The sequence below is a fragment of the Mustela lutreola genome, chromosome 3 (assembly GCF_030435805.1).
Source record: "Mustela lutreola isolate mMusLut2 chromosome 3, mMusLut2.pri, whole genome shotgun sequence".
Classification (NCBI taxonomy): domain Eukaryota; kingdom Metazoa; phylum Chordata; class Mammalia; order Carnivora; family Mustelidae; genus Mustela; species Mustela lutreola.
This window is the reverse complement of record NC_081292.1, coordinates 129,896,581-130,040,759: the sequence shown is the minus strand read 5'-3', so window position 1 is coordinate 130,040,759 and position 144,179 is coordinate 129,896,581. Positions and strand designations below refer to the sequence as shown.

Sequence of the window (144,179 nt, the reverse complement as noted above, 5' to 3'; positions counted from 1 at the left end):
TATATGGGTCCAAGCCCCACATTGGGTTCCACACTGGAGTCCACACTGGGCTCCATGTTAGGCATGGAACCTACTTAGAAAAAAAAAAAAAAATAGCCATCAAAGGATTGCCATGTAGTATCCAGACTATATAAAGAATTTCTGTAAATTGAGAAAACATGAACAGCCCAACAGAAAAGCAAGCAAAAGTTATGAGCAGGAAACTCATAGAAAATTAAGTGCAAATGACCCAGAAACATTTGAAAGGATGATCACCTTCATTTATAATCAGGAAAATGACACTGAGAGAGCAATGAAATATATTTTTTATCTGCCAGATTAGCAAATATCTAGAAGTTTGACATTACCAACTTTTGGATGAGAAGTATGGAAATGTTTACTTTTATATACCACTAATGAGAGAGAAGAGTAAAGCAGTAATGCCATCTGTAAGATTGGACAACCGTAAAAAGTGCCCTCTTTGGAACACTCTATCTCCTTGATCATCCTAGAAATACTTCACACATGTGGAATGAGGCCTCTACAAGGGTGCTCATTAGAGTATCACTTATTTAACAAAGTATGAAATGGTGTTCTCTGTTGTCTTCTCCCCAACCTGAAATCAATAGGTACTAACCCCCTCACATCCCAAAGAGATCCACTAATGATCCCTCAGATTCATTTCCTAAAGATACCTGAAACTAAAGCTGCCGATACTGGGGACATGATGGCAAAACAGCCTAAGAAGACAAGCTAACAAGGAGAGACAGAATCTAGGTTTTTCGGGATATCGTTAAGCCAGTGGCGCTAAACTTCGGAGCAGTTCCACTTGGGAATTTCTTGTTTTGAGGTAGTCAGTCTCTATTGTAGAAGCCATTTTTAGCTGGGTTTCTAACCTTCCTTACCCAATCATCCACTTAACTCTAAAATTAGTGCTGAATTTATAGTCTTCCTCTTCACCTTAAGCCATGTCTTCCTCCCAAGGATAGACACTGATGTATGATTCATGTCAATTTAGGAAGGTAACACTAAATATTAATAAAAACTATCCTTTGAACCCTTATTAGGTGTCAGATGTGAGACACTTTATTTGTGTTATCCCATTTAGTGATCACAACAATTCTAGAAGTTGGGCATTAATATGACCCCCATTTTCCAATGAGAAAACAGATGTGGAAAGGCTTATAGCTTCCACAAAGTCGTCTAAATAGAGAGTAAGTTGGGCTGGTCCCTGAGGCCAGACCACTCTTACTGACCCACCAGATCCTATTCTCACACTGCCTTTCTTTATATTCAAGAACTTAGTAAGTATTCACAACAATTTTAGGAGCTACTAGTACTACCATCTTGAGAAGTTCTAGGTATAGATCATTAAATTTTTACAACCATAGAAATGAGCCAACCAAGGTTTAAAGAGGCTAAATAATCACACAGCAAATAAATGACAGAGCCAGTATTTGAACCTGTCTGTAAGGATAATGACAATAGTGATAGCTATCATTTCTTAGCAACCTACCCATTCCAGGACCCATGCAAGATAGGTCCATGTGTTATCTTCTCTTACTTTCAGAAGTCTATGAGATTTTCCTTTTGACATATTAAGAAACTAAGGCTGAGAAAGTTTTAAAAGCCATAGGTTACAGAGCTAATAAATTGAAGAACTGGTATAATGGGTTAAAAGTAGCAACAAATCCTTTGTATTTCCTGCCATAAAGAGGTAAGGTCTATTTTCCTACCACTTGGAGGATACAGTGGATCCAGAAGTTACTACAGTAATTCACTTGAATGTTCCTGTGGCATCTCACACTCAATATATAAATCTGAGCTAATTGTCTTATCCCTCTAACATAAATCTTTGTTATATGCTTGATATTGATAAACCAAGACTTAGAGTCAAACAGATAGGAAACAAACTCCACCCCAATTGCTCCCATTCTTCAGTCTCTGAATTGAATCTACGTTATGTATCATTGCCTAATTAATCTTCATTAAATGCACCTCTAAAGTTAGTGTCCCATTGAAAAACTGTGCATGGGTTTCCGCTATGTAGCCCATGCATGCCCAGTCTCTTCCCCTACTTCCTTATTTATACTCTAAATTTCAGCCAGAATGAACTATTTATTGTTTCTCCACAGATATCTCCTCACCAACCCCCAACACACACATTCACGATTTTCTGCCTTTATGTCATTGCTGTTCGCTTAAAATTCTCTCCTCTTCCCCAGTGCAATCTGCCAAAGTAATAATCACCTTAAATACTATCTCTTCCTTGGGCTTTTTTTTTTTTTAAATGTCTGGAAGTGATTTTTCTCTCCTTTGAATTGCCCATAAAATTTTCTTTTATTATTTTAAGTATTAATCTTGTATTATAGTTATTTACAAAAAGGTTGTCTTTTGTTTTCTAGATTTCAAGCTCCCTAAGGAAGAGAAGGTATCTTAATCATCAATGTATCACCTATGGTAACCTCCTTTAACCTTACACATAATAGGTTTTGAGAATCTGAGGATCCAATAAATGTTTTATTCTCTCCCTGAGTCAAAACCAACTGAGGAAGACATTGAAGTCATATTGGTGGAGAAATACCAGCTTCATTATTAATAAAAACTAGATTAGAAAATATGACCAAATGACTTGATCTTATACCTCTAAAATAGTAGGCTTATCTACCCTCTCATGGAAGAGCTAGGTAAGTTCAAATCTTCCCCAGGACCAAGACTGACTGGTGTAGAACCAGACCAGAATATACTGGTTCAGCATATGATGGATGCATGGACCACAAAGCCTATATTCTTCTCCCAAACCCTCCCAGAAGAGAAATGAAAAGCAGGGGCCTGAGATACTTGAGAGCAATTGAATTCCCTCTGCTTGGATTGAGGATTGAGGATTGGCCTTGATGAAGATGATGAAATCTAAAGGGCTAGTCTATCTTCAACTAACACCCAATCAGATTCATGAAACAAGGAATAGAAGAAAAACGATTTACAAAGGAGAGTTTAGAGATGTATGTGAATGTAATAATAATGTTAATACTCATAGCAATATGCACTGAAATTTACAATGAGTTGGAGCATTGTTCCAAGGTTTTTCATTGTATTAATTCAGTTATCATCCCAATAACTCTATGAAGCATGAACTAACATTATCTCCACTTTATAAAGAAACTGGGATACACAGAATTTTAAAAATTCATCCAAACTCACACAGCTAGTATGTAGCAGAGCTAGAATTACACACAGCCTCCCTCTAGAACCCAACTATTCATAAGCTGAAAAATATTAATGGCCCTTTTCATACTGCTTTGCTATTGAAACCTTCCCAACTCATACTCCACTTCCCCACCCCTAGCAATTTCAGCCACTCAAGGTTTCTCTTTGTCACAAATAGGTTATTATTGTTTTGGTAGCCTGCAAATGAAAACTATCTGTTACTGTGTGATCAAACCATCATATGATGCATCAATAATGAAATCCCAGATTACTCTCCAGAACCTACATGGCTTTCCAGAAGTAGTGAAAAGCATGCTTCAGTTGTTTTATTTTTCATTAACTTGATTTCCATTGTAAAATAAGTATTCAAGTGATAGTCTCTTGTCTGGAGGTGCCTTTTTCCCCTCACTTCTATTCCCCCAAGCCAGGAATGTGTTGTGTTTTCTTTAAAAATTTCAGTTTACTACTAAGACACTTTGCTTAGCAAATAAAACATGATAGAAGCTGTGTGACATGAAGGTATTCCTAGGGAATGAAAAATTCCTTGCTGATTAAATGCAGGCCTGGCAGACTAAACTGGCTGTTTCTTGGGACATGCTGAGTTGGCACAAATCAAGAGCCATGCATTCTGAAGAGAAGTAGGTATATACAACAACTCAAATATTGAAGACAGTTACCTCCATTGTTGCTACCAGTTCAAAGCTCCAGAAAAACACCTCCACACAAGCCTAATAGGAGGTAATAAACTCCGCCCAGTGTTACCGCAAGCAGAGATGTAGTGCACCCACTTTAGAATTCCCAGAATACCCTGGAATGCGTGAGTCAGTTAGGGGAGGTCAGAGAGGGGGAGCAAGATAAGGTAAAGAAAGGGTGCCTGGGTGGCTCAGTGGGTTAAGCCGCTGCCTTTGGCTCAGGTCATGATCTCAGGGTGCTGGGATCGAGTCCCGCATCGGGCTCTCTGCTCAGTAGGGAGTCTGCTTCCTCCTCTCTCTCTCTCTCTCTCTCTCTCTGCCTGCCTCTCTCTCCATCTACTTGTGATCTCTCTCTGTCAAATAAATAAATAAAATCTTAAAAAAAAAAAAAAGATAAGGTAAAGAAAGCAACACACACAGACCGATTCGATAATGTCGCAGACATCAGTTAGTTGCCTTTTGATGCCCGATTTAATGAAAATCAAAGTTTAAATTATCTTTGGGGGGCACCTGGGTGGCTCAGTGGGTTAAAGCGTCTGCCTTCCGCTCAGGTCATGATCTCAGGGTTCTGGAATCAAACCCCACATCAGGCTCTCTGCTCAGCAAGGAGCCTGTTTCCCCCTCTCTCTCTGCCTGCCTCTCTGCCTACGTGTGATCTCTGTCTGTCAAATAAATAAAAATAAAATCTTTTTTAAAAAATGAAAAAAAATTATCTTTGGAACATGGACAAAATCTGGGTACAGTCTGATATGCTCTAACACACTTGAACAGTCCCTCCTCACCCACAACCAAGCCTGGGAGACCCTGTAGGAAGGGTCAGCAATTTCAGTTAGCTGCCCAGTGACTGTCCCTGTTTCTGCTCCTGATCCTCCATGCCTTACCCCACTTGTTTTGTTTTGGCAAATCCAGCCTCATTTTATTCAACAATATTTATTGAGCAAGGGTCCCTACAAAAAAATAAACGCATTCTCTACCCTCATTAAAGCTGTAGCCTAGAATAGAGAATATGTATTCCTGTTTGAAACACTTAGATAGTTCTTACTTCATAATTACATAGAATCATACAGATATTATTATTAATATATTATGTATGATATTATTAGTATCTGTACTAATCTTACTTCCTGTTGCCCCCTGCTTGGTTTCAGCCTCTCTGCTTATTTCTCTGAGATTCATATTTTGGTCAGACTTTGATTTTGTTTCTTTTCTTTTTTTTTAAGATTTTATTTATTTGACAGACAGAGACCACAAGGAAGCAGAGAGGAAGGCAGAGAAAGAGGGGGAAGCAGGCTCCCTGCTGAGCAGAGGGCCCGATGCGGGGTTTGATCCCAGAACCCTGGGATCATGACCTGAGCCGAAGGCAGGGGCTTTAACCCACTGAGCCACCCAGGCGCCCCTTGATTTTGTTTCTTAGCATTTTCTTATAACACCCTGAATTCCATGTTCCCCAGAGAACTGATCAATTTTGATAATTCTCTGTCCCTATCTCTCTGTCTCTTTCTCTCAAACACACACACCCCGTTCCCAATATCCAGGATGAGAGCTCAGGTTCAGATGCCTTAAACTGACTAACTGACACCTTAGTTACTAACTGACACCTTAGTTACAATCGAAAGGGGGAAATTTTCCTTTCCCTGCTCTAGAAAAATCATCCATATTCAAAAGAAAAGTAGCATGGACCTAATTGCTCAAAGCCGCTTGGTAAATGATCCAAATTAATTACTTAAAATTTTGTTTCCTTTTAAAATGTAACTGTTGAATGAGCAATTGCTCTGTGGAGGGATTGTATACATCTTTCCAGTCAGCAGGATGTTCAAAATATGTTTCCAAAGAACATGAGTTACGATGATTTCACACTTGCCAAAAATAATTATAATTCCTATTTTGAAGCCAACAGAAGCTCAGATGCTTCTGACTGTGTCAGATCTGACTGGAAACAGAACCCTTAAGTCAATGAATCATGAACAAAATCATGTATTGATACTGACATTACATAGGGCACTGGGTATACCCCAGCGGCTTGCAGTGTAAGAGAGGGACAAAGCTGTTGGTGAGAACAATGGCTTCACCACTAAAAAAACAGCCTGAATTACATGCTAGTGAGTAGGACAGCCCTGCTAAGCATCTCTAAGCTGGAGTGAAACAATTACTGGTACCCTTTAACTCTTAAGGGGATTTCATACCTAATGCCAGAGCAAGGGTATGTTTTCTCAGGATTACCACTGTATAGAACATAGTAGCATTTTAGCAGTGCCTCTGACACATGGCAATGGGTAGTGTGGGAAACATTTTTTCTGGCTGCCCAGCAAACATGACTGCCCACGTATTATGTTTAGGGATTGACCCCCTCCGCACTCTCAGTCCATGTGGTTACCATGCAGTTAATTCCACTTTCAGCTCTGGAGTGTGTCACATGACCCAGGTTTGGCCAGAGCATTATTTTGTATGTGCCCATTAGTAATTCACAAGCATGTCAGTCATGCGGAGACTCCCAGATTTTTTGGAGCTGTCAGGTCGCCAGCTGTCAGGTCGCCAGTCTTCTTTCATGCTGGACTCCAAACAGAAATATTGTGAGGCTGGGGCTACTGCAACTCTCTTGTCACCACTGGGAGCCTTAGAATGAAGCGTGAGTGTAACACGCCTGACTCTTCATATGCATATTAAAGAGAGAGAGAAATCAAGAGCTTCTGGGGCACCTGGGTGGCTTAGTGGGTTAAGTGTCTGCCTTCGGTTCAGGCCATGATCTCAGGGTCCATGGATGGAGCCCCATGTGGGGCTCCCTACTCAGCAGGGAGTCTGCTTCTCCCTTGCCCTCTGCCGCTTCCCCTAGCTTGTGCTCTCTCCCTCTCTTTCTCTCAAATAAATAAATAAAACCTCAACAACAACACAACAGCAACAACAAAAAAAGAATTTCTTACCCCTGGATTTTTCAGGTATGTGCACCAATGAATTCCTTTCTTCATCTAGTTTGTGTCTGAGGGTTTTATGTGTTTTGTTTTTGCCTACCACAACTTGCAAGTGCAGTTTATTTTATCTTAGGCAAACATTGGCTGATTCAGGAACTAGTCCTTAAGGAAACTCCCCTTCTCTTCAATCCCTTGAGTCAGTGTTGCTTTTTTCTCCAGAACCCATGACTCACGTGGCTACAGCCGTGTTTTGCTCCCTCTGTGAGCAAATTTTTAAGTCAGATTATCTCTACCTTCCACTTAATCGTGGAAGTTCCCCAAGAGCCAGTATGAGCGGGACTCCACCACCCTCTCCCTCCTTACCACCTCATGGTACTGCCACTTACCGGCTGGGGGGGCTTGGGAAAACCCTCTCCTTGCCTACCCCATCTCCTCCCTCTTCACAGTCCCCTCTGCTAGAGTCCTTTCTCCCAGAAGTTCTCTTGCGCAGCCATTATTGAGAAGGGTCTCGCTTACCCATGGAAAATGTGAGCATCATCTCCTACCCTTCTGTTTCATGACCAAGTAATAATTGTTAACATATGCTGAATCAAAGTGAGGAGGCAGTTATTGCTAAGAGATCTCCATCGATTACCTCATAAAATCCTTTCAACAATCCGATGTGTGGGTTTATTATTCCCACTTCAGGTAACAGAGGCATAGATCAGTTAAATAAATTTTCCAAGATCATACAGCCAATAAGTAACACTAATGTAAGATGGGAAGGAATACTGCGTCCTCCTGTGAATCTCGGAAGTGCGGTTTTGGACTCCACTCAGGTAATGCCTATTTATCTATGTCACAGGACTGGGGCTGGGTAGGAGAGAATGAGCCCAGGGTCTGGCAGAGACTAGATGATTCAAGTAGAGATAAAGTAAAAGAATATATGTAAGATCTGTCTTTTGGTAGAAAAGAAAAGGATAATTTATTATTATAAGGAAACTGGCATCTTCTGATTTACAATTGTTTATAGCAAAGCCTGTTCTGGAAAGACGTGATGCCTCACAAATTCACGTACCTTTTATCTTTGAAAGGCACCGCTCCAGACCTTGTTGTTATGCGTTCTGTCTGCATTCTTTTCCTATCACCGTGTCTTCTACATCTTCACTTCATTAATTCAGCAGTTTGTTGGGCTTTTTTATTATGTACCAAGCACTGCGCCAGGCATGGGGATATAACCAGTTCAGTGTGCCTACTTTAAGGAAGCTTATGCCATCGATCTATACATTACACAAATAAGTACTAACTCAGTGTTGAGACAAATGTTTCGAAAGAGAGAGGATGTTCACACCTGTAAGAGTCTAAATGGGAGAAGTGGCCAGTGAGGGAGGCTAAGCAAAAGAGAACGAGGTGGGGGGGGGAATATATATATATATATATATATATATATATACACACACATATATATGATAGATAGATAGATAGATTTGGAACACATTTATTCAGACCCTCAGTCTCAACATTTTTCCAGTTGATTTGCTCCACCTCCATTTACTCTACCTTTGTTCCTTCCTTTCTTATTCTTAACTTCTCAACACTTTTATGAACACCCATAACCCACCCAACATACTGCCTAACCTGGCCTGCCCTTCCCTGTCCATTTCCCAACCTCTGGGTCATTCTCCAGTCCTAGATTCTCATCAACATGCATATGTCTTCATGTCTGTGTCTCATCTCACTGGCCTTTTCTGTTTTAAAATCATATAGCTGTGATCATACTGTATACATGTGGCAAACAGCCAACTGCCTAGCTGGTATCTATGGTCCCTTCTTCCATAGTAGTAGAATCTTGATTTTATTTGATTTATTTATGCACTTGGCCAAAAATAATGTTTCTCCAGCTCCATTGAAGCTAGGTGTGGTATATGACTAAGCTCTAACAAATGAGAGATAAGCAGAAAGATGGTATGGGAACTTCCAAAAAATTCCTGAAAAGGTATGTGGAATGAGTTGCTTGCCTCTTATTCTTCTATGCCTCTTTCCATTTTCTGCTGGCTAGATTACAGATACAGTCTACAAAGGAAAAAACACTCCTGTCACTCTGTGTCTCTCTGCTCTCACTACTCTACCTCCACCCAGAACACACTACTTCAGAACACTTCTGACCAGATGTGTGGGGTTTCCACATACCAAGCAATTCTACAATAATATCTGGGTGTTGTAAAATTTAACTCAACTCTGAGACTATCTACCTGGATATAGTGCCAAATCCCACAGACTAAGGGCTCAGTCCCCTAAGACTGCCCCCCAACCCACCCACTGTAGATGACAAGTGAAAGCTCAGGTTGTCACCTATGCTTCTGACAGAGGTTCACATCTGTCATCACATCAAAATAAACTTTGATTATACTTAATCCACCATTGTTCTGAGCGTCTGTTACTTTTTGCCCAATTTAATTGTAACTAAAACAGTGAGGCTTCTGGGAACACCCCTTCAAAAGATGACATGCCCAGTAGCATGAACTTTTTTTTGCTTTTTTTTCCTTCTGCTTTCTGCCTGTAGCATAGACACAAGGGCCAGTGCATGGGCAGCTATTTGAGCCAACTTGGAAGATTATAGAAAGAGATGGGGTGCCTGGCGACTATGGAACTGCTTTGCCATGGATTTATTTTGTGTGAGAGAAGTGCAAACCTCTCTTGTTTAAGGACGGGAGTTTTAGTTCTTTGGTACTAGCAGCTGAACACAATTTCTAGCGGATAATATTTATAATTCTGTAAAGAATCTCCTTTATCCACTTGACATAACAAAGCATCTTTTATGCAGTTTTAGAACTTTACTTGACAAACTGCTGTTAGCACTCATCTACGTCAACTGTCAGTAGATTTTTGACAGTGGTGACAGGTACATAGGTAACCAGCTATATGGCTTTCCACATGTACTGTCATCCTCATTGTGTCTCTGGAAAACTGCATTTGGATATGGCATGGAACATTCTTTATTCCTTTAACCCAGATAGTTTTGTTGAGCTTTGGTGTCAAAGGTACCTCTGGAGTTCCCCATCTCCTTCATGGGAAATTTCAGGATCTCTTTGAGTGCCCACGGGGCACGCCTCTTGAAACCCACTTCATGGATGTGCTTGTGGATGTTGATGATGAATTCTCTAGTAGTCACCTCCCTAATGGCAGAATGGTCTTCTTTCCTCTCCACTCTTCTTTTTCTGAGCCATTCAACAGGGCTTCTGTTGGAAAGGAAGAACTCAAGCTATTGTGGGAGAGGGAAAGCAGCATCGACCAAGAACATTTTTAAATCATCAAAACTCTTTGTGATTATATTGTTAATGTCACCATTATATTCCATTGCCTAAGTGAGCCATGATTGAACCACATGAGTTCTGGTCTTAAGAAGTTTATGAACTTTTTCTCATTTAATTGCCATTCTAAGCCATGCTTAAAAAGTATTTCACCCTTGGGGCGCCTAGGTGGCTCAGTGGGTTAAAGCCTTTGCCTTTGGCTCAGGTCATGATCCCAGGGTCCTGGGATCGAGCCTCACATTGGGCTCTCTGCTTAGCAGGAAGCCTGCTTCCTCGTCTCTCTCTCTGCCTGCCTCTCTGCCTACTTGTGATCTATGTCTGTCAAATAAATAAATAAAATCTTTAAAAAAAAAAAAAAGTAGGGGCGCCTGGGTGGCTCAGTTGGTTGAGCAACTGCCTTCGGCTCAGGTCATGATCCTGGAGTCTCAGGATCGAGTCCCACATCAGGCTCCCTGCTCAGCGGGGAGTCTGCTTCTCCCTCTGACCCTCTCCCCTCTCAAGATCTCTCTCTCTCTCAATAAAAAAATAAATAAATAAAATAAAAATAAAAAAATAAAAAAAAAAAGTATTTCACACTCAAGTGCAATTACTACACATGTCATTTTCTACCAAGACTCACACTTCTCAGGTTTCTGGTTTCCTCATCTCAAGCTTTTTGATGAAGAATATTACATTGGGTCTGAATAAACTCAGTGCCCTTGGAAGTACCCACCTCACTCCCTAAAAGGGGGGCCTCGGCAAACTTCTCTTCCAATGAGAGTACAGTGTTTCCCTTCCTGACCCACTACCTGTGTGCAATTTCAAACCCTCCACTGACATTCTGGATTTCAGGCTTTTGCTTGATGCCTAAATGTTGTCTGTTTGTTAGCTTTCCCTTGAATGACACCTCAGTGGTACCGTCTGTCTGGATTCTCATTTTCCTTTAGATGCTGTATATCTGCTGCGCCTCCTGCGGCCGGCGTGCCAGGCCCAGCCCACTCTTGCGTCCAGCCTGGGTCATTCCAGGTAGAACATTGAGTAATCTCCCTGTGGGCTTATGTGGTATGTTTTACTTATTGGGGTGAATTTTGCTTGGGTATCTTGGGTGTTTGACATTTCCATACCCCCAGGCCTCTAACTCCAGTTATGATCTTCTGTGGGGAGTTTCACTACTTTCCTATTGGCTGGAGATCTGTATTCTACTTGTCCTTGTTGATCAAAACTACTTTTCAGAGCCTGGCCACTTTTCACATTCTACTTTGCTTTGTTTCTAGATGAAATTCTGGGAATATTTGGGCTATGTGACACTAATTTATGCTGCACTTGGCTTGTTTGTTTTTATTATGTTATATCAGTCGCCATACAGTTTTCGATGTAGTGTTCCTTGATTCATTGTTTGTGTTATAACACCCAGTGCTCCATGCAATATGTGACCTCCTAAATATGCATCACTGGGCTCACCCTCCGATTTCCCCCCCTTCATTCTTCCCCTTCCTTCTTCTAATATCTTCTATGCTATTCCTTATGTTCTGCAAATAAGTGAAACTATATGATGATTGACTGTTTCTGCTCAACTTATTTTACTTTATGCTGCACTTTGAGAGCTTCTTCCCATGCCTCCAAAATATGACCCCACTTTGATTTTGGATAACTGGCCATCAGTAGATTAAATTTGGAATATCCAAATTTAGCTCCTGTCATTTGGTCCTTTATCCTGGCCACTAAAAACCGTTCTTAGTTTACCACTAATCTTACTGGCCTTTTATTAATTCCCCTCCCTCCCTCGGTGTTAGTTTTCTTATTCTCAACTTGCCATCTTTACGAGGAGAGGTATACTGGTAGATCCCAACCCCTCTGGTCTCTAGTTTGCTAGGAGCCAACCATGACAACCAAAGATGCTGTTGCATCTAGCAGAGAGAGAACCACCAAGTTAATTCAGTGAATTACAGCAGCAACAGATCAAGTCGTTGATCTCATCAAGCATCAATAGTCATACCAGAGGTCAGACCCGGGTGAATCCTGAGGATACCAAAAACAGAATTCAGCCACTAAAGGCTTACATTTATTATCCAGTTACCTGTGTACCTGGCATATGGATAAGCACTTTAAACCTTACCTCATTTAATTTTTACCAAAGCCACACAGGGTATGTGCCATCATTATCTCTATTTCTCATACACAGATATCCAGGTTTCTAGAGGTAAGAACACAGTTCTGGTGTTATGGAGGACTAAATAATAAGACCCCTTCCTACCAACACTGTAAGACCAAAAATAAACAAACAAACAAATAAATAAATAATTTTTTGAATACTTAGGTAACCTTGCAAAAAAGAATGGGAAACCACCAGGCATTAAGGGGGAACTAAAACTTGGTGTGGTAAAGTAAGCTGACACTATGTCTGCATGGGGGTTCTAAACTTGAAATAGGTCTTACAGGCTAGAGATTTGGGATTCACCATTCAACAGAAACAAGAGACAAGGTAGAGATTTGAAATGGAGGTTTCTATATGCACCAACACTACCAAGGTCTCCATCCTTGATGAAAGAAAGGAGAACAAGAAAAAAGTCTGTCCAGGAGACAAAGGAAAACTTACCTCTGACTAAACAATTTGGTTCTGGACCAAATCCACTGGTTCTGGACTAGTGATTGTCCGTGATATCTGGTAGAAACGAATAAAACATTATGAGAAGCACTTCCAGAAATAAAGCCACAGAAGTTTCCCTAGCAAAAGCCATCACTGATGAATTCTAGGAACATCAGCAGGTACTGTAATTGGGGAGATGATCACCTCCACGAAGCTGAGAAAACAGAATCATAAGAAATCGGCTATGAAATAAGTTTCCTGAAAAAAGTAAACAGATGAAGGAAGAGAAATATAAGGAAAAAAAACTACAAAGAAAAAAAGGATAGGTGGATTTGGAAAATGACCGGATAGAGCAACTGGAAAAGGGAAATAGTCATGGAGAGGTTGAGTAACTTGCCTGAGGTCACTCAGCCAGAAAGTGGCAGAATTGGACGTCAAAGCCCAGCTTTCTGTGTCCCACACTGTGCTCTAAACATCAGGCCACTCTAGCTTCCTACAAGTCAAAATCTAAGATACCGAATTCCATAGGAAAACCTCCCTCTGATGGCAAAACCTCTTTGGAGTAAGCTTATTACTAAAAATCACATGCAGGAGCTTGAGGTGAAACAAAACCAAACCCTTGCCTTTCTAGAGGGATTTAACAAGTTACAGCAAAAAGGTTTTGAAATTAGTAAGATCCCTGGGAAGATTTTTATAGATCACTAAGTGACGAGATTCATCAATGGCTTTAACCATGAATGACACAACCCATTTAAGTTTCTGAATGCTTGTCATTTGTCATCTGTGGTTGTTTGAATGAGTTGGGGAGGAGGCGGGGTGAGACTGCTGGGTGGAAGCGATACGCAACTGAGCTGGAGGCCGTTCACTGTTTTGAAAAATATAGACTCTGCTTCAGTTAGCTCCCTTCTCCTCCCCTACTCTTCCACTAATCCTGACACACAGGCAATTTACAGATGTTTACTCCAAACTGAACAACAACAGCAGCTGAGGGTTTGCTCAGGTTGATTGCTCTAGAAGCCTGGCAATCACCAGAAACACTGTTACCCTGCATCGTCTCCGGGTCACGGAACTAGAGTCCTCATATCAGACTTTTCTTACGAGGCCTATCACATGGGACATTTAACAATCCTTCATTGTTTTTAACTAATACCATTTCCAACGTGAGGACCTGTAAAGGTTATTGTTAATGAAAAAGTCATTATTTTACCCTGTTTGTTAGATTAGCATTTTTTTCATTTCATTTTATTTCTTTTCGGTGTTCCAGAATTCATCGTTTATGCACCACACCCACTGCTCCATGCAATACATGCCCTCCCTAATACCCACCACCCGGCTCACCCAACCCCCACTCCCATCCCATCCAAAACCCTCAGTAGCATTATTTCACAGGTAGTTATCTCTGGGTTCCCAGGATCTCAATGTAGTTAAGTATTATTCTGTTCTTTCCACACTTTCCATGATGTCTTGTGAAAGCCATCTCATACATAAAGTGCTCAAAATGTTAGTGAACACAAAGAAGAATAGAATGGGAGCTTTATGTGGTTGATGCCAGGTGGCAAAGCGTAATGAAATTAATGTAACATATCCTCTTTCTAACTAATGCCTGATCATAGGGCAGAATGTGTCTCTGCTCCTCCAGCTAAGCTACAACTTTCAAAAAGGTGTTTACTGAAATCTGATCTTTTACAACTAGAGGTTTATGATCTCATACAGCTAACAAGGACTGGTCTTGTGTTTTCTGCCCTTTCATATTTTCAGGATGTAATCTGATTTTAGTTTTTGTCAGGCAACCGGAACCTGGCAGATTTAAGAGCACTGAATAAAATTGGGCCATCCAGTCCAGAACATGCTCAGCAACTCGCTGAGCGGACCACGTAGATAAGCCTCTCTGGAAAAGTGTCTCTCTGCAATTAGTCATTCAAAAAGAGAGGGCGGTTTGGTCATCCTTTCAGGCGATAATCACATTCTGTTCCGGTGACCGGTGGTAATTAATTGTACTTTGTGCCCAACATAAAAATAAACACAGGGGAAAGTGCAGTGTCTGGTAAATGCCGCTGGCATTCTTGGAATTTAGGCGAGTTTCTTTGAGTGGTGTAAAGGAAGAAAAAGCCTCACTTCCTCCAAGAATAATATCGGGTTAGAACAGCAGCTGACCTGTAAGAGCACCCTCCTCACACCTCCAAATGAGCCTTTATGTTTAGTAATTTTTGATAAAAACAGGCGCTTGACGAAACTAAGCATTAATGTCGTTTATGTCCTCTCAAGAAAATGTAAACAAAGATCCACTTGGATAAGCACTTTGGAAGGGTTAACCTTATAAAGAATACAATTATTTTACCAGCAAAAAATGGTCTTATTTGGGAATAGCATGGATTTGCAATTTGGGATGTAAAAGCTATGGCAAAACTTAAGCAAGTCCAACAAACAAAGGAGAGGACTGTCAGGGAGAAGGAAGAAGTTGGGAGGGGTTGTTTTGAAGGAAAAGTCCGTTGGCGGTTTCTCATTAGCAGAGTTGCTGAAGTAGTGGATTTCTTGTAGGAGATTCAATGTACATCTCCCCCTGTTTGCCTGTAACTGGTGATTCTTTCCTGTTGATACCTTTCCCTTGGAGTCTGTAACTGACAGTTCTTCCTGTAATTGACAGTTGAGTGGAATAGTTCCCTCTTCTCCTCTCACTTTAGTGAGGTTTCCCTTTATTAATTGCCACAAAATAAAGGCAATACCTGTGCAGGTCACGGAAAGTACATTGACTGAAGCATCACAGACTAAAAAGCTAGAAGACAATTTAACAATATGTTAACTAACTAGAATTTAAATAAAAGCTTGAAATTTGGGCACCTGGGTGGCTCAGTGGGTTAAGCCGCTGCCTTCGGCTCAGGTCATAATCTCAGGGTCCTGGGATCGAGTCCCGCATCGGGCTCTCTGCTCGGCAGGGAGCCTGCTTCCCTCTCTCTCTCTCTCTCTCTGCCTGCCTCTCCATCTACCTGTGATTTCTCTCTGTCAAATAAATAAATAAAATCTTAAAAAAAAAAAAAAGTCTAAAAAAAACCTTGAAATTTTAAAAAAGGCTAAAAGAAATAGTTTCATTTGGGCCTTTATTTCTCAATAGAGAAACCGCGTTCAAGGAGGTATTGGACCTACCTAAAGTTAGTGGCAGAGCTTGGACCCAACCTATATCTGCTGAGTGCGAGTCCAAGGCTCTTTCTACAGTACAATACAGCACAGAATGAGGGAGGAATAATGAACTTTCCCATAGTTTAAAACCCTAAAGTCTAGAGACTAGGGAATTCAAAAGCAGTTAACATTCTGTCTTCATTAGGACTAGGAATTAACAAACATTTTCATGCAGCTTACGGAAAGGAGACTGCAGAATCGATTTGGTGGTGGGTTTCTTTTTTTTTTTCTTATTTTGTTTAAAGTATTCCAGATTTTAGCAGCTGAAGTACCAATGGTGTGATTTTTAACACATATGCATGTCCACTGTATTATGTAGTTTTAAAAACAGTATTTACATTTTATTATAAGAGCATATAAGAGCCATAAATGGAAAACAAGATCAAAGAAAAACAGAATCATTTGTCATAAAGAGCAGGTAACCTTAGAATGAATATAAAATAGTGTTTCTCAACTTTCAGTATATACCGTCGTCTACTAAATATCTCTACTCCAAGGCCCGCCCTTCTTTGTTAAAAAGGAAGATAAGAGGGGCACCTGGGTGGCTCAGTGGATTAAGCATCTGACTTTGGCTCAGGTCCTGATCTCGGGATCCTGGGATGGAGTCCCTGCATAGGGCTCTGCTCTCAGCAGTGAGTCTGCTTCTCACTTGCCCTCTCTCTCTGCCCCTCCCCCTGCTTGTGCGTGCTCTCTCTCAAATAAATAAAATCTTTTTTTTTTTTTAAAGGAAGATTAGCAAATGTGGGTGGGAATGTTAATATAAATTAGCACCACTCTGAGACTTGATTTTTGTTATAATCAGAAAAACTGAAGGAAATTTGAAAAGAAAATAAATTATTCCTGTGATTCATTTATATAACCCTTCTAATAATCTCTTTAACCATTGGATCAGTTTAGAGAAAACTACTACAGCTACTGCATTTATTGTCATTATTACTTAAAATTAAAAAATTAAAGTCCTTTAGGACCCTGTTATTCCCTGCAAGAACTGTAAGAGGTGGTACAAGATAGCGGAGGTCATGGACATATAGAAATACATGGAAGCAAAGCTATTCAGGGTTTCCCCTCTAACTTGATTTCTTTTTTGGATTCACATCCTGGCTTTACTACCAATTATCTCTGTGACTGTGGGCAAGTCATCATTCTCTAAGTTTCAGTTTCTTTCTTTCTTTCTTTCTTTCTTTCTTTCTGTGAAATCATATGGTTTTTATCTTTCTCTTTTGCTTAACATAACACTCTCTAGCTCTATCCATGTCATTGCAAATGGTAAGATTTCATTCTTTTTATGGTTGAGTAATATCAAATTGTGTATATATATACCACCTCTTTATCCATTCATCAGTTGCTGGACATTTGGGCGCTCTCCATAATTTGGCTATTGGTAATAGAGTTGCCATAACACCAGAGTGATGTAACCCTGCAAATCAGTACATTTGTATCCTTTGCATAAATACCTAATAGTGCAATTGCTGGATCATAAGATAGTTCTATTTTTAACTTTTTGAGGAACCTCTATACAGTTTTCCAGAATGGCTGCACTAGTTCACATTCCCACCAACAGTGTAAGAGTGTTCCCCTTTCTCTTCATCCTTGCCAACATCTGTTGTTTCCTGCATTGTTCATTTTAGCCATTCTGACATGGCTATGGTATGAGGTGATATCACATTGTAGTTTTGATTTGTATTTCCCTGATGATGAGTGATGCTGAGCAACTTTTCATGTGTCTGTTGGCTGTCCCTATGTATTCTTTGGGAAAATATCTATTCATGTCTTCTGTCCATTTTATGACTGGATTATTTGTTCTTTGGGTGTTCGTTTTACCAGTTCTGTATATATTTGTAGATACTGACCCTTTGTCAGATCTGTCATTTGCAAATATCTTCTCCCATCCCATAGATTGCCTTTTAGTTTTGTTGATTGTTTCCTTCACTGTGCAGAAACTTTTTATTTTGGTGAAGTCCCAATAATTTATTTTTGGGTTTTGTTTCCCTTGCCTCAGGAAACATATCTAGAAAGAAGTTGCTACAGCGTGTCAAAGAGGTTACTGCCTACGTTCTCCTCTAGGATTTTGATGGTTTCCTGTCTCACAGTTAGGTCTCTCATGCATTTTGAATTTACTCTTGTGTGTGGTGTAAGAAAGTGCTCCAGTTTCATTCTTTTGCATGTTGTTGTCCAGGTTTCCCAACACCATTTTTTGAAGAGACTGTCTTTTTCCCACTGGCTATTCTTTCCTGCTTTGTCAAAGATTAATTGCTGATATAGTGGTGTGTTCATTTCTGGGGTTTTCTATTCTGTTCTGTTGATCTATATGTCTGTTTTGGGGCCAATACTGTATTGTTTTGATGACTACAACTTTGTCATATAACTTGAAGTCCAGAATTGTGATGCCTTCCGCTTTGCTTTTCTTTTTCAAGATTGCTTGGGCTACTTGAGGTCTTTTGTGGTTCCATACCTATTTATTTATTTAAAGTAGGCTCCATGCCCAACATGGGGCTTGAACTCCCAGCCCTGAGATCAAGAGCCTGACAGGTACCCTGTCAATTTCTTCATCTTTAAAGCCAGAGTTAGGGTTGTTACAAAGATTTAAAGTCCTGATACACATCAGACAATTAAGTATCTGACTCTTGATTTCAGCTCAGGTCATGTTCTTAGGGTTGTGAAATGGAGTGGGCCCTACACTGGGCATGAAGCCTGCGTTAAGATTCTTTCTCCCTCTGCCCCTCCTGCCTGCCTCTCAAAAAAAAAGAGAGGTCTAATGCATATAAAAACACACAGTGCTTTATAAATGTTATCTCAGTTACTGGTTTTTTAATATTGTACACTGCTATACTACAGGCTAAATTTTAAGAAAATGTGTATAAGGCTCTCATGACAGGAAGAGTAAACTACCATTATTCAGAACAAAAATATCTTTAGGTGGATACTTTGTATGCTGGACAGATCAGACTAACTTCCTCCTCATGGGAGACTTCTGTTGCCTAAGAGCTGCTCTCCTAGGTTCTCTGAAAGGGCACACTACAGAGAGAACCCACAGTTAAATGTTTACAGAACAATTTGCCATCCACCCCCTAATGGTCTTGTTGTGCCTCTTCTGAGGCAACTGTTCATGTTGGCAGGCTTTCAGCCGGCTGCTTGGGCCACCCAGGGTCAGGAACATGTGTGAGATTCTTAAGGGTTATTTCCCAGGGCATCGTAACTTCTGGGGCTGGTGAGGGAGGCCGGCAACATGAAAAGTCTAGTCACAGACTCTAGAATGTTTGGACACAAGGTAGGAAATCGAGCAGAGAAGTGATGGACGGTGTAGGTTAGGCATGAATACAAGAAAAATAAATGCATGAGGAATGACATGGACAAAAACAAAACAAAACAAAAAACAGGATAAAGTTTTAAAAAGCAAAAAAATAAAAAAATAAAAAACCTGTGAGATAACACTCCACTGTAAAGTACTGGAAACCCCAAAAGCATTCTTCAAGCAAAGCAATACTGCAGAAAAGATGTGATTTAAGGGAAGATGGGATAAAAACAGATGACACTGCCCTGACAAAACTAGAAGGTGAAAGAGGAAGGTATTTGGCTAAAAAGGTTTTTATAGAAATTTCCCACAGCTAACTTTATGTTAGGACCTAGTTTGTGAGAAGTATGTTGTATACATGCCATATTTTTATCAGCAGCTTTGAAGGCACACTTTCATTTTGACTGACATGTCTTTATATAAAAAACAAGAATGTAAAGATTTGATTTTCTTCCTTAAGTTGCATTCCTCGACTCTAGCCAAGCCTCACAAAGAGTAAAAGATGATAAATTCCAGCGTTTTCCAAGCCAGACTGACTCGGAGGTGGTGGCTGTTTGGCTTTTATTAGAAACATTAGGAGAAATAAATTATTTGAGACTCACAGAAAAATGTGTGTTATAGACATAAAATCTCCAAATTTGGAAAATATTTAGTGATCTGACAGTTAAAGTAATAAAATCTATTGCTTTTCTCCACTGCTTAGAAAACATGTCTGCAAGTGGATGCATTGAAAGACCATGGTGGCAATTCTGCATATTTCAGTTTCTCAAGATTATAGTTAATGTGTTATAATCACCAGGCCGACTTTTTTTTTTTTAAGGCTTTGCTTCCCAGGCAAGTGATAGTAAACATTAACTTGCCCATAGTGGATTCATCAAAGAGAGTGGTTCTCAACATTAACTGTGTTCTGGAGGCAACAGAGGAGCCTCTAAAAATGCTGACACCGGGCTGGCACCTCTAGCAATTTGGATTTAACTTGCATGGGATGCATCTTGGGCACTAAGAGTTTTCAAAGCTCCCTGGGTGATTTGAATATGCAGCCAAGTTTGAGAAACACTGAAAACCTTTTCACTTGCTACTGAAAAGGAGGGTCCAGGAACCCGTCTCATTGCTATCAGCGGGGAGCTTGTTAGGAAAGCAGGATCTGAGGCCCCACCCCCAGATGCTGAAGTAGAATCTCAATTTTGCCAAGATCCCCATGTGTCTTACATGCACGTTCAAGTCTGAGAATCACTGCTCTACAGAATTCTTATCTTTGATCCCTTTTTCTTTCTTCATGTTAGGCAGTAATTACATGAAAGGAAGAATAGCTCAACTTTTGTTCTCTAAAACTTCGGAAACAGACGTTCATTTCTATGACATTCTGCAAAGTAATAAGCGGTGGATGATATGAAGAGAGATTCATATATTCAGGGTTGCCAGATAGAATATAGTATGCCTAGTTAAATATGAATTTCAGATAAGTGATATTTTTGTTTGTTTGAGTAAAAGTGGGTCAGAAATATTGTATGGAACATATGTATACTAAAAATAGTATTCATTGTCTGAAATCCAAATTTAACAGGCATCCTGTATATTTATTCGTGAAATCTGGTAACCCTGTATATATTCCCAGGAGTGTCTGTTTGCTCTCTGGGCTGTCCCAGTAAAAAAAGAGGAAATGATACCATAAATGGCCAAGTAGCTATCCCCTAAGCTGTCTAGACTGATTGACTATAATGTTTCTCATCCCGCCCAGACAGCCAGGCCTCTGTGACTTTCCTAAACCGGACTGGTGACTCACCCAACTGGGAGAGTAATGGGAAATTTACTTGCTGACTCAGGAACACATAAACCTTGGCAAACTTTTCCTTTAGTCTAAAACAAAAGAAAAAGATTCTAAAGCAAATGTTAGATACAGTACAATGTATAAAACACTTCAACTTGAGGCTGCAGGCGAAGGCAACAGCTTGTAATCACATGTTTTCTATTGTTTGATTAAAAGACATTTTCACGGTTGGTTCCACTATTGCACTCAGAAGCTGGTATTTTTCTTAAGAATCACTGCTATTTAAACCCCTCCAAGGCTGCTTTCCAAGAATACATTTTAGATCCATTTTCTCAATACTGCATGTAGTTGGCAAATCAAGTAACACATTTTTGAACAGAGATGTGGGTCTGGATTGGATGTCCACCCTCCCTTTGTCAATGACTCACAACGGGCTTGATAACTACAGGCAATCCAATATCTCCTAGGATGATTTAATTTTAAACTCTTGTATCTAACTTGTCAGGTTGGCTTCAATCCTTCACTCTGTCCTGCAATTTTACTATTTTTAAATAAGACCTCTTGCTGTTATCAAAAGCACCAAATCATAAAGCTGTGGTAAAAGAGGAAAGTAAATTTACATCAGCCAATTCTGAATATTTTAATTTAGAAAATTTTTATCAGAAAATCTGAATAAAACAGTCGTGAAAATATTGTGATTTTTGTATGATAATGATTTTCCTTAAATAATTCCACAGTTGATTTTGAATATGTTGAAAATGGTAGTGTACATACCGGTTCTTTTTCTCAGCTGGTACATCTTTTCTGCTGAGGTTGAACCCTCATATTTAATGAATCATGATACTGGCAATCTGGTTTTAGGACCTGAAAACAAATCAACTTGTTTCTAGCAAATACAGACTAAACTTCCATTTATTTATTTATTAATTTATTTACTTTTCCTTTAAAATTTTTTTATTTTATTTAAATTCAATTAATTAACATAGAGTGTATTATTAGTTTCAGAAGTAGAGTTCAGGGTTTCATCAGTTGCATGTAATATCCAGTGTTCATTACATCATGTAACCTCCTTAATGCCCAGCACCCTGTTACCCCATTCCCTCACCTTCCTCCCTTCTAGCAACCCTGTTTGTTTCTTACGGTCAAGGGTCTCTTATGGTTTGTCTCCCTCTTTGATTTCATCTTGTTTTATTTTTCCCTCCCTTCCTCTATGCTCCTCTGTTTTGTTTCTTAAATTCCACATATGAGTGAGATCATATGATAATCGTCTTTCTCTGATTGACTTATTTTGCTCAGCATAATACCCTCTAGTTCTATCCACAACATTGCTGATGGCAAGATTTCATTTGTTTTGATGGCTGTGTGATGTTCCATTGTGTATATAAACCACATCTTCTTTATGCATTCATCTGTTGATAGACATCTCAGCTCTTTCCATGGTTTGGCTATTGTGGACATTGCTGCTATAAACATTGGGGTGCAGGTGCCCCTTCAGATCACTACATTTGTATCTTTGGAGTAAATACATAGTAAAGCAATTGCTGGGTTGTAGGGTAGCTCTATTTTTAACTTTTTGAGGAACCTCCATATTGTTTTCCAGAAAAATTCCATTTAAAAGCAAAGCCCAAAACGGGCTTGGCTGGCTCAGTCAGTAAAGCATGCAAGTCTTGATCTTGGGTAGTGAGTTCAAGTCCCTTGTTGGGCGTGGAAAAAAAAAAAAAGTCCACAAATCACATATTTCAGGAGTATTCCAGGAGTATCACATATTCCATTTCAATCCCTGCAGACATGAAAGCTAAAATTATTAAGTACCTAATGTATATTTAGTAATACTCTATGGCAGCTACAAATGCTTTACCACTATCAAGAAATAGTCTATTTCCCATACCAGCACCCCATCCCAACACCACCAGAGGGATGGTGAGTGAGGAAAAACGAACAAACACTTGTTCCCAGGCCGGGAGATCTCGGAACCTAGTCTGGCCTTGTGACTTGCTATTGACCAATAGAGTGTGGGAGAAATGATGTTATATCAGTAAAGCCTAGGCTCAGGAGAACTTGCAGCTTCTACCTTTGTCCTCTTGAAATATTGCCCCAAGAATGCCATGTAAGGAAGCTGTGCTTGATTTCAGGAGCCCAGTGGAGGATGAGAAGCCACAAAAGGAGAGGCCCCCTGCTGATAGCCAGCTCTGACTACTATGTGAGTGAGACCATCTTGGACCTTCCATTCCAGCCATGCATCCACCAGAGTGAGGCTGCTGAGCGGGACCAAAAGAAACAGCTAGTCAACCCTACATAGAATCATGAGAAATAATAGATTGCTTTAAGCCACTCTGTTTGGGGAATGGGGGTGTTATTTAACAGTCGGTAGCTAAAACTCCACAAAGGAAACTGTTTTTTTTTTTTTTTTTTTTTTAAAAGCACGGGAGCCTGGGGAGCTCAAGCAGTTAAATGGCTGCCTTTGGCCGAGGTCTTGATCCCAAGGTCCTAGAGCCCTGCATCATGGGGAGTCTGCTTCTCCCTTTCCCTCCGCCCCTCTCCCCTGCTCATGCTCTTGCATGTGCACTCTCCCTCTCAAATACATACATATATACATACATACATATATACATACATGTAGATCCCAGGTCCCCACTTCATTAATTCTGGTTTGGTAGGCCTGGCTTGGGATCTCCATGTCGCACTCTTCACACAAGGACCCCAGGTGGAGGTACTCCTCAGACTACCACTTGAGAAAACATGCAGAGGCGATGTCCTTCAGCACAAAGGAGGCCTAAAGCAGGTGACCACAGAATGGCGCGTCACACCTGCCAGCAGTGCTCCTGGATTTGTGCAGGGTACGTTTGCATCGCCATATTCAGTGTCTGGGGAGAGAAAGAATTCTTGAAAAATGTTGTATGAGAAGAGAGAGCCATATAAACATATGGTTACTTTTTGTTCCTCTTCATTTGCCTAATATGGATTCATTGGCATGGGGGCTGAATGGGAGAGCAGTAACAGTCCTGCTGGGGAAGATAAGATTTAGTGCGAGATTGTCAGTGAAAGTGATATGGCCTAGAGTCTTGAAGTAAGAGGTCAGGTTTAAGAAATGCAGCAGAAATGAGGCAGAAGCAGAAAAGGTGTGCAGATTTTCTCAAATGCTGTGAAAGGAGGAAACAGGACAATGGGAAAAGGCAGATGCTTGGGGAAGTTTATTTACGTGAGTGGAGAGCAATATGAAATGGAGGTGAATCTTCTGAAGTCATGATAGAAAGGTCATGAATTTGCTTGAGAGAAACACCTCAGGCTTTTACTTTTGGGTCCTCCTTCCTCCTATCCGCACCATAGGGGGCATCATACTGCTAACCTGGTATGGCCCTGGCTCTCAGGTGTGCTGCGCCCTGATACTTAAGTGACTGGGTCCTGCTTTTATCTGTCTTGTTTGTGTGAATTAACATACCATTGGAAGAGAAGGTTCCATTGCCAAGAAACATTTGAATAAAACAGAGCTAAAGCCTGTAGGAAATTGTTACTTATAGTTACTTATAGTTTCAGATTATGGACCTGCAGTTGTGAAGTAAAGATTAAGGAAAAAAAATCATAGGTATGTACAGAGAGTTGGTATAGATGATCCATCTGGCTTTAATGGGTTTGAAGACTCTCTAACACCCACCAAGTTATGATTTTTTTTTTCCTCTGAGGAGGAAAAAGGTAGAATTAACTCACTGCTAGGGAAATCATGTAAATCTATGTGGTTTTTGCCTGGAATATAAATTATACACATTGTATTAAGAGAAAAGTTACAATATTTACAGAATTAGGTGAGAATCTTCTTGTGTACGAATATGATTATCCGTGTTCACATCTATATTTGTCAGGATCGCATGGGATATATTATGGTATCAAATTAACTAAAAAATCTCAGTGGCCTAACCCAGCAAAAGAGTGTACTTCACACTCTTGCGTGTAAGACACATTTAGTAAAAATATGTGACTCAAACATCAGGCTTTTTTCTTTTTTTCTATATACCATGATAGCATGAATAGAAAATAACACAAGTTATGCTTTCTAGTCAATACACTTCCTCTAAAAATAGCAGGTTTTTCTGTCAAGGCTAAAATAAGTTGTCTCCAAATATAGTAGGAACCAAAGTATGGCTAAACCAAGAAACAATTTTCAAACCATCGCAACCACAAAACCAGAGTTAACTGAGGAAATAGCTTGTTAGATTTGACATAGTTTCCACAATATCTAAAGATAAATTTATCATTTATCATCCGGAAAAAAGTTTTAAGCCAAAATTGCATTTTGACCACAAAAATATTAGGCTAATGATCAAATAATTTTCACACTTAGTTTATGACTAACAAAAAATTTACATAAGAATAAGAAGGGGGGGCGCCTGGGTGGCTCAGCGGGTTAAGCCTCTGCCTTAGGCTGAGGTCATGATCCCAGGGCGCTGGGATTAAGCCTGCATCAGACTCTCTGCTCAGCAGGGAGTCTGCTTCTCTCTCTCTCTCTCTCTCTGTCTGCCTCTCTGCCTAATTGTGATCTCTCTCAAATAAACAAAATAAAATATCTTGAAAAAAAAAAAGAATAACAAGGGGGGATCTTTAAATGTTTCATAATCTAGATAACTGATTAACATTGAAATTAAAAGTTTTGGGCATGGGTGCTTGCTTGGGTCAGTCACTTAAGTGTCAGACTCCTGATTTCAGCTCAGTCATGATCCCTGGTCTTGAAATAGAGTCCTGGGTGGGGGCTGCCGGGAGGGCTCCATGCTGTGTGTGGGGAGCCTGCTTGGGATTCTCTCTCTCTCTCTCCTTCCACCTTTACCCCTTCCCCCAGGAGAACATATGCTCTCTTTTGTTTTCTCTTAAAAAAAAAAACAACTCATAAATAATAATTTTGGAGCACATATGGGGATTTTTTTTTTTCTCTTACATAACTACTAAGATTTATACAAGGAAAACTCCCTGAAGACAAGACATGTTAATCCACAGGAGCACATATTGTATTGTATGTGTGGTTTCATCCCCTTCTTTGCAGAACCACCCTTGCTCCATCCTGAATTGTTAAAAAAATCCTATTTACTACTGTGCTGTGTCACAGCCTTGCCACAGGAGTGATCACCTGACCAAGGCATGGCCAATCATAGTATCTCCCTTCTCTGAACATAGTAATTGGTTCAATGGTGAGCAGTTATTATAAATAGGACCAGTAAGAATCTTTGCCTGGAGTCGATATGTTTATTTGAGAGGAAGAGAGTTTTTTCATCTAGGATGCGATTGCTAAACTATGACGCATAACCCAAGATTGCAGATAGTAATCTGCAGATAGTTAACATCTGCAATCTAGCCTGAAGCACTAGGAGAGGATAAGACCAAAACAAAGAAAGAAACAGAACTGGAAAAGAGGGGAAAATGAGGAAGGGCATGGGGACAACATTCCTTGGGAAATATGCTATGTTTGAAGCCAGAGCCAACCCTGAGTTTCCTGGTTATGTGAAGCAATCAATTCTCTTTTTGCTTTAGCTAATGTGAGTTGGGTTATTGGCACTTGCAACTGAAAGAAACCCAACAAACACATCATTCCTGAAAGCCCTGTAGGATCTGCCACGTGGTGTCTTACATGTAGTACTGTCTCAGGAAAGGTTTACACTCAGTGAAAGCATCTACCTGATGGCATCATGGAAAGGTACTCTAGGTGACATGGCATAATGTTGTCAACATTGTTATTATCACCTAGTTGTTTCTGTAAGTCAACTCAAAGAAAAAAAAATTTTTTTCCTTTTAAATTTCCATTTTCTCTATGTAACATTATATCCTCACAGTATGGCTGAATTCTTATTCTATTTTATTTTTTTTTATTTTTTAAAAAATAAATTTATTTATTTACTTACCTACTTACATATTTAAGTAGGTTCTATGCCCATTGTGGAGCCCAGTACAGGGCTTGAACTCATGACCCTCAGATCAAGACCTGAGCTGAGATCAGGAGTCACACGTTTGACTGACTGAGCCACCCGGCACCCCTCGAACACATTTTGAATTCGTACAGTTTTCATTTTTATATGATTTGTTTTCCAAATGTTTGTCATGCCATTTTCCAATGCTCATGAAATATTTCCTATAGAAGACGATATTGTATGTAGGTTGTGAGATTCTCAGACCTGTTTACAGAATCTCATGTAGCCCACACTGGTTATGGCTACGATATAATGAAAACATAAATGCTTCTCAAAAGCCCTGCCTTCCAGTCTCCACAACACGTTTTATTAATTTTATGACGAGTCTTCTCTGAAATTACTTTAGAGTAATATATAGTTATATGAAAAATAGAAAATTTTATTTTAAAATCTGGAGCCAGAAAATTTTTTTCAGGTAAGAAGATACTTTTTAGTTAGTTTTTTACTTGGAAAATTGAATCTGACGATGTAAGTCCCAAACACGGTTTGAAAAATTGGGCAAAACAAAGAAGACTCAATTGCTCAGGATATAGAAATGAGAAAGATTTAGACACAGCCTTACACGGTTTGAAAAATTGGGCAAAACAAAGAAGACTCTATTGCTCAGGATATAGAAATGAGAAAGATTTAGACACAGCCTTGGCCCATAGGGAAGAGATGGGGGCCCAAGAGTGAGGAGAAGAGAAAAGAGTGTCTGGTGGAGGTGGGTGCAAACAACACGATGGGAGGTCAGGAGTCTGAGAATGAAACACACACAGGAGGGGCTCCCACAGAGGGAATGCTGAGGGCTTTAAAGAACAAATCTAATATTCACTGCAACCTACTCTATCCACCATCACCCTCAAACTTTCTACTGAATTCTGTTGCATGTGACCACCTTGTTTTTAGGCTGCTTTTTGGAATCAGTGTAAAAGGGACCATGTTGCATGTTTGGGTGGAGCGAGTGTATGTGGAGGTTGGGTGAACAGACCAGACGCAGAAGTGACATGCAAGGAAGACTGAGAACTCTGTGTAGGTGGAAGCCCCTTCATGAGTCTTGGGAAACATTGGGAAAGATGCTGGCGAGAGTGGGAATTCCAGCCCACCAGGAACATATCTCAGATGTGCAAATAATATCGCCCTATTTACTTTAAATCACTTTGAATCTGAGTCAGAATGCTTAGTGCTTCTGCATGAGCCCATCGGTTCCTGTGGCTTTGCTCTATCCGAGCACAGATATCTCCGGTGAGTCTGGAAATTCCAGCATTTAGGTATGGTCTCCATACCCTGCTACCTAGCCACCACATCTGAAGATGAGAAAGGTGTCCCAAATGAAGGGCTAATGAGGGCAGTAAGAAGGAAAATCAGGAAGGTTAGAAATGTTAATGCCAGAACAGAGTTTGTTTTTTTTCCATCACACTTGGCACACTGTAGTTCTGTGATGACTAAATTAATGAATTATTTACTTCTAGATATTAGAAACAGGGAAAATTTGGTGCAGAATAAAGACAAGGGGAAGAAATAAAGTTTAACCATTCATTTTTGTAGCTGTGGTAGTATCAAGTTGGAAGAGACTTCAGAATCCAACCAATCTGGTTCTTTTACCTCTGTGTGAATACCACCTAGCCACTAGCTACACATGGCTCTTAAAATTAAATAGAATTTGAAATTTAATTTAATTTCTCAGACACATTTCTCAGCCACACACGTGGCTAAGTGCTCCATAGCTATGTGTGGCTGATACGAGTATTTGAGACTGTATAGATACAGAATATTTCCATCATTGCTGAAAGTTCTAGTAGACAACACAGATCTCTATCAAATCATCTCTATCATTAGTTTAGTTTAAATTACTATTTTTTTTTAAAGACTTTACTTATTTATTTGACAGACAGAGATCACAAGTAGGCAGAGAGGCAGGCAGAGAGAGGGGGGGGGAAGCAGGTTCCCTGCCAAGGAGAGAGCCTGATGCGGGACTTGATCCTAGGACTCTGGGATCATGACTTGAGCCAAAGTCAGAGGCTTAACCCACTGAACCACCCAGGTGCCCCAAGTTTAAATTATTTTTAGTGAATGTCATTAACCACTGCGTTTTGGTTCAGTCATAATTGTTAGGTTGTCCTTGAAGATTTCTTCTATAGCCTTATCCTGGATTTTTTTTTGATGTATGAAAATATTTATTCTCTATAGGGAGCATATTGTTACAGTAACTTTTTAAAAGATATATATTTTAAAGAATTATTTATCTTAGAGAGAGAAAGAGAGAGAGAGAGAGAGTGGGGGGAGGGTCAGAGGAGGAGAGAGAGAGTCTTCAGCAGACTCTGAGCTGAGCACAGACCCGACATGGGGCTTGATCTCAGGACTCTGAGATAAAGGCCTGGGCTGAAACCAAGAGCTGGATGCTTAGCTAACTGTACCTCCCAGGTGCCCGTACAGTACCTGTTTAAAAATTTTGTTAATGATAAAGGAATTCTAAACTGAAATAAATTAACTGACCTAAAATGGCTGGAATAAAAAATATACCCCAGTTTCCTAAAGAATCTCATTTATCCCTAGGGTAGCATTAATGTAACAAACCCCACAATAGTAATTATTTTTTCTTAAACTCAAAGGGAAACAAAAACCTGTAGAAATACCTTTAGGATTCACAACAATGCTGAACATGCATCAGACCTTTTATTTAATTCTTTTATGTTTCTATGAGCTAGACCTAATGCAATTATGTGATTAAGAGCTCTGTATCTAACTTCTTAGTGAATGTAATCATTTCCTATTAAATCCAAATATTTAACAATTCATGAAAATCCCCTGGCACATTTCCATAATGACTGAAAGGTGGAAATCCTAATTGGTATTCAAGTTTTTAGAGGAAGTAAGAGTGGAGAGCTTAGAAAACCCCTCAAATGAATCATTTAGAAGGAACAAAATTGGTAAAGGTACCAGCTGATCTAAGAGTATTGCTCATAAGAACTTAACTCATATTTGTTTTATTGAAATCAACAATAGAAAGAGCTTCCATAGAGCATGTAAACCTGAATTAGGCACTAAAAAGTGAACTTATTTCTAAAATCAAGAAAACTGTTGGGGCACTTGGTTGGCTCAGTGGGTTGAGCATCAAACTTTGTGTTTTGGCTCATTTCATTATCTCAGGGTCATGAGATTAAGCCCCATCATGTGGGGTTCCACACTGAGCTTAGAGCCTGCTTAGGATTCTCTCTCCTTCTTCCTCTGTCCCTCTCTACTCTCTCTCTCTCTCTCAAGAAGAAGAAGGAGGAGGAGGAGGAGGAGTAGAAGAAGAAAACTGTCAGATAATGCTTCTGTTTTAGGTACTTTTTTAAAAAGGAGGAAGAATGGTCAATATATCCAGAATCATTTATATCAAATAGGGTGAAAATACAGATGTTTGGTACTCAAATTTAAATCTATTGGTTGAAAAATTAAGGTGGGTATATCGTAGGTTAAAGTGTAACTGAAAACGCTAGCAATATCTGCTTAAACAAAGAGAGAAGTATATTTTTCTCTTTTAAAATATAATCTGCATGTTTACTGCCCAAGACAGGAATGATGGGTTCATGGTTATCAGAAACCCAGACTTTCTGTTCAGTAATTATTATACCTTGAGCTCTTTTACCACATGTTCATCTTTATGTTTTCATAGAGGCTACCATAGCTCCAGCCATCACATCCACGTCCCAGGTATCAACTGTAAAGAAATTACAAAGGAAAAAGGGCTCCTGATAGTTAATCTAGCCCTCCTCTAAGAGGCTAGTAGGTCTACTGAACAACTTTTTTTTTTCTTAATGATTTATTTATTTTAAAGAGCAGTGGAAGGGTGGTGGGAGGAGGGAGCAAATCTCCAAGCAGACTCCCTGCTGAGTGCAGAGCCTAATGACAACATGACACTGGATCCCAGGACCCATGAGATCATGACCAGAGCCAAACCAAGTTTCAATACTCAACCAGCTGAGCCACCGAGGTGCCCCTCTACCTAACAACTTCTACTGATATCTTCTGGGCATCTATAAGTGTGCTGGGAAGTGCAGGGGTTTGGGGGTTTTGTTTTTTCCAGCTAGACATATTACTGTCACCACAGAATATAAGAATTTTGTTACCAAACAAGAAGGGGACAGTGAATATTGGGGAGGTAGCTAGAAGTCTCTGCAGGCCAGATGGATTGTCTTCTCCCTGTACTTTACTTCTGGTGTTGAACTGGTCACACTGCATATACTTAATTATACAGGAGACAGAGTAGTCTAACAGTAAGGAACATAGGCTGTAATTAGAGTGATCCTATGCCCCAGTTCCCCTAGATAGTTCCAGGACATAGCTTTTGTATCACATAATTATTATCAGTATCTCTGTTACTCTCTACAGTGTCCCTGTTGGACAATAAATTATATGGTCACTTTAGCTATATACACTGGGACATCTTTAACACTTTCCTGCTCTGTGACCCTAATGACAAATAGTATAACTTCTCTAAACTTATTGTGTTAGTTATCTGTTACCCAGTAACAAATTGTCCCCAAAATGTATTGGCTCAAAGCAACAGTATTGATTATTTCACAGTTTCTGTGCCTCAGAAACTAAAGAACAGTTTAGAGGGATAATGTCTTAAATCAGGATCTCTCTTGAGTTTAAACATTGTCAGGGGGTGTCATCATCTGAAGTCCAGATGGGGAAGAAGAATCCACTTTGTGGATTCCACTCAAGTGGTTGTTGGGCGGAGGCCTCACGTTCTCACCATGTGGGCCTTTCCCTAGGTAGCTTGTTTGTTCTTACCAGATGGTATCTGGCTTTCCAACTGAGAGAGAGGGCCAAAGGAAGTCATGTGTCTTTTATGACTGAGGCAATGAAAGTGCAGTCACTTCTTTATCCTAGTCATTAAAAGCAATTCATGAACTCCAGTCCACACTCAAGAGGTAGGGAGTTCTGCTCCACGTCTTGAAGGGAGCATATTTTAGTTTAGTTTTAAGATTTATTTATTTATTTATTTGATAAAGAGAGAGAGTACACACAAGGCAGGTGCAGTGGGAGAGAGAATCCCAAGCAGGCTCTACCCTATTGCACAACCCTGAGATCATGACCTGAGCTGAGATTAAGAGCTAGATGCTCAGCTGATTGAGTCTCCCAGACACACTGAAGGGAGCAAATTTTAAACAATTTTTTAAAAAGTAGGCTCCACACCCAATGTGGGGTTTAAACTCATGATCCTGAGATCTTGAGTTGCATGCTTTACTAGCTGAGCCTGTCAGGTTCTCCCAAAGGGAGCATATTTTAATATCACTACACTAACTGCTCTCATTTGTAAAATGGAGTAAAATTACCCACATACAGTAATTGTATTTTGTGAAGGGGCCTTCTGATTATGACTGTTTATATTTACCATTCAGCCAAAGGAAAAAAAGAAATAGAAGTTTTGAGTGTTAATTTCCAGTAACAGTAAGGCTACATTTATACAAAATGATTAGTAGGAGGAAAATATTAGCAATCATTTATCAAGTGCCAGAGGCATTTTAAATTATACCATGATTCCTTTTACAACCCATGATATAAATAAAACATAGTGTTCTTTTGAAACTCTGTTTATTCAATGTATTATTTTTAAAAATGTGTTTGCTAATTCTGGATATAGGACAAACACTTTGTTTCTGTATCTAAGGCTCTATCTGAGCTTCTTGACTTCTTAGTGATAGAAAAGTAATTTAGACAGCATTACCCATTTTCAAACATGGATTTTTCGGTATTACAAGTGCTGTACTGAGAAATGTAATTGATGTCTTAACACACATCCACACTTCCAAGACTTTAAAACAAATTAAATCCTCTTAGGTAGTTATAATATAAAAGGACTTTATAATCTTTAATTAGTTTAAATGAAATAATATACATAATTTTCCTTTTAAATTTGTACAACATGTTGATTATTTGAAGGGAAATTTGGAAAACCACCAGACATGTCCTTGTAGTAAAGAATGCCTCAGGGTACTTGGTTGACTCAGTTGGAAGAGCATAAGACTTTTAATCTTGGGGCTGTGAGTTTGAGCCCCACATTGGGTGTAGACATTACTTAAATAAACAAACTTAAGAAAATGCCTATTTTAGAGCACAGTGGTTTTTCACAATGAGATGCAGAGAACTCCAGGAATGCAGAGGACATTTCTTGTCATTTGTGATTAATTTTTATCTCCTTCATAAGCCCTAAGACCTAATTCCAAAATGCAACAGGAATGAAAAACAGCTACAAATCTTGGAAGCACTATTCTAGATAAAGTTAGTAGTTTAATCCTATTTCTTTGCTAGTTATAAAATGAACTTATTAGATATTCTTGGACTTTTCTACTTCTTGAAAATATATTCATTCATTATAGAAGAATATGTATTGAGTTATTGCCTTCCTGTGTTCAATTTATAAAGTTGACAATTGTTATTTTATTCTTTTTTTCCATTTTATTTTATTTTTTTTCAGTGTTCCGAAATTCATTGTTTATACACCACACCCAGTGCTCCATACAGTATGTGCCCTCCATAATACCCACCACCAGGCTCACCCAAGCCCCCATCTCCCTCCTCTCCAAAACCCTCAGTTTGTTTCTCAGAGTCACAGTTTCTCATGGTTTGTCTCCCCCTCTGATTTCCCCCAACTCACTTCTCCTCTCCATCTCTCAGTGTCCTCCATGTTATTCCTTATGCTCCACCAGTAAGTGAAACCATAGGATAATTGACTCTCTGCTTGACTTATTTCACTCAGCATAATTTCTTCCAGTCCTGTCTTGCTATTTTATTCTTACATTTGTTTATTTATCCTTTAGCAAATACTTCTTGGTTTCTTACAATTCAGTAAGAACTGTGCTTGGCACTGAACATTTAATGATGGGTAAGATCAACTTGTTTATTTGTCAGTTATGCCTTAGTAAATGTGTGGGTAAGATCAACATGTTTGGTTCTCTCATGGAATTTTATAGACAATTCTTTAACAAGTTCTTTGTGATTTTTTGAAATATAAATTTAGCACTGCATTCAATATTGTGGGAGAAATATAAATTGAGAAAACATGGCTCTTATTTTTAAGGAACTGATAATTTTATTAGAAAAAATACTAGGTGTCTGAAAACATCAAGAATTAATAAGAAATAGAATTTTATTCAAATACTGTCAAAACACCAGAAAATAAGTACAAGAATAATTAAATGCTAAGTTGTGAGTGGGTGAGACTTGGAAATACAAGTCATTTTAAAGAGAAGGGAGAAACTGAAGCAATGTAAAGCTTCCTGGAAAAGTTGAGTCTTAGGCCAAATGCTGAAGTTTGGGCGGAACTGGGGTGGGACAGCAGGTGAAAGAAGATATTCCAGATTGAAAAAGAAAAAGAAAAGAAAAGAAAAAAAGCTTTGGGAATAGAGGAAGTAGTGATCATGGCACATTTGGAAGACTTGAAGAGACCTGCACAGGTACTTACCTTACCAAAGCTTCCTGGCCACCATGCTCTGCTCCCTTTGGGCACAGAATTCCAAGTGCTTGTTTTCCTATTTACAGGTATTAAAGTTGCTTTGTGTTGTGACCTTTTTTTTTTTTAAGATTTTATTTATTTGACAGAGAGAAATCACAAGTAGATGGAGAGGCAGGCAGAGAGAGAGAGGGAAGCAGGCTCCCCATGGAGCAGAGAGTCCGATGCGGAACTTGATCCCAGGACCCTGAGATCATGACCTGAGCCGAAGGCAGCGGCTTAACCCACTGAGCCACCCAGGCGCCCCGTGTTGTGACTTCTGATTTGGTGCTTTGGATCTCAGTTATCTACTGTATCTTCTATCTTAGTTTATTCAAACCCTGAAAGATTGTTTGAAAAAAGACTCTTCTGCATGAACAGACATTTCTCCAGAAAAGACATAGAAATGGCTAAGACACATGAAGAAATGTTCAGTGTCACTTGGCATCAGGGAAATACAAATCAAAACCACAATGAGATATCGCCTCATGCCAATCAGAATGGCTAAAATGAACATGTTACTGTTTTAGGATTTTTATACAAAAGTAATCAATATGGTAATTTTGGTTTTACCATTAAGTCTCACGGTATTAAGTAGAAAACATGAGGTGTGCCTGGGAGGCTCAGTGGGTTAAAGCCTCTGCCTTTGGCTCAGGTCATGATCCCAGGGTCCTGGGATCAAGCCCTGCATCAGGCTCTCTGCTCAGCAGGGAGCCTGCTTCCCTTCCTTTCTCTGCCTACTTGTGATCTCTGTCTGTCAAATAAATAAATAAATAATCTTTAAAAAGAAAAGTTTAACATTTTAAAAGCTGGCGAAATGAATAAACTGAAAGCTTGTTGGTGAGCAAGGAAATATTCAGATGGTGAAATGTTACTTATTCATTAAATTAGAAAAGACAGTACATATTTGCTTTGGCTTATCAACATATTTAGTTCTCAGGGTAAAAAAATCAAAAGAAGCTTCTTGGATAGCAAATATTTCGATTAAGCAATAATCTACATAAATTAAACCCACTGAAAGACAAAAACAAAACAAGACAGGAAGAGTTGCATATTTTTTGAAACTTCAAAAGATTAGTTATCTTTGTCTCCTTCTTTCAGCAGAACTAAGATATTTCCACGTTTTTCCCAGCATTTATCTGAATGTTACATTTGTAACCGATTTTTGCTAGTATATAGAAGGAGTGTCTGATCTAAAGGCAACAAATAACTGATTCCCACTATTATGAAAATGTTATGATGAGGATTAGACCTATAAATGAGGATGAACAAGTTTCCCCTTTTAATTTCTGATGTTTTTGGATGTGAGCCAGTTTATGTTCAGTGGGCATCTTTATTCTGCCTAGTATAGAAGAAAGATAAATGAATGTGACCAGATGACTTCATTTCATGGGGTTTATGAACAATCACTCTAGCTGGCCTGGGGAAGTCACTGAAGGTCCAGGTTCTCAGGCATGGGGAAGACCTTGGAGATTATCACTAGCTCCCTTCCTTGCCCACACAGATATGTGATGGCTGGAAAAAATTATTCAGTCTCCTAGAGAATCAGTTTCTTCATCTTTATATTTGGACTACTAATAGAACCTATGTGATAGGATTTTGTGACTAATAAGTGATTTAGTATGTATCAGAATGCTTAGCATAGTGCTCAGCACATAATGAGTAAACTTAATAGAATTGTTAGTTATTATTTAATCTTTAGACAGTAGAATTAATTCCATTGTTGGGCTCAGTGTTGAACAGAAGGGAAACAAAAACAGTAAGTCATGGTTCTTTACAGGCTTTGTGGAGGACATGATGTAGCCTGATATATGTCTTGAAAGAAAAGGAGGAAATGGCTAAGTGGAGGACCTTCTGTAAGTTTGTGGCAGAAGGAAGAAGGCTGGGGGAAGTGGTTGAAGAGGAGGCCAGTGTTTTCTAGGAAGATAGAGCCCTGCGAACCAAGATGTTCTTGTGGGGAAACTGGAAGTAATTAATTTAATATGGCTAAAGCTACTTTGTGAGGTGGAAAGTGGTGCATGATGAGTAAGATCATGCAGGGATTATGTAGAACAAGAAATGCAGTAAATCAAGACAAAGACTTGGATAATCCCAACATGGTGTAGATTAGGAAGCAAAACCCCAAAAGCAAACAAGTTTTCTGCTTGCTTTCCTTTCCCAACCACCTAAGGAACACCCGGTGCTGTGCTGGCTGGGAATCATTTCTTATCTTTTCAGATAGGAAAAGGCAGCACTGGGGGTGGGGGTGGGGATGAAGCCTGAGGGGCCAAGTAAATCTTCCTCAGTAATCATAACTGGGAGAGGAGAAGCCTGAGAGAGTCTGACAAAAAAAGCAACAAAACCAATGGCAACACTGGAGGATTGAGTTTAGTGGATTAAAGCCATAGAGTAATTGAGACTAGCAAAAAGGGGTTTGCAAAGGGTTATCCTAAGTGATGACCTGAATCCACCTTGATGTTGAGAGAGAAAAATTTGAAATTTCTCTTACATTATTTTGGAATAACAGGACTGTGCTTTTGTGGGGCAGAGACAAAGCCAAGTGTAGTCCTAGTTTGATTATGGTTATTGAAGGAACTGTTGGATAGGTATTAGGAAAACTAAGAGTGTAATAATACAAATTTAGTGTCATACAAATATACTATTACTACTATACTAAACTACTAATAGTAGTAAAAGTATTGCCAACAAGTACTATTCAATTCTATGGGTAGGTACTATAATCCTTCCCATTTTACAGATAAGAAAACTGAGGCACAGAATGTGCCCAGGGTTACAGAACTAGTACTAAATGAATTCCAGAATTGAACTCATTCAGGCTTTTGAATTTACAGAAGCCAGTGGAATCAAACTTCTAATTAAAGGACAACATTGGTAGAGGGTAAAATTTGAAGTCAAAATACATTTTTACTATCTAATATTTTATTTCCTCTGTAAAAGGAAATTATACTTAATGTAGATATATTATTATCCCGTTCATTTAAGTTGGGAAATTATTATAATGTAGTTAAAGAGTAGTGTCATTGGACTGGGGGAGAGGCATATGTTTTCTTCCATAGAATAAAATACGCTTCCCCCTCTCCCATGCATGTAGTACCTTAGCACATTGTGGATCCTGAATAAGTGCTGGCTGAACTGATACGTACTGTAATACATTCCTCAATTTGCAAGGTGCTTGGTAGGTGACTGCTCAAGCATGACCACTCTGGTAAAAAAAAAAAAAAAAAAAAAAAAAAGCTTGCATTTATTTATTTGAGAGAGAGAGAGAATGCATGAGTGTGCACACTTGCCCATGCATTAGAGGGGAAGGATAAGGCAAAGGGAGAGGGAGAAGCAGACTCCATGCTAAGCAGGGAACCCAACGCAGGGCTTGATCCCAGGACCCTGGGATCATGACCTGAGCTGAAAGCGGTCACCCAACCAACTGAGCCACCCAGGCACTCGTAGATGCCTGCATTTATAACCCAGAGTGCCTTAAGGTATTGGGTTAGTCTGATTCATTGTCTCCTAATAGAAATGAGGTCCTAAGTTTACTCAATTAAAAAAAAAGAATTTATTTATTTATTTGATAGATTACAAGTAGGCAGAGAGGCAGGCGGGGGTGGGGGGTGGGAGTGAGGAGTGGGAAGCAGACTCCCCGCTGGGCAGAAAGCCCGATTGGGGGGGGCGGTGCAGGGCAGCTCCATGTGGGGCTCGATGTGGGGCTCAATCCCAGGACCCTGAGATCATGACCTGAGCCAAAGGCAGAGGCTTTAGCCTACTGAGCTACCCAGGCGCCCCGAGTTTACTCAATTTTGGTGGGCATAGGTGTTGCCATTGCTTTGGATTCTTCCTTTTTCTGGTGTTTTTCCTCCCTTCCCCTGATCTGTTGGATCTCTGTCCTGGATCAGAAGTTGGGGAGTGGGAGGACTTACCCGTTGCAGCCAAGTTTAAACCTCCACACTCTTCTGCCTTTCCAGTCTGGATGGATTTCCAAGAGGATGGTTATCAGGCTTTTAGGGAATAAAAACCCCTTTGAGTTTTTACCTCTTCGGTGCATCTGGAACACAGGAGAAAGGTACATTTGTATTTTTGTGTATTTGTTTAGGATCATCTGTCTCACATGGTAATTTCCTTTAGACAATTATGCTGGGCCATGGTCTGTGAAACATGGCCAAGGTTTTGCTGCATATTTTTTAGACAAATTTAAGAATCAATATATATAAACCAATTAAGTATTATAAATTCAAACTAGCCATTTCATTTCTCCTTACATACATATTCCTTCACAGGATTAATTAAAAGCTATGAGATTAATGTGCATTGTGATTGAGTTTTAATAGCTACTTTCAGAAAATGATCCAAAATTACTGTTCTAGTACTTGTAAGTTTTTAAGGTCTATACATTTATACTCTCTTGTCTTGTTCACCAAATTCTTCAGCACATGATACAGGATGTATCATGTATAGGAGTCAGGTCCCTGGCCAGAGTTTACCCATCATTTCAAGTCCATTCAACGTTTTATTGATCGCTCACTCTCTGCTTGGCAAGGTGGTAGGACTACAGACTATAAAGACAAAGATCAGGGTTCCTGCCCTCGTCTCTCAATCCTACTGTCAGGAACCTGGACGCCACGAAACACAACAAAAGCAACGTGTCCAGAGAGGCCTTTCTTCAAATGTGCACATTCCTTCCTCCAATTCTAAAATAGTACTTGTACTCAAACGTCTTAATTCAATGAGAGTTATTTGAAATCTCACAACGTCAGCTAATAAACTTAGGGTTTCGACTAGTCCTACTTGATTTAAAACTGTTACTGCCAATTCTTCGGCTTGCCAGTCCTTCCAGGTCAGCTTTAACACAATTCGCCTGGAAGAGGCTGTGCTAGCATTCTGAAGTTTATAATTAAGTTCAGTGTGTATGGGAGAGTGGGGGGAGGAAAACGAGCGTTAATTATAGAGTTTCGTCTGTGAGAGCCTGCCAGGGTTTTAAGAAGCAGAAACAGAGAGGCGAATAAAGCTTTCCTCGGCTCTAAACAAAAGTCGCGCGGAGTTCTCGGCGGGACCGGGGAGTGCCGGGTGCCCTTGGACGTGGGCGGGTTGGGATGCTCCGCCAGCCCTTCGCCCACCACCATCCCCTTTGAGCTGGGTCTGAGGCCCTCGCTCCACAGCGCCAGCGCTGCCGGGGACTCGGAGGGACCGGGGCTTCGGCGCAGGCACCTCACTCCCGGCACGGGAGGCGACAACGCGCACGGAAGTGCGCTCAGCTCTCCCCGGTCGCAGGACGACTCTCCTCCCCCACTTCCTCCGGCGCGCGGCGGCCCGGCCTCCGGGGCCGGCCCCTCCCCCTTCCCCGCCTCCTCCCCCCGCCCGCCGCCGCGCTCCAGCTGGGGGTGAGGCGCTCACCCGCGCAGTCCCCAGCGCGAACCGAGGCGCTGGGGGGCCGAGCTGAAGGGAGGCGAGGGGCCGCCGCCGCTGCCGTCCCCGCCCCGCGCGCCCCGCGCCCCACTTCCCGGGCGGCCGCTCGGCAGCTCAGCCCTCCTGCTTCCTCCGGCGGTGTCCGGGACTCGCCGCCGAGCGAGTGACGGGCAAGTTTCGGCGTGCGAAGGCGGCGGCGGGCCGCGGTCACCGTGCGCTCCGGGAGGGGTGGCCGCGGCTCCGGCCTCGGCGCCCCGCGCGCACTTCGGCGATGCCTTCTCCGCCGCGGCAGCGACTGCGCCTTCGCCCTCGCCGCCTCCTGTTCCTTCTTCCCGGATTCCTGCTGCCTCTTTGCGGCGCCTTCAACCTCGACGTGGACAGTCCTGCCGAATACTCCGGCCCCGAGGGAAGTTACTTCGGCTTCGCGGTGGATTTCTTCGTGCCCAGCGCGTCTTCGTAAGTGGCCGCCCTGGGAAGGGGAATCAGCCCCCTCCCCCACCGCGCGCACCCACCCTGCGTTTCCCGAGGGAGAGTCTCCGGGAGGGATCGCGGCGTCTGTCTGTCTGTACCCTCCACCCGCCACCGGGGGGTTAGCTTGTGGGGGGATGAAGTATCTGGGGGACGTGAACCCCCGCGGCACCCACCCGTCTCCTCAGTTCCCCCTCTCCTCTCCCCAGAGGACCAGCTTTGAGGTAGACGTGTGCTTACAATCCGGGGGAGGTGGAAAGCAACAAAGGCTGGTCCCGCCGGACTCCGCGCAGCCCCTGCTGGTGTCCGGGGGACTCGGGACTCGGATGGTCCCATTGCCGAGCTTCTTTTCCTCGGGTACCCGTTCGCCTTCCCCGGACTCGGACCGCTTCACGGACTTGAACACCAGCCCCTTTCGCTCTCCCTGCGCAGGCCCTCCCCCCCACACTTTCCGCCTGTTTCTCATTTACTCCTTTTACAGACTTTCTGATGACTAAAATGACCAGACTGTCGTAGTATATTCATTGTGTCTTATCTCCGGTACTGACAGACCTTTGCACATGTGAGAGTGAACAGATGCATTGAATGTGTCCTGTGTTCTTTTTATAGTGATTCATTATTTAGGTCATTGTTCAGAAAGAACAAGGGTGTTTGCTGAGTTTTCATTCACTTCAGGTCATTTGAATACTGCAGTATTTAACAATTCAGTTATGTTTTCAAACTGCCAGTGTTTCGCGTTTCAAAGGCCTTCAGGATTTGTAACAAGAGTTAATGTCATTATTGGATTCAGAGTTGTCTCTGACCCCAAACGATGACCTCATTGTCACCACCTCACCCCGATATTAGCGTTAGAAGTACTTATTTAATAAATGTTCACTAGATGTCTTATGATGTTTAAATCTTGTTTTCAAGAAGCAAAACTATCTTTAGGACTCTTTGCAAGCTCTTAGAAATTGCAACATTCCCCCCCTTCTATAATGAAGATATTACTTTTGAGGTGGGGGGAGAGGGGATAATTTTGATGGTGTACTCGGATAGATAGGACCATTTTTCCAACTCATTCGTGCCTAATTTGAGTTTGATCTAAATATTATTTTATGACTGTTATAACATTCAGCAGGATTTCTTCTTAATAGTGCGAGTGTTGATTATCATTCATTGTAGTGAAAACCTTTGCAGCAGTAAGTTGGTTGGAAGCAGTTAGTGGAAACTAGACATTTTATGTCATGAACTCAGTTTTGTTTGTTGTCTCCAGGTTCAGTCCTTCTTGTTGAGCACAAATTTTCCAGAATGATAAAAAATAATCGTTGACTTGGAAAATGTTTTCTGTCTTCTCATTTAATTTAATCATTTGCCAGTCTTACCTGTTATTTAAAAGGTTTTTTGTTTTCCAGGTATTTTTAAGTGTGTGCCTTTATGGTACGGATTTTATTTAAGATTTTATTTATTTGACAAAGAGAGATCACAAATAGGCAGAGAGGCAGGCAGAGAGGCAGGCAGAGAGAGAGAGGAGGAAACAAGTTCCCTGCCAAGCAGAGAGCCCGATGTGGGACTCGATCCCAGAACCCTGAGATCATGACCTGAGCCAAAGGCAGAAGCTTAACCCACTCAGCCACCCAGGTGCCTTATGGTACAGATTTTAGTTCTTAGTGGTGCTCTTTTAGATTTAATTTGTGCAGAAATTCTAATAGTTTTGAAAAGACCTGTCAAGAGTTGATACTTTAAAATTAGCAAGAGTTAGCACTTAAATACTTCGTAGTTGGAATGTTTTGCAAAAGGTGGGAGTAATTTTCTGGCAACCCTCTGAGTTTAGTAGTGTAAAGAAAATGACAAGATGATAAACTTTAAGTGTTGTTGGAAAATGCAGTAATATTGAATGGTTGGCTTGAGTTGTTTACTATTTTTGATTATAAAGCTGGATGGCTAATCTTTGACTAATCATTATAGTCATTGAGTATATTATGAACCCACAAGTTGACTTCTCATGCCAGCCTACAATGAATGGCAAGGTAAAATTGAACTTGGTTTGGTTTCATGTAATATTTTGAAGTGTTCATCAGTGACTTTATAACTGATAGACAGGTGAGGTCTAGATGTAGCCTACCTTAAAAAATAGACATCAGTCTTGAGATTTAAAAAAAAAAAAACCAAAAAACAAAACCCAAAATACATAGAAACAGATTTCTAGTTACTGAGCTTTTCAGATTTAACAAAGATTAATGTAAAATTATGCTTAATTTTGTAAAAGAGGCCTTTAAATTTAACAAGCACTGGGATCCAAGGTATATGAGGATGCCATTTCTATTAGCAGCTGCGCTTATTGTTGTTGTTATTTGGTATGATTATAAACTTCTAAAAGAAAAAATATCCACATAATAAAAAAATGTTTGCTAATTAAAGATTCCTTTCTTCTGAAGGAAAAATGCCTGGATTAATGAGGAAGCAACAGTAATGAAGTCTTCTCCTGTCCCTTCTGGTTTCTTTCTGTGTCTAAATACCTACAGCAGTTGGGGGTGGGTGGGTGGGGGAGGGGCTCCTGGGTGGCTCAATCAGTAGAGCACCCAAACTGTAGCTTTCTACTCCTGTAGTGATCCTCAGAGTCCTGAGATTGAGTCCTGTATCAGACTCTGCGCTGTTCCTCAGCACCAGAGTCTGCTTGGATTCCTACTCTCCCCTCTTTTCCTGGCCCTACTCCCTGCCCCCTCGAGTGCTCCCTCTGTCTCTCTCTAACATAAATAAAAATAAAATAAAATCTTAAAAAAAAATAAGTACCCACAGCAATTATCTTAGGTTTCACTTTGTTGTTATAAAAAATTGGTATTGAATTATTTCCGTATTTATGTGAAAAGTAATGAATCTGTTAATTAAAGAAAAGGAAAAATAAATTACTAAGGAAAAATATTAAGGGGACCCTCAAGAAAATCCCCCCAGTAATGAGTCCTAGGTTTAAAGTGAAAAGTCACAAGAATTGTGTTTTAAAAATTCTGAAAAATGAAGAGTTAGCATTCTATAATTGTTTTTCTTGTATGCATTAATTTATAGTGACTATATTGCCAAACTTGGATAAAATTTAAGGATCATGTATAGGTCATGGAGTAAAGTCACATTTATCCTTTGGGGAATAATTGGAACAATTAAAAATTGTACCCCAGGTTTAATTATAATAATGATCTTATGTTGGTAAGTCTATAAATTATTATTTTTTTTTAAAGAGCTAGAACTTTTTTTTTTTTAAAAGATTTTATTTATTTATTTGAGAGAGAGACAGTGAGAGAGAACATGAGCAAGGAGAAGGTCAGAGAGAGAAGCAGACTCCCCGTGGAGCTGGGAGCCCTATGCGGGACTCCATCCCGGGACTCCGGGATCATGACCTGAGCCGAAGGCAGTCGTCCAACCAACTGAGCCACCCAGGCGTCCCAAGTCTATAAATTATAAAGCAGTTTACTTATGTACATACGATCTCTCACTTCACTCTATATAGCATAAGCCACCAGGGGAAATAGGGAAGTGGATAAACTCATTCTTACAAATGAGGACACTGAGGCCAGAAGGGTTTTCAGTCATTTTTTTTTTTTTTAAGATTTTAAAATTTATTTACTTGAGAGAGAGTGTGGCAGGGGAGAAGGAGAAGAATGCTCCTTGCTCAACATGTGGGCCTTGATCCCAGGAGCCTATGATCCTTTGTGACCTGAGCTGAAGGCAGGTGCTTAACTGGCTGAGCCACGCAGGTACCTCCACTTTTCAGTCTTTATTTGTTAAGGGTGGATTTGTGTGGGGAAGAGGGCAAGGTGGAATCAAAAGACAGTGTATGAAATTCAAATCCCATTTAATTTTCCTATTCAAATTTAAATTTTTGAGAAGAAAGTAATTGGATGATTTTCTTCCTTATTCTTCAAATAGAAGTTATACAGTTCTGATTTTACATCTGCTTTTATTTTTAAATAATGCTATAATGAGCAACACTGGATTAGAATTCTTGCCCTTTTCTCTGTTTAACACTAATGAATCCTGGGGCCCCTGGGTGGCTCAGTCAGTTAAGTATCAGCATCTTGATTTCAGGTCATGGTCTCAGGGTGGTAAGATCTGAGATCCAGGCCCCAGTCAGTCTCCTGGCTCGGAGGGGAGTCTGCTTCTCATCTCCACCTCCCACTGCCCCTCCGTGCACTTGCACTCTGTCTTGGATAAATAAATAGATATTAAATAGATATAAAATATGCTAATGAAGCATATTTACTGTTACTTCATGTTTCTATGACCCCAAGGACAAGGTGAGGGTGAGTATGCCCTCAGCACAGGTCTTGCAGAACATTCTGTAGTTCTCCATCTAACTTCCTGTTTGTGGTACCTGGAAAGCTTTTAAAATAAAACAGCATCTTGGACTTAAAAATAGAGCTCCACCTTCATATTCCAACAGCTTGTGGATCATTTCTCCTTGACTAGCCCATCTTACCTCAACTAAAAATGATCCCTTTCACCAAATGGGGTCAGTTGCACCTTTGTTTCTTTTACTGGTGCCATCATCTTCTCTTGTTGCCCTGGAAATAATTTCATATTCCTCCCTCTCGTTTTCTATTTTTCTTTGTCTCTCTTCTTGTACTCCCCTAATATTAGTCAGTGATTAGTCACCAAACAGAAGGTCCTAGAAATTCTTGGTTGTTAATGTTTCTTGCATTCATCTCTGCCTTCCATTTCGACGTCAGCCTCCTTATTTCAGCACAGTCCAAAGTGTGGTCTGTGGCACTCAGATCCTTATCACTTTGCCCACCATTTGGCTCTTAGATCTTACTTTTTCCTAATAGTTTTATCTTTCTGAAGTGTCTTTTTGATCTGGTATTCTACTAAAATTTCCTCAGCAGTGGAAGTTCAGACTGCTTTACTTGGATGAAAACCCTTTCAGTCTGTCACAGTCCACATGTCCTTTTCAATGTTCTTGCACCATTTCTCCCCCTCACTATTGTAACCATCTTCATAAACCTTTACAAGGTGATGCCTGCTCATTTTTTTGAACTTAGTGTGGATTTGGCTATTTAGTTCTTTATTATTTTTCTTTTTTTAAAAAACATTTTATTTACAGAGATCACAAGTAGGCAGAGAGAGAGGGGGAAGCAGGCTCCCTGCCAAGCAGAGAGCCTGATGTGGGGCTTGATCCCAGGACCCTGGGATCATGACCTGAGCCGAAGGCAGAGGCTTTAACCCACTGAGCCACCCAGGAGCCCCGGTTCTTTATTCTTATCATAAATAATATATAGACTACAGCCTTGTTATTTAAAAACCAAACTCTATGTTGATTTCTCTTGATTAAAACTCTGGATTTATAAGACCTTATAAGAGAAAACGGAAAGTGCATAGAATTTACAGTTACTGTGCTGTTTTACATCATATAAATGTTGACTCTGTAGCTTTTTTTTTTTTTTTTTTTAATGAAAAGTAAATCTGAGACTGGAATTACAGCTCTGAGAAAATATTCATGCTATTTTATACAGATTTTTCTATATATGCAGATGATAATTTTTATAAAGTTGCTTTTGTTCAAGCTTCATTCATTGGTCAGCCCAGAGTCAGCCAACTATATTAAACATGCTTTATCTTGGAGAGGTCAGTGCTGAAAGCAGCCAAATAACTTAGTTCATTTGGAGGGTTTAAAAAATGTACTTGTCATTGTTTGGCTGGTTGCCTCTCCTTGGTACTGAAGGTCACAAACCCTGAAGCAGCTGCCCTTAAAGTACATTTTGGACAGGAAGTGCATCCCAAGGGCATCCTCCTGGCTGGTTTCTCTCATCCTCTTGCTTCTCTCACTTCCTCTTCCCTCTCCCTCCCCATCTCTCCTTGTTTTCTTCTCCCCACCTCTTCTCCACCTTTCTTCCCTCTTTCTCTTCTCCATCCTCTGCCCCCCCACCTTCTCCCTCACTTTCTCGCCACTCCCTCTACCTCTTTCTTCTACTCCTCCTCCTTCCTTTCCCAGCACACACTCTGCCCTTTATCTTTTAGAATTTATTGGCATAATTTTAATTAATAGTGTGCTCAGGTATGTAAACTGTAATGTATGAATCATATAATGGAAAGGTCTCAAGTCATTTGAGAAGAATGGTGAGGATGAGGATCCTGATATTGTTCTTGGGTAAACTTTTTGGAGGGAGATGGAGTCCTGGAGAAGGCTGCAGGCATATGAAACTAAGTTGTTTAGCTTCAGATTTTTGCTGCTAAGCAGTGAAATCTCTTGTTAGCCTCAACTAACCCCTTGTATCTTCCCCAACTCATCACCATTGTCAGGAAATGTTGCAAGTCCCCTATTTGGTACTCTACTTCCTTTTCTTCTATTGAGATCTTGCATTTAAGTTAATGACTGGTTCTTTGAGGAAGTGGGAAAAAAAAAGTCCTTTTGAAAACAGATTTTAACTATTATATTTCTTATTTTATTAGAGAGTGTTTTATTAATTGTTTTTAATTCCAGTGCCATCATTTTGTACTTTTATGATGCTTTCAGATTTTTCTGTTGTCTACTATCCACATTCAGAAATTTTTTGAAAGTACTTATAGTGGGCATTGTTACATAGAAGAAGAAACTGAGGCTCGGAGATTTAGAAGTGACTTTCTAAATTAATTTATATTGGTGATATAACCTATAGTATCAGATTATCAGACAGTGTTGCTTATATTGCAAAATTTTCTCAGTGCTGTGGCTTCCCCTATCCTAACTAAGCTGTTGTAGACATTAATTCTTAGATAAACTTAAAGTAATGTTTACTTAATTTTTAGAAAGCATTTCATTAACAGGCTATTCCACTATTGTGGCAGAAAAATACATATGACATAAAATTTACCCTCCAAAGACACATCAACAGGTTTGTTTTCTGTAATATGTGTTGTTTTTATATTCCTTAATATTCTCAAATATCCTTTTTTAAAAAATTATCCTATACCTTATTCTCTACAAATATTTAATTTTTCTTCTATACAACCCCCTCTTAGGACTTAACATTTGTCTAAGGTAGTTTACTTTTTCCATCTTTCCATTTTCCATTTTTTACAGAAAGTTCCTGAACTTTCTGTAATACTCCTTAAAAGTAACTTAAATATCATGTTGACACTTTGGACAAAGCACTTTTATTCCTCAGCTTTTTTCCCCCCATTAACACAGCATTTGTAAATTCACAATGCTTACACATTCCTTTTATATTATCCTACCATTTCTGTGGCATTTCACCAATGTGCAAGACTGCACATGAAGGTAAGCTTAGGAAAATCTGGTGAACAGCCATTTAGTACATCTAATTACTATCATTTCATGCTTTCAATGTGCAAATGCTCTGATGAAAAGCAGCAGCCTTATTCCTCATCTTATCCAAGGAAGGTGAGCTTTGTGCTGCCAGTGGAGTGCAGTTTTCATTCAGAACTCTCCTACTGTATCCTTTTTCTGTCTTTGCTGAAGTCCACGTCCACTAGTAACTTCTCAGCCCGCTCTCTGTCTTACAGTGCCCAAGTAAAGAAAGTATCTGAAATCCAAGATTAAGAAGAAATATGTTATATAAATTATTTTAAGGGTAATTTAAATAATTGGATGTTTAATAGAGGATGATTTCTGCATTCTAAAGGGATTGGTGAGAGTGGAAATGGCCTGTTTATACATGGCTATTTTAAGATTGAGACCTGTAACTATCCAGTTTACTTGCTACTTACCTGTCAGTTTAAAAATATTTTCTTGGGGCACCTGGGTGACTCATTTGGTTAAGCATCTACCTTCACCTCAGATCATGATCTCAGGGTCCTGGCATTGAGCCCTGTATCAGTCTCGCTGCTCAGCGGGGAGCCTGGTTCTCCCTCTCCCTCAGTGCCTCCCCCCCCTCCTTCATGCTCTCTGTCTCAAATAAATAAATAAAATCTTCAAAAAAATTTTAAAAAGTCAAAAACTTTTCTTAAGTGCTGGTGAAGTGGCAGATGCATAGATAAATTAGAGCCTCCTACTTTCAAGGAAGTGATTTATTATAAAGTAGGAAGAATAGCTTTGAAAAAAAATTACAGACGATTCTGTAACATGCACTATGATGGTGGTCCAGAAATGAGTTTTGCTTGTAGATTGCTGGGCAGATTCTGAGAGCACCTTTTCTGTCCTCTTCTGGAACCTGGCTATTATCCACAGCACTGAAATCATGCGCATACCTGTGCTTGTACTGTGCTTATTAGAACTCTTGCAGGAATTGATCCTATGTCTTTTCAGATATAGATCTTGAAAAGTACACTTGTATGATACTCTTTTTCCCTGTCATGCACTCAAAAATCATTTCATCCAGATGAATGGGGGAAGTTTTATGATTTTTGTGGCCAAATTTTTGACCTGTTGAAATAGAAAATTTCATACGTATATATGTAATTTATCTGTTAACGAGCTCTGCTGCCGTAAAGGAGGGTATGGTGATGCTTAGTGCTCTCTTATTCATGGGGGGTAAGGGCTCTCTTACTCATAGCCTTATTTTGTTTTCCTGTTGAATGAAAACTCAGTTGGCTCTGATGAGAAGGAGCCAACATTGATGTTTTACTGATGCCAAATATGACTGCATAAAGCTTTATTAAACAGGGTGTGGTTCAGTTGGGAGTTTTGCCTTTATTTTGAGTATGGAGTTTTAAGATAAATATCAGAAAGCAGGATTTCTGTAACCCATCCATTCATGCAGCCAGCTCTTGACTAGTTTAAGTAAGATTTAGCAAATGCCACCCACAAGAAATGAAATTGAAATTTATAAATAAAAGTTAAAATGAGTGCATTCCATATTAAAATGTAGGTTTGTTCATAACTTTACAAAAAAGGGAAAGGCATTTAAATATTTTCTTTGCTAGAAGTTAAGTGACTGTTTAATAAGGAAATGGAATAATGGTGATTGCATTTATTTAGGGCCTTCTGTGTATAACTGTATCCTGTTTTCTTTTCTACTTCAATCAATTTCTTCTCATTCTCTTTTACTCTTTGCTCTTTTTCTACCTGACTCCTAAATGCCCATGCTCCTCAGAGCTTGCTCTTTGATCCCCTTCTCTCTAAAGCTCCTCTCTTCGTGAAGCTGTCTATTCTAAGTTGACATTCTTAGTACATTAACTCGAAGGCAAAACTCCATTCAGAGCTTCTGACTAGCAGTTAGGTGCCTCACAGATGTTTCAGACTAACATTGACAACTGAATTCTTGGTTTTCCTGTGAATACTTAATCTGCCTTTTGCTTCCCTAATCTTGAAGCTTTTTTGTGTGTGCAGTAAATGGTTCTCCCATTCATGCAGTCCTGAAGGAAACCTAAGTGACTTTTTAAAAATTTCTCTTTCCCCATACTCGAGCCAACAGCGATCCCTGTTCATTCTGCCCTCAGACATTTCCCAAGTGTGCCCACCCATCTCTTTCTCCACCCGCCCTTCCAATCTAGGTCACTATCATCTCTCAGCTGCTAAGTCTCTTGCTTTCCTTGTTCCATTTTGCTCCCCTCCCTTCTTACTCCTATCCCCAGAAGGTGCCAGATTTAGTTTTCTTTATTAGATTGTGTCATTCTTTTGCTTAAAAAAAAAAAAAATTCCAAGTCTTCACATGGACCCATGGACCGTATGATAAAATCCAAAGTTTTACCCTGGCCGAATAGCGCTGCTTGGTTTAGCTTGGGCCAAACTCCTCCCCTGTATCTTCTGTCATTCTTAGCTTGCTATCTTGCCTCAGCCATACCTCTTTTCTTGAAACTCTTGGAGACTAAGCTCTTTCTAGCCTAGGGTCTTTGTCCCTGCTGGGGTGGGGGAGTGTGGGGGGGGTGCTGCCATCTACCACTTCACTTCCTTAATTCTACTTTATTCACCACTTCATTCCCGATTTCTCCCCTTCTCCCCCTGCCCCCCCCCCCCCCCCACTGCTGACCCACAAATACTACTTGGTGACCTTCTAATCTTGGTTTATTTAGAAGTAAGTTTCCTTGCTAAGTGAGGTTCTTGCATATCTAAATGAGGTCTCTCTTCATTCTTTACAGAAGTCTTTCTCTCTCATTCCTCAAAGATAATCACTTTCCTTTATCTAAAGAAGGTTTCCTCTCCTTGTTTCCAAATAATCTGTCTCAGCCAACTTTGGTTTCCTTCACAGCACTTGTAACCGTGACTAATTTTTTTGGTTAGGTTCTTTGTGTCTCCGAAAAGGGAATGTAAACCACACTGAGAGCAGGAACCAAAGTTGTGTTTTTCATCTTGGTGCCTCCAGTGCCCAGCACTGTGCTTTGTGTAGAACAGACACTCAGGGCATTTCTTTTTCTGAATAAATAGGAAGAAAACCGAAGAAAAAGTCTCTTTTGCTTAAAAACTTAACTCCTGATTATTTTGTCTTCTGCTCATTTTATCCAGATGACTGCTGATCCTATTTTTTGGCCAGGGATTGATTAGATCAGTCCTCTGAAAAGAGGAATCTGTTTGGCACTTAAAATACAACAGTTCTGAAACAAGTTTTCCATAAAGGAAAATACTAATAATATTTAGAATTGCCATATTTTTAAAAATATTTTATGTATTTAGTTGACAAAAAGAGCACAAGCAGAGGGCGTTGTAGACGGAGAGGGAGAAACAAGCTCCCACTGAGCAGAGGGCCCAATGTGGGGCTCATCCCAGGACCCTGAGATCATGACGTGAGCCGAAGGCAGAGGCTTAACTGACTGACCCACCCAGGCACCCCATAGAACTGCCATACTTTAGAATAATTTATATATATGTTTTTTTTTGTTTAGCATTCAAGATACAGAAAGTGTGTAGCTGACCACGAGCACAGACAAACAAAACCCTCCCAAAAGACAAAATATAATACCAAAAAATCAAGATGAAACATCCAGACTCTAGCTAGCATACAATTTTCACAGGGTTTTTTGACATGTAATTGACACATGATAAATTTTCTATATTTAAAGGTAAAGTTTGAGCAACATACATTTTTAAATGAGATGTAACCCTGAAACTGCCTTATAATGTGTTATTAGGATGAGTAAACTATGTTAAATAATACATGTATGTAAGAACACCAAATGAATCTAGAAGATTGATTATGCTCTCAGTGAATGCTTTTTAAAAAATTGGGATAATAGCAAGAGAATGATTTTTCTTCCTAAATCATAAGTTATTATTTATGCTTTGTTCCGTTTAAAATCCTACCTTCCCTTTTGTATTTTTGCAGGATATTTCTTCTGGTGGGAGCACCCAAAGCAAACACTACCCAGCCTGGGATTGTGGAAGGAGGACAAGTCCTAAAGTGTGACTGGTCTTCTCACCGGGGGTGCCAACCAATTGAATTTGATGCAACAGGTAAAGGTTGAAGCAGTGGTCCCTTTTCTTACTATTTGATATTTTCCCCTCTCTTCCCTTCCCTCCTGTTGGGGAACAAGAATACTTGTCTCCTCTAAAGGTCCTTCTAGCTGGACTAAGAATCGAATTGATATGAGACACAGGAGAGAATGAGAAGTGCCAGAAAACCATGGAGACATGGAAATTTCAAAGATAGGCAAAATGAGGTATATATCTGAACTAAGGAAAGAGGGAGTAGGGGGCTGGGATTTCAGAGGAAAGGAATGCATTCATGGAGTGGTAAGAAAAGCAGATATTTGGGGCACCTGGGTGGCTAAGTCGGTTAAGCTCTGCCTTTGGCTCAGGTCATGATCTCAGGGTCCTGGGATCTAGCCTGTTGGGGCTCCCTGCTGAGCAGGGAGTCTGCTTTCTCCTCTCCTTCTCCCTCCCCCCTGCTCATGCTCTTGCTTTCTCTTTCTCTCAAATAAATAAATAAAATTTAAAAAAAAAAAAAAAAGAGCAGATGTTTGATAATTAGATGTTTGCCCTACCATACAGATGGGTCACTCAGCTAAAATTTATCTCTGTTAGTAACTACTCTGGGAAAGACCCTCAATTTAGCTTCTCTGTGGTTAAGGGGACAAAAGCAGTCTTTTGAGCTGGCAGGATCTCAAGTGTCTTCAGCTCAAAATAATCCATATGCCAAAGTGATGCATTCGGGAATAGGGAGACAGCAGTCCTGAATCCCTTCATTCCACCTATTTGGTATGTTTTAATATTATTTAATTTTTGAAAGAACTTACCTTAAGTGTAACTACTTAATGAAACAATGTATATAAGCAACTCAATATCCCCAGAGAAAGTTACATGAACACTAAAGACATATTATTTTTTCTTATAATTTTGTGGTATATAAAAGCCTTAACCGTACATGGCGTTTTCACTATTTTGGATGTCTTCAATTTCAAAGTGATAGTCTGTAGAAATCTGGGGAAAATCTATTAAAATGTTTTTGTACCTCTTCGAAGAAGAGGGAGCAAAGCTTTCTGTCCTTTTTTCTGTCGGCAAAATTGAAGAATTTTGACAATTGTAGATCAACTCCCTAATCTTGAAATAATCTAAGCCTTGAGTTGTACTACCAAAACCAGTTGTGGAATCTTTTATATTCAAGTAGATTTGGTTGACTTAAAAAAAATTCTTACCCCAGATTTACTGGGGGAATTATACATTATTGTTTGGATAACATTAAAATCTTATCTACAGGGATAAATTTCTGTATCAGTCAGGATTGTGGTAGAGAGGAGAAAAATCACATAAGGAAGATGAGAAGAAATAAGTTGAGTTTTAATTTATATCTATGAAAGAAAATATATATAATCCTGTACACATATGTATTAGTATATTTATCTACATTTGTGAAAACTTAGAGAGTCTTCAAAGAAGTAATATGACATCATTCTGGTAAAATAGTTTTACAAAATTTTTTTAGCACTTCGGATTTGCTGGGCTTTGATAGAATATTTTAAGGTGAGCCTGAAGATAAATGATTTTTTTCTTTTCCATATTGTTGTTTCCTGCTAGTTCTAAAATATAGTAGTTCTGGGAATTACATTAGTGAAACAGGAGTCATGATGTAGATTGTTCCATTTGATATCCTGATCAGTGCCAAAATGAGTGTCAGTCATTAAACTAACTTTTAATGGAAATCAGGTCATGTTTGTTTTTTTCCACTTGAAATCGTCTACAATAAACCCTGTTGTTTTTTCCGTATATGGCTGACATTTGGAAAAACCCCAAGAGTATGTAAATAGGCTCAATTTTACCACAAATGGAGAAATACCAGTGACTCAAAATATTAATGGTCAGGGCATTTATATTTTCTAACAAAATAGAAATGATAATAGAATGAAACTGTAGTTCAGTTTTGATAGGTGGTACTGTTGATATATTTCTGTATTCAGCACTACTTTTATGCAGTATAAGATAATTTTTTTTTGATATTTGGCTTTATATACTATTTTGTTTATTCAAAAAATAATATATGTACTTGGCCAAAAATTTCAAACAGTCCACAGAGGGTATATGATGAAAAATAGGAGTCTGTAACATCAGCCTGCTTAAAGGCAATTGCATTAAACAATTTCTTTGACCTTTCTAGAATTTTTTTATTCCTACATATGTGTATATCCTTCAGAAAAAAAAAAACCTCACAAATAAGAATATACTAAATACTTCTGTTACGCGCCTGACTCCTCCATGCCCCCTCCAGCAATATAAATCCTTTGTAGATCTTTCTTTTCCATAATTGATATATATTGATATATGTATGTATTTACTTCATTCTTTGCAAACCATTGATAGTATTTTATTCTTTAGTATATATAACCTAATTTATTTAACTCGTATTTCTTTTTGTTGGACATTTAGGTTGTTTCTAGTCTTCTGTAATTATAAACACTCCAGTAGTCAAAAAAATCTTGTACTCATGATTTGTGCAAATATGTGAGTATGTTTATAGGATAAAGTCCTAGTAGGGGATTTTAAAATATATATATTTAAAGTTTTGGTAGATATTGCAGATTACTCTTCACAGAGGTTTAGGCTCCTTCAATTATGTTTTCTGATATCCATGACAGTACCACTTATCACTGTATATTTATCTATGTCAATTTTATATGGGATATTGTTTCATATATTATGTATTATATATGTTTTATTGTTTTATATGGTTATATTAATTTGCATTCCTTTAAGGGTAAGAGAAACATCTTTTCATTTGTTTGTAAGCCATAGTATTCCTTTTTCTGTATGCCAGTTTTAATATATTTGCACATATTTTTTGTTGATTTGTGATTTTAAGAAATGAATCTCAGTTGATGGTTTTACATCCTTTTGGTTGCTTAGGCCAAAATCTGGAGTTACGCTTGACATTTTATCTGTCAGCAAATGAAGATCTAACTGCTTCTTGACATTCTGCTGCTAACATCCTGGTCTAAGCTACCATTGTCTTCCACCTGGACTGTTGCTCTGGACTGCTGAATTAGTGTGCTGCCAGGAAGGAGATGGTACACTTAAATTGGGACGGTTTGAGGAGCTTTTAGTAAAAAGACTGTTTACAGAAAGTACGGTGCAAGGTCTCATTAAAATTGGGCCTCTAGGCCTGAAGGGAGACAGGAAAGAGCAGTTAAGGAAAGGGAGTAGTTACCAGAATCCAGAGGATGAGGTGGAGAGAGCCCCAAGACAGGGGCTGCGGCATTTGTCGGAGGGTAGTAGTCAGCCCAGAGTAACTGGAAGGGAGGAGCCAGGGAATAAAACCTGACCTCACCCTTCTTCCTCCCTGTAATCCTGTGTGTGCTCCCCACTGCTGGAATCCTTCTGGGAGCGAGCAGGCATGGCATCCTGGGCAAAGATCAGGGTGCATAGGAAACCTGGAGGGGCAGTTGGAAGAGAGCTAGCACATCTCACTGTTCTCTCTACTTCTGCCTTGTTCGCCTCTGGACTGTTCTCTACAGCAACCAGAGTGATTGTTTTAAAACATTCAGATGACAATACTCCTGCTTGTATTCCACTACTATCTTCCCATATGTCTCATAGTAGCTGAGAGGTCCCTGAGTATTCCAGTCCCCTGTTTGTATCTTCACCTCCATCTTCTGTTCTTCCCTCCGTTTTCTTCCAGCCTCACTTGGCAGGGGCTCATAAACAAAGCACACAGTCCCACCTCATCCTTGCGTGGGCTTTTCCTCTGCCTGGAACATTGTTTGCTCAAATGTCCATCGGGTGCCCCCTCCACCCCTAGCTTCAATAATTGCTCAAATACCATCTTCTCAGTAATTCTCTGACCATCTTATTTAAAACTGCAGTTACCCTTTTCCCACTTTGTACTCGGTCTTCTTTTTGCTTTATTTTCCCCTGGAATACTCACATAGCTACATAAGGTATTTAACGTCTCCTTCTCTCCATTAGTTTATATGTTCCATGAGGACAGGGTTTTTTTGTTTTTGTTTTTGTTTGTTTTGTTTTTATCTGTTTTATTCACTGCGGAAACCCTAAAGCCTACTACAATAATGTGTGTTGCCTAGCACAAGTTGGGACTTCTGAGACTTCCCTCGCGAAAAGAATATACAAATTAAGACTTCATTTTTTTACATTGGAATACATTCATTTCTTATGTTAGAATTTTTGTCCACATCGTGTTCATTGGAATTTAAGAAAGAGGACAATATAGATTGCAATAATCTAGTCAAGATAATGTGTATCTGGATAATAGACTGTGTCTTGACTGTGGAAGAACTGCTTACAATTTAAGCATCCCCTCAACTTGCCTTAAACCTCTCTCCTGAGGTGCTCGCACTCTGTCCAAGCCCAAACACATAAGCATCTCCACACCGCAGATGCCTTTTATCTTTTCCAGCATCTCAAGGGAGATAGTGGCTTTTCTGTCTTTCCATCATCTCAGTCACATTTCAAGGGAGAGAGTAGCTAAGGGGATGTGTGTGGTTTCTAGAGGCTACCGGCCTGGGCTCAAACACTGGTCCTGCCATTTATTGTGGTTTAACTTGCATGGTTACTGTCTTTTTCCTCCTGCAGTGTCCTCCTCCAACCTCCTCTTGGGTATGCATTAAATTGAATGAGTTAAAAATGTGTGAGTTCAGCCATGTAAGGTGCTTGGTACAGGGAGCGGCACATCACCGTGGTTCAGTCAATACAGGCTGCTTTGTATTGTTATCACCTCGCTCAGCCTTCTCATGGACCCTGCCTGTTCCTTCATTATTCTCTCTGTCTCTGTTCTTCATTTGCCCTTTTTCTTCCCTTTTAACTTGCAAATATGTTTAAATTGTTTCTACCTGAAAACTAATCAAAACAGCGTCCCCGTGAACATCATTATTTCCTTTTAGTCATTTTCCTTTCTCCTTTTATCACATTCAGCAAATTGAATGCTCTTCATCACTTCCCATGTCCAGCCACTTCAGTCTGGCCACCCAGCAGGGGCTCTGACTGAAATCTTTTTTGACTGCCTACTCAGTGGTCCCTTGGGGTCCCTCATCTTGTTGGACCTCTCACAGTTTGCCTTGCTGACCATTCCTTCCTTGTTTTAAAGTCTCTGCTCTTCGTCCGTAACTATTGTGTCCCCTTATTGTTCTTAACTTTCTTGATTCTGTAGTTGAGTTTGCCCTGTGCCGACTCTTTCTTTACTTTATATTTGTTGTATGTTGTAGTGTCTTGAAAAGAGAATAGGCCTTTCCGGTGTTGGTTGGAAAAATTACCTCCCTTTCTATATTCTGTAGTACATTTGTGGGGTGATCCTGAATAATTTAAATTAGGTAGTTATCTGCTACTTTATTGTGTTTCTGGGTGCAGAAGAGACTTTAATGGTTAAAAGGGCTCCATCTTCATATTTTTAATATTTTGAAAATAAAATTCCCAGAATCATTTAAATCAGCTCTGGTTTATATGATGTGGTAGACAATACAACTATTCCTCAGTATCATGTTTCTAAAACTCTGGAGAAAACCTTTGAATTTAGGTACACTCATATGACTTTTTCTAGCCAATAAAACATGAGTAGAAGTGTATCACTTGTGGGCAGAAGGGTTTAGGAGTTGGGGTGTTATTCTGCCTCTCCTCTTACCAAATGCTCTAGTGAGTAGTGATAGTTTAATGATAGAGCCTCCATCAGCCAGGGTCCCCCGAGTGAGGAAGGCGTGAAGCATAGATGCTTACTAACCTACAGTGTACATGTACAAAATAATTCTTGGTTGTTTTCAACTAAGATTTTAGGGATGCTTGTTATTATAGCATAATGCAGCCTAACTGAATAATACATGGAGGTACAGTAAAATTGAATATTCTGTTGAAAATTGGTTGTTGAAACCCTTTCCTGTTCTGCATGCCGACTTGATCTTACTAAGTATTTTGCTCTGTTTTACTGGATCCTGAGTGGTTAAGTGACTAGATATTATTGCTTATACTGAAAATGGTCCCTGGTTGGTAAATTGTATTTAGACTGGTTGCAATTATAAACAGACTGAAATTCATGATGGGGATGCTGTACATAGCTTTGGGGTTCCCTGAGTGCAGTTAACAATAGATGGCATGTCCTCTGTGGGCACTCTGGAACTCTGGCAGTGGAGTTATTACAAGAGAGGCTTTGAAGCCAGGGTAGCTCCTATACCCACATATCTGGTTTCTTCCTTTGTGAGCTGTCACTTGGTGAGGCCAAGAGAAGAGCTTTGGACAGCTGTATGTACATACTGCTGCACAGGCAAGTTCATGTAAGCACTCTCATTTGGGAGGTATGTCTGATTCTGTCCAGTGTCCTCTAAAGAGACTGCTGGTATGTGTGACCTTTGGTAGTTTTTTGAGTCTGAAAGTTCACTCGAACCTTGAGAAGTCTCCCTAGTGATTTTTGCTGCAACATTTGATGTTTGTAACTGCGTGAAGTACTTTAGGCTCCTTTGTTTCCTATGCTGTTTATCCTTAAAAAAACAAAACAAAACAAAACGGAATAGTGACTTTATCCCTTCCTATAAAAAGAACAAACCTCAGCTAGCTCCAGGATCACTATAAAAATTTTTATAGTAAGGTGCTTTTGGGGGATGTATAAATGCTTGCTGTTAAATCCTACATTTTGAACAGCCTTTGCTATTGCCACGTTTCCCTCCTCTTCCTTTCTGTCAAGTTCTGCTATACAGGCAGTCTTACTGCACTGAACACAGCTCTTTTTCTTTATTAAGGTAAAATTTACATTGATTTTTTTTCTTTTTCCTTTTTTTTTTCCTTTTCCTAGTTATGTTATGATGTATTTGTTTTCCTGGCTAGACTAAGCTCTCCAAACCAGGGAACAAACTTATTTCTGCTTACTGTTGTATGCTAGTGTATGGAGAGGTATCTAGCATTAGGGTAGAATGCATAGGTGTGTATTTTGCATATAGGTGTTGGGTTCTTTGTGAAAAGCAATAAAAATTGACTTTAGCTACATTTAACTGAACAGAAATTTATTAGAGGGATATTGGTAACTCACTAGTTTTCTGAAAAATGGGCAAGAGAAGCTAGCAGAGGAACTATCGATACCGTGTTTTATTACTACTAGAATTGCTGTCGTTGGCCAGGGACACCATGAGAATGATTTCTGATCTCTCTCTCTGCCTCTTTGCATCACTTGCTAGAGATTTAGAGCTTTTGTGGTAGTATTTGATGGTCTGAGTCTAAGTCTCATGCCTGTGAAAATCAGGAAAAGCCTGGCTTATCTAGCACAACTAAGAAATGATAGGTTATCAGCTTGTAGAAATAAAAGTGTCCTTCAAAAGAAGAAAAAGTATTGAAGCAAGAGGGTGCATATTTCTCTTTTTGGCTGGAAAAAAAGGTAATGGAAAGAAAACATTCTATACAAATACAAGGTGTGTATATTACTGATCAAAAACAATTCAGGGGCTAATTTTACTTTTAGTGTTTACCAAAGATGTCCCTGGATATTTAGGGAGTGTGTAATTTATTAGAAGTCAGTTTCACTGTAGCTGGTCATCTGCATTAAGACATAGTAGCTAAAGGAAGGAAGTCTAGATTTTGATTTTAAGATCGCGTAATGCTTAGTTTAAGAAACTAAGGAAGCTCTTACAGAAGAAAAACAGATACGCTTACTGTGCTTTTTTTACTACCCGAGTGCATGATTTTAGGTAGTTGGGGCAGAGGAAGACCAGTCTACATTTATTTCACTTCAACTTTGAGTAGTAGGCAAATACATTTATACTGAAATAAAGAAAACATAACTGGGAAGTCGAACTCTGCTGGCATCTTTGAAGAAGGCTTTAAAGCAGTTGGTGACATTTGAGCTAGCTAATGAAAAAGGAGATGGAATTCACCAGACGTAGAAGAGGGTTCCACGTGAAGGAAACAGTATGTGCATAGATTGGTAAAAGATGTTTATAATGAAAAGTCATTCTGTGTGACCCATGTATGTAGAATCTATGTGAGTATCAAGTTTCTATGTATAGTGTGAGGGCAGTAAGTCCTCATTGAGGACATGAGAGAAATGAAGTTGAAAGTAAGCTGAAGAAACATCTAAATGAATTTAAAAGGTTCTCTAAACCGGCAGCCTAACGAAATCCAGCGACCATAAAGCCTAACACATGCAGAGCATGGTATTAAAAACAAGAGAATCTAGAGCTCAGTGGATAGATCTTGGTTCTTTGTCTTACTATGTCGGTTTGATGTGAAAATTACAGAGAAAATAACACTTTCAGTACCCAAATTATTAATTTTATTAGTCATTATTTTTGTAGAATTATATATAGGTTATATGAAGTGATGGATATTATCATGGATATCCTCAAAATATTGTACAGAATGCCTTTTAAACAGTAAGGGAAAATACAAGGTTCCATGATTGAAAGTTTCAGTAGAAAATTCAGTGCAAAATGGCAAGTGTAATTGCTGCTTTGATTTTTTTTTAAAGATTTATTTATTTATTTGACAGACAAGAAATCACAAGGAGGCAGAGAAGCAGGCAGAGAGAGAGAGGAGGAAGCAGGCTCCCCGCTGAGCAGAGAGCCTGATGCGGGGCTTGATCCCAGAACCCTGGGATCATGACCTGAGCCGAAGGCAGAGGCTTTAACTCACTGAGCCACCCAGGCACCCCGCTGCTTTGATTTTTGAATGATATTTATGTATGACTGAGCCTTCAGGAACAAAAGGAAACCTCAGCCTAAAATTTCTTATCTCTTGGATTTGTGAAATTTAGCTTTCAAACACGTTGTGTTATTTTTCTTTCAGTCTACTGACTTTTGCTTGCCATTTTTTTGGTTAATTTCTAAACATAACCTTTATTGCATTCCTAGTTGTGTCCTTTTGTGTGACTTCTTTGTTCTTCTTTCCTGCTGATTTTCTTGACATTATATGTAAACAGTCACGACTAGGATGGAAAAAGGAGAATCTAATGTCTTCTTTTACAAATATTTGGATAATGATTGAAATAGTACAACTTGGGACACCTGGGTGGCTCAGTCGGTTAAGCTGCTGCCTTCGGCTCAGGATCATGTGATCCCACAGTCCTGGGATCAAGTCCCCAGTCAGATTCCTTGCTCGGCAGGGAGCCTGCTTCTCTCTCCATCTCTGCCTGCCACTCTGCCTGCTTGTGTGGGCACGCTCTCTCTCTCTCTCTCTCTCACAAAATAAATAAATAAATAAATAAAATCTTAAAAAAGAAAGAAAGAAGTAGTACAACTTGCTTTGAATAGTAGCCCTCTTGGATTTTTAAACCCATTGATCTAATGACTGCGCACCATTTGTAGGTTTTAACCAAGGTCTGCATAATGGCTGAAATGGGTTTTTCCCTAAATTGACAGAATAATATGAACTTTGAACCAAAGTAGAATTAGTAAAAATGAAAACATCATTTTGGTGATTTGTTTATCTTATGTGAAGTTGATTAAGAGTAGAAAACAGAGTTAATCTATCTGAATGTGGATGTGAAAAAGTAGGACTTAGGAACGCTGAACATATGCTTTAAGATTAATGTGTTTTAGGAAGTAAAAATATTCTAAAATATATTATATTGGGTTGTAAAACAATGTCAAGAATATTCAATTCATGTAGTCTACGAGATCTAGTCCATTTCCTCAAATTTGTCTTCATGCCCGAATTAGTTTCTTATTGTTGTTGTAACAAGTTACTTTAAACTTGGTGGCTTAAAAAAAAAAAATTACTTATTTGAGAGAGAGAGCATGAGAGGGAAAGAGCACAAGCAAAGGGAAAGAGGAGAGGGAGAGGGAGAAGCAGGCTTCAGCCGTATGTGGGACCTGATCCCAGGACCCTAGGATCATTACCTGAGCTGAAGGCAGATGCTTAATGACTGAGCCACCCAGGAGCCCCTAAACTTGTGGCTTAAAAATAGAACAAATTTATTATCTTCAGTTTTGGAGGTCAGATGTCCAAAATGCAAATGGGACTAAAGTCAGGATTTTGGCATTACTGCCTTCCTCCTGGAGGCTCGAGGGAAGAATCTGTTTTCATACCTTTTCCAGCTTTTAGAAATCACCCACATCCCAGCAAGGGCTAATCTGGTCCTTCTCTGGCTACATCATCTGACACTAACTCTTCTGCCCCCTCTTGTGATTATAATTCAGAGAAATCTTCCACATCAAGATTTGTAATTTAATCACATCTGGAAAGTTTCTTTTGCCGTGTGAAGACACATTCACATATAAAGTTCTGGAGATTAAGACGAGGAGCTCTTTGGGCACAGAGGCATTTTTCTGTTACTCTTATATATTTTGTTGTTGGATACTGGTTATACTGTAAGCTACTTCAGGGCAAGAGCCATGCTTGTCAAAGTCAGCATTATTCCCTCTCTTGTTCTTTTTGTTTTGGCTCCGGGAGTATGAGGAGTGCAAATTTGACTTAGAAGACATAGGCTCACACTCCTTAGATGTGACCTTGGGCAAGTGACTTGTTTGCCAGCCTTCATTTTTCCCATTATTTAAATAAACATAATACCTTCCCCCAAGGGTCATGGGGCAGGGGGGATCAAATGAGATGATGTCTGAAGGTGTTTTGTAAACAGTGAAGAGATACACAAGTGAAGAAAGAGTTGTTTATATCATGCCCATAAAACAGCTGTGGGGAAGTGAGTAACCATAGAAAATGGAAGAAATAAAGATAATTATAGATATTCTTAAATGGATTATATTTGGGTTCCCGTTTGACCCATTACAGTGACATTTGGGAAAAAATCCTCTCCCTGCAACATGATTTCCTCTTCTATAAGGCAGATGTTGTGAACAGACTGACTACTGCCTAGTTTTCTCAGTGGTGAGTCTTTTCCAAAAAGATTAGACTGGTGATCTGCACTGAGGGAGGAGAACATATAGTACCTGGCCAAAGTCTCCTTTTAGAAATATGGGCTTTCATTAAGGAGGGCACATATTGCATGGAGCACTGGGTGTGGTGCATAAACAATGAATCTTGGAACACTGAAAAAAATAAGTTTGTTAAAAAAAAAAATATGGACCTGGGGCGCCTAGGTGGCTCAGTGGGTTAAAGGCTCTGCCTTTGTCTCAGGTCATGATCTCAGGGTCCTGGGATCAAGCCCCGCATCAGGCTCTCTGCTCAGCGGGGAGCCTGCTTCCTCCTCTCTGCCTGCCTCTCTGCCTCCTTGTGATTTGTCTGTCAAACAAATAAATAAATCTTTTAAAAAAAAAATCAAAGCAGCAATTACGCTTGCCATCTTGCACTGAATTTTCTACTGAAACTTTCAATCATGGAACCTTGTATTTTCCCTTACTGTTTAAAAGGCATTCTATACAATATTTTGAGGATATCCATGATAATATCCATCACTTCATATAACCTATATATAATTCTACAAAAATAATAACTACTAAAATTAATAATTTGAGTACTGAAAGTGTTATTTTCTCTGTAATGTTCACATCAAATCGACATAGTAGGAAGAAGAACCAAGATCTATCTACTGAGCTCTGGATCCTCTTATTTTTAATACCGTGCTCTGCATGTGTTAGGCTTTATGGTTGTTGGATTTCGTTAGGCTGCTGGTTTAGGCTTCCTCCTCTCTCTGCCTGCCTCTCTGCCTACTTGGGATTTCTGTCTGTCAAATAAATAAATAAAATCTTAAAAAAAAAATTTGTAAAAAAAAAAAAAATATATGGGCCTTCCCTCGTGATTTTTAAGTATGTTCTTTGAGGGGTGCCTGGGTGGCTCAGTTGGTTAAGTGGCTGCCTTGGCTCAGGTCATGATCCCAGAGTCCTGGGATCAAGCCCTGCTTCAGGCTCCGTGCTCATTGGGAAGCCTGCTTCTCCCTTTGTCCCTCTCCCTGCTTGTTTTCAATCTCTTGTTGTGTCTCTCTCTCTCAGATAAATACATAAAATCTTAAAAAAAAAAAAAAAAAAAAAAAAAAAAAAAAGTCCCTTAAAAGAAGGAGAAGCTTCTATGTTTGTATTCCAGATTCAGTGAATGAATGTCACCTCTCACTAACCATATCTGTCTTAGAGAAGGTCAGAAGTCAGTTTACTTCCCTGCCTACCCATAACAGCTTGCTGGAACACTTAAACCACTTATTCCCAGAAGGGCTTGGCTGTAGGCTGTGGGCAAACCCACAAACTGGCTCTGCCAGTTCTCTGGTCAAGAAAAACACTGTGGAGTATTTTCTGGATATTACTACACTTTGTATTTAATAGAAAATAGAAAACTTTTAGCTGCTCTCTGACCTCTGTGCCATTCAATTTATAATTCATTGCACTTAAAATAATCAGAAACAGCCTAAGTTTGTCTTTGTTGTCTTTGTGCATTTTCTTTCAGAGTTCTGTCTTAGTGTCTCTACAGCTGTGACAGGACTGAGAATTAGAAAGCCAAGACACACAAAAAATTGTTTCCCTTCCTTGTTTAATACAAAATACATACATTAAAAAAAATTTTTTTTTTTTAAAGTAAGCTCAAGGCTTAAGGTGGGGATTGAACTCATGACCCTGAGATCAAGAGTTGCATGCTCTGCCTACTGAGCTAGCCAGATTGTTCCCCAGGAATTTTTTAAAAATTTATTATTATTATTATTATTATTACTATTATTCTTGAGAGAAAGAGAGAGTGTGTGCGTGCCTGTGAGGCAGAGGGAGAGAGAATCTTAAGAAGTTCCATTCCTAGTACTGACCCGAAGGCAGGGCTTGATCTTAGGACCCTGAGATATGACCTGAGCTGAAAGCAAGAGTGCTTTTTGTTGGGTGCTTAACTGACTGAGCCACCCAGATGCCCCAGGAATTTTGTTTTATTTAAATGAAATTGTTTCTTCTGATATAACCTGTCATTCCTTGGTACATTCCTTTCCACAGTTGGACAGCTGGGAGGCAACCTAGAAATCAGTTAATCCAATTAATCCATTTCCTTTCTTACTAGTCAAGTAATACATAAGCAGTTAGTTGTTATTTTAACACTTTAAATGTTTCACCAAAACTAAATTTAATTGAACCTTTAAAATCCATCTTTTTCCTGCTCCACTTTGACCAGATTCATACCCATTATTTTAAGACTTAACATTGACTTGGCTTTTTTTTTTTTTTTTTTTTTTAAATCTTCAGTAAAGAGTTTTTGTTTTAAACTGTTAGATGCTTTCAGGATCATTTCCTTCTCATTGCTAGGAGGAAACAAACCAGCATTGATAAAGCAATAGAGGTTTTCAGAGGGCCTGTATTCTTTGTGCTGGCTCCCACAGAACCATCAGACTTGCTCATGGAAGGAGGAGATCTCGATTCTCTCTGTTCCCGGTGGTAGTCATATTCAGGAAATAAATAAATACAAATCCCAGTGAAACGAGCTTCATCATGTTTTCTTCTGGCTCTGCTTTTGACTTTTTTGGAAAACAATCTAATTTATATAAAATGTTTCTCAACACCTCTGTGTGAATTAGTGACACTTTCTCATCTTTGTAGATTGTGATTTCAGAACTTCCTTTTTATATTCACAAATAATTAGTTTTTCAGTTATCTGCAAATCCAAACACTTTTGAGTGTAGGGATTTTTATCTCATGTCATTTTAAGACAATACTGTTATGCTTCTGAAGACTTTTAAAGGCATTTTGAAGTTAAAGAAAATCACTCTGTAATACTGATGTATAGCTGCTAGCTATTTATCAGAGTTTCTTAAATTAAGAAACTGTTTTGTTACTAAGTCAAAGAAATCATTAACTTCTATTTTGGTTTTCCATAATATCTAGAATTTTTATTTTTTTAATGGATTATTTTTTGCAACATTCTGCTCAATAATTTGACTCTAAAACAGAATTTAAACATAGAGTAGAGGAATAGGAATAGTAATCCATACTCAGTTTACTAAATATTCTTGAATTTTATGAACTAAAGCTGCTTTATGTGTAGGGGGTGAAAATGTAAACATAAAATTGATTAGGAGAGAATGTAGGGGACACCTGGGTGGCTCAGTTACTTAAGCATCCTGCTCTTGATTTTAGCACAGGTCATGATCTCAGGGTGGTAAGATCAAGCCCTGTGTCAGGCTCTGTGCTGGGTGTGGAGACTGCTTGGGATTATCTCGCCCGCTCTCTCTCTGTCTGTGTTCTCTCTCTCTCTCTCAAAAAAAGTTGGGGAGGGGGATGTAGGAGTTCCTGACTAAAGCTTTTATATGTGAAGATTGATACATATCCACACTATTTCCCACCCCCCACTTTTTAGAACATATAAATAATTCATATTCATTGGTTGAACAAATGAGAAAACACCAAGAGGTAAAAAGAAAAGAAAATCTCCCAAATCCCAACCACCGGGGAAACTAGTAGCCATAGGATTTATTTGTTTGTGTGTGTATAGTGTGTTTTTGTATGTACCCTGTGGCCTATGTAGATATTTGTGTGTGTGTCTGTACACATAAAATTATAGTTCAGTCTATTTCCTTTGGGGCATTTTGTTGCTTTTTTAAAGCTATTATACCAAAGCTTTGAACATGTTTATTAAGTCTTTGTTCACATTTTTATTTACTTAGAATTTCTAAAAATGAAACTTAGAAGCCAGTGAGATATGTTTTTTTTTAACATACGTCTGATACAAATTTGCTAAATAGGAAAAAGTGATGCAGCCTATCCCTGAATCAAGCTTTCTTAGTCTTGCTTAGTCCCACAGATGAAACATTTATGTTTTAATTTCTATTTCTGATTTCTAGGGAGGTTTAAGTCTTTTCTCATATGTTTATTAGCTCTTTCTATTTTTTTTTGGTATTTTCTATTCTTATTCTTTATCTGTTACCCTACTAAAGCATCTGTTTATTTCTATTAATTTTGAAAAGCAGTCTTTGTTATATACATACATTTTTGCTCAGTATTGCAGTTACCTTTGCACTTGACAGATTTGTTATTTGTTTTTTACAACAGCTTTACTGAGATGTAATTTACCATACAGCTCACTGGTGTGCAGTTCTTAAGTGTACACTGAATTGTACATGTTTATAGAGTTTTACAGCATTGTAATTTAATTCCAGAGCATTTCCCTCACCATGTTCATGGTCAGTCACTCTCCCATTTGCACCCCTAACCCTGAGCAATCACAAGTCTACTTTCTAGGCCTGTGTGTTTCCCTTCTCTGGATATTTAGTAGAAATAGAGTTATATACTATGTGGTCTTTTGTGTCTGGAAGTTCATCCATGTGGCCACATGTGTCAGTACTCCATTCCTCTTTTATTGTCTGGCAACATTCTTGAACCCCTGGTTATTCATTCACCAGTAAATGTACATTTGGGCTGTTTCTTTTTGGTTACTGTAAATAATGTTGCTGTGAACAATCATGTGCAAGTCTTTAGACATATGTTTTCATTTCTCTTGGATGAATACTAGGAGTGGAATTACTGGGTCATAAAGTAACTCTGTGTTTAGCTTTTTAAGGAAACTGCCAAACTATTTTAAAAATTGGCCACACCATACTATTTTACATTCCTACTAGCAATATGTGAGGATTCCAGTTTTTCCACATCCTTATGGACATATGTTGTTTTATCTCATTATAGTCATCCTAGTGAATATGAAGTGATATTTCACTGTGGTTTTGATTTGGTAGACCTGATGGTTAGTGATGTGGAGCATCTTTTCATGTACTTATTGGCTATATGTGTATCCCTTTGGGAGAAACATCTATTCAAGTACTTTGCCTATTTTTAATTGGGCTAGGGGTGTGTGTGTGTTCATGATGTATACAGGTCTCCTATTGAATATAAGCTTTGCAGATATTTTCTCCTATGCTCTGGGTTGCCTTTTCACTTTTTTTAAATGATGTGTTTTAAAGCTCAAAAGTTCTGAATTTTGATTAAGTCCAGTTTGCCAACTTTTTATCTCTTGGACTTTGGTTTCCTAAATCTTGTCTAATGTAAGATTTTAAGGTTTATTCTTGTTTTCTTTTAAACATTTTATACTTTTAGCTCCTAGGTTTAAGTCTGTGATCTGTTTTGTTGTTGTTGTTGTTGTTTTGTATGGTTTGAAATAGGGTTTCTCATTAATCTTTTTGCCTGTGTAAGGGATCCAGTTGTCCCATTACCATTTGTTGAAAACAGTATTTCGTTCCCATTGAATTTTCTTGGCATCTTTAAAAAAAAATCATTTGACTGTAAATGTAATAGTGCCATTGATGTCAAAATGTATTATATGTATTTCAAAACATGCTAATTTTAAGTCACTACTGACTGTAATACTCTGATTTCAAAGATGTTAATAGTATCCTAATATTTGTAGCTCCGAATCAGTGAAATACGTTATTTCACAAGAGCATTAGATTGCAAATACCAGTCCTGTCTGACTACCTCTTTATTGTTTTCTCCCAAACATCTTTGATAGTATTTGTGACTCCCTGAAGACATCTTACATAATTATTTGTTTATCATTTCTCTCTTAAAAGCCAGGGACCTTATCTTTCTCATTTACTGCTATATACGCCTTGCATTTAAATGTAGGAGGTACCTATGATTTTCTTTAACTGAATGATCAAAGAGATTCTTCCTCTGGCCTGTTAATTTTCAAAATAAGTGAGCAATATTGGGAGATTTTTCTTTGATGCAAATTTATATGAAATGCAACTGAGCAAAAGTTACGTTTGAGGCAAAAAGCTGCTTAAAGAAACTTGTAAATTGTTTATTAAAAGATGACTGTGGGGTAAAGCATTGGTTTTTTTTTTTTTTTGTTTTGTTTTTATTGAGGTACAATTCATATGTGATACTTGTTTCAGATAGGCAGCGTAATTATTAGATATTTATATGTACTACAAAATGATCACCACAATTAGTTACCATCTGTCACCATACATAGTTACAGAAATTTTTTTCTTGTTAGGAGAACTTTTAAGATCCACTGCCTTAGCAACGTTAAAATACATAATACAGTATTATTAACTATAGTTACCATGATGCTGTATATCACATTATTTTACTAGTCACTTGTTTGAGCAAAGAATAAGCTCTCTGAGGACCTAAATAATTTCTTGACCCATAGAGTCATATAATTATGAATAGGAACCAAATGAGTAAAAACACAGGTAACTTCTAAATAGAAGCTTATTGCCTTGGTTCATTCTTTTTGACTTTGATTTCAAAAAAGAAGACATAATCTTGTTGCTCCAAAGGTTATTCTTTATGTATGAAAAGAAGAAACAACAACAAAACAAAGATTAGCTTTAGGGTGATAAGGTAACTTTGTCTTAAAAAAACATGCCCTGTAGAGCAAGTTCAATGTTCATCAGTGTCTTTTGAAACACTCGGAGGAAAGCGCTGGCTCCTAATTGGGGCAGTCTAAAGCTGTGACAGTTTGCTCTGCTCAATATGCTTCTGTCCTGAAATATTCAGTCATAGGGGTCTGATAAATTGCAATTGACAGTTTAAATGCAGGCAAAAAAAGACATTAAATTTTCAACCCTCTAGTGACTAACTTGCTAATTAACATCAAGTTTCTCTAGCAACATTTTTCTCTGTATTTTTGAAAGTGACAGTACAGAGTTTTATGTTATGTAACACATGTCAGTTTCTTCTCATTTTTACCATTGTGAGATACTCTTTTCCCCTTTAATTTATTTGGAAGATCAGAGCTGGTCTTCCAAGGTGTTTTATAGAACTATGGGTAGAAATCTTTGTTCATGGGGTACTTGGGTGGCTCACTTGGTTAAACATTGGGCTTTTGGTTTTGGCTCAGGTCATGACCTCAGTTAGAGCCCTGCATTGGGGCCCTGCGCCCAGTGGGTAGTCTGCTTCAGGATTTTTTCTCTCCCACAGCCCTTCCCCCTCCCCTAAAATAAATCAACCTTAAAAAAGGAAAAATTTTTGTTCTTTCTTGACTGTTGCCTGAGGAAGCATTTCATATGGCTCTGCAGTCTCTGCAGTTGTCTGTGTCTAATTTCCCTTTCAAGGTTGGTGGTGTGGTCCAGGTAGTCTGTGGAGTCCCAGTGTCACTTGAAATGGTGACTTCAGGGCTGTGACTCCAAATATTTACTTCACTCAGGCCCCAGAATTGCTGCCAGTTTCAGCCAGGTTATGAATGAACCTCTTGTCGGTTTATTCAGAGAGTACACTTTTCTTTCTCCTCACCCACCCCTCTGTTCACACTTCCTCTGGATGAAACTTACACCGGAAGCAAGTATTTTATTTCAAGATAATTATTTTAACTTTCTGGGAAAAAAGTTCTGATTGGTAAAGGAAAACTTCCTGTTGAGGAAACTTCTTGAAAATTTGGTAATCTGAGTTTGTGACCTTATTAAAACTGAAAGCATTCAAAGCAATGGATAATATGTATTTTCTTGAAGACTTTTGCCTAAGTTTTTTTTTTTTTTTAAGATTTTTTTTTTTAAAGATTTATTTATTTATTTGACAGAGAGAGATTACAAGTAGGCAGAGAGGCAGGCAGAGAGAGAGAGGAGGAAGCAGGCTCCCTGCTGAGCAGAGAGCCCGATGCGGGACTCGATCCCAGGACCCTGAGATCATGACCTGAGCCGAAGGCAGCGGCTTAACCCACTGAGCCACCCAGGCACCCTTTTTTAAAGATTTTATTCACTTATTTGAGAGAGGGAGAGAGAGAGAGAGCAGGGGGGAGGGGCAAAAGAAGAGGGAGAAGCATACTCACCACTGAACAGGGAGCCCGACTCAGGGCTCGATTCCAGGACCCTGGGATCATGACCTGAGCTGAAGGCAGCCTCTTAATTGACTGTGCCACCCAGGCTTCCCAGCTCTAGGTTTTTGAAATGTACTTTTTTTGTATCAAAAAGAACCAGAAAGGGGCTCCTGGGTGGCTCAGTGGGTTAAGCCTCTCCCTACAGCTCAAGTCATGATCAGTCTCTGCTCATCAGGGAGCCTGTTTCCCTCTCTCTCTGCCTGCCTCTCTTCCTGCTTGTGATCTCTGTCTCTCTGTCAAATACATAAATAATTTCTTTTTTTTTAAAAGAACCTTATAGCTTGATGCATTTTCGCACTTGACTGGTAGTCCTTTATTCTTATAAAAAACTATTGGGAATAGCTTGCCAAATGGAAAGAACTTTGGATTTTTGTGTTCCACAATACTTGGTGATGAAAATAAAACAAAAGTTTATAAAATTTTAAATTCTTTTCCAGGACATTTTCTAGCTTAAGCTAGACCTGTTATCCACAAAGGCAGATATCATAATCATTGTAGCAGCGAATGTTTTTGATGCTTGTTTAAAAAGGAAATAGAATATGGTGGCAGTTGAGAAGCTTATGCTACATGACAGTGTGGAGTCATATCCTGTTGCTACTGCTGCAAATTTAGAGAAAAGTCTTTCTTCAGGAAAAAAGAAGTTCACAGAGATAGTTTATTAAAAGGAAACTTCTTCCACTTTTCAGGAATATAATTAAAGAAAAATTGCTTAGCATAGAGGGCAATTAAAAAACCCCATGGAACCCATTCTTAGCATGGCAGTAAATAAAGCTCTTGACAACCATGCCCCTCCTGACCCTTCCCTCTAGTCATAGCCAACAGCTCACAGTTTTCTGAAAAATTCAGTCATACCCACTCTTCCATTTCTTGCCACACATGTCCCTTGGCCTAGAAAGCATTCTCTTCCTTGTTCTCTGCCACCCTCTTCTGGTAACACCTCACACATTCCTCTGCCAGAGCTCCACCGTCATTGCTTGTTCTGTGCTTGTGTCTTTGTTAGGTATTTCCCAGGGTCAAACTCCTTTATTTGATCTTGCGTTAGGGTCATGACAAGACAACTACAACTTAAGGGTTTTAATCAAGAATGGAAAGGAATAAGGTTTTCCAGGTTAGAAGCCCATGATTGCAAAAGCAGGTGGGAATTGAACAGGGAATTGCAGGTAAGACTGTACATGACTTGTTTCTGGAGCTGGGGCCTGAGAGTAAGGCAACTCTTACCTGTAAAAATAAGTGTATCCTGGAACCTTGAAAAAAATTTCTCCATTATAATAATATTATATATTACACACCATTTTCTGAAGGGTTTATTGTGTTAATTTTTCATTTAGTCCATCTCAAACCCCAACAGTGCTTATTATGCTGTGCTTCTTACGTATATTGGAAGAGAAAGTAGATAAGAATGTGAGGAAATGTGTATGTTTCTTTTTTTTTTTTTTTAAGATTTTATTTATTCATTTGAGAGAGCACAAGAGAGAACAGAGAGCATAAGTGGGGGGAGGGCAGAGGGAGAGGTTGAAGTGGACTCCCTGCTGAGCAGGGAACCTGACATGGGACTTGATCTCAGGATCCTGGGATCATGACCTCAGCCAAAGTCAGAAGCTTAACCGACTGAGCCACATAGGTGCCCAAGGGAATGTGTATGTCTCTTAAATCAAAATAGAAATATTCTTAAATGAAACTGAGGGAGGTAAGAATTGGTTAAATAAACTACTTTATGGCTATATAGCGATGTACTACATAACAATGAAAATAGTGTTGTAGGTCAACCTTTTTAATGTATTGTTAAGGGAGGGAAGGTATGTACATTTATATATAATAATAACTTTAATGTTTTGTAAATATTGGCTTAAAATATATATTCTACAGATAAAAGGATTTGCATGTATTCATGAAACAAGTCAGTAGGATAGACACTAAAATATTAGCAGAGGTCATTTCTTTATGGGGGATTGTGGAAATTAGATGCATTCGTACATGTGGCTTTATGTCTTAATTTGTTTTGTAATGTTTTATAATCAGAGTATAATAAAGAGTTCAAATAAAAAGAAATAGAAGATATCCTATTGGGGCCTTATAATACATATAGTGTGTACTTTTTGGTTGCTATGCTGTTAACATTTTTAAACTTACATAAAATTTGAAACTGTAATATAGTGAACAATATATACTTCATCTGCATTCAACCATTTCTGCAGATATGGTAACATTTTTCCCCTAAGCATCAGAGCATGTATCTTCTAAAAACTAGGATCTTCCCTTACATAATCAGAACACTATTATCACAGCCTGGTAATGTGTTATTATTATAGTACGGTTATATACTGTATAGTCCATATTTAAATTTCCACAATTATCCTAACAAAGTTCTTTGTAACTTTTAAAAGAATTTTAGACACAAGATTCAAAGATCATATCTTCCATTGGGTTACTGTATTTCATTCTTCTTTCTTGAATCTCCGTTACTATTTTGTTTTTCTTGACATTGACATTTTTGAAGAATCTGGATCAGGTCTTGTAGGCAGGAATAATTGTATTGGCAAGAATATAGTGATTTTGGATAGTCCAAGATGACAGAGGAATAGGAGACCTTAGTTTTGTCTGGTCCCAGGAATTCAGCTAGATAGTTGTCAGATCATTCTGAATACCTGTGAACTCAACCAGAGGTCTAAAAAAGAATAGGTGCAATTCTACAAACAGAAAAGCAACCACTTTCTGCAAGGTAGGAGGTGCAAAGAACTGAATCCGAGGTGATATATGAGAAGATAAACTGCAGGGGGGTGGAGACTTCTTAGGCCAGCACCAGAAAGTAATATAGCAGTGGAGGGCAAAATCAGTAAAAGTCTGCTCCATTGAGGTGGCAAAATGGGGCAGAATCCTAGGTGGAACAGTGTGGTCTCAGGATCCCTGGGGTCACAGGAAGATCATGTGTGCCTGAGTGTGGCAGAGTTTCCAGGCATCAGAGTAGGAGGCCAGCTATGATCAGTGACCCCAGGATGGGCTCTCAGCTCCAGGTTGCCATGACCTGGAACCACGGCTCATTTGGGGCACGGCAAGGGACAGAACCTCAGTGAGACCTCCATCCCTTCCCTCGGAGGAGCTGTGCAAGTGCACGCTGTAGGAATTTGCAGGGTTTGGAGACTTGAAATGGGGTCATCGGCTGGTTGAGCACCATGCAGTTGGAGACCAGGGAGACCAGAGTGATTGCCAACTTTTCTCTGAGGGTGCACTGAAGAGTGGGACTTAAAGCTCTGGGACTGGAGATTGGGAGGCCCCCATTCTCATGGTCATCGTCATCCTCTAAAGGAACAAAAGCCACATAGAGCAATCAGGAGCAACGTACTTATTAGCCTGGCCCCCTGGCAAAGACAGTACTGTTCTGCCAGGGGGAAAGACACTTGAGAATTCAGTGCAACAGGCCCCTTCCCCAGAAGATCAGCGAGAACATCCAGCTAAAACCAAGTTTCTGATCAGAGAGAACTGCAAAACTCCCTTGAACACTAGGGGAAAATAGTATATAGAATTTATGCTTTTTTTTTTTTTTTTTTTTTCAAAATTCTATAGTTTTTCAATTAATTTTTTCCACTATCCTTTTTATACCAATTTCTTATATTATCAACTCTTTTTAAAAAAAATCTTAAATTTTCATTTTTACACTTACATTTTATTCATTCATTGTATTTAATTTTATTTTTGTATTTATAAGTTTCTCTTTCTTTGCAGTTTTGAGATGCACTTTCTTTTAACAAACAGACCAAAATACACACAGGATCCAGTGTGTTCCTCTGTTTTGTTCACCAATTGGATTATATTCTCTCTTTTTAATTAAAATTTTTTGTTTGTTTTTTTTGGGTCTCTTTTGATTTGTCTAGTGTATATTTTTCTGGGGGCTGATATTTCCATTTTAGTACTTTGTTCTTCTGTTCACCTGTTCTCCTCTGGACAGAATGACAAGAAGGAAAACCCACTTCAAAAAAAGAGAATGAGAGTACTGACTGCCAGGGACCTAATCGGTGTGCGTATAAGTAAGATGTCAGACCTAGAGTTCAGAATACCAATTATAAAAATATTAGCTGGGCTTGAAAAAAGCATAGAAAATACCAGAGAATCCCTTTCTGGAGAAATAACTAAAATCTAATCAAGTTTAAATAAAAAGGCTATTGAGATGCAATAAAAAGTGGAGGCTCTAACTCTACTAGGATAAATGAGGCAGAAAAGAGAATTAGTGACATAGAAGACAAAATGATGGGGAGTAAAGAAGCTAAGACAAAGAGAGATAGACAGTTATTGGATCATGAGGAGAAAACTTGAGAGGTAAGCAATGTCATAAGGTGAAACAATATTAGAATTATTGGGATCCCAGAAGAAGAGGGGTAGAGAGGGGCAGAAGGTATTTGGGAGCAAATTCTAGCTAAGAACCTGTCTAATCTGGGGAAGGAAACAGGCATTCAAGTCCAGGAGGCACAGAGAGTCACCCTCAAAAATCAATAAAAATAGTTCAACACCTTGACATATAATAGTGAAGCTTGTAAATCTCAGAGACAAAGAGAAAATCCTGAAAGCAGCTCAGGACAACCTTTACCTTAACCTAAAATGGTAGAAACATTAGATTGGCAGCTGACCTATGCACAGAGACCTGGCAGGCCAGAAGGGACTGGCATGATATATTCAGGGTGCTTAATGAGAAAAAGATGCAGCCAAGAATACTTTATCCAGCCAGGATGTCATTCAAAATAGGAGAGAGAAAAAGCTTCCAGGACAAATAGCAGTTAAAAGAATTTGTGATGGGTGCCTGGGTGGCTCATTGGGTTAAGCCTCTGCTTTTGGCTCAGGTCATGATCTCAGAATCCTGGAACTAAGTCCTGCATTGGGCTCTCTGCTCAGCAGGGAGCCTGCCCCCCCCCCCGCCCCACCTGCCTCTCTGCCTACTTGTGATCTCTCTCTGTCAAATAAATAAATAACATCTTAAACAAGAAAAGAATTTGTGATCACTAAACCATGCCTGCAAGAAATATTAAAGGGGATCCTCTAAGTGAAGAGAGAGCCCAAAGTAACATAGACCAGAAACAGTGACTTTACAGGGAATACAGTGGCACTAAATTTGTATCTGTCAGTAGTTACTCTGGTAGATGGGCTAAATGCCCCAATCAAAAGACACAGGGTATCAGATTGGATAAATAAGCAAGACATATCCATATGCTGTCTGCAGGAGATGCATTTTAGACCCAAAGCACCTCCAGAATGATAGTGAGGGGGTGGAGAACATTTATCATGCTAATGGACATCAAGAGAAAGCTAGGGTAGCAATCCTTATATCAGACAAATTAGATTTTAAACCAAGATTGTAATAAGAGATGAGGAAAAACCACTATATTATAAATAAAGGGTCTATCCAACAAGAGGATCTAAGAATTATAAATATTGATGCCCCTAACATGGGAGCAGCCAATTATATAAACCAATTAATAACAAAATTAGAGAAACATATTGATACTATTACAATAATAGTAGGGGACTTTTTTTTTTTAAGATTTTATTTATTTATTTGACAGAGAGAAATTACAAGTAGATGGAGAGGCAGGCAGAGAGAGAGAGAGGGAAGCAGGCGCCCCGCTGAGGAGAGAGCCCCATGCAGGACTTGATCCCAGGACCCTGAGATCATGACCTGAGCCTAAGGCAGCGGCTTAACCCACTGAGCCACCCAGGCGCCCAATAGTAGGGACTTTTTAAAAAAATCTTTTTTTTTTTAAATTTTTTTAAAAATTTATTTATTTGACAGATAGAGATCACAAGTAGACAGAGAGGCAGGCAGAGAGACAGAGGGAAGCAAGCTCCCTGCTGAGCAGAGAGAGCCTGAAGCGGAGCTCGATCCCAGGACTCTGGGATCATGACTTGAGCCGAAGGCAGAGGCTTTAACCCACTGAGCTACCGGGTGCCCCAATAGTAGGGGACTTTAATACCCCACTCACTGCAGTGGACAAATCATCTAAACAGAAGATCAAAAAGGAAACGGGCTTTGAATGGCACACTGGACCTGGTGGACTTCACAGATATATTCAGAGCATTCAGAGCATTCCATCCTAAAGTAACAAGTCCAGGAGGCACACATTCTCCTTGAGTGCATGTAGAACATTCTCCAGAATATGGGTCACAACTGGTACCGAAAGATTGGGGTCATTCCCTGTGTATTTTCAAACCACAGTGCTTTGAAACTTGAACTCATTCACAAGAGGGAAGTTGGAAAGAACTCAAATACATGGAGGCTAAAGAGCATCCTATTAAAAATGAATGGGTCAACCAGGAAATTAAAGAAGAATTTTAAAAATTATGGAATTATAAAAAAAATGGAAAGAAATGAAAACGAAAACATAACTGTTCAAAATGAAACACAACAGTTCAAAATCTTTGGGATGCTGCAAAAGCAATCCTAAGAGGCAAGTATATAGTAGTAACAAGCCTTTCTCAAGAAACAAGAAAGGTCTCAAATATACAACCTAACCTTACACCTAAAGGAGCTGGAGAAAGAGCAGCACATTAAGCCTAAACCCAGTAGAAGAGAATTAATAAAGGCTAGAGAAAAAAATCAATGAAATAGAAACCAAAGAATAGTAGAGCAGATCAACAAAACTAGGAGCTGGTTTTTTGAAAGAATAAATAAGACTGATAAACCCCTGGCCAGACTTAACAAAATGAAAAGATAAAGGACCCTGATAAAATCTTGAATGAAGGAGGAGAGATCACAACTAACACGAAGAAATGAAACAATTATAAGATCATATAATGAGCAGCTATATGCCAACAAATTAAGCAATCTGGAAGACATGGATGCATTTCCAGAAACATATAAACTATTAAAACTGAAACAGGAATAAATAGAAAACCTGAATAAACACATAATTGGGAAGGAATTGAAGCAGTAATAAAAAAATCTCCTGACAAACAAGAGTCCAGGACCAGATGGCTTACTAGGGGGATTCTACCAAACATTTAAAGAAGAATTAATACCTATTCTTCTGAAGCTGTTTCAAAAAATAGAAATGGAAGGAAAACTTCCAGACTCTTTCTGTGAGGCTAGCATTACCTTGTTCCTTAAACCAGACCCCAGCAAAAAAGAGAATTACAGACCAATATCTTTAATGAACATGGATGCCAAAGTTCTCACCAAGATACTAGCCAGTAGGATCCAACTGTACATTAAAAGGATTATTCACAATCTCACAAAACAAACTGAGGGTTGCTGGGGGGAGGGGGTTTGGGAGAAGGGGGTGGGATTATGGACATTGGGGAGGGTATGTGCTTTGGTGAGTGCTGTGAAGTGTGTAAACCTGGTGATTCACAGACCTGTACCCCTGGGGATAAAAATATATGTCTATAAAAAATAAATTTAAAAAAAAATTACACTACAAAAAAAAAAAATTATTCACCATGACCAAGTGGGGTTTATTGCTGGGCTGCAGTGTTGGTTCAATATCCTCAAATCAGTCAATGTGATACACTACATTAATAAAAGAAAGAACAAGAACCATATGATATTCTCAGTAGATGCAGAAAAAGCATTTGACAAAGTAAAGTGTCCTTTCTTTATTTAAATTTTTTAAAAAGATTTTATTTATTTGACAGAGAGCACAAATAGGCAGATCAGCAGGCAGAGGGAGAAGGAGAAGCAGACTCCCTGCCAAGCATGGAGCCTGATGCAGGACTTGATCCCCAGACCCTGGGATCATGACCTGAGCTGAAGGCAGCTGCTTAACTGACTGAGCCACCCAGGCACCCCTAAAGCATCCTTTCTTGATTAAAACTTAAGTGTAGGGATAGAGGGAATATACTGCAGTATCATAAAGCCATATATGGAAAGCCCACAGTGAATATCATTCTCAGTGGGAAAAAACTGACAGTTTTCCCCCTAAGGACTGGAACATGGAAGGGATGTCCACTCTCACCACTGTTCTTCAACATAATACCAGAAGTCATAGCCTCAGCAATTAGACTCCTGAAACAAAAGGCATTTGAATTGGCAAAGACAAGTCAAACTGTTACTCCTTGCAGATGACTTGATACTTTATGTGGAAAATTTGAAAGACTCCACCCCAAAACTGCTAGAACTCATTCAGGAATTCAGCAAAGTGGCAGGATATAAAAATTATTGTACAGAAGTCAGTTGCATTTCTATATGCTAACAATGAGCCAGAAGAAAGAGAATTTAAGGAGTTGATCCCATTTACAGTTGCACCAAAAAGCAAAAGATATCTATAGGAAAAAACCTACCCAAAGAGGCTATGGATAGTAACTGAAAATTATAAAACACTCATGAAAGAAATTGAGGGTGACACAAAGAATTAGAAAAATGTTCTATGCTCATGGATTGGAAGAATAAATATTGTTAAAATGTTTGTGCTACCTAGTGCAATGTATACATTCAATCCAACCCCTGTTAAAGTACCATTAGTTTTTTTCATGGATCTTGAACAAAAAAATGCTAAAATTTGTTTGGAACCAGAAAACATCTTAAATAGCCAAAGGAATGTTGAAAAAGAAAACCAAAGCTGGTGACATCATAATTCTGGACTTCAAGCTCTATTACAAAGGTGTAATCATCAAGATGGTAAGGTACTGGCACAAAAACAGATACCTGGATCAGTGGAACAGAATAGAGAACCAGAAATGGACCCTCAACTCTATGGTCAACTAATCTTTGACAAAAGGGGAAAAATATCCAACAGAAAAAGACAGTCTCTTCAACAAATGGTATTGGGAAGATTGGACAGCCACATGCAGAAGAATGAAACTGGACCATTTCCTTACAACATACACAAAAATAGACTCAATATTGATGAATAACCTCAATGTGAGATAGGAATCCATCAAAATCCTGGAGGAGATCACCAGCAGCAACCTGTGTTACCTCAGCGGTAGCAACTTCTTGCTAGACATGGCTCCAGTGGCAAGGGAAACAAAGGCAAAAACAACTATTGGGACTTTATCAAGATAAAAAGCTTTTGCACAACAAAGGAAACAGTTGACAAAACCAAAAGACAACTGACAGATGGGAGATGGTATTTGCAAATGTCTTATCAGATAAAGGGCTAGTATCCAAAATCTATAAAGAACTTACCAGACTCAAGACATGAACAGACATTTCTCCAAAGAAGATATCCTAATGGCCAACCAACACATGAAAAAGTGCTCCACATCACTCAGCATCAGGGAAATACAAATCAAAACCACAATGAGATATCACCTCACACCAGTCAGAATGGCTAAAATTAACAAGTCAAGAAATGACAGATGCTGGTGAGGATGCGCAAAGAGGGGAACCCTCTTGCACTGTTGGTGGGAATGCAAGCCACTCTGGAAAATAGCATAGAGATTCCTCAAGAAGTTGAAAATAGAGCTACCTTATGACCCAGTAATTGTACTACCAGGTATCTACCCCAAAGATACAAATGATCTGAAGGGGCACCTGCACTCCAATGTTCATAGCAGCAGCATCCACAATAACCAGACTATGGAAAGAGCCCTGATGCCAGGGCAACAGATGCATGGATAAAGAAGATGTGGTATATGTATACGGTGGAATATTACTTAGGCATCAAAAAACCAAAATCTTACCATTTGCAATGACGTGGGTGGAACTAGATGGTATTATGAAAGTGAAATAAGTCAATCAGAGGAAGACATTGTATTATCTTCCTCATATGTGGAATTTAAGAAAAAAAACAGAAGATCATAGGGGAAGAGAGGAAAACATAAAATGATGAAATCAGAGAGGGAGATAAACCCTAAGAGACTCTAAATCATAGGAAATAAACTGAGGGTTGCTAGAGTGGAGATGGTGGAGGGATAGGGTAACTGGGTGATGGACATTAAGGAGGACATGTGATGTGATGAGCCCTGGGACTCTTAGTTGGTGGCTTAGTTGGTTAAGCCTCTGCCTTTTGCTCAGGTCATGATCCCAGGGTACTGGGATCGGGCCCTGCATCAGGCTCCTTGTTCAGCGGTGAGCCTGCTTCTCCCTTCCCCTCTACCTCTGCCTGCTGCTCAGTCTTCTTGTGCTCTGTCAGATAAATAAAATATTCAAAAAAAAAAAAAAAAAAGACTGATGACCTCTGCTGAACTCTACTTTGAAACTAATAATACATTATATGTTAATTAAATTTCAATTAAAAAAAACCATAAAAGATAGACATCCTCCTTCCCCAACAAAGAATATAGTGATACTGGTTCTGCATCATTTTGTTTTTGAAACTGGCAGTTATAGAGCTTATGAGGAAATGTATGGAGCCTTAATTTGAGCCTTTCTGATGTGGTACAGGCAAAGTTTTCTTCTAGTGAGAAAAAAGCTTTATTTCTTCTTGGACATCTTTAGGGTCTTGCTGAAAAGGCTTTGTTTTAAATGAAAGCAGAAGGGAGACTAGCAATTCTGAGAATGTTGCACTTTTTGTTCACATGCATTCTTACTTAGCTCATTAGCTCAGTTCCCTTGGGCTACTATTACCTGAGTTTATTTGTGGTCTCAGGGGACAATGAGTGGCAGTGAATCCAAGCACCAGCTGTTTCACAGTCCTGCTGTATTTCTCCTCCTTCATTAATGTGAGAGGTAAATGCCTTCATCTCCTTTGTAGTTAGAATAGAATAGAAAGTCTGTAGCACAGTAAGAGAACAGTTAGCTTGCAGTGGAATAAAAAAATCCTGTTAAGTAAATTGTAACCATAAATTTTATGGTTTAAATCATTGAAAATTATCAGTTAAATCCCATTTTGTCCAGAGGCTAAACTTCTTTGTAATAGTTGGTCAGGCCCTTTTGGAATCAGTCATGCTTTATTTCAAAACAAAACCCTGAATTTCACTTAAAAAATAAAAAAGACTCTTGTTCATATCATCCTCTAGTGTGGGTCATTCGGCTGCTCTTAATCATTTCAGAGCTTGGGCCAAAGCTGCTTTTATCATGTGATTTTACCATCTATTCTAGCCTAATAGATGGGAAAGAGAAAACATGTAGATTTCATATCTACTTTTTTTGGTTTTATTTGCTTTTTAGTGAGTTGATTATTTTAGATTCCACTTATAAGTGATATAATGAAGTATTTGTCTGTGTCTGACGTATTTCACTTAGCATAATATTCTCTAGATCCGTCAGTGTTGTCTCAACTGGCAGGATATTCTTTTTTGTGGCTAAAAAACGTTCTATTGTATCCTGTCTTTTTTACCTATTGGTAGGTATTTAGGTTGCTTTCATGTCTTGGCTGTTATGAGTAATGCTGCAGTGAACATGGGAATACAGACACCCCTTTGAGAATAGTGATTTCATTCCTTTATACTTAGAAGTTGGATTCCTGGATCATACAACAGTTCCATATTTAATTTCTTGAGTAGCTTCCATACTGTTTTCCATAATGGCTGTATCAGTTTACATTTCCACTTGTAATGTATAGGGGTTCCCTCTTCACGTTCTCACTAACACTTGTTAGCTTTGTTTTTAGCTTTTGTTTTTTGTTTTGTTTTGTTGTTTTGGGGTAATTTCCATCCTAGCTGGTGTGAGATGATATCTTACTGTGGTTTTTATTTGCATTTCTTTGAGGATTAGTGAGCTCACACCCACTTTTAACTGTGAGTGACATCTGCCACTTCTACTCATCTTATTGGCAACCACTAGCTATGTGGCTTTAACCTAACTGTAGAAGGATGGGAAATATAAGGGGGTCTGTGGACAGATGGATTAGTGATCTATGGGTCATTGGTATGTATTGTTCCCAGTGGTGATGGGAAGGTGAACATAGGCTTCAGAGTCAAGCCAACCACTGCTGGGAAACCTTGGTTTTCATGGTGAAAGGCATATAATAAATAAGTTCCATTTCTACTTCCTTCTACTTCTAAAAATGTATATATTTTTTAAAATTTTTTAATATTTTAATATTTTATTTATTTATTTGACAGAGATCACAAGTAGGCAGAGAGGCAGGCAGAGAGAGAGGAGGAAGCAGGCTCCCTGCTGAGCAGAGAGCCTGATTCGGGGCTCAATCCCAGGATCCTGGGATCATGACCTGAGCCAAAGGCCGAGGCTTTAACCCACTGAGCCACGCAGGCGCCCCTAAAAATGTATATTTGTGACCACTGACAAAGAATAGCGATATTTAGACTACAGATAGAGGCCTTTGGAGCTTGACATATTAAAGAAAATTTTTTTGAAAATAATGGAAAAGAGGGGTGCCTGGGCGGCTCAGTCAGTTAAGCAAGCATCTGCCTTTGGCCCAGGTCACGATCTCTTGGTTCTGGGATTGAGTCCCACGTTGGTCTCCCTGCTCAGCAGGGAGTCTGTTTCTCCTTGTGCCTGCCTCTCTGCCTACTTGTGCTCTCTATCAAATAAATAAATAAAATCTTAAAAAAAAAAAGAAATTTACATGTATATATGTGTATATATATGTATATATAATTTATATATATGTATATATAATTTATATATATGTATATATAATTTACATGTATATATACATGTAAATTTCTTGTGATACATGTAAATTACATGTAAAAAATTATATATATATATATGTATGTATTTAAGATTTATTTATTTATTTTAGATTGAGAGAGTTCTCATATGAGTGGGGATGGGGACAGAGGGGTGAGTGAGAGAATCTCAAGCCGACTCCAGGCTGAGCTCGGAATCTGATGGAGGGCTCCATTTCAGGACCCTGAGATCATGACCTGAGCCAAAACCAAGAGTCAGACACTCAACCCACTGTGCCACCCAGGTGCCCCTTGGAATGAATGCTTATAAAGAATGATTAATATAAATGGATTTTAAGAAGAACAGATTAGACTTTAAAAATAATTACTCTCTCTCTCTCTCAAAAAAAGAAAAAAAATAGTTTCTCTTTCCCTAAATACTTTATGGATGTTTCCATAATTTTTTTCTTGAACAATTTAACAGCTTTTCAGTGGAAAGGATCCTCTCCTCGCCTCTCCTCCTCTCCTCTCCTCTCTTCTCTGTCAAGCTAACCGATTTTGGGTTCTGTGCCCAGATCACCCCAGAGCAGAGCAAACAGAGCACCATGGTGAGAACTCCATACCGGATGGCACCAGAGGTTGTGACACGGAAGGCCTATGGACCTAAGGTTGACATCTGGTCCCTGGGAATCATGGCCATCGAAATGATTGAAGGGGAGCCCCCATACATCAGTGAAAATCCTCTGAGAGCCTTGTACCTCATTGCCACCAATGGGACCCCAGGGCTTCAGAACCCAGAGAAGCTGTCAGCTTTCTTCTGGGATGTTCTGAACCGCTGTCCTGAGGTGGATGTGGAGAAGAGAGGTTCAGCCAAAGAGCTGCTGCAGCATCGGTTCCTGAAGATTGCCAAGCCCCTCTCTGGCCTCACTCCACTGATTGCTGCAGCAAAAGGGGCAGCCAAGAACAGTCACTAAAACCACGCTTACCCCAGCCTCATTGTGCCAAGACTTCTGTGAAATAAATGCTCATTTTAGAAATTCAAAAAAACCTCCCAAAACAAAAAGCCTCTCCTCTCCTCTCCCTTCCCCTCCCCTCCCCTATCTTCTCGTCCATTCTCTTTTCTCTTTTATCTGTTTCTTTTTTCTTTTCTTTCTTTTTTATAAGTGCTTTACATGAGTGGCTGGTACGTTGGAAATAATTTTCTCAATAATGTAAACTGAAAGTAAATATTTGCATGTGTCAGATTTAATTCCTTTTTCCACCAGCCGAGTCATGTCTTCTGGTTCTAACTCCTGTGTTATAATGTCATTTGCACTGTCTCAGTCTTTTACTTTAGTCTTTTGCTACTGGTGTTTTATAAAGGAGCCTTTTTTTTTCTTAAAGATTTTATTTGTCAGAGAGAGAGAGAGAAAGAGAGAGAGCAAGCGAGTGTGCACACACAAGCAGGGGGAGCAGCAGGCAGAGGGAGAAGCAGGCTCACCGTTGAGCAAGGAGCCATATGTGGGACTTGATACCAGGACCCTGGGATCATGACTTGACCTGAAGGCAGTCATTTAACTGAATGAGCCACCCATGCAGGCATCTCGGCAGTAGACTTTTGTTTTCATAAATATCTTTATATCGCAGAATTTGGGCGAATACAGTAGGTGACTATAAGTATTTGTATAATAGTTAATTATCTGATAATTAATAGTTGGGAAACTTTACTATTACTTTTTCACATCTACATTGTAATAGTTAATATGGGTTAATAGTAACCCTGAGACACTTACAGTCATCCTGTGTTTCGCTTTTTGATTAGTTGAAAGTTTTGGACATTCATAAAGTATGTGAGATAAAAGCTGATGTGGAATTTGATTAATGAAAGGCACACTGTTTGTACACCTGGCCGGATTGAAATAAACTGTTTTACTAAGAATATATATTTTGTTTCTCACCCCTCACAATATTTTTCTTAGGTAATAGAGATTTTGCTAAGGATGATCCTTTGGAGTTTAAGTCTCACCAGTGGTTTGGAGCATCTGTGAGATCAAAACAGGACAAAATTTTGGTAAGTCTTTTGGTTATTTCCTCATAGGTGGGTTTGTCGATTTATGTGGATACACCGAAGATTTTATGTTTGAAAGCTGATATTAAAACTCAGTGTGTTCTGGAGCACAGTGCAAGATGAGATAAGATAGCTCTGATCCAAGGTCATCCTGTCTGCAGATCCCATCCATACCGCCCTTCACAGACTTGGGTTCTGCTCCTTTCCACCTTCATGCCTACCTTGTTCCTTTCTCCTGGCCCTGTTGATGCTTCCCGTCAGTATGTTTCTCTCCAGCCAGGTTTAGGACTGGTGGGTTATGATTCATCAAACACACGAACACCTCCTCTCTTTAAAAACACAGCAGTGTTCCCTTTGCCTCGTCTCCACTGCCGTGCTTCATTACGTTGCTCCTCTTTTCAGAAACTTTTTGAAAGTCTTTTCTACAGTCACCATCTCTACCTTCTTCACGTTCTCTTCCCAACCACTGTAGTTGGGCTCAGGCAGGCACGGCCAAAGTCACCTTGGCTCTCAGGTCACTGAAATTGGTGTTTTCTTATGTTTCTTGTCCTCTTAACACCATTCAGTGAGGTCAGTTAGCCCATTTTTTTGAAATGCTTTTCTTCCCTTGGCTTCTGGAGCACTGTATTTTCCTGGTTTTCTCTCATTCAGTTGCCTGCTCCTTGCAGCCTCCTTTTTGCTCAGTCTCTAGATGTTGGGTTATTCCCAGGCTGTGTTCTGGACCCCTGTCTTCTCTAACTACACCTTTTAGCTGTCTGTTCCTATCCTGTCTCATGGCTATTAATAGAACCCATATGTCATAATCCCTAAATCTATCATTCTAGCTCTTAATTCTCCTTGGATTTTCAGAGTCATATTTCCTCAGAGTCGTATTTCCAAACTAGCTGTGTGGCATTTCCATTTGGATATCTTGTATATTACTGAAAATGAACATGGCCAAAAAAGAACTCTTTTTACCCACTATCAAAAAGAAAAAAAAACATAGGGATACCTGGGTGGCTCAGTCAGTTGGGCATCTGCCTTTGACTCAAGTTGTGGTCTTAGGATGCTGGGATCAGGCCTGTGTCAGGCTTCCTGCTCAGTGGAGAGCCTGCTTCTCTCTCTCCCTCTGCAACCCGCCCTGCTTGTGTTCTGTCTCTCTCTCTCTCTGAAATAAAATAAATACATAAATAAATAACAATTAAAAAAAGGAAAAATACAAAGATAACTGTTTCCATATAAAACCTTCCCACCTCGTTTAGAGGCATGACTCTCCACCTCATCCACCAGCAAGCCCTATCAGTTTGGCTTTGGGAATATATTCCACATCCATCAGTAAGTCCTCACCTGCACTATTTCCACCCTGTATGCAGCCACCGCCATTGCCTGCCTGGGTTATAGCAGAGGCTCTCCTCCTCTTTCTGCTTCCTTTCCTGCCTCAACTACAATCCATTCTCCATGGGAGGACCAGAGGGAATCAGAGCATTTCATCTTCTTGATTAAAACAGTTAAGTGATTTTCTATCACTCTCAGAGGACAAATCCCTGCTGCTTCTGGTTTAGGAGCACCTCCATAATCCGGTCAGTGGCTCTTCTCATGCCACCTCACACGCTTTAGCTAGACTGGTCTTTGTTCCTTCCAGATGACTGGTCAGTGCAGTTAGTATCACAGTGTTTTTGTTCCCTCTGCCGTCTTATGCTCATCTTGTTGATGTTCACTTGGCCAACTCCTTTGTCATTCTGATTTCAGCTTTCATTTCACTTCCTCAGAAAGCCTTTCCTTGTTTTAATTATCTGCATTGTTTTCATTTCTGCTTTTAAAAATCCAGTTGTGGGGCATTAGGAAAGAATTTGTCTAGGAGCTGCAATTTCAAAGGAGTTTTAATGGATGTGTCCAGTTGGAAATGAAGGATGGGGTTGAGAGTGGGGGCACTCTAGGCAGAAAGCACAGAAGCAGACATAAGCAGGAGGAGCAAATAAATAATCTGTGTATGTGAAACATCAAGTTCATGTAGAGAAGTAGCAATAATTGTCTCCTTTCACCTTTTTCAAGGTAGATATAAAATAACCTGCTATTAATTTCTGCAGTGTTTGTGTTAATGTTTTGCTTCAAAAGAGTATTACAAAGAGTTAATTGAACCTTTTTCCAGCAAGTTAAATGTTCATTTTGGTAAATTACTATGTTATTAAAATACGCATTGTTTCACTGCTTGTACATGATGTTAAAATCTGTAACACCAAAAACAAAAAGGTCATTATTTGGAAAGGAGGTAAAATAAGCACTCTGAAGTCTTTCTTCTTTTTCTTTTTCTTTCTTTCTTTCTTTTTTTTTTTTTTTAAGATTTTATTTATTCATTTGCCAGACAAAGAGAGAGTGCATACACAAGCAGGGGGAGCAGCAGGCAGAGTGAGAGGGAGAAGTACACTCCCCACTGAGCAGGGAGCCTAATGTGGGACTTGATTTCAGGACCCTGAGATTGTGACCTGAGCCAAAGGCAGATGTTTAATGACTGAGCCACCCAGGCATCCCTATTTTTTCTTAATAACAAATTACTTGCTTTATAACTTCAGGGTATATTCTACATGCATGAGAATGTTATTTAGTTAAAACATTAACTTGATTTGTGACCATCAGCCTAGTGCATAATATCAAGAAAAATGCTATATGAAATAGTTTTGGTAACTATTTTGAAAAGGAATATGTGAGGAAAGTACTTTTTAAATCTGTATCCACTGTGGTAATAAGGAATTCTTGGTATAAGACAAGTTTGATTAATTTTTATTAATGCTTAGAAAGTGTTTTTGAATTCTAGAGTAATACAGATTGTCTGAAATGCTCAGTTTTTCAGGGAATTTTTATGTTGTGGACTATCCCCTTTGATTTTAGGCCTGTGCCCCGCTCTACCACTGGAGGACTGAAATGAAACAGGAGAGAGAGCCTGTTGGAACATGTTTTCTTCAGTATGGAACCAAGACTGTGGAGTATGCCCCATGTAGATCAAGTATGTGTAGGAAGTTGTACCAGCTTTTAAAAGAGGGTTGGGAAGCCTACTTTGTTACGTGTGTGTGTGTGTGTGTGTGTGTATTAAAAATTGTAGATATATTGTGTGTGAGCCAAAAGATGCTCCATTGAGCTTCTCTAACATAGATGTGGGACTCCTATATAAAAGATTCTGATGCAATAGATCCTCTGTCAGGCCTGGGTACCTTCCTTTTTAGGAAAACTCCACAGGGCAATTTCATAGATACCAAAGTTTAAGAACTAGAGTTTTATATTAATAATGGTGTTAAATGTTAAAAAAAAAAAAAAAAAAGTCTTTAAAAAGAGCCAGAGTTTATATAGAAAGGTGAAGCATTGAGCTCAGGACTCCTATGTTGGAGTTTTCCTCCATTAATTTTTTTTTTTATTAAAAATTTTTTTTGAAAGATTTTCTTTTAAATAATCTTTACACCCAACCTGGGGCTTAAACTCACAACAGCAAGATCAGTAGTCATATGCTCTACCGACTGAATCAGCCAAGCGTTCCTGAATTTTCTTTCTTTTAAATCAGAGTTTCTCTGTTCATCTTTTATCAAGCTTACTCCTCTTTTGATGGTTGAAAAGATCTCACTTTGTTGTCTAATATTATTTGAAATTTCATATGAAATTCATATTTTGATTAAAGGTGATTTTGAGCACTTATAGTTTTGATAGTGCTTTTCCAATGGAGATTCCAGTTCTTTTTTTTTTTTTTAAGATTTTATTTATTTATTAGAGACAAAAAGAGAGAGAAAGAGCACAAGCAGGGGAGAGAGGCAGAGGGAGAAGCAGACTCCCCACTAAGCTATGTGGGGCTTGATCACAGGACCCTGAGATTGAGACCTGAGCTGAAGCCAGATGCTTAGCCTACTGAGCCACCTTAGACTGATACTTTTCTTTGTTCCATTGGTCACCAGATAGTTTGGTAGAGGGAATTAATAATAGAAGTACAACATGTAAGACTGTTAGTGCTAAAATTCTTTTTTTTCCATGTTAGTTGACTTAGGACACCAGGCCAAAGGAATTTTTCAGTCTTCAAAATTCTAAGCACTTAAACCTTCAGGAAATTGCAAATGATTTTTATTAACACTTACTTCTTAATCCACCAACTTTACCCTATTTGTTGTAAGTGAGAGGTACACATCAAAAGAATGATACCTCCAGAACTGCATTATTTATGAGGATAGGCCAGAAAGCATACAGACCAGAGGAGGCTGGCAGCCCTACACTCAGTGCTTGATGTCATCTGTATCATCACCTTTGTGTTGCTGTCTTGGTCACAGGACTCCTGTCTTTGTGGTATGTGGAACATGCGAGAACTAAATTCATGTTTTGCTGTATTGCAAAGATGTTCCTGTTATGAAAAGATAATCTTATAGCTATGAGGAATGAGCTAACTCTTGCATGCCAGGTTTGTAACTTCCCACTTACATGATGGACTGACCTACAAAAATCACCCTTATTCACACATGGTAGGTGTGGGAACTGAGATTAGGATGATTACAAGTAATTTTTTTCCCAGATCTTATAGTAGTGAGTAGTTTTTTTTTTTTTTTTTTAAGATTTTATTTATTTATTTGACAGACAGAGATCACAAGTAGGCAGAGAGAGAGGAGGAAGCAGGCTCCCTGCTGAGCAGAGAGCCTGATCTGTTTGTTTGGTTTAGACACAGAAATTTTACGTATCGGCACAGAAATTGTAAAATTGTTTTCAACCTTATTTTCTGAAGTATTTAACATCCAAATCAGGTCACAAAACTGGCTTGTGAGCCTCTTTTCGTAAATAAAATTTTATTGGAATACTGCCCCCCTCCGCCCCAATTTGTTTACATGCTGTGTATAAAGGGAGAGCTGAGTGGTTGCCACAGTGACCATATAGCCCCTAAGTCTAAAATAGTATCTGGTCCTTTACAGAAAAAGTTTGTTGATCCCTGATCAAATAATAATACCTCAAATCTTTGAAAAAACAAAAGAATGACTTCAAAAATCAAAGTGAATACCCTTCTTCCTAATAAATCTGGCTTTCAGTTTCCCCTGATCATTGTACATGCATGCTTTTTGGTGTAACCTTTGCGATATGAAGCTACCTACAGGCCCAGATTACAAGGGGCAACATGACCACAGGAAAAAAAAGTGCTCAGGAAAGGGAATCTGAGAACCTGGGTTATATTCTCACCTTTTGTCAACAACCTCCTGTAGCTATGCGTGATTTACTTAATCACTCTGGGCCTTTGTTTTCACCCTTGTTAAAAACACAGATTTGGATAACAGACTTTAGAGGTGCAGTTTTTGTATTTTGTATTTTCTTCATGCTTCATTAAATCATGCAGACAATGACTGATTTTACATGCCAAGTTTGAAGGGCTGCGTTGTTAATTGATAACTTGGCTTGTTTTGGTAGTTTGTGGGGCTTTTTGTTTGTTTGTTTGCTTTTGTTTTCAGCATGACTTCTGTGGACACCCTGGGCATGAAACTTCACTGTCAGTAAAAAATTTCCTTATTCCTAATTATATTTGCTTTTGGCTTTTCGTAACTATCTATGGCCTAATGGCTTTACACAATAGGCCAGGTGTCTCTCTAAAAGTTCCAGAGCCACAAATCCTATAACTTCAATACTTTCAATTCCATGATCAAGCTGTGTCTGTAGATTTTTCTGTTTTGAAAGCTAGTTGCCTTTTCTTCCCCCTTGATTTTTACTCAGGAAATTCTGAGTACATGGTTGATTTGAGATAGTGCAGGTTAATGGTGTGGACACACTGGGCTCAGATCCCTGCTCTCTTACTAGCTGGCTGACTCTGGTCAAGTTACTTAATTTCTGTAAGCCTTCATTTCCTTATCTATAAATCGTGAATGATAATAGTATCTCTCATAGGATTGCATAAGATTTTAAAAGATAATGCCTTGGAAAATACTTTAGTACAGTATGTGGCTTGGGGAATGGGCTTAATAAACATTAGCTGCTCTTACTATCATAATCAGTAATATTATTTATCATGCTGTCAGGCTTGAGGAATGGGAGAAATATTATTTATCTGTCGGAATGAAAACAAAAGCCTTCACTGAAATAGCTTGTGGTTAGCATAAAATTCTTTACATTGCCTTAAACACTCAGTTTAATACGTACCTGTTAAGAAAATTTTAAAGGACGATCATGTGTTCTGGGAAACCAAATAAAGCAGAAAAATATACGGTTTGATAATCAAAAAGGGATGTCTTTATAAATGGCCTGAAATAGTTCCCCTGAATACAACTTGAATAAGGGAAATAAATGGCTGACTTGAGGTCAGAGCAGGATTCCTCAGTATGATTCACTAGATACTGGAAAGCCCAGCACACATTTTCCCATTCCCTCTTGGTTAGAAAAATTTACATTGGGGTAGCATTACACTCTTGAGGCTATTTTCTAAAACAAATCTAAATTTAGTTATTAAGTGTGTCATCTTGGGGCAGTTCCCAGGTTTTTGGAATGTGTTCAAAATTTTTGATGAGAGTATTTGACAAAAATTTTTGGAAGTTGTCCTTTCAGTTGTACTGAAAATAGATATTTTTGGTTCCTGTGTTTGGGTGGGAAATTTAGTAAATACTATATAGCATAATGATTTACATATTGTAACATTGACTAGAAGAATTCCTTGATAACTAAAGAGTAGTGTTTTCATTGTTCCTTATTACCCTCAAAATAAAACAAGGGAGAGTTTTCAGGTTCATCCTAACCTGTATTCTAGGTACAGTATTACTCATGATTAGAGTTAATTTGCATGATTAGAGTTAATCTGAATGAATTGGCTAATTGTCCAGAAATTGTTTCCTTTTGTGAAAACTGCCAGATAAAAGGTAACTACAAAAGAGTCTAACTAGTGAGTCCGTTAATCATCTGGAAAATAATTGAAAGTGTCATGTTTAAAGGTGTTCACGCTCATTAGACTGCAGTTCTAAATAGGTTGTGAAGATAGTTTCATATTTTGTTCTTTGCTCTACGTTAAGTTAGGGCCTGGCTTTCTCCCAAAATTCCAAGCTACGTTTTTAATAGTTTTTTTTATTGTTGTTGGCTCAAAATGTATGTGTGGTAAGTATGTATTAGGAATGTATGTATCTCTTTACCAGTATTTGTAATAGATTTGTGAAGACCATAGGCTAGACACTGTAGGGTAATAATAGCAATTTAGGATTGGAGTTTTTAACTCGTAGAACACAAGTCATCTTTGTTTCATGAGTTCAAAATAGTGGTTCATAGCCAATAATTTTTTTAAAAATGGAATGAAATAGAAAATGTCAGAATATATTGTACATGGTAATACTGATACTGTTTTGTGAAATTTTGTCTTATCGATGAATCTATTATATATACATATAAATGTAAATATTGGGTTTTATGGGTTATGATATATAATCTTGCTGTAGGTTGTGGTTAAAAATAAGTTTTAAATCTCCCATTTTAGGGGATGTTTCTGTTTCCTTGTGACTATTCCAGATACTTTGATCTCTCTTGCCATATCTGAGAAAATGGTGCTGATAAAAATGGATACTAATTTTTTCAGAATGTGAAAATAGCTCATTAAGTGCTTGAGTGAATGAACATTTCCAATTCATGGTACACTGTCTTATGGTTACAGTGATAGAGATTTTTCTCGTGTTTTGTTTTATGTTATTTGTTTTGGGGTTTGTGTATATTTCTAATCTTTTTATTTTAGAAAATATTGATGCTGATGGACAGGGATTTTGTCAAGGAGGATTCAGCATTGATTTTACCAAAGTAAGTTCTTACTTTAAGACTGAGTGAGATTCAGATCTATCTCATTATCTAAACCATTGTTAAAAATTAATTGCTCAATACTTCAGCTTCTCAATAACTATTACAAGTTTTAGGAAAATAGCTAATAAAAATGACCTATGTATTTTGATATTCTTTGCCTTACATTATTCTCTCCCTAAAAGATGTTGCTTATTTGAAATAGACATCAGAATGGGAATGGAGGACAGTAGATAATCTCCTCAGAAATGCAGATAACCACTATGACTTAATATTAAAATTTCCAGTTAGATAAATTTATATAATATTAAAGTTTTTCCTGTTTGACTGGAATTGGCTTTTCACAAAATCTTGTCAGTAGGAGCTCTGTTACAAAATTGTAGTTTTGTTACATAAAAGCTGAGAAATGTGCATGTTTACCATCTATCATGTGCCTACAGGCACCAAGTAAAGTTGGACAATTTAATTACTGTAAAAAATCTCATATGTGTGGCTCTATGTATTTTTCACTAAGCTAGTATGCTCTCTAGAGTTGATAGTTTTTATCCATTTTCCTAAAATAACAGTTCAGTGTATGTTTTCAAAGGAAAATTTTCTGGAGTATTTTTCTTTGTATCACTTTCTTTTGTGTATGTGGGTTTTTTTGGGGGGGGGCTGGGATATATGAACATTTTGAATATCAGCCTGAGAATATTAATTATACCTAGAGAAATCTTACATATATTGATTTAATTTAGAGCATCCTTAGAAAGCTCAATATGGCCTTCTTAGAAAATGCCTTAAATTTATTAAAACAATAGAAACTACACAGTTATGTAATTCAGAAAATTAATAAAGCTTTTTCTTATTTTTTAAAATTTGTATTTTATCTTTACTAAAAAAGTTTTTTCTAGACTAGGTCTATAATTATAGTTAACTTTCTTTACTTCCTAATTGATTTAAATCACTCAGTTTGAGATTCATAATTCAAAATTTACTTGTAATTACTAAAAATTCAAAATTTGAGGAAGCAAAACAAGAAGTATATTAATAAATACTAGCTTTAAACTTTAATGAAATATTTTCAAATAGATGTTGATTCAAAAAAGAAAGTCCATGTTTTCTGTACCTGTGCCCATGCATATGTAACCCCAGAAATAGTCTCATACCGTGAATATTCGTAGCTAAATTAACTGCTTTCTTCAACTCATTTGTGAAAAGTATCTTTTTTTTTTATAAGATTTTTCTTTATTTATTTGACACAGAGAGATCATAAATAGGCAGAGAGGCAGGCAGAGAGAGAGGGGGAAGCAGGCTCCCCGCTGAGCAGAGAGCCCAATGCGGGGCTCGATCCCAGGACCCTGAGATCATGACCTGAGCCAAAGGTAGAGGCTTAACCCATTGCGCCATCCAGGGGCCCCTGAAAAGTATCTTTTTAAAGTAGACAATTTAGAAGTATCTTTTTCATAGTCAGGGCAGGAAATTGTCGGTTGAAATCTTAGGGCTATATGTATGTTTGGAGGGGAAAACTATTTTCTCTCCAGTTGGAAGAAATATCAAAATATGCTCAAACACTAAACACAGTTTCCTTGAAATAGATACTTACAGTTTGTTAAAGATACAAGAAATACTAGTCAAGTGTAATTCGTATATATAATATACCCTGAAAATTTTACCTTCTAACTTCATTTCTGTGTAGATCTGCAGGATGAAAAATAATTTTTCCTTAGCCAAAGAATTTTTTTTTTTAAGATTTTTATTTATTTGTTGGACAGAGATCACAGGTAGGCAGAGAGGCAGGCAGAGAGAGGGGAAGGGAAGCAGACTCCCTGCTGAGCAGAGAACCCTATGCAGGGCTCAGTTCCAGGACCCTGGGATCATGACCTGAGCTGAAGGCAGAGGTTTTTTTTTTTTTAAGATTTTATTTATTTATTTGACAGACAGAGATCACAAGTAGGCAGAGAGAGGCAGAGAAGCAGGCTCCCTGTCGAGCAGAGAGCCCTGTGCGGGACTCAGTCCCAGGACCTTGCGATTATGACCTGAGCCAAAGGCAGAGGCCTTAACCCGCTGAGCCACCCAGGCGCCTAAAGGCAGAGGTTTTAACCCACTGAGCAACCCAGGCGCCCCTAGCCAAAGAATTTTTAATGATTTTTTAGGAAGGAAATTTGCCTGTGTAGTCACAAATGTAATAGACATAATCAGTGATTTTTGTCTTTATTGTAACTCAGAAATATTTTGCATTAGTCCTTCATAACAAGTATAGGAAGCAGCCAGATCTATAGAATCAGTGTGTGTGTTTGTGTATTTTCATATATTGAATCATTATAACTATTTTTTTTATTTGTATTGTATTTTAATGTATTTTAAAAGGGGAAATGAAAATTTACTGAGAATGAGTTAGTGGAGTTTGAGATTTATGATTTTGTTATATGTATATATATGTATATAGCTTTTATATATATTAAGTGTTAAATGTGTATGCATATATAGCTCTTATGTGTATTACATTGCTTTCAACTTTCAAACTGCCTGTTTTTAAATACGTGTCTTTCTGTTGATTGATTTAATCTAGGCTGATAGAGTACTTCTTGGTGGTCCTGGTAGCTTTTATTGGCAAGGTAGGTTAATATTTTTTTAAATTACTCAGCAATGATTGTGAATGCTTTCTTGGCTTATATGCCTGAGATTTTTCAAATTATTTTGAAGGAAGAAATTGAAAAATACAATTTAAATGTATAATCACTATCTGTTGTACAGTATTTTTTTAAAAGGACTGTAGTATCCTATATATAGTATGATATATAGAAAATAAAATATATGGCATATTGTAATATATTTATATATATTCCTAGGAGAAAATAAACAATGTTTTTAAAGTAAATAATAAAGCAAATCTATAAAGTAATTTAAAACAATTTATTTTTGTTTGTGGCATATGCTTCTTCATCTCTGTACTCCAGAGGCTATGATGTAAGCATTAGGAAGTGTGGAACTGATCTATGACAGGCAAATTTTGGCATTCTGAAAGCTCATGGTTTTAAAGTATTTTGAATTGCTCATTAGAATATTTAAGTGGTTATTTTCTCATTAATTACTGACATCAAGAGTGATTTCTTTGTGTGGGGGGAGTTTTTGAAATTGAGGATCTTATAAGTTTCAAAAGAGTGTAATTAAACTGGCATTAGTATAAATATAAAACACTTGCTTCAGTCATTTTGAGAGGCCTAGTAAAATTACCATTTGTACAAATGCATAACAGATCATTATTTGTTGACAGTTTCAAAACAGGTAACTAAACTTGCTTACTTGCTTTACTAGTTTCATTTATCATTACGTACACATGGATATTTATTTAGTTCATATATTCATACATTTGTTTTCTGCTAAGAAGTGCTGTTTACAATGTCAGAACTTTTGTTTTTTTGGCATTCTGATATTTAAACATTACCAATATTTGGAAGAAATCTATAACTACATTAATGTGCAAATACTTCATAATTCTGAATTTTACTTCTGTATTCGACACTATGGTTTCCTTACTTGCTTTTTTTGTAGGAAAATCCATGCTTGCTTTTGCTTCATAGAAAAGGAAACTAAAGGAAGAGATTTACTGAAGAAAAATAGTAAAGAAAGAAAATAAGAAGGGATGAGAAATGGGAATAAGTAAAAAGTTGAAAGGGGTGGCAAAGGAGAAGATGGAGAGAAAAATCAGTGAGAGATGGATCAACATACTCACTGAAACAGAATAATGTGAATTTCAGTGAATTTATACACCTATGGGAAAATGAAATGATGTAGGAAAACCGTTTTGGGTTTTACAGTTTAAAAATGAAAACAAAAATAGCTTAACTGCATAGAAAATTAAAATAGGAGATATTAGTGCTTTCTAGTAAGATAAAAATCGCGGATTTTTATTTATTTATTTATTTTCTTCAGTGCTAGTTATGTCATTCAGTGGAGGGGAGGGAGGTATCTGCTGGGAGTACCGGGGAACCAACGATGATTCTGTGATTCTCAGTCAGGACCACTTGTTACCAGTGCCTTTTTAGGAGACACAGCTGTGAACATGTTTTTGTGACTAGTTTTTTTTTTTTTTTTTTTTAATTTATTTATTCGAAAGAGAGAGAGAGAGAGCACAAACAAGGGAAATGGCAGAGGGAGAGGGAGAAGCAGGTTCCCCGCTGAGCAGGGAGCCCAAGGCAAGAAGGCTGAGGCAGGGAGGCAGGATTCGATCCTAGGACCTTGGGATCTTGACCTGAGCTGAAGGTAAACACTTAACTGACTGAACTAGATGACTCGTTCTTGTAATACCTTTGAGTATTCTATAGTGCCTGTTTATTCCTATTTAAAAGTTAGGACTGATAGAGATAATTGACACTGTGTTTATTGGTATTTTATTATAAATGGTCTAGGCTGTGCCATTGAAAAATTCAGGGGCTGGACAGAGAATATTTTGTTCTAATAAGAGTAAAATCAGCAGGTTTTATGTCAGAATGAATTTTTCCATAGATCTCAGAATTACCTCTGTACAAATAGATAAAATTACAATGTTTTATTCAAAAGAGATGATGGCATTTTCCTGTGTGTGTGTTTTTTTTTTAAGATTTTACTTAGTTATTTATTGACAGAGAGAGAAAGAGAGATCACAAGTAGGCAGAGCAGCAGGCAGAGAGAAGGGGAATCAGGCTCCCCACTGAGCAGAGAGCCCAACGCAGGGCTCAATCCCAGGACCCTGAGATCATGACCCAAGCCGAAAGCAGGGACTTGACCCACTGAGCCACCCAAGCGCCCCAGATATGTTCTTTGATTCAAGGAATAGTTACTGAGTTCTTGCTATGTGTTAGGTACTGTTTAGGCACAGAGCATAAAGTAGTGACTCAAACAGGAAGTGTTCTTACCCCATAGATGACTCAAATTCTGTGGACATATTGGAACAGACTGATAAACATTAATTATGAATTTTTTCTAAAACAGCAGAAATGAAGAGATTATTTTCTTTATGTATGGAGATGACATTTGATAAATTAGCCAACCTTTCTTAGGGTAGGAAACAATCTGATTTTTGTGTAGTGCTCTGGATTTCTTATTGACCTGGTAACTTAAGGTTGTGAAGAAAAGTGAGCTTACCCATTCAGGCTTCTTAAAGGTGTCCAAATAATTTGTGGGGGGAGGAAAAAAACAACCAGTTGAACCAATTATTCTTACTATAAAAGAAAAAGTAATTATTTAAATGGATTTTCAAATTCTAATATTTCTTTGGGAAACAGCCCTTGATTTTATTATTCCAGTTCTTTAACATCGATTTTCTTTGTGAATTAAGACAAATCCTATATTCATAACTTTTGTTTACTAGCAGTGGCTAATTTTAAGAACTATCTTGAATAGAAGTAATTGTGACTTTAGAAATATTAGATTTCAGACCTAGTATTATAGAGAGTTATTTAAGGTTTAAGAATTAGAAATACTCATCTCTAATGCTATCTGCGCAGGTGCCTTCTATCATCTGGATCATAAATTCCCATTAGAAACTTATTTTATATATATTTTTCAGGTCAGCTCATTTCAGATCAGGTGGCAGAAATCGTATCTAAATATGATCCCAAAGTTTACAGCATCAAATATAATAACCAGTTAGCAACTCGGACTGCTCAAGCTATTTTTGATGACAGTTATTTGGGTGAGTAAAACTAAAATATGTATTCATTTTCTGGAGTTGCAGTGTTCCTTTTCCTGTATTTACATATGCTACTTTAAGCTGGAAAATCTTTTATGTTGAAATAGATTACGATTTTTTTTTTAAAATATAAAGAACAGGAACATAACAGTTTTAGACTGTTATTGAGTACTTAGGTTATATTTCAGTAGTTGAAATTTAAGAGTGGTTATTTATACAATTATGATTAATAATAAATAACTTATTTATTTTTATTTTTTAATTATTATTATTTTTTTTTTCTTGAGAGAAAGAGTGCATAAATGGGGAGTGGGACAAGGCAGAAAGAGAGAGAGAGAGAGTCTTAAACAGGCTCCAAGCCCAGCACAGTCAACTGAGCCACCCAGGCACCCCAGTACTAATAAATAAGTTTTAAAGTGTGCTTGCATATTCTAGGCATTGTTCTAAATGCTTCATCTGTATTAATTGACTTAATCTTTACAACAAGTCTGTAAAAGTATAGTGCTATTATTCCCATTTTGTAGGTAGAGAAACTAAGGCACAGAGGCAAAATTACTTGCCTAAAGTCACTCACTTAATAAATTGCTGTTTTAAGATTCAAACCCAGACAGTCTGACTCCTAGGCTTCTGTTTACTGTATTATTCATGATGTTAAACTATGGTTTTTAAGACTTACTAAGTTTTATTACCTCCCTTTAAACTTCTCTTATTAAACCAAGTACATATGACAGAAGCTGTACTTTGCTGATTGAGGAAATCTATTATTTGTTTCTTCTTTAATTACAGATTTACCATTTAAAAAATTGAGATATAATTGACTTGTAATATTATATTACTCTTAGGTATACAACATAATGACTTGGTATTTTTATATATTGTGAAATAATCACAGTCAGTCTAGTTAACATTTATCACCACACACAGTTGACGAATTTTTTTTTTCTTGTAATGAGAACTTTTAAATTCTACTGTTACAACTTCCAATATACAATGCGGTATTATTAATTAAATCACCATGTTTTCATTACATCTCATGACTTATTTATAAGCAGCTGTTTGTACCTTTTGATCACCTTTATGCATTTTGCTCATCTGTGACCCCCTGCCTCTGGCAATCTTAATCGTCTATCTCTTCTCCATATCTATAAGAAATTTATTGTTCTTAAGATTCCTTTGTAAAATTGGTAAAAGTCTTATTTTTCTAATAGAGCTATACTATTTGAATGTTTAGCTGTTTCCTTTAAATTCACTTACCATTTGCATATGAATCTTTTACCCCTAGAGAACAAAATATTACATTACTAAGGGCATTATTTTCACCCTTGATCAGTGCAGGGCTAGGTGCGTCAACCCCTGTGCAGTTCATAAATCTGCATATAACTTTTGATTCCTCCAAAACCTAATTAATTGCCTGTTGTTGACTACAAGCCTTAGCAATAACACAATTAACATTGTAGGACTATTGCATATTGTGGGAATATTATATATTCCTAAAATAAAGTAAACTAGAAGAAAAGAAAATGTTAAGAAAACCATAAGGAAAAGAACATACATTTACAGTACTGTATATATTTATTGAAAAAAACCCGTGTCTAAGTAGGTCTGTGCACGTTAAACCGCTTGTTCGGGAGTCTGTCCTACTTGAAAATATTTTCAGGGAAAGCCTACTCGGCAAGTATGCTGTAGGTAACTGTGTGTGCCCTGATGGTGTTTCTTATTTTGTTCCTCCTTCAGGTTATTCTGTGGCTGTCGGAGATTTTAATGGCGATGGCATAGATGGTATGATGCACTTAAGCTATATTTAATTCTTTTCTAAAGATATAGACTAAGCATCTGAAACAGGTGCCATTGAAAAACAGGTGCCATTGAAAAACCTCAGCAGTTAGAGTTTGAAAACGTTGCTATATAATATAACAATAGAAATGAGGGAGATGTTAGTACATGACTTGAGCTTGGTCTATATTAAACTTTCTCTAGCAGCTGCTGAACGCTGAGCCAGCAGGTTGCTGGGGGCCCCAGTGTCTTTCCGGTCTGCTCCTTTCCAGCCCCTAATAATGTATTTTATCTTCAGCTTCTTCCTTCTTACTTTCAGTAGTTTGAGTCCTCTTGGAATGGCTTAGTTTCTTCTTTCTGTAGATATAATTTGTAACTTTCTGGGTTCTGCCTATAAGATTGTTACCCCATCCTCTGTCCATCCATCTTCCTTCTGAGCTCAGTTTAGGGGTCAGAGACTGCCTGGTTTTGACCATATTCCTGTGTCACTGCCACCTCTACCCTATTTCACTTTGTTCTGTATTATTTGTCATTACTGTAGATACAGCCTTCTTTGTTCTTAGGTCACTTTATCTTAGCCATTCTTTTTTTTTTTTTTAAAGATTTTATTTATTTATTTGACAGAGAGAGATCACAAGTAAGCAGAGAGGCAGGCAGAGAGAGAGAGAGAGAGGGAAGCAGGCTCCCTGCCGAGCAGAGAGCCCGATGCGGGACTCGATCCCAGGACCCTGAGATCATGACCTGAGCCGAAGGCAGCGGCTTAACCCACTGAGCCACCCAGGCGCCCCTATCTTAGCCATTCTTTTTAATAAGATTACAAATGCCTGAGGGCACACATGCATTTATCTGAGGGTTCTCAAGAATCTTTCTGTATTTTGTAAAGATTTGATTTTTGTAGTTAAAAAATACTATGGTCATTTATTTTGGAGCACCAATTTTTAAGATTTTAAAATTTGTTTTCTACTGAAATAATAAAACAGAACTTGAAGTTTTCTGATATATCCATTTCTTCCTGTAGTTTTCAATATTGGTCTTGAAAGTGAGTAATCATGTTTTTCTTTTCAGACTTTGTTTCAGGTGTTCCAAGAGCAGCGAGGACTTTGGGAATGGTAGGAAAATTAAAAGGAATCTAAAAAAAAAACTCTGGGTTGTCTTATATTTTACTATATTTCATATGCTTTTGTTTTTCCTCCACAGGTTTATATTTATGATGGGAAAAACATGTCCTCCTTATACAATTTTACTGGTGAGCAGGTATGCTTTTAAAATATTTTGTTCATTTTAACATCAGCATTCCTAATGTTTTGAAATTTTTCTTCATCATAATGTTTTACATTGACTCTATAATAAGTATTGTTTTAATATTTAGTATTGTAAATATAAAGTAAGCTTTAAAGAATTCACCTTTAACCAAAGTAATTTGTGTAAGCAGAGCCTTTAGTAATTGCACATTATGGCTTGCTTTTTAAGGAAATAAAGAAATTGCACGCATACATGTTGTATACACAAAACCACAAAAACTTCCTTTTTCTTTGCTGATGTCATCAGATTCTTCCTTAAGAAGTGATCTATGCCTTTTAATTTTATTTGATGCAAAACAAAACCTGGCACAGATGTGTACATTATAGATATTATAAGTAAACTTCACATGTAGTACATGAAAAAAAACATTCTTCAGTTAAGGGTGCCTGGGTGGCTCAGTGGGTTAAGCCTCTGCTTTTGGCTCAGGTCATGATCTCAGGATCCTGGGATTGAGCCCCACATTGAGCCCTGCTGAGCAGGGAGCCTGCTTCTCCCTCTCTCTCTGCCTGCCTCTGCCTACTTGTGATCTCTCTCTCTCTGTCAAATAAATAAATAAAATCTTTAAAAAAAAGTTCTTCAGTTAAAAAGTAGTACTTTTAATTATATAAGACTGATGAATCACTGACCTCTGCCTCTGGAACTAATAATACGTTATATGTTAATTAATTGAATTAAAAATATTTTTAAAAAATAGTACTGTAAGGTACTAGACTTTTTCTGCAGGGGCATCTTATAACATTTTTGATTGTATGTCTCAGAGAATTAAATGACAAGTTAGGAAAGACAAAGGGAAAATTAGTACGTACTGGAAAAATCTGTATCTTCAAGCCCACTTCTTGTTCAGTAGAGATTGTTGGTCTGTGTGAGAGGATTGATAGAATAAGGAAGTAGACTCATGATCTCCAGAAACCTCATGTGTGGCAGTCAGGGTTGGCACACAGCACAGAGTGGCCTGCAGCTGATGGCTGTTAAGAGTTGGGAAAACGGTGGTTATCCTTTTGGGTGGCTGTGACTTCTTGACCTCCAGCAGCTTCTCCTGTTGGATGCCCATGTGTGTCTCTGGATCATGTTGTACACAGTCCATGAAGCTTTCTTTAGTCCTCCTCAGCTGTTTGTGGGAGGGGGAAAATATAGGTTTTACTTTAGGACAGAATTAGGCTCTAAATTCTCAGTCTTATTGCACTGGACAAGGTATATGCCACTGTAAATCTGGTGGATCATTTGTAAAAAGTGGGATACTTGTAATTTCCTTATTGGGTTGTAGTAATAATAAAATGAAAATGTTTTAGTCCTGGTGCTTAGGATAACACTGTCTCAGTAAATGCTCTGGTTTCTTTACACTTTCAAGCAGAGCACCCTGCAAGATTAGGACCCAAAAATAGTATTCTATTAAAGTGCACTACAGATACAATATACTTTATACACATGCTCTGATCCTGTAATTGAATACAGACTGCCCCTTTCATTGTCTTCAGTTGTACTGAATCAACCCCAAATAGGTAATGTAGGAATCTCCTGTATCATTCCCTTTTGATAGCTCCATTAATCAAATTTTAGAAGCTTTGCTAACTTTATTTCTTTTGGTTTGTCGGCTCATTCCTCACTTTAGCTCATCTTTAAACTGTTATCTCTCTTAGTTTTGCTTTGCATGTTGGGCTATCTCTAGAACTTTTCTTTTCACATTTATTTCCAGCCAGGCTGTTCTGTCTGTGATGGTCCAGTCTCCTGTAGTGGGGGAAAGGACATTCCTTCACTCTACGCATAATCCTGTAATAAATCCAAAAACATTTCTACTGTGTGTAATTCAATAGCAAATCCACTGGCAAGTCATCAGTTGAGACGTGAGACAAGAACAAAGCCATTCCAGTATCTCTCTCACCAGTGATTTCTTGAGAGTAGGAGTGATTTCACATAGGGAGAACCAATTATGATCTATTAATAATTATTATCTATTATCTTTACTGCATAAACTCCCACTGATAACTTCTTGGGCTCATTTTAAACTTCTCTCTGTGACTGTATGTATGGCTTTCTGATAGTGTGTCTGTATCTGGCACCTGTTGGGTAGTGGAGAGGAAGGGAGATAGGAGATTAGCCCTGGGAAGGAGCATTTATTATACTTGGACTTAAGTAGGATGTGTTGAAGACACTGAAATAATATACACGGGATATGTTTCGCCCATACATCTAGGAACATAAAAAAGCCTCATTACCTGATTGTGTTGGTAGTATAAACAAAAGAAAAGAAATTAAGATTGAAACACTATGTGCAGAGAGAAAAAAATAACCCAGATATTAACTGTCCAAACTAGTTGGAGGAAATGTAAACATTTCATTTTCTTTTTATTACCCAGATGGCTGCATATTTTGGATTTTCTGTTGCTGCCACTGACATTAATGGTGATGAGTAAGTTTAAAAAGATGCTTCCAGGAACAGTTTTCCTCTCATGTTTATGAGTGCTTTACTAAAACCAAACATTTTTTTCTTCTGTTTCTTTGTCCCCTTCCTGCTAATCTTTCTATTTAAGGAAGCAGTTTGAAGCAACCTTATCATGAATATGGGAAAATCTCTATGTTGTTCATAATTACTTTCAGTAGCTTTTTTGCTATGAAGGAATAAAGTAATTTTTATGAATTACTTATGGTTCCTTATAGGAGTTGGAGGAAGGTTTGAATTTGAAATGATTCTGTGTTTCAGTTTGGTTATTAGAGATACAGAAAGAGGGAAACTGGGTTTTATAAGAAAAGATATTGCTAATAGATGGAATTTGATCTTGAGTTGGTGACGAAGATTTTGTTCTTCTAGTTATGCAGATGTGTTTATTGGAGCACCTCTGTTCATGGATCGTGGTTCTGATGGCAAACTCCAAGAGGTGGGACAGGTGTCCGTGTCTCTGCAAAGAGCCTCCGGAGACTTCCAAACAACCAAGCTGAATGGGTTTGAGGTCTTTGCAAGGTTCGGCAGTGCCATAGCACCTTTGGGAGATCTGGACCAGGATGGCTTCAATGGTAAGATCAAATTCAGCAACGGTGGGTTCCTAATTTTGTGCCTTCCCTCAACTAATGAAGTTTGTACCAGCAAATCTTCCTAGAAAGAAACGTTTAATTGACAGTGACATACTAGGTTAAACAACAGTTGCTCTTTTTTGTTCAAAAGCTGAGAAAATTTCAAAACAAAAAAAGGATTCTCATGAGTTATTATTCATATAGCCTCAAGTTAGAATTTTGCAGTAGTAAGTTTCTGAAAGGAGATCTGCCTTCTTAGGGAGCCCAGTAGAAGGTGGGGATTTTCTCTGTCCTGCTTAGCAGCAGCGCCCTCTACTGTTCCCTTTGGATACAAATGTAAAAACTGCACCCTGGTACATTGTCAAGGCCGTGTTTACTATAATTGAATCTCTCAAAGGATTAATTGGACATTCATATTTTTACAGCCATAACTTTGTTGTGGCAGTCTAAGAAATTCTGAAGGTGGTTATAACGCCCTTCATGGGGGCAAGTAAGGAATATAAGCTCATTGTTTTGTGATATGCCCATTTAATACTGTAATTAATAGCCATAGGTATCTTTAAAACTCAAAGTTGGCTTTTATTTTAGAATAAAAGCTAGGTTACAAATTATCAAAACTTTAAAAAAAATAAACACATTACAAAACTCTGGAGATCACAGAATAGAGTTGAGTGGTTGGTTTTTTGAATAATAGATAATATTTAGGAATATACCCCTTAAAATTTGAAGAAAGTTATAAATGAAAGAGAGGAATTCAAAAATACAGTTGACTTGTGTCTTCCAAGTAGTAGTGGAAAAGAAAACATTTTCTAGGCTTCAAGACCACTCCACTCCTGCCTCTTGGATAGTTTGGAAGTGTCATTTCTGAGATTAACCCTAGATGTTTTCAGTGTTAGTGAGAACTACTCATGGAGACATCTTGCTTCCTAAAATAGAGTCCTAAAGATCTTTACTACCAAGAGGACATAAATCAAATGGAACTCTGATGTAAAGTTTAAAATAGAACTTGAAAAGAACAGCATAGAACAGATGAAGCTATCACTTATTGATAATAAAACTACCGAGAAAACAGGGCCAGATTTGAGGTGCCTTCTATCTTGAATAGATGTAATGAGTTCTTTGCTATAGCAGGACCTTTGTCTCTGGGTTCTCTGGGAGATCTGGGGCACGTTTGCTGTCACTTTGTCTTAAGGGTACTTCAGCCACTTTAAAGAAAGCTTTCTCAGTATCATGATCCGGCCAGCATCTCATTCTGCTTTCTGTACTTTTATCAAAATGCATTACCTGTGAATATAACAATTATAAACAACAGATAAAAAATAATAAAGTTTTGTGAAGATTTAAGAGATTTTACTTACAGATTTTACTTCTAGAGATGGATACTGTAGAGGATGATTTTGTTCTTCCCAGGTTTCTCCTGGAGTCTTACTGTCCCAAGTAGTAGATTGTGAATGAGATGAGCTGTGTTTATGTAACTATTTATATATATTTATAGATTATTGATTATATGTCTATATAGTTCATATATATAAAATGAGTTATTTATAACCTGGATCTTTTCTTTGTTCAAACCTGATGACATTAACCCTTGGTTATGCTATTCATCTTCTGTTCCTCCCTTTCTACTGACACCCCCTTGAAAACCCTCAGTATCATCAAGAGGGATACTGAAAACAAAACAGTAAAGTTGTGTTCTATAATAATGTGCAGTTTTTGTCAGTACTTCTCCAGAAAGAGGGAAAAACACAGAAAATAAAAAATGGAATGATCAAAGGAAGAAGTCAGTTGAGTAAAAAAGAAGGGCTTTCCAGATTGAACAGATGTCAGCCAAGAGAGAAGATGATTAGAATATATAAAATAATGAGAGAACTATGGAAAAGTTAAAGTTAATTTTTATTAAATGATTTCTCAACACTGGAGTTGTCTTTTGGGAAATTGTATTTTGATGAATACATTCTTAATGCATATGTCAAGTTAGAAGTTATGCTTCCCTTTGAAACTTAAGAAAAGTAAAAAGAATCTTACATAATTTAATACTACTTAAAAAAAAAAAAGAATAAATTCTTAGTTGGTGTTTACTGTAGGCCATGCACTGTTCTAAGGATAAATCAGAGCTCATTCATGCCCTTAAGGAATTTAGCATCAGTAGGGGCAACTTTTATGTAAACAAGTAAACATTAGAATGCAGTCATCACAGCCTTTGAGATGTTCCTGGGCACAATGGTCTTACATAAAAGGTGAGAGATCAAGGTGTCTTTAGTGTGTCAGAGGATGCAGCACTGAGGAGGCTGAAAACAGTTCGTGTATGTTAAGATATAATTAAGGCAGTTTGGAATGACTGTCACCTAGGGGCTGTCCAGGCAAGATGGACACATCCTTGCTCTTATGAAAGCTATGTTTTGTGGGGAAACCATAGAATAAACACATAATGGGGAAATTCAGACAATGATAAAGGCTATGGATTAAAAAAAACAACAACAAAAAAGCAGGTTAGTGTGATAGTGCCTAGACAGTGTGAGTCATTGTCAGGGAAAAAACCTTTCTGATAAGTTGACCATTTCATCTGTGATTTGGATAAACAAAAGGAACAAAGCTTGAAAAGCCTTGGAGCAAGAGCTGTTAAGGCAGAGGGAGCAGCAAGTATAAATCCGAAGATGGGAACTAGCTTGGTGTGTTTAGGAACAGAGGAAAATGCCAGGATTGATAGGAAGGGTGAGGGAGAGATAGAGCTAGGGCGTGGGGAGGTGGGGAGGTGATAGAAGGAATAGACAAATCAGGTAGTGTTTAAATGCTTTGGGAAATAATTGAAGGATTTTCAGAAGGAAGGTGACATGATACTAACCTTTGGGAGCTTTGAGGAGAGTGGATTTTAGGGTGAAGAACAGAAGTGGGAACCAGTAGGTTGCTTTAGAGGTCCAGGGAAAGGATAGGAATGGCTTGTCTAGGATGGTACCAGCAGAAACAGGGGAGTGGACATATTTATAATACATCTCAGAGTTAGAAATAGTCATAGCGACCTAGTCATAGTGACCATTTGCTTTCTTTTGTTTTAGTAAATTTCAAGCCTGTAGTTTGTGTTATCTTAATACAAGTTGATATAAGATTGAGATGAAATCATAACTTCCAAGTTTCCAAGCTAGACTGCTTCTGCTTCGAGAAACAAAAACCATGTACATCTTAATTAAGTAGAATTTTGAGAGCTGGAATGAACCTTAGATGAACATTTTGACATGTCCCCTTCTTTCCATTTTAAGGGTGAGGTATTTTAAGGTCCAGAAAAGTTAAGTGATTTATCCAAGGTCAGACCCAGAATATCTGACTCTAAGTTAGTGTCATTTCCACAAAGTTTTGCTTGAATCTCCTTAAATTATGTTGTTGCTTTTGAATAAATAATATGCTATAGAACTTTGAATCTGTATTTATTGTGATACATGGGTTGTGTGAATATAGGTTTCTCCCTGCTGTCCAGAAGTGTAGAGAACTTTTATAAGCAGAGGGGCACCTGGGTGGCTCAGTTGGTTAGGTGTCTGTCTTTAGCTCATGTAGTGATCCCAGGGTTATGGGATTGAGTGCTTGATTATGACTCCCTTCTCAGCGGTCTGCTTCACCTTTCTCTGTTCCTCTGCCTTGTTCATGTGTGTTCTCTCTCTCTCTCTCAAATACATAAATAAAAATCTTTAAAAAACGTTAATAAACAGAAGTGGTGTAAAGAAGCAATTATCATTAATATATGGAAACTTGTCCAGACCCAGAAAATTTCCCAGACCCAAAAAGTAACTTCTCTCAGGCTTTTGTGATACCTTAGGACACACCTTGCTAATGGATGCAAAAAAAAGTTGAGATAAAGTACAGATGTTCACATAGTTCCATGCAGTAGTGGTTTGATGCTGAGATGCTGGATGTAAATTTCCCAGGCAAGAGCTTAGGGGTGCCACTGTTGGAGCTCAGGGCGAGCACAGCCTCCAGAAGGTTTCATTGCAAAACAAACGCTGAAGGCTATTTTGGCTTTTCTTTGTAAAAGCGAATCCTCTTCAGATTTCTTTCAATTAGCAAAACAGGTACTAATGTAGGTCTTCCTAAAAGCAAGTGATGGTATGTTTGGAAAGCAGAAGCTATCTGTATTAAGATCTTCACCATGTAAATAATAAGTACTGAGACTTCTCTCTGACCTTGCCCTCCTGTCCATCTTCTTTCCTTTTTTTCCCCTTCTTCTTCCTTCTCTCCAAATCCCCCCTCCCCTCTTTTTTGTCCTACAGATATTGCAATTGCTGCACCATATGGGGGTGAAGACAAAAAAGGAATCGTTTATATTTTCAATGGAAGATTAACAGGCTTGAATGTGGCACCGTCTCAAATCCTTGAAGGGAAGTGGGCTGCCCGGAGCATGCCACCAAGCTTTGGCTATTCCATGAAAGGAGCCACGGATATAGACAGAAATGGATACCCAGGTGCTTTCCTAGAAAGGTTTTTCAGTCCTAATAGAAATAGTTTTAGTTATTGCTCTCTTGATTTATATTATGAGTCCTTTCCATTACATACTTCAAGTATTGTTCGTACCCCTGCTAGACTGAAGGCACTGTTCTCATCACTGAAGGGGGAATGAAGCAAAGACAGCTCTACGTCCTGGGAACTTCCAATAAAACACGTATACTCTAAGTTTCATCTTTTGTTGTTGTCCTGAAGTCTGTAATGAAATGTCAGGGAAAAATGTTGGTAGAAGCTAGAAACAAAAGCTGAATGTTCATTCTGACCTTTTAAATGTCTTTTTTGTTTGTTTGTTTTTAATGGTCTAGCATTTTTATGACTTGACTAATCATTGATTTAAAAAAAAATACATTATCTCATTTAATTTTCCCAGTAAGGCTGGTGAGGAGTATAAACTAGCTCATCTTTGTATTATATCATTTTATGGATGAGAAAAGAGACTGAAAAAGTGATTTGCCTGAGATTTGCCTGTTTGTTTGCACCTGAGCAGGAAAGAAGCCCTTTTTCTAGCTCTTACATACTTTGGAATATTATAATGGATCTGGATCATAATGGATCCATTCTTTAAATGAAATAATAATGCAGAAAAATTGGTTACCTTTATTGTTGAAATAGTTCATATGAGCCCAATATACAGGTGTGTTGACATGCTTTTAGAAGTAGGATAGGAAGTTGATTTTTACCTCTTAGTGTTATTTCAGGAGATTTTTTGGTTATTAATGCAATATATTTATTGTAGAACTTCTAGAAAATACAGCAAAGCGTATCTTTCAGTCATTTTTTCCAATGCATTCATACAGTTTTTTAACAAAATGGAAGTATGCCTTAGGTACTGTTAATAGCCTATTTTATTCACTTAAAATCAGGAATGTTTCCCTGTATTATTAATTATTCTTCTAAACATGAATTTGATGTTTCCCATTCTGTCAAATGTCAGCATCATATCTTATTTAACTTTATGTTTGGGCTTTTATATCCTTCCATGTATGTAATTCCAGGGCATTACTTCCTTAGGATAAAATTCTAGAATTGCTGTGTCAAATAGGCACTTTTTTTTTTAATTTTTAATTTTTTTTTGTAAACATGTAATGTATTATTAGCCCCAGGGGTACAGGTCTGTGAATCACCAGGTTTACACACTTCGCAGCACTCACCATAGCACATACCCTCCCCAATGTCCACAACCCCACCACCCTCTCCCGACCACCCTCCCCCCAGCAACCCTCAGTTTGTTTTGTGAGATTAAGAGTCTCTTATGATTTGTCTCCCTCCCAATCCCATCTTGTTTCATTTATTCTTTTCCTACCCCCCAAGCCCCCCACGTTGCAAAAGATAGGCACTTTTAAAAAAGTCTGTTGAAACATATTGTCAAATTATAATCCCACTTCTTCCAAAGGAAGGTTTTACAACTTTTTTAAGTGCTCACCAGAGTGAGTGATCATTTCCCCACATTTGTGCCTACACTGAGGGTCATCTATTGTTTTTTTAAAAATAACTTTAAACTGTATGATCGGTGGAAAATGTTACTTTGTTCTACTTTATCATTTTTAATTTTTAGGGAGGGTAAACATTTTAATTTATTTTGTATATATTTGCTTTCATGAATTTCTTTTTACTTTTTTTTGCTTTGTTCTTATTGAGATGATGTTTTTTTCTTTTTTTTTCCTTTTTTTTTTTTTTTTTTAAATTTGTGGCAGTGCCTTCAATATTGAAGATTCTAACTCCTTAATATATATTTATTTTTTAGTTTGCCATATTTGGTTTTTGTGCATAAAAAAGTTCTTCATTTTTATCTGATCCAATCTACCGATCTTTATGGTTTCCCATGTATTTTTTTTTTGCTTAGAAAGGGTTTCCCCAGGTTTACATTGGATATACTATGAGATAGGGCTCTTACTTCATTTTTTTGTAATCGTGAACCTGTTGTTACTAGCTGCATTTAGAAATTAATGCATTTTATTCTTGTTAATTCGAATGCTATCTGCTACTATTCTAAGTATTCTACATATATGTAATACGCTTTTTGGTTTTGTTTTTAAACAGTGAAAAAATTTATAATGAGATTTATATATATAATGAATCTTATAGTGAAATTGTAAAATCCACAGGCACATATAAAACTTTTTCCTCTGAGAGGTATACGTATTTGGGTGATATGCATTTCCTTATTGTAGAAGTATCCATCTACCCAGATGAAAGATTAGTTTTATGATGAGTGTTTGCCATTTGATATTCTGTTTAGAGTTTTGATATGTTTTCGCCTTTTAGATATTATCTGACAACCATTTAATGAAGAATAGTTTTGAAACTATGTGTAAATCTTTATTGTATGCACTGAAAGTTTTATAGAACAGTATGTGAATAAAAAAGCCAATATTGTTATTTACATGTTTTTCTACTCTCTTTTAAGACTTAATTGTAGGAGCTTTTGGTGTAGATAGAGCTGTATTATACAGGTGAGCATGTTTCCATATCGTGTAATATAGGAATAATCTCAATTATTTGACAATTTTATAGTTAAGTCCAGTGTTTGAATTTCAGTTTAATTTTCTTCAAGTAATGATAAAATTTGTTTGTTCTTTTTAGTTGTATTGCTGCAGGCAGGTAGCATTTATATAAGGAAATCCCGAAGTGTAGAGAAAGGTGTAGATTTTTTAATTTAGGAAAGCATTCAGATTTTTCCGTCTTTATTCTTTAAATTGTATTAAAGAATATTCTCCTGCATTTTAAATCTCTTTAAAATTTATATGAGCTTATATTTTCTTCTAAAGAGGCAAGAAATTAACTTGATGTTTATGCTACAGCATTCTATGACCACAAGGGCAGTATGTAATGGCTCCCCAAATCAGTATTTTTATTATTAGAGCAATACCTATAAATCTATATAACCTGTATTTCTCAGCTTCATCCATGTTCCTGGATATTCTCTATATTTAATCAATTCTCCATGCTTTAGGCTACCATGTGGCATCCCAAGTAGATTAAGGTGTTTACACTTCCATGGGATGTGTTTATGTATGCCAGGATAATGAACATTAATTCTACATAATGGAATTTATGTTGGCTATCTTGGCACCACCTGTGTATTCATATAGATTCCAGGATTTATCATGATTGAGATTGGCACTCTGATATGAAGCCTACCCGATTTTTATGCAGGGTTTAAGTCTGTTCCTCTGAACTTTGGAAAACTATTTATTTTATCATTTCAGGTTTTAAAATTGTTATCAAAGAATTAATAATGCATGTAGTAAAAGCTGACATAGTACAGAAAGGGTATAGACAAAAAAAACATACTTTATCTCATGTCAGTTACTAGTTTATAAGTATATCCTACCAGAAATATTCTGTGCATTAAAAAATTATGGGTATGTGTCTGTGTGTGTGTGTTTGCATGCATCTTTTGTACATCGTGGGGTTTTTTCTCTCTCATATAAAAATTGTATCTTGGATATATCTTAGGAATCATCTCATATCCACACAGATGGATTTATGTTGCTCATTTCCTCTACTATATTGCGTTGCATTAGATAGATGCCCCATGACGTTTTAGCCATTCTGCTGTGGTAGACTCCGTTCAGATAGGTTGGCCAGTTGTTCCTCTTTGCCTGAGAACTGAGGGATTTATCAGGTCATGGGACTTTCAGTGCTAAAATCAGCACTGTCCCTGGCAAACTGGAATAGTTTGTTGTTCTGTGTTTAGGTTGTTTTATTCTTTTTGCTATTATAAACAATGCTTTAATAAGCATTGTGCTTATATATACTGTGAATGTAAACCTAAAATGCTTAGGTCAGTCTAACATTTCAAATAACATTCTTTTTCTTTTTTTTTTTTTTAACCAGGGCCAGACCAGTTATAACTGTAAATGCTGGCCTTGAAGTATACCCTAGCATTTTAAATCAAGATAATAAAACCTGCCCACTGCCTGGGACAGATCTCAAAGTTTCATGGTAAGGGCGTTAGTTTCATAATAGTTATTATTGTGATTATTTATGTAGTCATTGTCAAAACAATTGAAAATAAGCTAAAATATTGCTTAAACAGTTTCTGTGAGTATACTCTCTTTTCATAGATTGAATTATGGAAATAATTGTTTCAAAGGAGATACGTAGAAGGCTCTAGAAATACGGTACAAACTAGTATGAACTTAATTTTAAATAAATGATGCATGCTCAATCAATATATTCAAAAAGGAGAAAAAGCTAGTAAGATCGCAGAACTGATTTATATATACTTTTAAACAGGCCCATGAACATTTTAGTTTTCAAAAGATAGATCTTTTCCAGCTGTAATATCTGCAAATAGTTGTATGAAAAATATTATATATATTAAATCTTTATTATAAATGATATATTACTAGTATAATGTACTTGTTCTTCTACTTCCCTTACTAGTTTCTAAAGAAAACTAATTTTTTTGGTAAGTTTAATGTCTGAATTCTTCTCTAGCCCAGTGTTTCTCAAGTCTCCTTTATTTGCTTTTTTGTTTTTTGCTACGTTATATATTTTTTGCTATATTTTCATTCTACCTGTATTTATAATTTTTTTAAGCTTTTTTTTTTTTTTTTTAAAGTAACCTCCATGCTCTGCGTGGAGCCCAATGTGGGGCTTACGCTCATGACCCTGATACCAAGACCTGAGCTGAGATCAAGGGTTGGATGCTTAACTGACTAAGCCACCCAGGCATCCCTAAAGTTTATTTTTTCTTTAAATTGATCATGTTTTACTTAAAAGTGTTCAAAAATAAGATAAAAAAAACCCAGTACTTTTCTTATACATGTCAAAATACGTATTAAATTAAGAAAAATCTTGATCCATTTACTACTAAAATACCATGAGTACCCTACTTTGGAGGACACTGTTCTTTATGTTCCTTGGTTACACAGAAAAATCAGAGAACTTCTGACAAATGCAGGGTAGAATGATTGGAAGCTGAAAAAATTTTACTTCAGAAGAGCTAATGAAAAAAATATTTTTCCTGATTTTTTTTGAATTATTACACTCATTAAAAACATTTTTCAAAATTTTATTTCTTTCATTGGATTGCATTAAAAATTTGGTAACATTTTGTCTTAATTTACATTGATTAGCAGTGAAGTTGTTTTCAGATTTTGGCTTTTTAAGTTTTATTGTCTTTCTTCTTTTCACTTACCCCGCATGCCCCTGTGAAGTTGCTAATAATACATTTTAAATTAAGCAAATAACCCAAAGGCTTTGAATACACTTAGCAGTAGCTTTCATATGTTTTTGATTATGGCACATAGTATGAAATATATTTTGTATCATAATCCACCAAAGACATGTATGTAATTAAAACAAAGTTCCATGAAATCTTACCCTTCAATTTTATTTATTTGATTTATTTTTTTTAAGATGGTGGCTAACCCATCCTATTAAACTAATTTCATGACCCATTAATAAACCTATTCATGACCCATTAGTAAATCGTGAAAGGCACTGTTCTATAGGAGCTTTCTAATTAAAGGAAACTTTGGTAGGATTTTTTCGAAAGTGAGATGTTATTTTAAATCTGGTCAGTCATTTCCCTCATTGGAGTTTATCAGTATGTTCTCTAAATATGAGAGAAAGTTAGGAGATTCATTTCTTTCTCTTTGTCTTTTTTTTTCCCATCAAGGTACCATGAAAGTAAATGTGCTTGAATTACTAAAGCATGAGTTAGGTTATTCTGTGTAGTTTCATGTTTCGGGAATAATATTAAAACATGAGGCAAGATATAAAAGGCTTTACTATATATATATAAACTGTGTATTAGAAATGTGATATTTGGGGATGATATTCAAAAATGTCTGAACTGGATTATAGGATTTTGTATATATTTTTATTTTTCTACAGTTTTAATGTCAAGTTCTGCTTAAAGGCAGATGGCAAAGGAGCACTTCCCACGAAACTTAGTAAGTGTTCTACGGAAAAATTATATAATGATTCTACATCTATAGCACTCAGAAAATATTTTAAGATATTTTAATAATTAGCACAAATACCTGTTATTGTTGTTCTTTGTTTGACTTTTTATGGTTAAAGATACTTAACAATGCATCATAATTACCTTGTTGACTTTTAAGTTAGTTCAAATAGAATACATATTTATTAATTGACATTGTGAACAAAGTAGCCACTGAATGGTAAATATGGACTTACGAGAGTTAAACAATTACCAACGAGAGATAAATGAACTCTAAGGGAAATGGGTATCATTGTTTATAAATAGATGATGTACAGAAGAGTTGCTATTTTATGTCTTAGAGAAGCCACCAGCAATCTCAGGAGTAAGGGTGCTTTAGAAATGGTGGAAGAAGAAGTCTGGGCCACTAAATTTAACCCACATGGCAAACTCCTAACCTGACTTCTCCTTTCCAAAAAATGGTTTATGTGGTCCAGAAAGCAGGGTAGGAGAACTAAGTGATTGTTGCCAAGATTTGTCATTACATTAGTGACAGTGTTGAGAAGTAACAATAAAGCAGGGAAAGAGGAATGAATCTTTGGGGTATGTGGTTGTGCATGAAAATTCACATATAGGAGCAAGGCAAGGCATCTCTGGAAGATGGCTTTTCAGTAGAGACCTGAAGGAAATGAAGGAGCTAGGGGATGTCTGGAGGAGTATTTTGCACAGAGGAAATGGCAGTTTCAAGAGGCCTGAGATAGGAGTATGGTTAGTGTGTTTGAGAAACACAAGGAAGACAGTGTGGGTGGGTGGGTGGAACAGAACTGGAAGCAAGGTAACCTTTGTTCTCACCCAATTTGACCTGAAGTTCAACATTTAGAGAAACCTATAAAGTTGGTTTTCGAGGTTTGCGCTCTCCACTTTGAAGAAACCATTTAAAGAAGAACTAAATCTTAGCGGGAAGTCACCCTAATAACAACTGTGCTTCAGACTATTGGTTGTACATTCGTTTTAAGATTGTTCTTGATCCAGTCAACTTCGGCTACCTGCTTCGTGAGGGACATATTTGTCTGACAATCTGATATGGCAGCTTCATTAGAAGTAGCAGGTGATGAAAACTGTGTATTCATCATAGTGTCTAATGAAATGGTACCAGTACATATTACTAAATATTTCTTAATCTCATCCACAAGAAATTGCTGCTACTCGCATTAATGGTGGAAGTCTCAGTTCACATACGTTTCATGCTCTGAACTTCTTCTTCTCAGCGTAAATTAAAAGAAAAAATTTTCTTTTTCATCTGATAGTACTATCATTATCTGTTATCTGGATTAATATATGGTATTACTTTGGGGGTCATTGGATTGATTACTCTTAAATATTAGTTCAGAATTAATGCGTTGTAATCTCACTACATTGTATGACATTTTTAGTGAATTACAGGGAAATTACTTCTTAAGAAATAAATATCTCTGCTTACATGACAACTCTAGGTATCTAGGACAGATAAGTGTCCATAAAGATTATGTTAGTTATAAATCCTTTGGTTTGTATAGACTTCCAGGTGGAGCTTCTTTTGGATAAGCTTAAGCAAAAAGGAGCAATTCGACGAGCTCTATTTCTCCATAACCGGTCGCCAGGTCACTCTAAGAACATGACCATTTCAAGGGGGGGACAGATGCAGTGTGAGGAACTAATAGCATATCTGCGGGTAAGAGATACTTTTTTGCTTCATTATCTTTTACTTTTTACTATTTTTTTAAAAATCTAAATGATTTTCACTTTGTATAAAGTTTTTGGTATTAAATCAAAAAGGAAACACGGAAAAATACACTTGAGAAAATTTGGCTTTTTAAAGTATCAAGCCTGATACTTAATGGATTTTTACTGCTGGCAAACTGGATATTCCAAATGACTGTTCTACAGTAATGCTGCTGAATAAATTATTATAAACATATTTCTTAAAAATCACTAGATTCTCAAAACATAAAAGAAGTCTCCAGGGTCCAAAAAAATAAGCACTCAGTTAAAAAACTACATTGGCAAAATTTGATCTGTGGTATGTGAATATGTGAGCCAGAGTGGCGGGGGTAAGGATGAGCAGTAATTGCCCCAGATGAAACCAATTTTGAGCCTGCAAAGGCTTGAGGTATTGGAATTATCAGTTGCAAAATACGAATTTTTATAAAACGTTTAAAGTAAGAATAAAACTTTTAAAAAAATTTGAAAACATCAGTGAAGATTTGGAAGACAACATAATTAACAACCTCAATTTAACAGACCTATATAGAATACAAAAATTGACCATATATAGGTCACAAAGGAAGTCTAAACAAATTTCAAAAAGTTGGAATCATAGAAATATAGTGTTTGATCATGGTATGGTTTTTAGAAAGCAATAAAAAAAGATAAATGGGAATTGGGAATTGTGGTTTTAAATAACTTATGGATCAAAAAGATCATTATGGAAATTTACTTAGAAATGAATCATAATGAGGTGCTTGGGTGGCTCAGTGGGTTACGCTCTGCCTTCGGCTCAGGTTGTGATCTCAAGGTCCTGAGATTGAGTCCTGCACTAGGCTCTCTGCTCAGTAGCAGCCTGCTTCCTCCCTCTGCCTCTGCCTGCCTCTCAGTCTACTTGTGATCTCTTTGTCTCTGTCAAATAAACAAATAAAATCTTAAAAAAAAGAAAAGAAATGAATCATAATGAAAATTCTGCTTATCAAAATGTGTGGGATGTCACAGAAGCAGAAAATAAAGAAACTGTATAGCCTTAAATTCTATTTAACTCAAATGAAATATTGATCAAGAAAAAATTGAGGGAAAACAAAACCAAAAAAATTTAACTCCACAGAATAAGGAATTAAAAAGGGACATAGCTACAGGTAAAGAAGAGTTTACAGTAATAGAATATTATAATAACCTTGTGCTGAGACATAGAAAAGCTTAGACAAAACAAGGATATTCTTAGAAAATCATAACACAACTGCCAGAAGAAGAAATAGAAAACCTGAATAATCCATTAACCTTATAAATCATTTTAAAAATTGAGTTGACAGTTAAAAATCTTTACAAAAAGGAAACACAAATCCCAAATGGTTTTATAGGTGATATCTACCAAACCAAGAAGAACAAGACATTCCAATATTAAGCTCTTTGAAGGAATAGAAGAATAGAAAGTACATGCAACTTAATTCTGTGAAGTTAGTATAATTGATATCCAGAATGTAGGTATCATTGTGGAGGATAGTCCCAGCAAGAATTTCATGCCAGTGTTTCAGACAGACATAGATATAAAATTACTAAATTAAATATAAGCAAACTAAATCCTAGCCGTTTCTAAGAAAAGATAAAATAAGTAGACCTACTTTGATTTGTTCTAGGGTGGGTTAGCTTAAAAATATAGAAATATAACTTAACACATGAATAGACTGAAGAAAAACATGAATGTCTTAAATATAGGAAAAGCTTTTGATTAAATTAAATATTGAACAAGCTTCAAGGTAGAAGTTTTCCAAGATGGTTGGAGGAGTAGGAGACCTAAATTTTGTCCCAGGAATTCAGTTAGCTAGCTATCAAATCATTCTGAATACCTGTGAACTCAACCAGAGATCTAACAAAAGAATAGATGCAACTCTATAAGTAGAAAAGCAATCAGTTTCTGCAAAGTAGTAAGTGCAGAGAAGTGATTCTAAGGCGCTATTTGGGAAGATGAAATGTGTGTGGGGATGGTGGGGGAGCCTCTGTAAACCAGCACCGGTAAGTGACACAGCCCTGGAGCCCCAAATCAGAACTTTTAAAAGTTGCTCCAGTGAGGGACATCACTACCTTAAAGGAGCTCAGGTGGCAAAGCATGGTGGAATCCTAGGTGGGACATCCTAGGTGGAATCCTCTGGATCCCTGGAGTCACAGGAAGACCACAGGTGCCTGAGTGCAGCAGACTTCCCAGGCGTCAGAGGAGGGCAGCTGGCTGCAATCATCATGCCCAGAAGTGGGGTTATGGGGATACCATAAACTGTGAACCACAGCATGGTTAGGCAACCACTCCCTGAGCAAGGGCCCAGCAAGCACCAGAACCCCAGCAAAACCCACCTCCCTCCTTTGGGAGGAGCGGGAGGAGTGGTGCAGGTGGGTGCCATAGGAGTCTGCAGAGTTTGGAGACTCCAGACAGTCACTGAGATAGAAATGCTCAGTTACAGGCTAGGTAAGCTAGAGTGTGGACAGAGACCAGGGAGATAGGAGTGATTGCCTACTTTTCTCAGAGGGCACACTGAGTAGTTGGGAGTACAGGCTTTCAGCTCTGGGGCAGAGATTGGGAGGCTGCACTTTCATTTTCATCCTCTAAAGTGATGTGGAAAACCTTTAGGAAATTAAAGCCACATAGAGCAACCTGGAGCCATTTACTTAGTCTGATCCCTTGGCAAGGGCAGTGCCAGGCAAGTTCTGTCCCAGGCAAAGACACCTTGAGAATCAGAGTAACAGGTCCCTACCCAGAAGATTAGCAAAACATCCAGCTAAGATCAAGTTTAAGCAGATCACATAGAACTGCAAAACTCTAGCGCTAGGGGAAAAGAGTATATAGAATTCATGTTTTTTTTCTCATGATGTAGTCTTTCCATTTCAGTTTTTTTTTCCTCTTTCCTTTTCAACCAGTTTCTTACTTTATCAACTGTTTCTTTTAAACATACAATATGTTATTTGTTTCACAGGTACAGGTCTGTGATTCAGCAGTCTTACACAATTTATAGTACTCGTCATTCAAGTCCAGAAGGCACAGAGAGTCACCCAAAAATCAGTAAAAATAGATCAACATCTTAACATATAATAGTGAAGCTTGCAAATCTCAGAGACAAAGAGAAAAAGTCCTGAAAGCAGTTCAGGACAACCTTTACCTTAACCTACAATGGTAGAAACTTTAGATTGGCAACCAACCTATCCATGGAGACCTGGCAGGCTAGAAAGGACTGGCATGATATATTCAGGGTCCTAAATGAGAAAAAGATACAGCCAAGAATACTTTATCCAGCCAGGATGTCATTCAAAATAGGAGGAGAGAGAAAAAGCTTCCAGGACAAATAGCAATTAAAAGAATTTGTGATCACTAAACCACGCCTGCAAGAAATATTAAAGGGGATCCTCTAAGTGAAGAGAGAGCCCAAAGTAACATAGACCAGAAAGGAATAGAGACAATATACAGAAACAGTGACTTTACAGGGAATACAGTGGCACTAAATTTGTATCTGTCAGTAGTTACTCTGGTAGATGGGCTAAATGCCCCAATCAAAAGACACAGGGTATCAGATTGGATAAATAGGCAAGACCCATCCATATGCTGTCTGCAGGAGATGCATTTTAGACCCAAAGCACCTCCAGAATGATAGTGAGGGGGTGGAGAGCATTTATCATGCTAATGGACATCAAGAGAAGGCTAGGGTAGCAATCCTTATATCATACAAATTGGATTTTAAACCAAGATTGTAATAAGAGATGAGGAAAAACCATTATAATTAAAGGGTCTGTCCAACAAGAAGATCTAAAAATTATAAATAATGATTCCCCATTATATAAACCAATTAATACCAAAACTAAAGAAATACTTTGATACTATTACAATAATAGTAGAGGACTTTAATACCCCACTCACTGCAGTGGACAAATCATCTAAGCAGAAAATCAGCCAGGAAACAGGGGCTTTGAATGGCACACTGGACCAGGTGGACTTCACAGATATATTCAGAGCATTCCATCCTAAAGCAACAGAATACACATTCACCTTGAGTGCACATAGAACATTCTCCAGAATATGGGTCACAACTGATACCAAAAGATTGGAGTCATTCCCTGTGTATTTTCAAACCACAGTGCTTTGAAACTTGAACTCATTCACAAGAGGGAATTTGGAAAGAACTCAAATACATAGAGGCTAAAGAGCATCCTATTAAAAATGAATGGGTCAACCAGGAAATTAAAGAAGAATTTTAAAAAATTATGGAATTATTTAAAAAAAAAGGAAAGAAATGAAAATGAAAGCACAACTGTTCAAAATGAAACACAACAGTTCAAAATCTTTGGGATGCCACAAAAGCAGTCCTAAGAGGCAAGTATATAGAAATACAAGCCTTTCTCAAGAAGCAAGAAAGGTCTCAAACATACAACCTAAGCTTACACCTAAAGGAGCTGGAGAAAGAGCAGCGCATTAAGCCTAAACCCAGTAGAAGAGAATTAATAAAGGCTAGAGAAAAAAAAAATAAGTGAATTAGAAATTAGAAACCAAAGAGTGGTAGAACAGATCAACAAAACTAGGAGTTGATTCTTTGAAAGAATAAGTGAGATTGATAATCTCCTGGCCAGACTTACCAAAATGAAAAGATAAAGGACCCAAATAAAATCATGAATGAAGAAGGAGAGATCACAACTAACACCAAAGAAATAAAACAATTATAAGAACATATCATGAGCAACCATATGCCAACAAATTAAGCAATCTGGAAGACATGGATGCATTTCCAGAAATATATAAACTACCAAAACTGAAGCAAGAAGTAGAAAACCTGAACAGATGCACAGTCAGGAAGGAAATTGAAGTAGTAATCAAAAATCTCCTCTAACAAGAGTCCAGGACCAGATGGCTTCCTAAGGGAATTCTACCAAACATTTAAAGAGGAATTAATACCTATTCTTCTGAAGCTGTTTCAGAAAATAGCAATGGAAGGAAAACTTCCAGACTCTGTGAGGCCAGCATTACCTTGTTCCTTAAACCAGACCACAGCAAAAAGGAGAATTATAGACCAATATCTCTGATGAAAAATTCTCACCAAGATACTAGCCAGTAGGATCCAGCAGTACATTAAAAGGATTATTCACCACGACCAAGTGGGATTTATTGATGGGCTGCAAGGGTGGATTAGCATCCACAAATCAGTCAGTGTGATACATCACATAAATATAAGAAAGGACAAGAACCATATGATCTTCTTAATAGATTACACCTGATCAAAACTCTTCACAGTGTAGGGATAGAAGGAACATATATCAATATCATAAAAGCCATATACAAAAAGCACACAGAGAATATCATTCTCAATGGAGAAAAACTGACAGCTTTTCCCCTAAGGTCAGGAACATGGCAGGGATGTCCACTTTCACCACTGTTGATCAACACAGTACTTGAAGTCCTAGCCTCAAAAATCAGACAATAAAAAGACATAAAAGGCATTTAGTGGCAGAGAAGAAGTCAAACTCACAATCTTCGCAGGTGACATGATACTCTATGTGGAAAACTCAAAAGACTCCACCCTAAAATTGCTAGAACTCGTTTAGGAATTCAGCAAAATGGCAGGATATAAAATCAGTGCACAGAAATCAGTTGCATTTCTATATACTAACAATGAGCCAGAAGAAAGAGAATTTAAGGAGTCGATCCCATTTACAGATGGACCAGAAACTTTAAGATTACTGGAAATAAACCTACCCAAAGAGGCAAAGGATCTGTACTCAGAAGAATATAGAACACTCATGAGAGAAATTGAGAAAGACACAAAGAAATGGAAAAACATTCCATGCTCATAGAGTAGAAGAACATATATTGTTGTTAAAACGTCTATGCTACCTAGAGCAATCTATACAGTCAATGAAATTGCTATCAAAATACCATCAACTTTTTTCACAGAGCTGGAATAAATAATCCTAAAATTTGTATGGAACCAGAAAAGACCCTGATTAGCCAAAGGAATTGTTGACAAAAGAAAACCAAAGCTGGTGGCATCATAATCCTGGAGTTAAGCTCTATTACAAAGGTATAATCATTAAGACAGTATGATACTGGCACAAAAATGGACACCTAGATCAGTGGAACAGAATAAGAACCCAGAGAAGGACACTCAGCTCTATCGTCAACTGATCTTTGACAAAGCAGTAGAGAACATCCAGTGGGAAAAAGACAAGTCTCTTCAACAAATGGTGTTGGGAAAATTGGACAGCCATATGTCAGAGGAATGAAACTGGACCATTTCCTTATACCATACACAAAAATAGACTTAAAATGGATGAACAATCTCGATGTGAGACAGGAATCCATCAAAATCCTAGAGGAGAACACAGACAGCATCCTCTGTGACTTTGGTCCAGCAATTTCTTGCTAGATAGGAGTCCAAAGACAAGGGAAACAGGCAAAAATCGACTATTGGGACTTCATTAAGATAAAAAGCTTTCGCACAGCAAAGGAAACAGTTGACAAAGCCAAAAGATAGCCCTCTGAATGGGTGTAGATATTTGCAAATATCTTATCAGATAAAGGGCTAGTGTCCAGGATCTATAAAGAACTTAGTCAAACTCAGCACACAAAGAACAGATAATCTGATCAATAAATGGGCAGAAGACATGAACAGACACTTCTGTAAAGAAGACATCCATATGGCCAACTGACACACAAAAAAGTGCTCCACGTCACTCGGCATCAGGGAAATAAAAATAAAAACCCACAGTTAGATACCACCTCACACAGATCAGAATGGCTAAAATGAACAAGTCAGGAAATTACAGATGTTGGTGAGGATGTGGAGAAAAGGGAACCCTCTTATACTGTTGGTGGGAATGCAAGCTGGTGCAGCCACTCTGGAAAACAGAGTGGAGGTTCCTTAAAAAATTGAAAATTGAGCTATCCTGTAACCCAGCAATAGCACTAGTAGGTATCTACCCCAAGGATCCAAATGTAGTGATCTGAAGGGGCACCTGCACTGCAGTGTTTTATAGCAGCAGTGTTCTCAATAGCTAAAATGTGGAAAGAGCCCCATTGCCAATCGACAGATGGATGGTATATATATATGTGGTATATATATATGTGGTATATATATATATATATATATATATATATATATATATATATGGTATATATATACATCAGAATACTACTCAGGCATCAAAAATTGAAATCTTGCCATTTGGAATGACATGGATGGATCTAAATGGTATGCTAAGTGAAATAAGTCAGTCAGAGAAAGACAACTACCATATGATCTCACTGATATGCAGAATTTAAGAAACAAAACAGGGGATTATAGGAGAAGGGAGGGAAAAATAAGATGAAATCAGAGAGGGAGACAAACCGTAAGAAAGCTTTAATCATAGGTTTTCTGATGGGGGAGGGTAACTGGGTGGTAGACATTAAGAAGGGGATGTGAAGTAATGAGCACTAGGTATTATAGAAGACTGATGAATCACCAAACTCTACCTTTGAGACTAATAATATACTCTTTGTTAATTAATTTAAATTTTAAAAATGTAGAACAAGAAAAAATTTATATGAACAAATACCATCATCTTACAGTCAAACAAAGTCTGTCAGTACTTGTTTGTTGGTCATGATGTGAATTAATGGAATTACTGCTGATGGCAGTGTAAGTTGTAAAGACTTACGAAAATAATATGGTATGATTTTCTAGAGCTCAAAAATCTACTTGCCACTATGTAGAATTGTTTTGTTTTTGTTTTTGTTTTTGTAATAGCAAAAACAAAAAGCCCCAAACAATTCAAATAACCTTTGACAGGAAAATGAGTAATTATATTATGGGTTTAATATTTGATGAGATACTACTCAATAGTGAAAACTAACTTCAGCTATTTCCAACAGCATGGATGAATCTTAACAAGGGTCTTGAAGAGAAAGCAAATCACAAAAGAATACATATGACCTCTGTTTGAAATAACCTGGAAAAAAAAAGCAAATGAAAAATACAATTTTTAAGGACAAATATACAATATAGTGAAATACTGAAAACAGGGAAATGATGTACTTAAAATGTAGGATGGTGGTAACCTCTGAGAAGAAACGATAAGGGAACTCCTGGGTACCTTAAGCATTATTGGTAATATTCTAGTTATTTTGGTTGTGGAGCACCTGTTTTTTTAACACACCTTAAATATTTTTGTATGAATCAAGTTTCTATTATAAACAAAAACTAAGGGTTCTCACTGAATAATAAATCTTTTTGGGTACTCTTATTCTTACATAAGTGTAGTTTTTCAGAATTCTGGTAGAATTGGATCAGCGTTGTATATGGCTGGCTTTGTGTTTACACTTAGAAATTTCTCTAGATAGTTTGATGTCATAGATTGGTATTATCATTAATTAGGAGCTTTTTCGTTTCTAGGATGAATCCGAATTTAGAGACAAACTCACCCCAATTACCATTTTTATGGAGTACCGGTTGGATTACAGAACAGCTGCTGATGCGACAGGCTTGCAACCCATTCTTAACCAGTTCACTCCCGCCAACGTTAGTCGACAGGTACTATACTATCTCCACTTGTCGCTAATTTTATACTTTAATTTTTTTTAAGTCTTAAACTTCATCTTTTTAAATACCATAGGGGATTACTGTTTTTGATAAACAAATTTCATATCTATGTTTTCTTAGCTTTACATTTTAATTGTAAAAAATAGTATATGTGTACACATATGCAACCTCTTACATCTCTGTCATTTAATTAATTCATGTATTTTGTTTCATTCCAGGTAAATTGACAGTTAAGATCTGTGTCATGTAATTTTATTCTCTTCTGCATATCCCTTGTGACTTAGAAGAGGAATCTTTTCATTATTTTCCCCCTTTAAATCATTTTCTCTCTTCTTTTTGTCTGTGCCTGGGCTTGAAGCTTTTTGACTATTAACAATAGATGAGGAATGGCTTCTTTTTCTTCTTTCTTCTTTTAAAAATTTTTAGATTCCTTCATTTCATATTCTGCCCAGCCTCTTCTGCTACTTCCCACTATTTCTTTCTTTTGGATTTTCCATACTGCTCTAGCCTCCAGATCTAAAGGGAGAAAATACAGGTTTTTTTGTTTATTTCACCCGTCCTGGATTAGTTAATTTCAGTGCTTCTAGTCCCTTTTCCTTCATCTCCTTCCAAATGGCCATGAATATGCTGGACTCATTTTGTCCAGTTTCCGTTCCTTTTGGTGTGCCCATCAGAATTGCTTCCATGTGCCCATAGCTCCTTATTCTTTTACACTCTGCAGCCATATTTCCATGATGTTGACAGTGGCATAGTCTGCAACAAGAAATTCTGAAAGGGAAATTTGCTTTTCCCAAGATCATGCAACTTAGCTAGCAGCAGCAGGTTCATGCTGAATCCTCATTTCTTTTCTTCTTTTTTTTCCGAATCTTCATTTCTTTACTGTACTTTCTCTTCTGTATAGCACTTCATTCCAGAATCATAACAACTTAATTTGAGATAGAACTAAAATGTTCCAGCTAATTGTATTATATGCTGTGAGTGTTTTTCTTCTTTTTCATTCTTGACTAGCTACACTGACCTATTTAAAAATAAGCAGCCATGGGGCTCCTGGGCAGCTGTCGTTTGAGCATCCGACTCTTGATTTCAGCTAAGTCATGATCTCAGGGTACCTGGGATCAAGCTCTGTATTGGGCTCTGCGCTCAGTGGGAAGTCTGCTTGAGGATTCTTTCTCTGTCTCTCTCTCTTTCCCTAAAATAAATACATCTTTTTAAAAAAGCAGCCATGATATTTTTTACATTCAGGTATGCAAACAAGTTGATGAGTGTATATAAATATATGTGTGTTTATGTATATTCACATATACCTACATGTATATTGATATATATATTGATTTACACTGCATATGTGTCCTACCTTGGTATATTTTCATGCAGAAACAATAAAATGCTTTTTTCTAGGCCCATATTCTGCTTGACTGTGGTGAAGACAATGTCTGCAAACCCAAATTGGAAGTTTCTGTAGATAGGTAAGTTTTGCTCCAAACAGTAAACAGTAGAACAAGAAATTTCAATGGAAGAACACACTTTTCTGTTGAAAACAATAGTATATTTTAATGTGAACTAGTTATAAAGGAGGATAATTCATGATTTTCTGTAGTAGTAAAACTATCAGTATTGAACTTTGAAAAAATAAGCACTGTTTTCGCTGCTTGCCTAGGTTGACAAATCTATTTCCATACAGGATGAGCAGTGTTACAAAGTAATATCTCTTAAAGATATATTTCATTGTAGATACCCTGTTAACCACAGGAATCTGTTTAGTATTTTATGGTATATAAATTTTAAAGAATATTTTGAGAATCGTGACAGTGATTAATTCAGCTTTTAGAAAAAAATTCAGGGAATTAATAAGTACCTACAAAGAGATACAAAATTACTTCGATAGATATGACTGGTAGTGATATATTAGTGGCATTAATTCTTTTTTTCATGAAAGAAGCATTGGATTTGCATTCAGTGTGCTATTTCCAGTTTTCTTTTGAGCCATGAAATAGGCTTAAAATATCTTGAGACACTGAACATGTCAGTGCTATATATTTCTTTTGTTTCTTTGAACAGCTAAGCTCTCCCCGTGCAGTTTTTTTTCATTGTCTAGATTTGTATTAACTTGTAGTGATCAAAAGAAGATTTATATTGGGGACGACAATCCTCTGACATTGATTGTTAAGGCTCAGAATCAAGGAGAAGGTGCCTATGAAGCTGAGCTCATCGTTAACATCCCCCCGCAGGCTGATTTCATCGGGGTTGTCCGCAATAGTGAAGTAAGCACACTGCCTGTTTAAAAATTGAAACACACCCATAGATCTCATTAACATTAATGAGTTATTCGCCTATTTAGTGTAGTACAAGCTTAGCCATTCTACTTAAGGCTAAATTGCTAGGCAGTAGAGTGCCTGTCTTATATAATTCCTTTCAAGCCTAATACTTTGCATAATGCATTGATGGGACGTTTTTAGAATTGCTAGCTAAGTGCCTGAAACAAGGTCAGATAGATAAAGTGTCTTAGCCTGTCCATCAAATAATTTGTTAGGGGTAATAAGGTTATGTATCTAATCCTCTAGGGATCTTTTAGAAATACCTTTATACAGTTGTACACAATTGCAGTTGTACACAATTCTGGCTTCCCCCATACCCACTCCCCATTTGCTCAAATGGATGGATATATTTTTAAAATAAGAAACTTAACTATGCAACTGCATGATGTTGTCTAGGAATTTTATAGTGTGTTTTTTTGGGGTCATTAATTTATTTTCCTTTCAATCCCCCCCCCCCCCCGCCTTTTTTGGCTGTCAAAGGCCTTAGCAAGACTTTCCTGTGCATTTAAGACAGAAAACCAAACCCGCCAGGTGGTATGTGATCTTGGAAACCCAATGAAGGCTGGAACTCAAGTAAGATATTTTAACTAAATGGATTTTTTTTCTTTTAAAGAAAAAAGCATATTTTTCTGTGGGTTTTTCCACAGAAATTTTTTAAATAAATATTTCAGAATGTCTCTGTAAATTGGTTTTAATTTAGAATGTAACGATTATCAGAGTTTGATTATAACTGAGAAAATATAATAATGGATTGCACTATTACACTGTATTCAATAAGCAGTGTTTACACTGCCTTCATTTTACTAAATGGATTGAAAACATGGGTTAAACTAAGGACCAAAATTGTAACTCTGATATTTTTACCAAATGATTTAATGAATCCTTAAAGCCATTCTGACAGATACCAAGACTCTCATTATTGTGATAGAATTATCTCATGAATTTGAAACTTTATCATCGTCCCAAATAGAATCAAAGAGCATCTTAGTTGGATCAGGCTCCCCTTGAAGTGGAGAAGGGAGCCCAAGAGTTTGAGAAAATGCACTCAATGGGTCTGCTTCTGAAATGCTCTAAAAAGTGAACAAACATATAGCTGGAGAACTCTTAGGATCAAGGAAAAATGGGAGTATATTTCATCTTACTTTTTTTCTTGCTACTTTTTCTGTAAGATTTAATTATAGTACAAAGACTTTGGTAATCTGAAGATCTGTTTATCTTTCCTGTTAGATGATTATTTAAAGGTACAGACTTGGCAGCTAATAATAGATAAGCCTTAGAGATATAATGCACAGCATAGTGAATATAAATAATCAACCTTGTGGTGGTGCCTGTGGCTCAGTCAGTTAAGTGTCTGACTATTGGTTTAAGCTCACGTCATGATCTCAGGGTCATGAGATCGAGCCCTGCATCCAGTGTAGATAATTTCAAGTTATTTCAAGTGGCTCAGTCCAGGCTTTATAAAGTGAGAGGTGGTTTGATGAAGTCCCCCCAGAAGTTCCATTTTTGTGTATCATAAATAATCCCCAAGAAGCCTGCTTTCTCTTACCCTGTTAGCTCAGTTCTTTTTTTAAAAGATTTTATTTATTTATTTGACAGAGACAGTGAGAGAGGGAATACAAGCAAAGGGAGTGGGAGAGGGAGAAGCAGGCTTCCTGCTGAGCAGGGAGCCTGACATGGGGCTCGATCCCAGGACCCTGGGATCATGACTTAAGTGGAAGGCAGACTCAACAACTGAGCCACTCAGGCGTTCCAGGTATTTTCTTTAAGAACAATGTTCCCCTGCAGGAATTAGGATGATTATTGTTAGTGGAGTTGTGATAGGCATAGCGAAGTTCTGGCTCTAACCCTACCTCTCAAGCCTTGTGTAAGCCAGGTTCTCCCGCTTTTTAATAAAATCTGTTCATTCTTCCTTTCTGCTCCATTAACACAAGTTCAGTTGTTAATTTCCTGTCACCAAATCAGTGTGCAGAATTGCCATACTGTCACTGAATCAACAGATACACACTTTTGCATTTTTTATAAAGTTAATATTAGGTATTATTATGAGTAGATAAAATTATGTTAATAATTGTTAAGTAGGTTCCTTTATGATTGGCCCATGTATCTTAAATAAAAGAGATTCAATAGAAGATCAGATTTAATTATCTCTGTTAGAGTGTTTTCGGTTTTATTATAAGCTCAGAAAAACCCTATTTTGGAACAACCCTTTATATTTGGACATTGGAATTTAAATTTCACTGATTAGACATTGTTTTAATTAATATAGTGCTATCTCTTCCTCCCTCTTCAGCTCCTGGCTGGTCTTCGTTTCAGTGTGCACCAGCAATCAGAGATGGATACTTCTGTGAAATTCGATTTACAGATCCAAAGGTATGGAAACTTTTTTCAGTTTTTAATAACTACTGAGGAAATGTTACTTGTTATAAACATATTATGTAATATATTCTGAATGTTATGGAATAGAGTAGACTGAAATTTCAGTACTTGACTATATCATTTTTATTATTATTATTTTTATTTTTAAATTTTATTTTAAAAATTTCACTTATAATGTTTTCAAGGTTGATTATCATTTTTCAAAATAAAATAGTATTTATTGTTTTGTATAAATACATTAATGTCATAAATACTAAAAATACGGAAAATCTAGAAACAAATAGAAAACAATAATTACTCATAAATACCCCTGTGAACATTTTGTTATATATCATATTATATCAGTTTCTTTTACAGAATAAGATTCTTGAACACGTCTCTATATGTTTAATCATTTTCCTTATTGGTGGACATTTAAGTTGCCTCCAGTTTTGTTTTGTTTTTTTTCTAAGATTTTATTGATTTTGAGAGAGAGAGACCAAGCAAGCGGGCAGAAGGGCAAAGGGAGAGAAAGAATCTCAAGCAGGGGGTACCTGGGTGGCTCAGTGAGTTAAAGCCTCTGCCTTTGGCTCAGGTCATGATCCCAGAGTCCTGGGATAGAGTCCCATATCGGGCTCTGCTCAGCGGGGAGCCTGCTTCCCTTCCTCTCTCTCTGCCTGCCTCTCTGCTTACTTGTGATCTCTGTTTGTCAAATAAATAAATAAAATCTTTAAAAAAAAAAAAAAAAGAATCTCAAGCAGACTCTGTGCTGAGCATGGAGCCAAACACGGGCTCCATCCCATGACCGTGAGATCAAGACCTGAGATGAAATTGAGAGTTGGATACTTAAGGCACCCAGGCACCCCTGCCTCTAATTTTTTTTTCAAACTGTGATGAACATCTATGTAGAAAATATGTTTTTCATTTTTTATTATGCAATTTTAAAAATCAATATTTCTATCCTAAGAATAATTTGAGTTTTGAGCTTGTAAAACCAAAGTAAAAGAAGTAAAATTTGATCATTTTGGAATTAAATGCCAATGAAAATCATTTTTAGTAGTTTTTTCCTTTCTTTGTTGCTTTTAATTTGTTCATTTTTCATTTCACTGCATTTGCCTCTGTAGGTCTTTGATGATGATCATGCTTAGTTCAGGCCTAAATGTGTATTTTTTTCTTTTTCAGCTCCAATCTCTTTGACAAAGTAAGCCCAGTTGTTTCTTACAGAGTTGACCTCGCTGTCTTAGCTGCTGTTGAGATAAGAGGGTCAGTATGATGACTGAGTTGAGTGTCTCATTCTTGTGAGATTTAAACTGCTTTAAAATGCAATTACTTTTTAAAAGCAACCGTTGAGGCTCAGTAGCTTCTTGCGGGAAGTATCCCTCCAAGTTTCATGGTAGTTTTACTAGCGCTATAGCTTCTGTAGAAATAAGGTCCTAGGTGTATTCCAAAGCCCCAAATATTTATTTGGTAACCTCTGGAAATAAACCAGATATGGCAACAGCAGGCACAAAATAAGTGTGTTGAACTTTTATGGGACTTCATTTGTCAATTCACCTATTACATTAGATTCAGTAATGAGTACCTTGTGTGTAGGTATGTGTGGGTGTTCACAGATACATACAGTTTTTTTTCTTTTAAATATGTATATTTTTAATTGGTAATGATTTGATTCATTTGAATAGAGTTTCAAGTCCTGATCATATCTTTCTTCCAATTCCAAACTGGGAGCATAAGGAGAACCCTGAGAATGAAGAAGATGTTGGGCCAGTTGTTCAGCACATCTATGAGGTTTGCCATTGTTAGCTTTAACTGATACATGGTAGAGAGCCTTTAAAGAGAACAGATAGACTACTTATAAAAAACCAAATCTGCACAATGATTATATAAACTGCATTGTTTAAGGATGTATCAGAACTTTCTTTGAATTGTTTCCCTATTCAGAAGTTCCTTTTTTAAAGACAAATAGCTTCAAGTGATTAAAGAATGCAGTTTATACAAATTGTTGTCTAAAACCAGTTACTTCTACTTGAATAAAAGCAATAGGTCATCATTGAGTATTTTCATATGGACGTTTTGCAGTTCTAACTAAAAATTAAAAGTGCCTGTAGCAGATCATCAGAATTTTCTTCCTACAGAAAGAAAATTTTCTATGCCATCTTTCATTTGAAAACTTTTTCATATTTTCCTCTTGTTACATATTTTCATCCTGACATATACCGCCCTATAGTAGAGACAAATGCTGAGTTTGATCTCCTTTGGCCAGTAATGATCATGTTGTAATGTCAGAGTAACTTTGGAACCTCTGCTGTAATTCAGCTAAAATTGGTGTAGGGGGAGGATTAAGGAATAGATTTTTGCTCAAAGGATTTGCATTTTCTTTGCCCCATCAGTTGAGAAACAACGGTCCAAGTTCATTCAGCAAGGCAATGCTGAATCTTCAGTGGCCTTACAAGTATAACAATAACACTTTGTTATACATCCTTCAATATGAAATTGATGGGCCAATGAACTGCACTTCAGATATGGAGATCAACCCTTTGAGAATTAAGGTAATGTGCTTAATAGCAACTTTTTATTATGATGATATTTAATGCTTTTTCTTTCTAGATCTATGAGAGCAATGTATGAAATAAAATATTTATTTATTTTTGAAGATTTTATTTATTTATTCGAGAATGAGAGAGAGATGAGCAGAGGGGAGGGGTAGAGGGAGAAGCAGTCTCCCTGCAAAGCAGGGATCCCGATGCAGGACTTCGATCCCAGGACCCCTGGAATCATGGCTAGAGCGGAGGGTAGACACTTAACCGACTGAGCCACCCAGGTGCCCAAAATAAAACAATTATTTTAATAACACAAACCCATTCTACAAAAATACTTTACTTCATAACCAGTACACTAAGGATTAAATTGTTTATTTGTATAACAAGTAAGGATTAATTCCTTACTCTGAGAAGTCCTATTGAATCATTTATTTATGGAGAGATCCAGTTTGACTTTCGTTCCATTGCATTGTGGTTTATCCACATATGATATTGCGACGGGGTGTTTTGTCGTTCAAATTTTTGTCTGTGGAAAAAGATCTAACATTTTACTTAACCCTGCTCTTTTGACTTCCATGTCTTGGAAAAATGTCATTTTGTGGAATTCTGTACTTTTGTACAGTCCTCTCCATCCTAGCACATGTATTTGGATAAGAAGCTATTGCCCAACTTGGACTAAGGAAAGCTAAGAAAACAGAACAAAAGGCTCTTTGGAAATGATATATATTCATGATTAACACTTACCACAGTTGTGCACGGTGAAATTTCAGGCTGTTCCCTTGTGTTTTATCCATGTCTCCCCTAGCTGTGCAAGGGAAGAAGAAAATCATAGGTAGGCAGAGGTAACTTTCCATATATTAAGGACTCTCTGTGCTTACTTTCTACCATATACTAAGTGATAAATTTGTCCTAACACGTTTTCAGCCACCATGTTTTAATCACATATAATGGTTTATGCCAAACATCAATGCAAAAATGTTTTCCACTGTTATATATCACCAGTTTCTCTGTAACCCTAGATCTCAAATTCACAAACCGAAAAGAATGACACAGTTCCTGGGCAAGGGGACCGGAACCATCTCATCACCAAGCGGGATCTCACCCTCAGTGAAGGAGATGTTCACACTTTGGTAAGCACCATTTCAACAACAAGTACTTTAAACATTTAAAAATATGTGATTATAGAACCAATGCCAAAGAACACTTCAGAAATAACAACAGCTGTGCTTGGAAGAACCACATATATTTTTATACTATTCATTCCTCTTATTTTCCTGTTCCTAGTCAAATTAATGCCAGATTTTCTTCAAATGATCTATCTTTGTAGATGGTAATAAAAGTATTTTATATTCCAACTTATTTTTCTAGCTGTACTCCAACTGATCTCTTTCCTGACCTCATCCTAATCTTGGAGGCTTTAGTGCAGTATTGGGAGAAAAACCCAGGAGTCCTCAACAAAAATGAATTACAAGAATAATTAGCATTATGATCAACTTTTGTTGAGTCCGTCTGTGTAAGGAATACAATGTTATAATATGGCTTATCATTTACGTTTTTGAAATTTAACAGATCTGCAAACCATCAGCTAGTGGGGTATCCAGTATCGTGTTTATATTCATTAGCAAACACCAATTACCTTCTTGTCACCACATTCCATAGGTCTTCTTAGTTTTCATCTGCCTCAACTCTCAGTGACTTTTGGCCCTGTTTGTCACTTCCTCTCTTGTGCCATCACTCCTCATTCACTTCTGAGACACAGCTCTCTTGGCTCTTCGCCTGTCACAACTAGCAGTTTCTTGTTCTTCACTTCCAGACCTTTAATTCTATAGTATTCCAGGGCTCACATCTCAGATTTCTTACCTACTCCACGTACATTCATTCATTAGATCTCTGCCTTCCAATACTATAGACACCAGGAACATTTCAAGTAGCCACATGTGGCTCTTGCTTTGGGAAGCAGAGATATCTTCATACTGGTGATTTCCATGATTATAGGAAGCTCTGATCAGACAGTGCTATACTAGAGGATGTTACTCACTCTCATGGCTATAAATACTGTCTCTGTGTGGATGACTTCCATTATCCAACTGCCTACTGGAACTCCTCTTAAATATTTATTAGTAATCTTAAATTTAATCCCAAGAATGTACCCCTGAGTTTTCCTGACTCTGCTCTTTCTATAGTGTTCCACATCTTAGTAATCCATTGTCAAAACCTGGGAATTGTGATTGATTCCTGTTTTTCTCTCAGATCTCACATCCTATATATTAGCAAATGCTATCAATACCTACTTTCAGATTACCCTTCTCAGCAGCTATACCACTGTTATAGCCTTACCCAGGCTACCTTCCCCTCTCACTTCGATTATTGCCAGACTTCTAGTTGGACTCCATATTTGTCTTTTTCCCCCATTACCGTTTATTTGCCAAATAGGAACCATAGTGATTTTTTAAAATGGTGAAGAGGTCATGTTAATCCAGTGCCTTCCCATATAAGTCAGAGAGGAAGCCAGAGCATGTAAAGCTTTTAAGCCCAACAAGATCTAGGCCCTTAGAACTTGCTGGCTGCGTTTTCTCTCCTTACTCTGCTCCTCATATTTTGGCTACCTTAGTTTTTCATTGAATAGACATCCCCAAACATGTTTCTGCATCCAGGCTTTGAAAATTTTTCTCCCATCTGCCTGGAATGCTCTTTAGGGGGAATGCTCTTTGTCCAGATAAAACCGTGGCTTATGTTCCCATCTCCTTCCAGTGTCCTTAAATGGCAGATTATGACAGGACTTCCCTCACCAACCCATGTGAAATAGAAATTACTTTTAACCCCCACCCCACTTTTCATTCTGTACGTTATCCTCCTATAGAACTACATTTTTTAAAAATTGAGATAAAACTTACATGATATAAAATTCACCATTTTGACCAATTTACAGTATGCAATTGAGTGATTTTTAGTATATTCGTGACATTGTGCAACCAGCACCATTATCTAATTCCAGAACATTTTCATTGCTTCAAAGAGAAATACTGTACCCATTACATAGTCACTACCCATTCTTCCAGAACTGTTACCAGTTCCGGCAACCACCGGTTTGCTTTCTGTCTCTAAGGATTTGTCTGTTCTGGACATTTCATATACATGAAATCATATGATACGTAATCTTACGTGTTTGGCTTCTTTGACTCAGTTTAATTTTTTAAGGTTCACCATGTTATAGCATATAGTAGTACTTCAGTCATTTTTTATGGCTGAATAATACTCCATTCTGCAGATATATGACATTTTGTCTGTCTGTTCATTGGTTGACGAATATTAAGATTGTTTCTTTCTACTTTTTATTTACTTTCAATAGTGCCATTATGAGCATTCGTGTACATGTTTTTGTGTGTATATGTTTTCAGTTCTCTTGGAAATAAACATAGGAGTGCATTTGGTGAACTCTATTTAACTTTTGAGAGACAACAAACTTTTCCAAAGTGGTTGCACCATTTTTATTCTCAATTCCATTTTTCCACATTCGCTATCACTTGCTCTTTCCTTAAAAAAAATTGTTTTTTATTTTGTTTTATGGTCATCCTTGTCAGTGTGAGGTAGTGTCTCATTGTGGCTTTATTTGTATTTCCTTAATAACTAATGATGTTTAGCATCTTTTGAGTTGTAGGTTTTCTTTTAAGAAATGTCTTTTCAAATTCTCTGCCCATTTCTGTTTGTTTGTTTATTTAAATTTATTTATTTTAGAGCATAGGGGGAGGAGCAGTTGGAGAGGGGAAAAAGTATCCCAAGCAGACTGACTCAACACTGAGCACGGAGCCCAACACAGGGCTCCATGCCATGACCCCGAGATCATGACCTGAGCTGAAACAAAGAGTCAGTTACTTATCCAGCTGGGCCACCCAGGCACCTCATTTTGCCCATTTTTAAATTGGGTTGTTTGCCTTTGTTGTTAAGTCATAAAAAGTTCTTTATATATTCTAGATACTTCTCTTTTCAGAACTATTATTGCACATATTTTTTCCTATTTTGTAAGTTGTCTTGTCACTTTCTTGATAGTATCCCTTTGATGCAAAAAGTTTTCTAATTTGAAGATGTTCAGATTTGTCAAACTTTTTTCTTCTTTTGTTGCTTCTGCTTTTGCTGTCCCAGTTAAGAAACCATTGCCTAACCTGAGATCCTGAATATGTACACCTAAGTTTTTTGTTTTTTTAAATTTCATACTTCTGAGTCTTATTTTGATCTATACATGTATCTTTATGCAAGTACCAAATTGTTTTGATTATTTTAGCTCTGTAGTTAGTTTTGAAATTGAGAAGTATGAGTCCTTGAACATTTTCTTCTTTTTCAAGATTGTTTTAGCTATGGGGGGTTCTTTGGAATTCCATATGAATTTTAGGATCAGCTTGATCATTTCTACAGAAAAGGTAGTTGGAGTTTTGGTAGCAGTTTTGTTGGATCTGTAACAGTTTAGGAGTGTTTTCATCTTAATAATAGTAAGTCTAACAGTTCTTGAACATGAGGTATCTTTCCATTTATTTAGGTCTTCTTTAATTTCTTTAAAAAATATTTTGTACTAGTAAGTGTATGCAAGTCTTGCACTTTCTTGGTTAAAATACTTCTATGTATTTTATTCTTTTGGGATGCTCTTTTTTAAATAGAATTGTTTTCTTAATTTCATCTTCAGAATTTTCATTATTGGTATATAGAAATACAAGTTATTTCTATATTAGTCTTGCATTCTGTACCTTTTCTGTACTTGTTTATTAGCTCTAATAGTTTCATGGTGGATTTTTAGTGTTTTTGTATATAAGATCCTGTCATCTATGAACAGATAGCTTTACTTCTTCCTTTCCAATTTCGGTACCTTTTATTTAATTTAATTTTTTTCTTGCTTAATTGTACTGGCTAGGGCCTTCTGGACAATTTGAATAAGAGTGTCATGCGTGGGCACTGTTGTCTTGTTTCTGATCTTAGGGGGAAAGTGTTTTTCTTTCGCCATTAAGTGTGGTGTTAGCTACCAGCTTCTCACAGATGCCCTCTCCTGGGTCGTGGAAACTTAGTTATTCCTTGTCATTGACTAGTGGTACTACTTACTAGATAGCATTGTTGTGTAATTATGCATGTGACAGGTCTAATGCAGTTTGACCAGCACATGCAAGGTGGTCATTATTTCTTATCTTTGACTGCCTGCCTTCCAGTTATTGATAAAAACACTGAATGTAAACATCAGCATGCCACTTGATTTCTATGGGTCTGACATGGCATAGCTGTTAAGATTCATTCTGCTTCTTTTCTTTTCCATAGGCATAGAATGATCTGATTTTTATGGCTTATTATAATCATCATGCTCTGGGTTTACCTAAGAATATTAATTTCTAGAAGAATGTTGACTTCTGGCCATAAAAATACATCTCTTAATATTATAGATCTTATCTTTATATAACAAATCACATTAAAACCATTCCCTTTATTTTTATTTTAGTATTTTTTTTAAGTAGGCTCCATGCCCAGTTTGGAGCCCAACATGGGGCTTGACCTCAGAACCCTGAGATGAAGACCTGAGCTGAGACTGAGTCAGACACCTAACCAACTAAGCCACCCAGGCGCCCCTAAAACAAAAAGCATTCCTAGACTCCACTATTAGCCTATCATTTTAAATATTATTCTTATAAGGCAAAACAGTCTGGATCATCTCTTTATTCCTCACATAAAACAACATTACTTTTCTTGTAAGTGAAGAATTCGTTTTGGCAGGGTTGTGGAGTTGCTGAGTGCCTGAAGATTGTCTGCCAGGTTGGACGACTAGACAGAGGAAAGAGTGCCATCCTGTATGTAAAGTCCCTGCTCTGGACTGAGACCTTTATGAATGTAAGTAGGCAGATAACAGCCTTCAGCAGTCTATCCATTTTCTCCAAGACATGAAAAAGGCCTCACATCTTGGAAATCATTTCATTATCATTTCCATACAGAAAGAAAACCAGAATCATTCATACTCTCTGAAGTCATCTGCTTCTTTTAACGTCATTGAATTCCCTTATAAGAACCTTCCAATTGAGGATATCTTCAACTCCACATTAGTAAGTCATTGATTTGGGGAAATGGAATAACTGTACTCAGTTCAATGCCGTAGATTTTTATTTTATTTTATTTTAAATAATGACACCCAAACTATTGTAAAAGTTACCTGGTAGGCTTGTAACCTAGTTAAATATTATTTTACTCCCTCACCCCAGAATTATTAAAGGTAGATGTTTTTACTTTAGCATCCCTATGTAAGAGATTTCATGGGGAATTTTTCCCCATGAAGTTAGAAAGTTGGAAATTAACTATAAAAGGTGAAGGTGAAAGATTTTAAAGATCTATAATTTGAGGATTAAAAATGGGACCAATACATCAAAGCTGGATATTCAGTTCTTTAAAATTTTTTAAAAGTCACTTCAGAGGTTCCTTGAAGTTAACCTGCTGTTGGGAATTTTATGTTGCGTATGTGCCTGCTTCAGTACCAAATACATAATCACAGATTATCATATACAAGAAAAGAAAATGTGAATGCCATTAAAACAAAATGTAATAAGCATTCAGACATTTGTTGAGTGGTTTAGCGAACTATGTTTAAAACTCAAAACCTTTGCCCCCCCAACAGGTTACCACTAATGTCACCTGGGGCGTTCAGCCCGCACCCATGCCTGTGCCTGTGTGGGTGATCATTTTAGCAGTGCTCGCAGGATTGCTGTTACTGGCTGTTTTGGTATTTGTAATGTACAGGGTAAGTAATGGACTTGGGAAGAGCAGCAGGGAGGAGAAGCAGAAGAAAAGGGTACGGGGGGAGGGAAAGGAGGAAGAATAGAAGAAGGGAAGAAAGAAAGGGAACTTTAATGCTGCATGATGAGCACCATATATTTGAAGGGAGAAAAGTTGTATGAGGTGCTGCTCAAATTTTCTTGGTGATAATACAGTCACTTAATACTTTGAATTTTCTTCACTGATGTGGTGGTAATGTTCGTTTTTCTTCACCTAACAGATGGGCTTTTTTAAACGTGTTCGGCCACCTCAAGAAGAACAAGAAAGGGAACAGCTTCAACCTCATGAAAATGGTGAAGGAAACTCAGAAACTTAACTGTGATTTTTAAGTTATGCTACATCCTGACCCATTAGAATCACTGACTTCCTTACAGGTTTCAGTTTCTTTTGCAAAGATTAAAATCCCAAGACTGTACTGCTGATGGTGCCCATGGGTGTTAACCACAAAACAAGAGCAATATTTGTCAACCTTTTTGTAATAATTAAGTTCAGATGTACGTGTAATACACACCCACTGACTTGTGTTTTTAGGTATTTAAATAATAAAATTTCAAGTGATAGTTCTTCAATGTACATAAGACAGGTAGTGCCTGAGTTACCACTTTATATAAAATAGTACCTCCTACAATTATTGTTTCTGATTTTGTATGTTGATTTTGTTGTTTGTTATTGCTTTTGTTGTTTTAAAGCAATCCATATTTGGACCTTAGGATCCACATCTTTTGTACAGGAATTTATTGTTAATATACATTACACTACAGTTGAGTTTTTAAGCTACTAACTTTATAACTGCATGAACTTGGATTTTAACATTACCTATGTAGTAGAACTTAAAAAAAAAAAAAAAGAAAAAAAGCATGGTCCATCCAAATTCTTTGCTGTAATAGTAAAGATACAGTATTTTTAATATAAAAATTGGGTACATGCTATTACATTTTAATTTTTGTTTAATCCACAGTCCATTTCCTTACATTTTAATTTGTATGTTTAGGTTCTCTTTCAAATCCTTTAAGCTAACCTGTACTAAAAATTCTATGATCAGAAATGCCTCTTTTGTGTAATAGTTTAATTTCCTCTCATCATCTTCATGCTTAAAGCCATATGCAGTTGGGAATCGTTTCCAAAGTACATGTATTCCATTGTATTAGTCCAGCTATTTACAATACAAAGAAAAGCATTTAAATTAAAAGACTGTAGTTCTTTGGTAAAGTTGCTTATTTGTAGTATGCTCTTAGAGCAAGGCTTTTTAGTTGACATTAATTTATTTTCTTCCTATATATGTATTCTTCCTTATATTTCCAAAACTTTACTGAGAATGGGCTAAGATCAGTGAGGAATCTTTACAAATTACAGGAACCTGCATCCAACCTCCCAACCCCACAAGAAATGCTTGGAATTGAAATTCCTAACGTAGCTTGCTGGTGTGCTTTAGAAATAGCATGATGCTACTTATATGGGTATTACCTTAGTTTCGACAAAGTATCATGTGGAAAACCAGTCTCAGCTATCAAAATAACTATAAAAGTTACTTTTATAAGCAATTCAGGTTACTGGGAGCCTTTTAAAACTTTTGTAGTTTTATTAACATAAATTACTTTTTTAGGATTTTTTATATAAAAATTGCACAGGTGGCACGTTGTCGTTTTATATGCCTGTAAGATGATGATTCTTCTGGAGGAATATGTGATTTATTCACAGTTCCTCAAGGTCTGGGAATGACTCCTAATTTTACCTATTTTTGTGCAATTACATCATGTTATTCTTTAGAAATTGAGAGTTTAATAGGTTTTTAACTGCTGTCCTCATTAGGCAATGATAAATATTTCCCTCAAATAATTGAATATTTTTCTGTTTTAAAAATAATTGAAATTTATCTTGCCATATCTTGTGTTCTAATTCCTTACACAAGTGGCTAAGCTAGAATGTATTCATAAAACAGAGGAACACGTGTTATATATGTTAGAACATGCTAAGACCCTGTATTTCGCTTTAATGAATCTCAAAATTAATAGGTTTGTAGTATAGATTTTATTAGTAGCTTAAAAGATCTTAGTCATATGCAATAAGTATTTTTACTACCAATGAGTCTAAAGTTTTTTAAGAAGAAAACCTTTTATTCCAGGGTCTGCCACCGAACAGTCACTAAGTTAACAACTTTCACTACCTGTTTTCCCACCTAATAGTAGTCATCCTTGAAAGTATATGTTGAATAAAATTCACTCTTTTAAAAAAACTTAACTGTTCACTTTTGCATGTTCTGTTCCTTTTATGACCTCTATCTCCAGGTATAATCTTGTATGGGAGACTGAAGGATGTTATTATTGGAAGCATGATGTTTTAAGTTCCCTTTTATGAAATGTAGTTTTAAGCAGTAGTATTTTCTTTTAAAAAATGAAAATGCATATCTCTACAAAAATGTGGTAGAAGAATGATTTGGAAGCTTACTCTTTGAGAAAATATTTGGGAAATTGTTGGGATTCTTTTTACCCTGAAGCAGCATGTGAATGTATTTGGTTAAAATGTCGGACAATAGTTCTATGAAAACTTTTAATTTTCAAACATTTTAAATGCTACTATTTATGATTTATTGAGAATTAAAATCCATTTTGAGTGTAAAATTTTAATGATCTGATCTGTTTTAAAAAACATAAGTGAGATAGGGAGTATTTATAGCATTTAATATTGGTAAGAACTTGATTCTGTTGTCAATTTCTTATGTAAGCATTTATTTCAGAATTGATATTTTGAGAAACATTTGTGTGAGGGATATTCTTTCTTTTTTTCCCCTTTGCCTTTCTCTTATGATGAATTATTATTTTATTATGATGATGACTGTTATTATGATATAGGTCTTCATAATTCTGAAGGATAAAACAATTAAAACTTTAGTGCCACAATTTTACCTATGTTTTGAAACTACTACTTCATAGTAAATTCTCATCAATACTTCATATAACAAGAAAATTGAAGTATTAGTAAAAGAGACTGTACTTATACTGACTTCCTTAAGAGGGCTGTGAAAGACTTGTGATAGTTAATGATGACCCCAAGAGAGATTTCAGTGGCAAAAGTACAGTATATACTAGATCAGCTGCTTTATATAAGGCAAACAGACTGTAAGTTGATAGACACTTTTTTGTTGCAAAACACAGTGCCAAGCTTGGAGAAGAAGAATAATTGGAATTTTTGAAATACATGTGTATAACCATTGCCAATCTTAATGTTACTTTGTATGTTCTCTTGGATAGTTTGTATATGTGGTAGTTTGGCAAATAAAAAAATGTGGAATTCAGAAATTGAATATAGGATTAAAAATGGCAAATAAAATAACTTAATACTCAGTGTTTTGGAGGCAAGCCCTTTTAATTTGTTGATATGCTAGTTTGGACAATGAACCCCAGGCATATATGCTTGTATTTCTTTGTAATTTCTTGATATGTAATGAGCTTCTTGGGAGAGGTACCAAATCCTTGATATTCGTTGTCATTGTTCTCAAGTGCAATATAACAATGTAACCAAACTTAGATAATTTTCAGAGTCATTGTTAATTTAGTAAACCTAATCTAAACAGACTTAAATTTATTAGAATTTTGGTTAGTAGGAAGGAGGGATTCTGCTATGGATATACAAATAAAGTTATTTACCCCTAAAAGATACCTTCTACATTTTATTTCAGGTTGGACATGACCTATTCCCTACTAGTTTTGAAACACTTTGAAATATCTTAAACTAACTTAGAACTGTATATCAAATTAATTTGCTACCTAATAACATAGTAATTTTCTTTTTTTAGCTTCTCTTATGATCACCCACATTGGGTGAGACATAAAACGCGTGTCTTCTAAAACTTGTCATTGCTGACTTGATTTAGTTAAAACCGGTACAGTGTTTTACTTAGTTTCCAATTTGTAACATGTGTCTGTTCAATAAACTTGAGCATATGGTGCCACTTTTGTGTATATTTTCCTTTGTGATCACAGTTTTGTTTTTTAATCACATGAGCCAGCAATAATAGACTAAGAGGATGACCTCAAAGAGGTGCCTCTTTGAAAGTCTGAATTCCTTATGAGTGTTATTTATTTGAAAAAGGGTAACACAAAAAGAGCAAAATGAACCTAAGTTTAAAAAACACCAATTACAGGGCACCTGGGTGGCTCAGTGGGTTAAGCCGCTGCCTTCGGCTCAGGTCATGGTCTCAGGGTCCTGGGATCGAGTCCCGCATCGGGCTCTCTGCTCAGCGGGGAGCCTGCTTCCTCCTCTCTCTCTCTCTGCCTGCCTCTCGGCCTACTTGTGATCTCACTCTCTCTGTCAAATAAAAAAAAAAAAAAAAAAAAAAAAAAAGTTTAAAAAAAATAAAATAAAATAAAAAACACCAATTACAAATCACAGAATTTTAAATTTTAAAATTGAAAAGGGGTTTCCATTTCCAATAATGGCAAGGTAGCTTTTATCAGATAAAAATGATAAGTGATGAACAAAAGAAGGGGGGAGAAAACCTTTTTGAAAACACTGAAGTTAGTAAAAGCAGCTTGACAGAAACTGGAGTGGATTTGATTATTAAAGAGGGGAACCACCTTTCTTCCTGGAAGTTACTTTCTGTTGTTGGATAGAATACAAGCAGAAAAGGGTCCTTATTTTCCTGGAATGATGGGACTGCCATCATGGATAAAAGTTGAGGAAAGAAAGGAGCCGCATTGTGGGAGGGAGGAATGTTTTCCCCTCAAATCCTTTTCTGACCCTTTCCATGACCCTGCTTTAGTGAGACTCCAAGGGGCCCAAAAGGAAAACAGCAGATGGAAGTTTGGAAGAGCTGAACAGTTAATTCAGCTACTGTCTACTGTAGGAGAAATGAGATTGGCGAAATTGGAGACTGGAGTGAGAAGAGCTTGGAAGCATCCAGTCTTTCCATCGAAACCTTGGAGGATCTATGCCCTAGGAATAAATACTACACACCAAGATTGACTGATGAGCCCTAGGATGAAGAGCAACACCATTGGCCCCCTCTAACAAAGCGTAAAACCAAGATTTCACAGATTTAAGGTGATCCACATGTAATTCATTTGCTCCTTTAGGCAGTTAATTTGAGTGGAGGACCACGTATAGAGAATGCAATGTTCCATCCACAATGTCATGTGTGTGTGAGAAATCTTTCCCATAGTTCGAAGGGGAAAAAAAGAGAAAGTCAATAGGCACAGACCCACAAACAATATAACAGGTGTGACTTTAAGTAACAATTATAAATATGTTAAAAATTCAAGAAAAACATCGAAATTATGGACATTTCAGAAGAGACTGGAAATTAATAAAAGACAAGTGGAAATTCCATTACTAAAAAATGCAGTATCTGAAGTCAGAAACTCATTGGAGGGGGATACAAAGTAGATCAAGAAAAGGAAGAACTTGTGAATTTCGAGAGCAATAGATGCATCTAAACTGAAGCACCACACGGGGGTGG

At 37.6% G+C, this 144,179-nt stretch overlaps 1 protein-coding gene and 1 long non-coding RNA gene across 2 annotated transcripts in view; one reads left to right on the top strand and one right to left on the bottom strand.

Moving 5' to 3' along the window:
• The window catches only part of LOC131827000 (uncharacterized), an 8,802-nt gene extending 1,936 nt beyond the window's left edge, over positions 1–6,866 (bottom strand). Inside the window, exons 1-2 of the long non-coding RNA XR_009351846.1 lie at positions 6,797–6,866; positions 1–70 (exon numbers count right to left, since the gene is read on the bottom strand). The exon at positions 1–70 is cut by the window's left edge and continues 60 nt beyond it. This is a non-coding gene — a long non-coding RNA (uncharacterized LOC131827000). The remainder of the gene's footprint in view (positions 71–6,796) is intronic.
• Positions 6,867–39,654: 32,788 nt separating this feature from the next.
• On the top strand, positions 39,655–142,673 carry ITGAV (integrin subunit alpha V). The gene is made up of 30 exons (XM_059166830.1): positions 39,655–40,134; positions 51,315–51,442; positions 84,472–84,563; positions 87,426–87,540; positions 92,248–92,309; positions 94,858–94,903; positions 97,837–97,962; positions 99,694–99,738; positions 100,798–100,841; positions 100,930–100,986; positions 103,389–103,441; positions 103,841–104,043; positions 108,297–108,488; positions 110,936–110,981; positions 112,369–112,476; positions 114,379–114,437; positions 115,984–116,138; positions 124,576–124,713; positions 126,121–126,188; positions 126,836–126,983; positions 127,518–127,610; positions 129,328–129,407; positions 130,575–130,655; positions 131,075–131,180; positions 131,783–131,941; positions 132,952–133,062; positions 137,678–137,791; positions 137,893–138,000; positions 138,567–138,689; positions 138,945–142,673. The coding sequence occupies exons 1-30, from the start codon at positions 39,950–39,952 to the stop codon at positions 139,038–139,040; spliced, it is 3,141 nt and encodes a 1,046-aa protein (XP_059022813.1). The 5' UTR covers positions 39,655–39,949; the 3' UTR covers positions 139,041–142,673.
• Positions 142,674–144,179: the final 1,506 nt, after the last annotated feature.

Excerpts from the sequence above, each read along its gene's own strand:
- ITGAV (XM_059166830.1), top strand. The coding sequence starts at position 39,950 with ATGCCTTCTCCGCCGCGGCAGCGACTGCGCCTTCGCCCTCGCCGCCTC. Across the intron at positions 51,443-84,471 it reads AATTGAATTTGATGCAACAG|GTAATAGAGATTTTGCTAAG; the intron begins GTAAAGGTTGAA and ends TATTTTTCTTAG. Across the intron at positions 97,963-99,693 it reads TTTTGATGACAGTTATTTGG|GTTATTCTGTGGCTGTCGGA; the intron begins GTGAGTAAAACT and ends TTCCTCCTTCAG.